At 39.8% G+C, this 114205-nt stretch overlaps 3 protein-coding genes across 6 annotated transcripts in view; 2 read left to right on the forward strand and 1 right to left on the reverse strand.

The window, feature by feature from the left end:
- itgb3b (integrin beta 3b) overlaps positions 1-5181 on the reverse strand; it is a 32636-nt gene extending 27455 nt beyond the window's left edge. The window contains exons 1-4 of the mRNA XM_061709043.1: positions 5029-5181; positions 3324-3409; positions 2280-2469; positions 1944-2196 (exon numbers count right to left, since the gene is read on the reverse strand). Of these exons, the coding sequence (XP_061565027.1) occupies positions 1944-2196; positions 2280-2469; positions 3324-3409; positions 5029-5101 (602 nt within the window). The 5' untranslated portion in view covers positions 5102-5181. The remainder of the gene's footprint in view (positions 1-1943; positions 2197-2279; positions 2470-3323; positions 3410-5028) is intronic.
- A 3183-nt stretch (positions 5182-8364) lies between these two features.
- Positions 8365-32147, forward strand: cpn1 (carboxypeptidase N, polypeptide 1). Its single transcript, XM_061709044.1, has 9 exons — positions 8365-8823; positions 13573-13769; positions 17139-17294; positions 23537-23713; positions 23820-23931; positions 29559-29698; positions 30296-30395; positions 31395-31513; positions 31679-32147. The coding sequence occupies exons 1-9, from the start codon at positions 8589-8591 to the stop codon at positions 31787-31789; spliced, it is 1347 nt and encodes a 448-aa protein (XP_061565028.1). The 5' UTR covers positions 8365-8588; the 3' UTR covers positions 31790-32147.
- Positions 32148-38907: 6760 nt separating this feature from the next.
- dnmbp (dynamin binding protein) lies at positions 38908-104254 on the forward strand. Of its 4 annotated transcripts, XM_061709317.1 has the most exons (17): positions 38908-39217; positions 59166-59320; positions 61700-61822; positions 65639-67900; positions 91796-92010; positions 92144-92243; positions 92509-92656; positions 94383-94400; positions 95581-95780; positions 96389-96519; positions 96633-96737; positions 97234-97362; positions 97449-97781; positions 98868-99056; positions 99660-99858; positions 101048-101694; positions 102795-104254. In XM_061709317.1, the coding sequence occupies exons 2-17, from the start codon at positions 59176-59178 to the stop codon at positions 102978-102980; spliced, it is 5130 nt and encodes a 1709-aa protein (XP_061565301.1). In that variant the 5' UTR covers positions 38908-39217; positions 59166-59175; the 3' UTR covers positions 102981-104254. The 4 variants fall into 4 exon arrangements, with proteins under 4 accessions (XP_061565301.1, XP_061565302.1, XP_061565303.1 ...); XM_061709318.1 differs by lacking the exon at positions 94383-94400; XM_061709319.1 differs by lacking the exons at positions 38908-39217; positions 59166-59320 and adding an exon at positions 61972-62004 and having other exon boundaries at positions 61704-61822; positions 102795-104253.
- The last annotated feature ends 9951 nt before the right edge of the window (positions 104255-114205 follow it).

Raw genomic sequence — 114205 nt, forward strand, 5'->3', positions numbered from 1 at the left:
TGCCTCCACTGTAATCTTTGTTCCCAGTTAAAGCTATTCATCTTTTTTTGCACACCTTAGAAACCCTTTAAAAGTGGTTAATATCAAGAAAAATGGAAAGGAAAGGACATAAAGTCCATACTCATCTTGTGTTACCGTTGTCGAATTTAACAAGAAATTAGGACATTTGGGAGTTCATTTAGTCAAGATTTAATATCATTCACTGGCATTGCCATACAGTATATTGTTAAGACCATCACACTCATACACATAGTACCTTTAACAATGGTCTTCTACACTGTGCAGGGACTGCACTTATGTCTTTATATTGTAAACGACTGAACTGAAATTCATCCTTCTACGCAGGATCTTGTCTGTATAAACAAGAGTGCAAATGTCCTTTTAAATGAGATAGTAAACCAATAAATCAATGTCAGAGGAGCCTTCGGGTGGAGTTAACACCAGCTCTTATTTAGACACTATTACTCTCACCTGCAGCTGACTCAGAGCAGCTGACTGAGCAGTCCTGGCAGCCGCTGCAAGCCTTTAACAAGTGCTGTGATTCTGTCTGCATTATCCCTAAGCAGCGCTACGTCCTCGCAAACATGACATCATCTGTACACTCAAGCTGCTTCCAACAGGCACACTTTAACAACCACTGAAATCAGCACCAGCAGGTTAATATCAGGAATGTACAAAAGTAAACTTTTCATTACAAGCCTGGATTGTTTTTAGATACACATGAAAAGGACAAGAAAACAATGTTTGCAGAATTCAGTTTTAAGAAACTCATTTTGGGATCATGTTTACAAGTTTTTTTGTTTTTTCTCAAAACAAGTGAGGAGATACCTGTTTGTCCTGAAATGTCACGCATCCTTTGGTTTCCATTTGCTTCTGTGCACTCATTTGAGATAAAGTATGTTTTTTAGTCTATTCATTTGTATTGGAAACTCCATAATGCATAGTTTTGAAACTACTCCTTCCAGTGTTTTTTTGAGTAATATTAGTATTATTCAACCATATTTCAGTTGTTTGGCTGTATAACTGTAAACCTGTATAGGCTATGGCAGGGGTCAGCAACCCGCGGCTCCTTAGCGCCGCCCTAGTGGCTCCTGGAGCTTTTTCAAAAATGTTTGACCTCTTTTTTCTTTTTTTTCTTCTTTTTTTCCTTTCCTTTTTTTCTTTCCTTTTTAATCTCGACATTTCGACTTTTTTCTCGAAATTCTGACTTTTGGGTTTTTCCTCGACATTTCAACTTTTTTCTCAACATTTCAACTTTTTTCTCGACATTTCGACTTTTTTCTCAAGATTGTACTTCAACATTAATCTTGACATTTCGACTTTTTTCTCGAAGTGCATAATAAAAAAAAAATCTTCCCCCAGTTATAACTAATATAGAAACATGCAGCATGTGTTGTCTTCATTCTAAGGCTTATAAAATACTTTTCATTTTTTGCGGCTCCAGACATATTTGTTTTTTGTGTTTTTGGTCCAATATGGCTCTTTCAACATTTTGGGTTGCTGACCCCTGGGCTATGGGTTTAGCCTGTAAGTTAGAAACTAGATAATACGTTTTTCTGCCATGACAACAATGGGTTGGTATTAACAAAGTTGGCATTGTCATCGAGCCGGCCCATCTTTGAGGAACCGGACTTCCTAGCCTGAGTACCAGGGGCATGACCCCAATTTCCTTCTGACTGATTGAAGGCAATTGGAAACAGGGCATCAGATTTTTTAGAAATCCATTCTCTCTTGTTTCTCAGTTATATTATATGCTATTATAGTTAAAGCAAACTCATGCAACTACTTACAGCATTGCAAAAACTAAATGTAGTCATAAAACAAGCTCTTTCCCACTACAACTGTCATTTCCACTGGTTTGGTTCAGAAGTGCATAAATAACAGCAGGAAACTGTGAAATGTTTGGACTGTAATGGCTGAGAGCAGCACGTGCGCGGGTGTACCTGTAGCAGGGGTTCCTCACGGCCTCCTCAGGTGAGATGTACATGTAAGGCGAGAGCGGTTTATCCACAAACGCCCCAAAGCCCATGCGCAGGTTGCTGGTGGTGCGGCTCATGGCCTCGGCGAGGCCATTGCCAAGTGTCCTCAGGCGGAAGAGGTCGTCATTCATAGAGTAGGAAAGATCCATGAGGTAGTAGAGATCCACAGGGTAGTCCTCTACCTGACGCACCTTCACCGTGAACTTCATAGCATCATCTGGGAAATGCCAAAAAAATTTCAGACGTCAGTACAGGAGTAAATCTGATGTAAAAGCCTTGATCTTTTGCAAAGGAGTTCACCTGGTCTGAGGGTGATGCGCAAACTCTGGGGCTGTATCTGCGTAGCATCTTGTGTTGAGCCTGCTGCCTTGTTGCTAAGAGGCCGATCCTCAGTCACTACTAGTTTACTGGTTGGAAACTCAACAGCTGATTGACCGCAACCGGCTTTCATCAAGTTTTTCTTCAGATCGCAGCGGGATGAGCCGAAATCCTGACAGAGAAAGGATTTATACAAAAAACAGTTTCAAGTAACAGTCCCGGGTTCAGGTGTACTAATGGAAGGCATACATCTTTCAATTAATGGTTAAGTTGTAAAAGGAAAGTCGGAGTCTAACATTCCTCTAGTATTACGTTTGAGTTAAAGGAGCTTGAGGCTCCTTTTAAGAAATGAGACTCTCTAGCGCCACCCTTCACCACGACGGCCGTCGGGGGTACTGCAGCCAACAGCGAAGCCGGCACGGGAGAACGGGGAGAACGCACATGCAGCGTCATGTGACGTCACATCCGCAGGACAGCGCGGGAAAATCGGGACCGAATTGCAGCACATTTTGCAGCACACAGCCTGTTCAAGGCAACGGAGAGATACACTAGAGGGCTCATTCTTTTGGGTTTGGAACGCTTCATCTGACATTATTACTAGAAAACTTAAAATGTATACGGATTTTTTTCATAAATCCTGCCACAATCCGGCCTCAAGCTCCTTTAAGAGAGGGAAACTGGAGTGAAAACGTCCCCTTTAACTAGTTCAACTAGCGCTTCTGAACAGTAGCAGAGCTCTCAGCTGAGGTCATCGAGTCTGCTGTTTCCCACCCTGAGTTTTACAATATTAAATCATCGCTCTTGTTAATTTGAACCAGAAAAAATGATCACGCCCTTTTAGAAACCCATGATGATGGTCACTTAGTCAGATCCGTTCTTACAGAGCCTTTCCTGTTTCACAAGTCAAAACCCAAACACGATGAGTCGCTGGGTAGGCATAATTTTAAATAACCATAAAGAAATAGCTTCTGCTAACCAGATTATTGCTAGCTGATGAGGATTGGTAATAAAAAAAAAGTGACCCACCTCTTGGAAGCACCATGCACAGCTGGGGTGCACAGCCAGGCACTGCTTGCATGTGCTGGCTCCTCTGGATGTGCACACATTTGAGCCTGGAACCCAGAGGGAAAGAATTGTTTCTGTGAAACTGTAAACATCCTCCGTTTGTTATATTCAGCCTTAATGATGAAAACACAAGGCTTGTGTACTGTAGCTGTGAAATGTTACAAAGTACGCTGTTTAAAGTAAATGAACTTTTTGACAAGGAGTCATATATTTAGTACAGGTTTCTTAAGATATGTGAAGACAGAATAAAATGACTTCACTGGGAAATTTGTGTTTAAAACCTCTAATTCATATTTTACAGAATGAGGCTATTTCAGTTAAAAACAACCCCAATGAAACAAAATATCCAAAGACCTATAAATAAAATGAAAAAATACAATCCATTTGAGCAGCTGGGAGAATTTGTAACCAGCGGGGGAAAAAAGGAAACTTCTCAATGCAAAATTAAGAGAATATATTATCAAGCTTCAACAAGTTTCCATCAAAGTTACTTACAACACAACAATAAAATAAATCTGACATGTGTCTGAACCTTTAAACTATTTTAGTGTCCATGTATCATCTCACAACCCTCATATAGGGACTCTTTAGGGACAATACTGTAATTGTAGGCTAATTAAAGCTCTACACTGATCAGGTAAAGCAGTATGGTATATGCTTTTATCATGAATGCAATCTAAAAATGAAAATTGTAAATTAAATATTCAGACTGGATATTATCTCACATAATGTATGCTTCTAATTACAGTTGATTCATTTGAATGTGGTGGTGTGTTGTCCTTCAATATTTCTTCCAGCACTGGGCATGTACGAGTTTAAATCCTGTTACCTCACTTGCATACCGCGGTTGAATTGGTTTGATATTGGATATTGGATATTCGACATTCAACACCCATAAAACTTGTGATACATACCACTGATTTTGGTCAAACCACTTGTGATGTGTTCATGGTCATCTAGACTATATATCACAAAACAGTAATTATTAGAAAAATCATATAAAAAATCATATATATGGGCTGATTTAAAAATCATATATATGGGTTGATTTAATGTTGTTTAATTAATTCAACACCCATAAAACTTGTGACGCATAACACCGATTGTTTTATGGGTGTTGAATTCATTAAAGCTCATTAAATCAGCCCATAATATGATTTTGTAATAATTTCTCTCTTGTGATATATAGTCTAGATGACCATGAACACATCACAAGCAATATGACCAAAATCAGTGGTATGTATCACAAGTTTTATGGGTGTTGAATTCATTAAACCACATTAAATCAGCCCATATATATGATTTTTAAATCAGCCCATATATATGATTTTTTATATGATTTTTTATTACTGTTTTGTGATCTATAGTCTAGATGACCATGAACACATCACAAGTGGTTTGACCAAAATCAGTGGTATGTATCACAAGTTTTATGGGTGTTGAATGTCGAATATCCAATATCCAATACCAATATCCAATATCAAACCAATTCAACCGCGGTCACTTGCATAACTTTCCTTTATTTCTTCAAAAGACAGAGAGGAACAGCAGTTTCATTAAAGCACCGACACCCAAACGCACAGACACCTTGCTGCCTGTAAAAAACAACCTGAAAACATGCTCCAGATGTCTTCTGCTCAGCCTTGATAAAAGGAAGCGGACTTACCTCTCACTATTGTTATCACTAGGTGGAAGGAGACGTACATCCATAGCAGTGTGTGCGCCGGCAGAGCAGCCATCCTCTCTGGCTCTCTGGGAGGACGCAGCCCGGCAGTGAGCTGTGGTGGGAGCAGAACAAGTGAAAAAACAACAGGAAAAAACTCATCTGTTAAACAAGCATCTCCAAATAGAGCCAAAAGTCTCAAAAGCCGCCCCTCCAATCCGGTGCAGAGCTCACATGTTCATCATTTTAATGGGCTGGGCGGAGGAAGCAGCATTCACAGTTCAGTTTGGTTTGGTTTGTTGAAGAGTAGCAGGTCTAACATCAAACATCAACATTGGTATTATTATTATTATTGAAATTCATGTTTTACTCTGCATAAAAAAAAGATGAAATAATACATTTCCACGGTACAAAATGTATATTTATTGACATATAAAGAACATATTTTGGCGATAAGAGTGTTTTTTAAGACTATACAATATATGATCCGAGCTGAAACTGTAAATTAAGCTTAATTGTGTAATGTAAGTAAGAATTAGTTTAAGCAGAATATTATTCACAAGTTTGTATGGTTTTAATTTGTAACATTACACTGCTCTCCAACGGCCATGGTTTGTAATTACACCGAGAACCACAACGTTGCTTTGGTGATGGACGAAAAGAGCATTTTATTTTATCAGAGCTAAACTGAACCAATGTTGACTTAAACTGAATAAAAAGCTCCCTTGAAAACCAACAAATTGATTGGTTTAATTGTACATGTACATGACATGTGAGGAGATTATGTTGTATTCTTTTTAACAGTCAAGGATCAAGCAGCACAAAACAAAGAAAACATAAGGCTGTTTTCACAGCCTTGTGAAATCATTATGTTAACTGAAAATACACGATTTATGAATGAAAACTTTGCTTTAATGAATGAAAACTTTATTTCGAACATGCTCAAAAAAAATAAAAAAATAAATAAATAAACAAATAAATTACAGTATAATACAAATCATAACAATCATAAACAAAAACATGCCTCACTGGCTTTTTTTTTTTCCTTTTTTTTTAAGTTAGTTGAGGGTTTTTTTTGGAGCTACTAAGTTTGTCATCTTCCTCTCAAGTATTCAAAAAAACAAACAAAAAAAATTTCTCCATAAAAGATGCTGAACTATATGCTTATACAGTATGTTGCAAAAAAGCTATTGTGGACAAGAATATCTCAAAAACTCTACATCCAATGGTTTTTGGGGCGGAGTTCCATCTATTCCCACCAGGAAGATCATTTGAAATAAGGAGCCACTGGAGGCGATGAATGAAGGCTGATTTATGGTTCCGCGTTACACCAACGCAGCGCCTACGGCGTAGGTTACGCGGCGACGCGCACCGTACTGTAGGCTATGTCTACGTCAATTTAACGCAGAACCATAATTCAGGCTTCAGGTCCGTGTCAGATACCTGCTGTGGTCATTGTGTGGTTAGTTTTGTTTATTTACTGTATATGCGCCAGAAAAGCGTTTGTGCTTTGTTGATCTGAATCACTGACACTAGTTGGATATAGCTACTGCAATTAAATACATTAACCTGTTCTTAAAATCGGAATATTTTTGATTATTATTATTATTTTGATTATGAAATTGATTAGCACCTGCATCTCAAACAAAATAGGCCATAGGATTAAAATGTACGCTTAATAGAGTTGCAAATATTAATCATCATTAATTTAAACTGGCTCCTTAAAAATGCACTAAAAAAAATAAACAATCAAGCATTTTGGTATTAAAAAATGCATTAAATGCAGTGTGGAGTTTGATGGTAAATGGTGAAGGAGGTTGATGGTGGAGCTTTGGGATGTGTTGCTGAGTGTATCCCTCAGTGAACATGCTCCAGCTGCCCCAGTTCACCACAGAGAGGAACAGGGTTGCCCATCTCAGCCCCCAGCTTCCTGTCATTCACATCCTCTGCCACCAACTCCAAACCACCAGCTCTCCCTGTTTCCTGAAATTATGATACCACTTCTTCAGCAAACCATGACAAAAAAAGATCACACCGGCCAAGAAACCAGCTTTAACTGCTTATAACGCACTTTGAAAGATCCCATTTGCTCCTAAACAGTACAGTCCTCTAGTTTATCCGTGATGTTTTTGCTTCAAGACTCATGATGAACTTACCATGTGATGATTTTAAGAATTCGAGGCCAGCAACATTACAGATCTTAGACGTAGATCCTAGTATCCAGTGAGCTAAAGTAGTGTTTTTGTTTTTTTAAATTGATTTTTAATGGACAGTTGTGTTTCAGCTGCAACATGTTATGATGATTTCATTCCCCACAAGTGAAAATATCAGCTGAGCATTGATATTGTATTACAGAAGAGGACTTGGGGATGAAACTGAGCTTTGAAACAAGCCACAAACAAGAATGTAACATGTTGCAAAAAGTTGCGTTCCAGCTTTATTATATGAAAGCACTTTTTTTATAAAACGCTCTAAACTTGTGTCCCTTGTTGCCTCCCAATTCCTCATCCCTTTACACCTGGTTTCTCTCCATCCTTGTCCGTTCCTCTTGAGCCTCCTGTTGCTCAATTTTCCCTCTCGGTTGCAGCAAATTTTTCCTTTTACTCTCAGTTTCTTTCTTTCTCCTTGAAACTTCCAAAAAACAGTTTCACAACACTTAGCGAGGCAACAAGCTCCGCCGTTCTCTCGCAGGTTTGAATGACAGCAGCCCCTTGCACACTCTGGAGTAAGAGTGTGTGTGTTTGTTGAGGAGGGGGGTGCAATGCATCTTGGCATCAGCCTGTGTCTTTTACAAGTTTAAATGGCTAGCATTTGCTCTTTCCTCTCAGGGACATATGAGCAAAGTGTGGGCTGTTTCGCTCTTATATGTGTGAGTGCACGTACTTTACAGAAACCCAGCAACAAATCCAGTCCAAAAGTTGCGAAAGAGCTTCTGCATTGATTCATCTGGGGGGAGCACACTCACTCAGGCACACACACACTCAGACACAGGGGTAGTGTGTTGACTTAAGAGTTAATGAATGGATGATTGAGGCCTGCAGGGGTTGGGAAAAAGCAGTGCCGTGGAAACAACCCCTCTTTCCCAGGAAGGGAGCATATAACTTGAGTTTAAAGACAAAGAGAGGGGTAGAAAATGAGCGTCTCAGGGAACAGGATGAAATTCAGATTGTGTGCGCAGGGAGCCCAGAGGGGGCTTCGTGGCTGAACTACTTGAAGCAGAAGCATTTGGAGCTCTAATAAAGCAAATAGCATGTACTTGACAAGGACCCAAAGGGAAAGAGAGAAGGGAGAGGAGCAGCTGTTGGAGGAGGAGAGTGAGACAAAGAAGGAGCAGGGGGCTGTCCTTACTTGCTCTTCACTGTGAGGACTGAACGTGGGAGGAGGCAGAAGGGAGAGCAGGAGCAAGAAGGGGCAACAAGAAAAGGAAAAAGAGGAGTAAGCAGTATGTTAGGCATGTAAAGAGGTTTCAAGAAAAAACATCTCAAACTGTGGTTTGCATAGGTGTTGGGCAGCCTCTTTTTTTTCTAGCCTCTGCTGTGCTGCACAACCTGGACTAAGGGACCATGTGGAGGAGGTGGACTCTTCCCTGCTTCCCAGCTCTGCTGCTGGGGCTGATGGGGCTCCTGGTGTCGGGCGCCGACTTCCAGCATCACAAGTACGAGGACATGGTCCGAGCCCTGTTTGCAGTCCAGAACGAATGCCCGTACATCACTCGCATCTACAGCATCGGGAGAAGCGTGGAGGGGCGCCACCTCTACGTGCTGGAGTTCAGTGATAACCCGGGCATCCACGAAGCATGTGAGTAACACCTGATTCATTGTTTGCCAGTGCCATGTGGATGGGGCTTTTACTCAAAAGGTCATGAATGCATGCCTAGTGGGTTTTGAAAATGTCTTAAAAATGAAAAAAAAAAGGCTTTGAATAACTTTGTATCTCATGGAAATTAGAGATAAAGGGGGTCAAAGAGAGGAGACACAATGTTCTGTAGGAGGCATCAGCTATGGAATTCAAATGCACAAGTCTACTCAGTGGCTGATGAACTCTTTTACTTGTTGCCGTTAGAAGTGAGAGCATAGCTGGCACCAGCTCTACTTTTCTCCCAAAGACATGAAATTCAAGTTTTCTTAAACTTTCTTAAACTTTATGACTCAATGCATGGTTTAGTACTAGAAGAGACAAAAGAGATCCAATTCTAAAGTTGCAGTGTTTGATAAACATTAGTAAGCTTTGGAAAAGGCAAAGTGAGAAAGAAACAGCAAAATGTGAAAGATTCTGCGTCAACATCTGTGTTTCATTTCAATTTATTTTTCTTTTTTGCCCCACAACCACGGACAAAATGTTGGGTGTTATTCAAAGCTGAGAAGAAGGCTTAGAGGTTCACTTTGAGTCAACAAGGTTTTAACCATTAGCCCATTCCTGCAAAACCTGTGCTTGTTTCTCCCCCGACCCCAAACCCCACAATCAGCTCTCTCACTGTTTATTTTCCATATTTGTTGCAAATTGAATTACATGTAATGCTCACGTTGCACAGAAGTCAGAATGTGATCAAATGGACGTGATGTACAGGCTTTTCTCCATTCTTGCAATTCCATTAGCTGCTATTTGGAAAAAAAAAAAAAAAAAAAAAAAAAAGAGCCTATGAGCTGCAAAGAATGCTTATTTGGCTGAGGCTGAGCTAGCATTTTTTTCTGTGTTTCCACACGTACGGGCTTCCTTCAGTAGAATAGAAGGATGTGCGCCCGTTCTGTTGCAAGGTGACCGATGGTGAAAAACAGGAACTGTACACTTCATGGAAGGAGTGACCCGAGGTCTTGTCTAGGTCAGCCCTCCTGCACCCTGAAGGAAGTTCACATGTTTCATACGCTGCTGAATAAGTGTGTGTGTTAAACTACCGTCTAGGGCCAACACTCTTTTCTGAACTCAAAGCCAGTTGGCCCCTTTTTAAAAGAAAAGACTGGACTGCCGGGGCCAAGCTGCCATTTAGGTGCCTGAAGTAATTAGTGAAGGGCGTTGATAAATTTGGAAGTTGCTACTCAACTTCTCCACCTCCCTCACCCCCCACAAAGACAACACTTCCTTCCTCTTTTGAATGCAAGAACAGCTCCAAGATGTAAAGTCATATTTACTTGTAACAAGTCTTCAGCGGTAGCTTTGTCCTCTAAGGCAGTGGTCTCCAACCCCCGGGCCGCGGCCCGGTACCGAAAGAAAAAATAATTTCTGTAGAATCCCTGACTGATGATGGATGACTCTCAAACTGATGCTTCACAATGTTTTTATTCCTTGGATGTACAATAAATACACTGCAAACACACTGTAAGAGCTATAAAGGAGTAAAATAAAATAAAATAGTTAGTCTTTCTACATTCATATAAGTTTAATTTAACTTAAATACAGACCGACACGAGTGTTCGCTCGGTCGGCAATAAAGCTACCGTTAACAGAATACATGAGCGACCAAACTCAAGCTGGACATAAATGCGGCATACAATCTGCACAAATCCTCATCAGCAGGAGCTTTTTGTGTCAGTTAGGAACCACTTTAGCATTCCTGACACTAGTTTAGTCTTTCAGACAAACTTTCTACTGCCGTTAAACTTTTACCGTTAAAGTCCGAAGCGCCGGATGTTTACAAGCTCTCGCCTTCAAAATATCTGTCCTTAATATATAAAAAAATAAAAGCCTGGCTTTAAATAATGTTAATGAGAAAATAAACATAAAAACACATTTATAGAAATACTCATATTAAAGGTAATTTACAATTTCCATTATTTTATTTTATTTTTTCAAAAATGATGTTTTATTATTATTATTATTATTATTATTATTATTATTATTATTATTATTATTATTATTATTATTATTATTATTATTATTATTATTATTATTATTATTATTATTATTATTTATTTATTTATTTTTTAATTATTTTTTTTATTTATTTATTTATTTATTTATTTGCACAATGACAACAGTAAAGTTTTTTTTATCATACAAGGACAAATAATTTGTGCAGGAGAGGAAAAGAAGCCCGAAAGGGCTTATAAAAAATCCTCCCCCTCAATACAAAATCTCCAAAACAAATCAATCAATAGAAAAAGAATAGAAAGGAAAAGAAAAGGTAAATGAAACAAAGAAAAATACAATAAACACCCAAACAAAAATATCTATGAAATGGCAATTTAATTTTAGTACGAATAACCTGTTAATTTTGTCTATATAAAGGATACCCCATTAAGTTGGTCCTAAACATTTTTAAGGATGACACTAACTTAAGAGATCTATCTAAACAGTTCCAGAGTTGAGGGCCATGGAATTTGATAAAGGATTGGTGACTGGAGGTACGACAAAGAGGTAAATGAAAGTTCTTCCCACCTCTAACTGAATAAGAATGAATATCTGATGATAACAGAAAAAAATTATGAAAAGTGTATTATTATTATTATTATTATAGAGAAAATACCACAGTTTTTAATGCCGATCTTGTCATTTTATTTAGTTTTCATCAGCTACACCTTTAGATTGGGCCGTGAAAATATTGTCAGACATTGAACCGGTCCACGGTACAGAAAAGGTTGGGGAACACTGCTCTAAGGGGAGTAACTCAAGTCTCAGGAGTGATTAATGAAGGAAGTCTTGGGAGGAGAGGACTCTATACAGAGGGCAAGGTTGTTTTGATTGGTGACTCACAGACAGCCCACAAGAATTCCAGGTGACCTTATCCACAATAATGCAATCAGTTGTAATCAGACTCTATCAACCCTCAGCTTCTGTTTATCACAACCGCGAAACTGTCCTTATCAAGACGTTTTGTAATAAATCATGGCAGCAATATTAGACATTCTCTTGCACAATTCTCTTTTGTCCTCGGCTGTGCAGCTGCCTTGGGTGTATATGGACAGTACAGATGATTGGGAGGTGCACAAAGTCTAATAAACTGCCCTAAATGGCGCTACACATGTTGTGGTTATAGTGTATAAGAACAAGACAAACCCATGTGGGGTCACTCAGAGAATTCCTGAAGTGCTTTTGAAGCCTTTTTTCCCCCGAACTGTGTTGAATGAACAGCCCCGGGAGGCCGGCTGGAACATGCCCACCTGACGTCAGCCACAGTTTTAGCTCGGCTCACTTAAATCCTTTCCAAACACGGTCAGTGTCACAACTGAAATGACATCTGAAATTGGTGCAGCCAGAAGACCTAGATCTGCGGGCGCTCGGCTGGTTTAGACCCTAAAGGACCCGTATGAGTCCGGTACCAGCTGAAGGATCCTTCAGCCGATCCATCCAGGAGGAACCGGGGAGCTGCTGGTGAAACATTTGCAACAAAACTTCTTATTTCAAACATGGTTTTGATGGTGAAATCAGGAGGTCAATCTGCATCCAGTTACGTGTATCTGTTGGGAAAATTAACAGCAAAAAACCCCAAAAAACTATTTTCTTTACCCCTTCTGAGGAGATGAGGGCCTTCGCTCTGGCTCGGGTCATTTTGACCTGAGCCTTGGCGCTTTGCAAGGGTTAAAATATGAATGACTGCTCTGTTAGTTTCTTTGTTCACAGTCTAAAAGCTACACTCAGAAGTCAATAAGGTATGAAGTGCTAAGTTACGATGGCCGACAAGGGCCAAACACACTGCAACGGCCTAATGCGTCTCAGTTAAGGAAAACGGCTTCAAGTACAGAAACGATTCAAATTCACAAACTCAAAACGAGGTACAAAAAGAGGAACGTGGTGCAAATGAAAAAACGTGCTGCAAAAAACAAAGACAAATGCAGTAAGCATTTTTCTTTTGAAGATGGTTTCTCGTTTTATATCATTTTGTGCTTTGCATCGTTTCTCTATTTGCAGCGTTTGATGTTGCTGCATTTGTCTTTGTTTTTTGCAGCACGTTTTTTCATTTGCACCACGTTCCTCTTTTTGTACCTCGTTTTGAGTTTGTGAATTTGAATCGTTTCTGTACTTGAAGCCGTTTTCCTTAACTGAGACGCATTAGGCCATTGCAGTGCATTTGGCCCTTGTCGGCCACCGTACTACATAGCAAAATTGATAACAACTAGTCACTGGCTGATACATATATTTATATATTCATTTAACTTTACCTGATGTGTTGCAAAAGAGATTGACTCACTTTTGGCTCCATCCTCCAGTGGTCAGTCAGGGAATTGCAATTGCACAAGTTCCCAGAGGAGATGCGTTCACTTCTAGAGTCAACCTCAAAGGATATTTCTGTACTGGTTTTCTTTTCACTCCCAGAAGCAACAGCTTTGCAACCCTCTCTTGCCACTTCTCAAAGCAAAGTTTCATCGAGACTGATATGTCAGTTTGCTTTTTTAGTAGTTTCGCTGCTAAAGTCGTCACTTGGGCTATCATCATTTATTGCTTCCAGACAGCACGCTTTAAAGCAAATTACTCAAGATAGTAACCAGAGGCCCCCTGACCAAATCTAAGCATATGCATGTGCTCCCTCGGGAACTCGTTTTAAATGTCATGCCTGGCAGCTTCATGTGGGTTTTTAACCTCATGTCCCCTCCACCTCTCCACTTCCTCCCCCAGTGGAGCCCGAGTTCAAGTATGTGGGCAACATGCACGGCAACGAGGTGCTCGGCCGCGAGCTCCTCATCAAGTTCTCCCAGTTCATGTGTGAGGAGTACCGGGCCGGAAACCAGAGGATCATGAGGCTGATTCATGACACGCGCATCCACATCCTGCCGTCCATGAACCCTGATGGCTACGAAGTGGCAGCCAGACAGGTAATGTGAGCTCTGACATACATCTCAGCTTTTGGCTGCAAAGTGCCAAAAGAAAACCAGCACAAATGTCCCTCAGGGACACCTTTGGCTGCTTTGGTCAACCGCTACTTGAGTGAAACTTAACACCTGTATCCAGTACTCGAGTTGTAAAAAACAATCAGGGGGGATGGTGGATTTTATCATATGGGGACAGATTATTTGTGCTGATTACAAATAATATACTATATTACAAATAATAGCAGTGACCAAAACACCTGCAGAAATACTGCAGGAATGACATAGCAGCAGTTAAATGCAGCCTTCTGTAAGCTTTAAATATCCACTGGGCTTACATCAAATACATCAAAACACAACAATAAAAAACACTTTTCTGAACTTATCAATATGACTCTGTCCTTCACAGGATAAGTAAAATGGATCACTGCAAAAACTCAAAATCTTAACAAGAATATTTGTCTTATTTCTAGTTAAAATGTCTCATTTTAGTAAAAAAAAATCTCATTACACTTAAAACAAGACTCATCACTGGAAAAAACAACAATTTTCACCTGTTTCAAGTAGATTTTCACTTAAAATAAGTAGAAAAATCTGCCAGTGGAACAAGATTTTTTTTGCTTGTGATAAGAAAATAAATCTTGTCCCACTGGCAGATTTTCCTACTTATTTCAGGTGAAAATTTACTTGAAACAGGTGAAAATTGTCAAATAGGTTATTTTTCTGGTGATGACTCTAAATGTTGAAATAGCAGTAAAACCACATTCATTGATGAAATGACATAAGGGATGGAAAGGGGGGATGGCAGTTTTACAGGGGGGTGATTTTGACCGTTTTTATTTCAGGAGGGATGCCGTCCCCCCTCATCCCCCCTCATCCCCCTCAACTCCAGTACTACCCGTATCTTAATCACAGCACACTGCTCACGCTCAGGGCACAGTTTTGTTTGACTCCCTGTGATGACACTTACGTTAAAGCTTTGATTTTGATTGAATGCATGCTTGAAACACAACAGAGAGCTGCACAATAGCAGGTCATTTCCTTCCACTGTTTACTAATGCCTGTAATAATCCCATCCGGAGAAAGGTACCTTTTAGGGTTAATTAAGGACTGTGGAGAAGCAGATCACATGCAACTTATTCTTACACAAACACGTGTGCGCAGGCCCCTTGAGAATAATTATATGTCCGGAAGTGAGCAGTGTCAGGTGACAGATGACAGTCCTTCTCCTTGCCGCTCAGATCACACATGCACACAGGACTGTGATTTGTTGCTCGACAGATGTTTGAGTGCAGCAGCATCTGGACAACAACGGTGAGGTTGCTTTGTTTTTCAGAATCCTGGTTTGACAAATTGTCTTTTTTATACCAGCGGTGTTATATGATCCTACATGCAGGTCAGTGAATGTCTCTGCTGCGTTACAGCAGATTAGAACATTTAAGATTTAAAGACTGTAAAAATCTAACCAGAGACTCCTTGTTTGGCCACAAATCTTAATTTGGAAGTCGTTATCAAAGAGGAGCATCTTTGCTTCGAAGCTTAAAGTAATAAATACACGAAGAATAAAAATCTTGAGGTTGTTGTCAAACAGAGTGGTTGCTGTAAATCAGTGCTAGAGTCGAGGTCCGACTTTGTCACTTGATTTTAGCAACTTTTCAGTTGCTAAAAAGCACCCATAGGAAGTGAAACGTTTTACACCTGCATCTCCTGAGAAAAAAACCCCCTGCCTCTCGCCTGTAATTAGCTGGGATAGGCTCCAGCAGACCCCCATGACCCTGCAAAGGATAAAACGGGTATAGATAATGGATGGATCTCCTGAGAAAGAAGTGGCAAAGAGCAGCTCAGCGACAGCCCAGCAGCTGCTCTAAACATAAATGAGCTGCCAATCATCTCTGACCGAAAGAGCCACAACCTTCTCATGGTTTGTTAGCCAGATCAAAGCTCTGCACTGTGAGTGTGAAGTCTGAAGTTAGTTACTATAAAAAAAAAAACATTTTTGAGATTAACAGGCAAATATACGGAAGAGTATTAGGGCCAGGCAGGAGAAAAATAAAAATAACATTTTACAGGAGGAAGATTTTTTTTTATAATGCACTTCGAGAAAAAAGTCGAAATGTTGAGAAAAAAGTCAGAATGTTGAGAAAAAAGTCGAAATGTCGAGATTAATGTTGAAGTACAATTTCGAGAAAAAAGTCGAAATATCAAGAAATAAGTCAAAATGTCGAGAAAAAAGTCGAAATGTTGGGAAAAAAGTCAAAATGTCGAGATTAATGTTGAAGTACAATTTCGAGAAAAAAGTTGAAATGTATTTCAACTTTATTCACGAAATTTCGACTTTATTCACGAAATTTCGACTTTTTTCTCGAAATTGTATTTCAACATTAATCTTGACATTTCGACTTTTTTCTCGACACTTCGACTTTTTTCTCGAAGTGCACAATAAAAAAAAATCTTCCCCTTTTTCCTGCATGGCCCTAAAACTCTTCCATACAAATAAAACTAAAACTTTATTTTAAACTCATGTACATGTCAATGCTGCAGCAGCAACTTGGAGGCAGCCGTGTGTAAACATGAAGCCACATATGATAGTTTCCTACTTTATTATGTTTTTATTAATGCAAAATGTCTGTAAAGTTACACTGTCCAACACTCAAACACTACACAGAGAGGTGCTTTACTGCAGGAGCTGAACACACCTTACATGCGTTTCCTCGTGAAGCTATTCTAGATCATTGTGAAACAGGTTTCATGTCAAGGTTTAGAAAATACTGACTAGTAATGCTAAGAATGTGCATCAACAAAGTTTAATTTGCTAACAATCTAAAAAGTTTAAGTTGAGGTTAACGGAAAGGTGGTTGGCCACAAAACCAAAGCACTTAAAGTTTTGTTCATCACGTTGAGTGGTCTGTACACTTAAACTCGCCTTGCCAGTGGTGTTAACTGAAAAACCCTCAGGATAAACAAGATTCATTACATTTTAAGCCTTCAAATTTCATAGAAAATCAAGTAAAATTTCACTCATTGACCTGAAAGGAAATTCAAATTCCAAAAGATTCTTCTGTATTGTATCTGATATGTGGTTTGGATTATGAGTTGAAGTATTTTGATTCTGAACCAAATATTCTACCCCATCAAAAAAGAAAAAAAGAAAGAAAATGAAAGAAAATAAAAATGTTTTACTGCGGACAGATAAAGCTTCTGCAGGTTGCGGGATCATCCAATTGTTTTTCTTGTGCAGCTTCCAAGCAACGGAGCCAGGAAGTACTCCACGTTTTGGTTTAGTGAGGTTACTCCTGTAACACAATCACCCCGGCCTGGTATTGAAAAGACTAAGGTCACCTAATAGCTGTTTTGTTTGCCTGTGTGGGTCAACAGGGTCCAGAGTTCAACGGCTATCTGGTGGGCAGAGGGAACGCCAGGGAAATGGATCTGAACAGGAACTTTCCAGACCTGAATGCTCTCATGTACTACTACGAGAAAACCAACGGACAAAACCACCACCTGCCTCTGCCAGACAACTGGGAGCAGCAGGTCAGTGCTACTGGACACACAAGGAAACACACACACACACACACACATGCACAGGATCCCGTTTATAGCACTGTCTTTAAGGGAAATATGTGCACACATGCCTGCAAATGTGTTTGGATAAAAGCACAGGGAGTGAGGAAGATTGATGGAGATGTTTATTGTAGTTATAAGAGTGCGTGCTGAATAATGAGCCAATGTGACATGGCTCTGTTATCTTGGCCTTAACTGTGTTGGCATAAACAAATTGATGTGATTTACACAAGATCTGATTCCAATGCCAGCTGAGCTTTTGGTGAATAAAAAGAAACAATCCATAAAGCCTTGACAGGCTTTCTGCTTCACGTTGTGAATGTTCATGGTATGCTTTTGTACAGTCTGCCTCCTTTTAGTAGAGGTGTTTGCATAAGCCGAAGCTTTATATAACATAAAAGGGGTTGGAAATGTTCCATCGTGTTTCTACCCAACTCGTAAAACGTGAACAAAAGCATATTTAGAAATATAAGGACGTGATTTTATGCACTGCACCTTTTTTTTGTTTCATTTGGAAATGCAGGAACTCTGAAAAAAAGACTTAGCTTTCCTCATAACTCTGAATAAGACACATGTGGCGTCTATGAGCACATTCAGCTTCAGCTAAACATTTTTGTCTTTTCATCACCACCGTGAGATGTTGAGCTGTCTTGCTCTCTGACGTCAGAACATATGTGTTACCTGCTACCCCTCAGTTACCGGCTCACTCTGCACATAGCTGACAAAGCTGCCATTTCACTTAAAGTCTTCAGATCACCGCCAAGTCTGTATTTCAAAAGCACATGTTTTTATTAAATAACAGATACTTTTACACTTCCACTCTTCCACCGGGACTCACCAACTGCCCAGTCCCTGAATGTGGATGTTTTTCTTGCTGCATGAGGGTCTGAATCGTGGCTTGAATTGAGCACAGATTTGACAGTGAGAGACATATGGTTTTATTCTGGGTGACTGAGCGGCTTCTATAGCTCAACATGTACTTACTTTAGGTCACCAGAGTGTAAAATGAACAGAGGAGGGAAATATTAAAAACTGTGTTATTGCTAACAGCATGCCAAAAAGATCATTTTCAAATATTAAGGTCAGCTCCTTCGGGGGCTTCTGGACTGCTGTCGTCTGATCTTTAACTAACACAGAAACAGCTGCTGTTCATGGGGAACTTATTAAAGTCTTGCTGCTGATTAACCTGAATAGTGTGATGGACGTGCACATTTACAAATTAGCATTCATTCTATGAGGACCTTTTTGTTGTATGTTGGTTTGGAGGGGAGGGGGTATACATACGTGTACATTTCACTTGTAAAACTTAATATATGACATCATATTCTTAATATCCTATTATCTTAAATATTATTTTCATTATTGTTTTATTTATTTTAATCTTTAAACAAAATGCCCTCCATTTTTGAATGATTCTTTGTATTATTTTTATTTTTTATCTTACTTCTTACATGTCAGTTTCTTGACAAGGTTTTAAATTGCATGCAACAATTATTTCCAGAGAAGTTTCAATTATGTGGATGGTGTGAAAGTTTCAGAAATTCATGTATCAAAAATTCATAGTGTCATAAGGTTAAAAGCTTCCTCTGAGTCTATTTACATTGAAATGGCAAAATACAAGTGTGATTTTGTCTGAACCCTTTTCACTTCAGTGTCGATTTAAAAAGAGTGTTATCAGCATGCGCAGAACTACAGCAAACCTGCACAATCTCACAAAATTGTTTGAAACTATTTCCCAAAAGCAATTTATAGAGTTGTTTTCCAGGGAAACAGCTATTTGCATTTATTTCTTTTCATGAAAGAAGACATGTGATTAACTGAAGATATGACTAAAGACAGGGGAAGAAGTGATCGGCTTTAATAGGTTTGATGGTGAAGTTACAGACGTGGCATCACCTAGGAGACCTGACTCCAACTTCTGTCTCATCCACTTTTTGACAGACCATTACGACTTGCCTTTTTATTCCAGCACATTGCTTCTCTTTTTATTTTTTTCTTTAATGGAAAATGAGTTTGAACTGACAGAGGTTCACAAAATCAGGACAGAGTAATAATAGTTTGGAATTTTCTAATAGTTTTTTTTTCATTTTGGGGGTTTTTCAGTTTGTTTGATTATTGCAGATTAGTTTTAATTTGTTTTCCAAGAAAACTGATAGTTTCAGTTTGGAAAAATTGGTTCGTTTTAGTTTATTTTTAGTCTCAGTTTTGGTTCTTTGGGGAATTAACTTAGATAATAGTTATATTATATAATAGTTATATAATAGATAATGACAAACCAATCTACTGTAGGATGAAAGAATCCAATCAACAACGCTAAATGGAGCAAAACTCCTTTCATCTTTACTTTGAGTAAGTTTACTGAATTAATTTAAATTTGACCTGGAATTCTGTTTCGTTGCAGCTAGTTTTACATCGTTAATTTTACTTTTTGTATAGTTTTTGTTCTATAAAAAAACTTTTTAAAATTTCAGTTAATAGGATTATTTTTTCTCTCTTGGTTTCAGTTTCCGTTACTAATAACTGGTTCAGGGAGACACAACTGTGTTACAATGGTTTCATTCAGACTGATCAGTATTACATTCTCACCGACAACATGAACCCACAAGCCCCGCGTCAGCCTGCAGGCCAGTCAAGCTTCATTTATGACTTTAGTGATATTTCAATCAGAGGAATGTGTTCAGTGGGAAAACGTCTTCACCCTTTCCACACAAAGGGACTTTTCTCAACAAAAATAGTTGAAGTAAGAGTTTTTGGGCCAGCATGGTGAATTTTAGTCTATATTTACTGAGATCAGGTAACTATTTGTTTCGGTTTGATTCCCGTATGAAAGAAAACATATTCTTTCTCATTCTGTCTGCCAGGGTAATCATCCCTCTTTAGAAAAAGAGCTTTTGAAAGAATGTCCACTGACTAGTCTGCAGAGGAAATCCCTGATTCAGTATTTCAAACCCTCAGTGAATCACTGAATGATCCACCATGTGTGGATTTGTATGTTTGAGTATTCTCTGTGGTTTTGACGGTGTGTGTCCCTCACATGCAGCCCTACACCACGGTGAATGCTCTTCCTTCAAAGGATGCACCAGTGTAATAACACATTTTGTTTGGGTACAGCTGCTGCGTTCAAGGTCAGTGGGTGTTGAGCAGTAGACTATGTTTATTGCCCTACATACCTCCCTCAAAGAGAGGAAAGATATCGTGTCTTGTCTCCAAACATGACTTAAAGGGGACCTATTATGGCATGTAATATCTATTTTAAACAGGCCTTGAATGTCTTAAAAACAAGCTTTTGATTGTTTTTTCTAAATAAATTAGAAATTCAGCCTCTGAGGAATGTCTTTATCTTCCCATTCTCTAACCTCATTATCTATGCAGGATTCTGAGTGGGCGGGGCTATGATAATGAGGCTCTGTGCTGATTGGCTGCCTGAATGACGCGATACACCGCTATGAAAAAATGGCGGAAGCTCCGGCCGGCGGAGTTAGTTTAGTTTAGTTGAGTTTATTTAAGGATCCCCATTAGAAGCACACAAATGTGCCTCTAGTCTTCCTGGGGTCCTGAACATAAAAATAAAGTACAGTGCAGAGTTATTATCGTTCACGAAAACGAACGAAATAACGAAAACTAAAATTGAAAAAACAATTTCGTTAACTGAACTAAATAAAAACAAAAATTAAAAGACAAAAACGATAACTAACTGAAACTATATTGCGTGTTTAGAAAACTAACTAAAACGAACTGAAATTATAGATATAATTTCCTCCGTTTTCGTCCCTGTCAATATAAGACTCTTGGTATGATCAATTTATTCCGCTCTGGCCGTTTATCTCCAACTGGCAGCTACGGCACTTTAACGCATCACGGTCCGTGACGTCAAAACTAAAAATAAAACTAAAACTAATAAAAACTAAACTAAAACTAAGCATTTTTGAAAATATAAAAACTAATAAAAACTAGCAAACCCACACTAAAAATGAATTAAAACTAACTGAATTGAAGGAGAAAAAGTCAAAACTAAATAAAACTAAACTAAAATGAAAAATTCAAAACTATTATAACCCTGGTACAGTGCAGTCAATCAGACAGGCTGCACAATTGTAACAGTTGTGGGCGTGGTTTCACGCATCGGAGGACATCAGGACAACCTATGTAAATTGCATTTTGGTTACGTAACGAAAGGGAGCAGAATCTTATTGGCTCGTAGATCCACATCACACTGGACGGCTCATCCGGGCGGCTGTACAGACACTGCAGAATTTGGTTGCTTTCCTCTTTCTCTGAGTTGGCAGGCTGAGGGGAGACCACTTTATATATGTTAAAGCAAGAAAAAACCTGTTTTTCATCATAGGTCCCCTTTAAGGCTCGGAGTGTATGAGGATTGTTGGTGCTGACAGAGAAAATAAATAGCTGCCTGGGGTGGAATGTCAAGGTTCAAGGCTCCTGTAGCAATCCACTGGAGATCCCATCTGGCTGGAGCTCCTCCTGTTTGCATAGGACTACATTAATACGTCAATTAAAATACGACATAGTGCCGTAGTCGGGACACCACAGGTATTCTGATGAGAGTTTTTTATTCTGCCAGTTTTCTATGCTGCATTTAAAAAAAAAAATACATGTTTCTATTCGAGTTTATTTGACAGAGAAAGTGTTTTTTCTTTTCTTCTACCACATGTGTAATTCATTTAGAAATATAATCACTAGAAGGAACCACTGGGGTCTAGGCAGATCCACAGCAGCAATATTGATATGTGTGGGTTATAGCTCTTACCTCATATTTTCCAAACGTTGTGATACTCATTACCACATTTTGTTCATTTTTAATAACTACATCAATATACAGGCCAAGGAGTCACATTGGACTGCACACAACTTGGATTTCCATGTAACTTTGGAATAGTTTATCCAATCAAAGCCATCAGACTAGTTTGTATTCCTTTCACTTTCAGGTTTTTAAAGACAGAAATAGCATGAATGGGTGGTATTGAATCGAAACTTTCTGACAAATTAGAGGAAAAACTAAATTTTTACTCTGCCTAACATGCTTCTTTAGATATAATTCAAAACACAATTCTTCCTAATATAGCGCTTCCGTTAGCCGCCTAGTGTCAAATCTGGTACATTTCTTCCAAATGTCACAAAGGATCCTTCAAAGTTTCTTGAACATCTGTTTTATAAGAGGTTTGGCAGATTGAGATAGAAACAGTAGGGGATGAGGCAACAGTGTAATTAAAGGAGAGGCACAATTGAATGGGCCACACTATCAACCTGCAGGCCTTAAAGCAAAAATGAAGCCACAAACAAAGTTAACAGTATGCCTGAACAGAGACGGACGGCCTGCAGGCCAGTCAAGCTTCATTTATGACTTTAGTGATATTTCAATCAGAGGAATGTGTTCAGTGGGAAAACTTCTTCACCCTTTCCACACAAAGGGACTTTTCTCAACAAATATAGTTGTAGTAAGAGTTTTTGGGCCAGCATGGTCAATTTTAGTCTCTATTTACTGAGATCAGGTAACTATTTGTTTCAGTTTGATTCCCGTATAAAAGAAAAAATATTCTTTCTCATTCTGTCTGCCAGGGTAATCATCCCTCTTTAGAAAAAGAGCTTTTGAAAGAATGTCCACTGACTAGTCTGCAGAGGAAATCCCTGATTCAGTATTTCAAACCCTCAGTGAATCACTGAATGATCCACCATGTGTGGATTTGTATGTTTTAATTAAAGGTGAGGCACACTATCAACCTGCAGGCCTTAAAGCGAAAATGAAGCCACAAACAAAGTTTATGCGTATATGCCTGAACAGAGAAATGAGGTTTCAAACATGCAAACTATGTATGCATTTTAAGTACGTTTACATTTCATGATTCTCACGCAACACAAAATCATTAATTAAATGTGTCATTAATTAATTAAATGCTGAAACAATAAATATATATTTTTACTTAAAATGAATTGTATTTTAATTAATTAATGACATATTTCATTCTAATTTTAATTAATTAATGATACATTTAATTAATTAATGACATATTTCATTCCCAATTTAATTAATTAATGATGTATTTATTTATTTATTTATTTAATTTTGGCACAAAAAATCCTCCATAGCAAACATGTTAGGACTTTTTATTTTTTTAATGTTGAAATACTGTAAGAATGCAGCAACAATCACCATGTCTTTGTGTGTGTGTACATCTCTTTCTCACTGAATGTCTCAGGTTGAACCAGAAACCTTGGCCGTCATCAAATGGATGCAAAACTACAATTTTGTCCTGTCAGCTAATCTCCACGGAGGAGCCGTGGTGGCTAACTACCCCTTCGACAAGTCAAGAGACTCCCGCATTCGAGGAAGGACCACATATGCTGCCACTCCAGATGACAAGATCTTCAGGAAGGTGTGCAGCAGATTACACAAATTCATCCCTGATGTTGCACACGTCTGATCTCTTCTGTGTAAACATGTGCATGACTGGATCCATATGTATTTGGATGTGATTGCAGTTGGCGAGGACCTACTCGTACGCTCACAGCTGGATGCACAAAGGCTGGAACTGCGGAGACTTCTTTGATGAGGGAATCACCAACGGAGCCAGCTGGTACTCTCTATCCAAAGGTACACGAAAACCGCTATCAGGCTAATCTTGATACAGCTCGTCTGATCAGCCAGAAATGTGATTCATTTCCTCCCATCTACCCAACAAACTCTTCCCTGTTTACAAGCAAAATGTCCATATGTGCTGGAGGATAGCCATCATCATTCCTGGTTTGAAAAAACACAAGGCCACTTCCTGAAGGATGCAGTGTTGCCAACTTAGCGACTTTGTCGCTAGATTTAGCGACTTTTCAGACCCCTATAGCGACTTTTTTTTCAAAAAAGCGAGTAGGCGACAAATCTAGCGACTTTTCCTGGTGTTATTGGAGACTTATCTGGTGGGCAGAGCAGAGCAGAGAGGAGACCCTCACCACTCCGCCTCCAGACTGCAAATGAAAGGCGCTTGTGCAAAGCCGCCGCTGGCTTGCAGAGCGGGATGTAAATGTAAACGTTTCTTTTTTCTTTTGGGTCACTTTGCCGGTCCCAAGCCCGGATAAAGGAGGAGGGTTGGTTGTAGAGCTAGCAATTTCACCCTACATAACAATCTTTTGATTACATTTGCTGTTATAACATTTAACAATACAGGACAAAACTGATGTGTGTAATGTGGATCTAGACAAAGCATTAAAATCATTAAATGTTGTTAATGTTGAAATTATTTTTGTACATTTGTAGTTCTAAACATATTTAGGGTGTTTTTTACCCACTTTTGTCTCTCCCACGACGTTATTCCTCTCTCCTACAGCGTCCATTACAGTTATATGCAAATTGCCAATTATGCAAATTAGGTGATGACGTCATTTAGCGACTTCTAGCGACTTTTGGGGCAGCCAATAGCTACTTTCCTTACTGAAGAGTTGGCAACACTGGAAGGATGGAGGACACTGCAGCACGAATGAGATGCCTTGAAACCTTCACAAAGGCCACTTTTACACTATTACTGTATATCCAACTCACAGGATCTTTCTCTGTACTTTGCTGTTACCTTTAACTTCTTCACGCCCTGAATGCCCACTGACCCTGATACTTTAACACTTGTAGTTGTTAAAGTATGCAGCCCACTAGATTGACCAAGAAAAGTCTGTTTACCAAAGAAAGGTGGCTAAAACATTCACCGTAGGGAGTTGTCATTGAAATGTTAATGTTGTTGGGGACGTCTCTGTCCTCAAAAGATAAACCGAGCAATACCCTGGACTTTCAAATACTCAAAAAATAATCCGAAACAACAATTCATAATCTAGACAGCTATTCTTGATCAGATTTCAATCAATCACTGAAGATAGTGTAATTTCAACACCCATCCCAGGTGTTTTCACGACTCTTCTTGAAGGAGCGCCATGACATCTGAGGACTAGATTGTCATTGCAAACACTGGGAGCGCGTATCTTGTGGTATTACACTATACTGCCTCCTATGGGCAGACTACCATGTTGCATAGCAACCCCTCTGAGTTTATGTTTTAATGGGTGAATGAGTACGACGGAGTATTAGGGCCAAACTAAGACAAAAAAAAAATTGGAAATTACGAGAATAAAGTCATAATATAATGAGAATAAAGTCGTAAAATTGCGAGAATGAAGTCGTAATAGAATAAAGTCGTAATATAATGAGAATAAAGTCGTAATATAACGAGAATAAAGTCGCAATATTACGAGAATAAAGTCGTAATTTACGAGAATAAAGTCGTCATATTACAAGAATAAAGTCGTAATTTATGAGAATAAAGTCGTAATATTACAAGAATAAAGTCGTAATATTACAAGAATAAAGTGGTAATTTATGAGAATAAAGTCGTAATATTACAAGAATAAAGTGTTCATTTATGAGAACTCTAACAGGAAGAGTGTGTTAAAATGTTGAATATTGAGCATCTAGTGAAGTTATATTTATAAATTTATAATATATTTAATATTACGACTTTATACTCGTAATATTACGACTTTATTCTCAAAATATTACGACTTTATACTCGCTACATTATGCCTTTATTCTCGTAATTTTACGACTTTATTCTCATATTATTATGACTTCATTTTCGTAATTTTCTTTTTTTTTTCTTAGTTTGGCCCTAATACTCCGTCGTAAATGAGAAACAGTATATTGAAAAAGTATTTGTTCCCCTTGCAGATTTCTTCTGTTCTTGCTTTTTATGAATCACTTTTAAATGTTTTAGATCAAACTAATTTTGATATTAGACAAAGGTAATGACAGTAAATACAAAATGCAGTTTTTAATGATGATTTCATTTATTAAGGGAAAGAAGGTATCCAAACCAAGCTGGCCCCGTGTGAAAAGTAATTACCCCCTAAAACTAATCTTCTCTTTCCGAGTTCAGATGTGGTTCTGCCAGTATCTGGTGCAGGTCACAGCTGTTGGGGAGGTTTCCTCCAGGTCCCGGGGGCGGCACTGGGGGGCATCGTAACAGTCCAGTAGGTGGGGCATTGTCTGTACTGCTCCACAACTGCATGTCTTCTGTCTGGTAGCTCCATGCTTTCGTGAGTGCTTTGCACTCCACTCGTAGTCTGGGTCGTCCAGGTCGGCCATGGGAGGTCGTGCCCGCTGGTGAGGCCTTCAGTCGGGGGGATTCCTCTCTCCATCCAGTCATGGGCTCCTGTGTTGAGCTGGTTCCATTCATCTTTCCCTGAGCAATCTGCCTAAACCTAATAACTGGTTGTGACACCTTTTGGAGGCACTAAGTGAAGTCAAGCATTTGTAATAAATGACAATAAGAATTTCACATATGGAGGAATTTTGTCCCACTCTTCCTTACAGAATTGTTTTAAGTCAGCCACATTGGAGGGTTTTGGCACATAAGTTCATGCCTCAATGGCATTTAAAGGAACATGAGGCAGGATTGAGGCAGGATTTATGAAAAGAATTTGTATACGTTTTAAGTTTTCTAGTAATAATGTCAAATGAAGCGTTCCAAACCAAAAAGAATGAGCCCTCTAGTGTATCTCTCCGTTGCCTTGAACAGGCTGTGTGCTGCAAAATGTGCTGCAATTCGGACTCCGAATTTCCCGCGCTGCCCTGCGGATGTGACGTCACATGACGCTGCATGCACGTTCTCCCCGTTCTCCCGTGCCGGCTTCACTGTTGGCTGCAGTACCCCCGACGGCCGTCGTGGTGAAGGGTAGCGCTAGAGAGTCTCATTTCTTAAAAGGAGCCTCAAGCTCCTTTAAGTCTGGATTTGAATACTTGGAGTCATTCAGAGAAGAAGTTGTTGGTGTGCTTTGGATCATTTTCCTGTTGCATAACCCAAGATGAACCCAAGATGAAAAATTGATGGCTGGACATTCTCGTTCAAGATTTTCTGGTACAGAGCAGAATTCATGGTTCCATCAATTACTGCAAGTGGTCCAGGTCCTGATGCAGTAAAGCAGCTCCAGACCAAGAAGTTTTTGCTGCTTCCAGGAATTCTGTGGAGAAAACGTCATTGGGAATATGAATCAAAATATCAAAATCAACCCTTTTTCCTCCCTCGTTTTGCTTTGTATTTTAAGATTCTGATATTTTGATTCATATTCCCGATGACGTTTTCTCCACAGAATTCCTGGAAGCAGCAAACGCTTTTTAAACTGTCTGGGCATATTTTCAGCCCAGTTAATCTGTAGCTGCAACAATAACCAAATCCAGGTCTTTGATGTGTAAATCCTGGTCTGGTCTTGGCTGGTCTAAACTCTTCTTTTGGAAGGTGAACCTGTGGAGTTTTTCACTTGAATCATGCTCACTTCTGAATTCAGTGGAAACAGCCGCAGTTTCGTTTAGTGGAAGCGCGTTATGTTTATTTTACCAAGTTTTTTTGCTCCAAGTGTTGTGTCATGCTCAGAGACGTTACCTTTGATCCTTCCCTCCCACTGCTGGCCTTCGTAAGATGAGAAATGGCACTCTATTGCTAAAATCTGCAAAGCCACTTTAAAGTGGGGCGGATTAATCACTTCAGTTTGAAAGTCCTGATAAATCTCCCTCACCCTCACAGTCTAAAAATATATGCTACTATTGACTTTTAAAAGTAAACTGGGGATATGAAACCTCTTTTAATCAACACATTTAAAGCAGCACTATGTAACTTTTCCACCTTAATATAATATTTCCAGAGTTATTGTGATGGTACATCAACTTCCAACAGGTTTAATGAACCTCTGTCATGGTCTGAGGGGTCTGTATCACCTTCACTGGCACTATGTAACTTTGAGGAGCATGGTAGGAACCCTTCCACACTCTGGGGTCGGCAACCCCGCGGCTCTAGAGCCGCATGCGGCTCTTTAGCGCTGCCCTAGTGGTTCCTGGAGCTTTTTCAAACATGTTTGACCTTTTTTTCTTCTTTTTTCTCTTTTTTTTCTTCTTTTTTTCTTTTTTCTTTTTTTTTCTTTTCTTCTTCTTTTTTTCTTCCTTTTTCCTTTCCTTTTTAATCTCGACATTTCTACTTTTTTCTCGAAATTTTGACTTTTTTCTCGACATTTCGACTTTTTTCTCGAGATTGTACTTCAACATTAATCTTCACATTTCGACTTTTTTCTCCAACTTTTGACTTTTTTCTCGACATTTCACCTTTTTTCTCAACATTTCGTCTTTTTTCACGATATTTTGACTATTTCCTCGACATTTCGACTTTTTTCTCAACATTTCAACATTAATCTTGACATTTCGACTTTTTTCTTGACATTTCGACTTTTTTCTCGAAGTGCATAATGAAAAAAAAATCTCCCCCAGTTATAACTAATATAGAAATATGCAGCATGTGTTGCCTTCATTCTAAGGCTGATACAAGACTTTTCATTTTTTGCGGCTCCAGACATATTTGTTTTTTGTATTTTTGGTCCAATATGGCTCTTTCAACATTTTGGGTTGCCGACCCCTGCTTAAAAACTACAAATCTTTACGGCTTTGACTGCTTTACGGCATACGTCACTTCCCCCTCCTTCCCGATTCGCAGTCGAGACGAAAATGGGCAGGGCGTGGAGCGCAGCTCCACAGAAGCTGGTATCATGGCCCAACAGCGAAAAAACCCAAGAAAATAAAAGTTTTATCGGAGGAGTTTGGGTTTTGGTAATTCTAAAATTACTGACAATATCAACAACAGACACAGAATAATAATAGTGATCATAAAATTGTGCAATTGGCAATGAGGAAGCTTTATAAAATAATAATACAATTGAATAGAATTACAGCACTAGAGGAAAGAATGCAATGCAAAGAAAATGTATAGAACATTTCTACTATTTTTCCTGAGAACTGTATAATTGTGCAGAGCTGATCTGCAAAACATTCAGTTATTCACAGGTTATAAAGTATTTTTTTATTTTGTCAGTAAGTATGTTGGACTACTAATTTATGACGAAGTCCCTCTAAAAAACGTGACAGGAAAAAGGTGCCGTAGAACAAAACCAGAGCGCATTATCAAATGCATGGGGACACGGGGACAGGATCTTTCCGGCAGTACGCGCTGGTGCTCATGGGAAATGTAGTGTTCTTTCTGGTAAAGCACTACCGCTTTTGTCCAAAGGAGCCGCCAAACTCAACAAAAGCCGAAAGTTACATTGTGCTGCTTTAAGGTCTTTTTCTTACTGGAATTACCTTTTAGTGAGGTGAAGTTAAAAGTAAAATGACTTAATTTTGGATCTCAAATATCAATGTGTGTATTTCAGGCATGCAAGACTTCAACTACCTGTACACCAACTGCTTCGAGATCACGCTAGAGCTGAGCTGTGATAAGTTTCCACCAGAATCAGCGCTGCCCAGAGAATGGCTGGGCAACCGAGAAGCACTGGTATCTTACCTGGAAGAGGTCAGAGCACACTGTTAATGTCAATAAAGTGTTTCAAGTTTGCAACATGGTGCAGATACACAGCCACAAAATGTTATAGAGGCGTGCAAAATCCCAACTGACCGGAGTCTGTTATGATATGAGGCTTATAGTTTTGGCTTGCTGATAAATATTGGCAACAAATGAGTTTCGGGGAATTTTGAGTAATCCAAATAAGCTGAAGTTTACACTGCATTAGCCTCGAGGGGACCTTGGTTTGAAGATAAATATGCTTTATCCCACTGACATGAGAAAAAAAAGAAACAGATATTTCTGCGTCCACAAGGGAGTGCTCAGAAATACATACACTTCCCCACAAGCTTGATTAAACAAACCAAACTGGGAAGACTTGCAGTATGTGGAAAATTAGAAAAGTCTAGCGCTTCAGAAAGTTTGTTCTAAATCATAGTTTATCACCTGATTTGACTGGTTTCCACTGCTGCACAGCAATACAAACCAATATAATTACATATTTTGCAATATGTTCAAACTTAGCCACTTTCAAAGACCATAATGACCTCTATAACAAATGACTGTGTAGCAATCAGAATACTTCCAGTAACATGTCTCACTTTTCAGGTGCATCATGGGATAAAAGGCATGGTGTATGATGAAAACAACAACCCTATTGGGAAAGCTGTCATCTCAGTGTCTGGCATAAACCATGACATGACCTGCGGTAAGGCACTCACTTCCTTCTTATACTAATATATAGTAATCTTTGTTATTATCTGGACATGACCAGAAAAACAGAGTCATCCATGTTCTTGACGGCACCAGAGTTCATTATTGTGCTTAAAAACATGAACATGTTCAAAAAGTGAGTATTTGTGATAAAACATCTAACTGTTAGCAATTTTTTTGAAAAGGATACGCCTAAGAAGACTGAAGGAGAAACGCGTTATGTTTTAATATATGTTGAATGAGCAGACAATCTTTCCACTTAAAATGAGCACGGCTCCCCCTGCTGGTAGAAAGATGGACTGCACCCAAGCAAAAAAAAGTTTGACATTTTCAGTAGAGCTTTACAATAGTTGTGTTTTTTTTTCTTCACAAAAATCATCAGTAATTACGACGGAGTATTAGGGCCAAACTAAGACCAAAAACAAAAATGGAAATTACGAAAATAAAGTCATAGAATTACCAGAATAAAGTCATAATGTTGTGAGAATAAAGTCGTAATATTACGAGATTAAAGTCGTAATATATAATATAATATATAAATATAACTTCACAAGATATTCCTCATTTTAACACAGGGAGAAGATGCTCTTCCTGTTAGAGTTCTCATAAATTACCACTTTATTCTCATAAATTACCACTTTATTCTTGTAATATTACGACTTTATTCTCGTAATATTACGACTTTATTCTCGTAATGTTACGACTTTATTCTCGTAATATTACGACTTTATTCTCGTAATGTTACGACTTTATTCACGTAATTTTGCAACTTTATTCTCATTATATTATGACTTTATTCTCGTAATACTCCGTCGTAAGTAATAAACATATACTTGTATATTAAATAAAACGATTTAAGGCATTTTGCGTTTAATATTGTACTTGAATGTTTTCCTCTGAGGGAGTATGTTTAAGGTGCTGCACTACCAGGAATGCACTGAGTAATAAATAAATAATAAATGACTATATCATGTGTTCATGTCCCCTCTTTCAGGGGTGGATGGGGACTATTTCAGGCTCCTGTTACCGGGCACCTACACAGTTACGGCCACTGCACCAGGTTACCTCCCTTCCACGAGCACCGTCACAGTGGGACCAGCAGAAGCCATACAGGTTTGTCTCTTGCTGGCTGAGTTGAGCACATAAGACAATGCAAATAGAAAGCTGACTTGATGATCATTTAGACGGGATGTATAGTGGATCTTTGTGATATTTTATGTTAAATGCGTACGCAACTGAACCGTTCCATATCTTTGTTTTTCCTCTGCTCCCTCACAGCTTCATTTTTACTTGAAAAAAGCTCCAAAACAAAACTTGAAGGGGAAGCACCACAATAACAAGAAGAATCTCTCAGGAAACAAGATCCCATTAAAGCTCGGCCCAAGATGAGACACGGACAATAATTCAAACTGCATACAAACATAAACACACACACACACACACACACACACACACTCATGTACACACACACACACACATAAAACAAACACAAACATACCATTTATGTAAATGATAAACATCCAATATATAACTGCATAGCATTAGTCTAATGTGTGTCAATCCTTTATGTTTATTGTCGAACATTATAAACTGTGTGTCTGTATTAAGGAATTGTTGCAAGCTTGCTGTATTTATGTAGCAGTTTTGTATGAACACAGCTGACCTGTATGTATGAAAAAAAAGTTCTGTTTTGCTTATGATAATTTGATGACAACTGAAAAAATAAAATAAAATGTTTTTACCATTATTCTTTACCACTTCGGTATCTAGTATGTGTTTGATTTTTCTTGCTAGCTTTTCTTTTAGGAACTTTTACACATTCTTTATTTTGAAAGTGTATTTTTATTTGAAGTTAAAGGCAAATAATAACACCAAAGGGACTTTTACTGTGGTCTCAGTTGGATGCCGGGTCACTATGCGTTTCAGTGCCCTTTAGTGTTGATTTTACCGGCCTGTGCATGGATGTAGTGATCTGAGATTACCCCATCAGGAATAAAATATTTCATTCTACTGTAGATATACAGTAAATGATCAATTAGCTCAAGGTTGCAAGGATTTCCTGTGAATCTTGCCTCTACAAGTTTTACCAAACTGTTGGGTAAACATCCTTCCGCAACATAACATCACAGTAAAGTCTTATAAACAGCCCACAGGATAAAAAAGGAAAAAAAATCTTTCAGACCTGGACATGTCAAGCTATGCACAGAGGATATCGCGTGTGTACTTGGATAAATCAGCACATACGAAACCGCTTTGAAAAACACAAAACCATCTTTATTTTGCAGCTGTTAAACAAAAGTTTTCCTCTCTTCATCAAACATACTTTTTAATCAGTTCAAAAACAGACTTATTTTTCTTTTATATACTGGTCTTTGCAGAAGACATGAAATTATTGGTATCAGTACAAAATAACCAGGAAACAAACAAAACAAGTCAATAAATACAGTACCGGTAGTTCTTTATTGTGGAGAATTTTCATTTTATTTTTCCTGTGAGCTGAATAGAAATAAAAAAAGGGTTTGTCCATAACACATTTTGGTCTAAAATTATTTTTAAGATATTTTCTCCTTTTAGAAGGCACAATGACTCAAAGATACAACAATTAATGAAGGAAATCCGAGCAGGAGGGGAAGTTCACATGAGCAGGTCATTAAGGAAATTTGCAAATATGAGCTCACTCCATACATAAAAGAAAAACAACTATTGTGTGCCTGACTGTAGTGCTATTTTCTCTGAGGATGATTCAAAGAAGACAGGCTGAAGTCACTAGACTGAGCATCAGCTTCCTGGAGGTGGCAGCAAAGGATGCTGAACAACAGGATGACATCGCCGACAAAAAATGAAAGAATGAGCTGGTTCATTCAAAAAGTTTCAGCCATATTTATCCAACTCACTATCTGCTCAACTGTTTGCAGTTTAATTTATACATATGTTTCTGCAATAATGGGAAATGCATTAGTCAGCATATAAAGTCCAAAACAGATCCACAGACTTTCCTCATCTTATTATGTGGACTCCTCATCTGCAAGTTCTCTTTCGGTCTTATCGGTCACTGGATATTTCAACCACAGAGCCTTTTTACTGACATGATTTTTCATTAATTTATTTTTTATTAAGTATTGTTTTGTCATGGTATGACTCTTTGACAGGGATTGATTCTCAAATTCAAAGTTCACCAAAAGGATTTCTAATCTTGTGTTCCCTTATTCATTCTCAACCACTACAGGACAACAATGGCCCCTGCTTGACGCACAGGAAAGAGGAAAAGCTCACTTTTCTTGGCACTTTATCAATTTATGACAGTTCCAAAGGGTCAGAGGAGGAGGAGTCAAAGGAGCCGTGCAAAAATAATAAAAAATATGAGGCTTTATTTGCACCAGAAGTGTCAGTAGTACAGCAATCCTGCAGCTTTAGCTTTGAATACAGCGATGAATCTAACCTAACAAGTCATGACATTTACCAACATTCAGTTTGGTAGCCAGATACGAGCAGTCATAGTCTGAGAATGGACATTGTACAAAAAGCAAACAGTGACTCAAAACTTAGCAGCTTGATATTAGTCACATTGAGCATTGATCCCACTTTCATGATAAATCTGAGTTGTGATAATCATTAATTCATTCAGTTACTGACATCAGTGCTCTTTTTCCAGTAACTACAATAACCAGTCACAATCATTTTCACGTTTTTTTTTTTTGCCCACTCAGACATCCTTTGCCACAGTTGATGTTTCTCAGAGAAAACACAATAGCAGGATTGTATGACAGCCGACGTTCTCTGTGCATCAAGAGCAACAGAGCGACGCTCAATTGGCAGAAATATTGAAAGACAACAATAGACCCACATACTGCCCTCTTTTGACAGTGGCCACTGTGAGAGGAAACAAAGCCTGCATTTCACAAAGATCTGGAGCGTTCCCAGCTTTAATGTGTACGGGTTTGTGTGTGTGTGCCTGTGCACGAGAGGCTGCAATTGCATTAATGCACACTTGGCCAAAAGTGGCGTCAATGAAACCCACTGGTGGTCTGACAGCGTGCGGCATCTCCTACCCTTTTCTACCCACACTCATTGACTCAGACGATCTGTGACTCCGCAAGACCCAGGCTGGGTGGAAGTTACAAGATAACTGCGTTTGATTTAAAAAAAAATGTAAAAATCAGATGATGCATGCATTGTTGCGAAGATTAAATCAAGTTTTTCATGAAAATGCAACATGTTAGCACTGACAAAGGTGAGAACAATGCTGTTTTATAAAAAATAAATGCAGTTGGGGTCATGTTTTTGTTTTCAAAGCTCACAAATGTTGATGATGAATGATCAGACACAATATATACATGTTTGCGTACATAGAAACACTCTATGTACAAACAGTTATACACCTTTAATACACACATAAATTCAGAGGTCAAGTAACGAAGTACAAATACTTCGTTACCTTACTTAAGTAGAAATTTTGGTTATCTATACTTCACTGGAGTAATTATTTTTCAGACGACTTTTTACTTTTACTCCTTACATTTTCACGCAATTATCTGTACTTTTTACTCCTTACATTTTAAAAACAGCCTTGTTACTCTATTTCATTTCGGCCTTTTAAAAAAAACTATCCAGTTAAATTGCTCCATCCGGATAGAGTGAATTTGGTTGTGGTTGTTTCAGATGTTCTTGTCCAGTTTTGTTCTTACATCCGTTCCCTCAGATTCCTGCAACTAAACTTGGATGTACATTCCAATAAAGGTTAGGATAAATGATAACATGCCTCTGAAGTTTGACTTTTTGCACCATTACAATACTTATAGGCAACTAGTCATCATATCTGCTGCTCTCTGAAACACATGTTAATGCTCAATAGTACACATATATGCTTCTTTAATATGTTTGCATTATACTAAGATGCATTCATTTTCAATGGCTTTTTTCCCCCTTACATTACTTTTACTTTTATACTTTAAGTAGTTTTGAAACCAGTACTTTTATACTTTTACTTGAGTAAAAAACTTGAGTTGATACTTAAACTTGTACAGGAGTATTTTTAAACTCTAGTGTCTATACTTCTACCCCGTAATGAATGTGAATGCTTTTGACACCTCTGCATAAATTTAGAATCCAGTTCGGTTTTTTTTTTAACCCAAAATATCTTCTGCCAGCATTTGATTGTAACATCCGTGCTCTTTTTCCAGTAACATGACTAAGGAGTATCATTTATTGATGCCAAAGATAGATGATGGACGAGATGACTGCGCACCAACATGTGAATTCCTGTGTCTGACCTCTCTTATATCTTTCCCTTTTCCTTGGCTGCTCTCAAGGGCAAATGCTTCTGGCTGCATTTGTTTCCTGCTATTGTTCTGCACATAAGAGCACATATGAGGAAGCTGTCATTACAGCAGACACAGCAAAAACTGGTCTCAGGGTTTCACACCAACACACACAAAGAAACTGCTCAGAAAGAGGCTGCTAAACATATAATTACATATCCAGCAGCTATGATTTTGTTTGATTTAAAATGGTTTACTTTTCTCAATTATTTTAAATGATAGAGTTTGAGAGGACAGCTATAAACAGAATACAGACAACACACTTTATCTCTCCTGAGTGTCAGGAGCTTTATTGTAAGAGAAAACATGCTTTTATTTTCTTTGTGACATGTCACATATAGGAAAAAGAAATAAGTTCAAATCCATCATAAACAGTTGCTATTTCACCCAAAAAACTACTTTAACAGAGAAGGAAAAAGAAAGTATAAATAATGATGTAGAAATCACAAGATTTGTACATCAGACTTATATGATGTTACTTCCTGAAAATGCAAGATTTTTCGCGCAGGAGGGAAGTGGACAGAACAAAACATGTGCTGACATGCAGAGGAATGAGGTAACGAATGAGGAAATCTTCACGCTGATTTTGGTTGATCGTCCCTCGAAAGTCGTGTTTATTCTGATCTCACTTTGATTCTACGGTCAACAAATTAAATAAATTTTTTTATTGGCTATTTTTAGTAAAAGGAAATAACAATATTCAGTTGTACATGTTTCATGCAAACTCTGACTACATTTGTCACATAAACTCCTCACCCTGAAACTGAGCAATAAATACATATCACTCATTCAAATTATGCAATAAAAGTCAAGGCCATGTTGAATATTGTTATACAAATATGAAGAGATAATGATACTATTTTTTGTTCGAATGTCTTTCTTGTGGACATGCTGACCCAGGATTTTTCTTCAGAACTTTGCAAAAGAAGAACTTTAAGTCTTTTCTTGACCGATCACGGCATACAAAAATGTAGGTGGAGAGAGATAATGAAAGCCCTCAAATGTGTAAAGAGTTTCCATTAGTCCTACTCACACACTGAAAGAGACACAAAACAAACAGCTTCACAAAATGTAGATGAAATGGACAGTTGTTTTTACATCTTCAGCAATGCTTCGAGTAGAGTCGTTTTCTTTTTACATATACTGGGCAGGAAGACCTCACATTTTGGTCTTTTTCTTTTCATTATTGTTCTTTTGCATTTCACTTTGTGTCACATTTCGTTGTGTTATGTAAGTTCGCTGTTGGTTATTTTGCATCTCTATTTTGGCCCATATGGTGAATCTTATCTATTTCCATGTTTGTTTTGTGCCTCTTTATCATCATTTTGCATCTTGTGATGGTAGATTTGTGTTTCACGTACACCGATTTGTATTTCATATTGACTAGTCACAGCCAACATTTGCATGTGAAGGCCAATCTTAGATTTGAATGGGCTGAAAAATGAGGCCCCGTATGGGATTATGTGCTAATTCTATATCAACAGAATGTGAACTGCCCACTTGGGTTTGATTATGCAGTTAAGTCCAGGTGGGACTCAGATAAGATATCCATTTTGAGTCCATATCCATTCATCACACATGTACCTGAGCTTAACCATTGCAAGCAACCCATATGGGGCCACATGGAACCCATGTTTTCAGCTCATAGTTAGTTCAGTCATGCCTCACAACTGACTGATGGTTTTTGCTATAAATCAATGTTTTGCATCTTATTTGGGACTTGACCTATTCTTATTTCCACTGCTGGGCCATGGCCTGTGCAACAATAGCAGTGACTGCTTAAAGAAGACTTCTTTTTTTTTTTTTTTTTTTTTTAAGTGCTTAAATGTTTATATTTGGGTGTCTGGAATTTGCATTGTAGCTTTAAACCTCTGAGAGAGCACAACTTTTGTTACTTTGTTTGAGGCTACCTTACTCTGAAAATATGTCACTTAGTGAGCCATTCAGATTTTCTCTGTACTGTGACATCACAGATCACATTCCTTTTTTTTTGTCTGCATACATATTAATGGTTGATACCAAATTGGTAAAAACCTAAAGCATATATATGCATTTTAATATATAACAATTTAATATATAACATATATCATTTTTTTTTTGTATCATGTTGCAATGAAGCAGGGAAACATCTAAAACCTGTAGGACACCGGCCCTCGAGGACAAGAAGTTGTCTCTAGGATCTTTCCAGAGACGAACATGAACCCCCGAGCAATTATTACATAAACAATGGCAGGTAAAAACTCCCCTAGTGGGAGAAAAACCTTAAGCCAAACAGTGGCAAGAAAAACTCCTTTAGGAGGGAAGAAACCTGGACCAGGACCTGGATCATAAGGGGGTAGAAACCTGGACCAGGACCTGGATCCTAAGGGGGGACCCTCCTGCTGGAGGCCAGACTGGGCAGAGCAAGAAAAGAGAAAACAGACAGAGAGAATGAAGAACAGAGAAAGGAGAGACACAGACATAAAAGAGATTGTTTTGTTTTGTTTAGAGCCTTCTGAAGAAAAAAAAAACCTTTAAAATTTAGAGCCTTCTGACTCACTTTTGGAGCCAGCCCCAGTGGTCAGTTGATGAACTACAACTTTTGCACCTTGTCAAAGTTAAGATTGCTGGCCCTTGCTTGGAGCTCAGCCTTGATGGAAAAGGGTGTTTTTGTACTGCTTCCCAGTGATATAAAATATCACAGACATCTCCATAATACCTATGTAAAAAAATGAAAATAAAAGGTACAACAATATGTCTCGTTTATACATGAAGTTGATTTTATTCTGAAAACTTTAAATAGGCCGTTGAAGAAAATTGGCCTTTGAAGTTGTAAACTTTATCTTTAAATAAAACATTTAAGGAGTCATTTGGTGTTGAATTTGTCTTGCTTTGATATGGCATTAAATGAGGTGAAAATTTTAAGTTTTACTTCAACATAATCAGTTGCACAATTTACCCTCCTCTCCCTTGGCTCAATTTACCCCTCACCGCGGGAAGGTGAGCCAAGAGACCACTTTTTTTTTTTAAAGTCATATTTTGAAAACAGTTAATTTTAGATCAAAAGTGATTATTCACATGGATGCACCACATCCTGAAATACAAATAAAATTGACCAGATGTTGTGCAGGGCTGGCCCCGCGGGGGTGTTTTCCGTCAGGCATGCAGCGGGGCAGCCCTGCCCGTGCCCGGGGAAGTGGGTGGGGATGTTGTGTGTAGTCATGGAGAGACGTGGGGACGGCTCTCCTCGGCTCTGCTGCTGCTGCCGTGTCCTACGTGATGACAGCTGACCAGTCCTGCGGTCCGCCGGGACACCCACGCCGCAGATAAACGCACTTCTTGCGGGAAAAACTCGTGACCCCGCGACACACGCAGTCACACAGGCGTGGGACGTGGAGCTGCTCAAAAAGTTGTGTGTCGGAGACGAAGCTCATCCAGCTCCGACACTCCACACCAGCAGCTGCAGGAGGGGATAGCTGGGACATAACGGACTTACACTTACACTTTCAGCTGCTTATAGGTAAGAAAAACCAAAAACCTGGATTATTTCTGCTGCAGTCGAACCAGAAAACGCCCTTCGCGGGATGAAGGATGTGTGAGTCTGCAATAACACACGAGTGTTGCGTGGTCATGCCTTTGGTTTGGTCGTGTTAATGCTCGACTTTATTCTCCGTTGGACTCGTTTAACAAACACCACGCAGTCTCAGTCTCAGGCGGGCATGGCGGTGGTTTTGGGTGTGTTTTTGGACATGATCCTCGGTGCAAGTACTGGGTTAACTGTGCATGATGGATGGCTGATAGAGGACAGAAGAGCTGCAGACAAAACAATCCCCTGCTGTGTCACCTGCGGTCTGGGCTGCAGCTGTTCCCCAGGGAGACACAGCTGTATTAACCTGTACTAACCTGTACTAACCTGACTCCACTAACCTTAAATATGTTTGCCTGAGCTTGCCTATCTAACCAAGCCCCCACACCCTTTCATTATTGACATAGTGGGGTGTGCCACCAAAAAAACACAGATATTTTTGTTTTAACAGTCGAGTTCAGTGGCAATATGAGGTCAAGTATGGTGCCTGATTATTTATGTTTAATCAAGGTGTTTTCCATTGCTTAGCTATATTCATTGCAGTTGTATATTGGAGCACTGAAAGCAGCAAAATCTATGAAATGGTGACTACTGTTTGGTGAAAGTTGTTAAAAAAAACCAAACCAAACAGTTCTTATTTATCCCTAAAACAAAAAATGTAAACCAGGGCAAGCAAATTTTTGAAATTACTATACAGGACTGTCTCAGAATATCAGAATATTGTGATTTTCTGTAATGCAATTAAAAAAACAAAAATGTCATACATTCTGGATTCAGAAATATTTCCTGTATTTGATCATGTTTATCATTTACAGGACTGTCTCAGAAAATTAGAATATTGTGATAAAGTCCTTTGTTTTCTGTAATGCAAAAATGTCATACTTTCTGGATTCATTACAAATCAACTGAAATATTGCAAGCCTTTTATTATTTTAATATTGCTGATCATGGCTTACAGCTTAAGAAAACTCAAATATCCTATCTCAAAAAATTAGAATATTCTGGGAATCTTAATCTTAAGCTGTAAACCATAATCAGCAATATTAAAATAATAAAAGGCTTGCAATATTTCAGTTGATTTGTAATGAATCCAGAATGTATGACATTTTTGTTTTTTTTAATTGCATTACAGAAAATAAAGAACTTTATCACAATATTCTAATTTTCTGAGACAGTCCTGTATTCATTGCAGTTGTATTAGAGCACTGAAAGCAGCGAAATCTATGAAATGGTGACTACTGTTTGGTGAAAGTTGTTAAAAAAAAAACCCAAACAGTTCTTATTTATCCCTAAAACAAAAAATGTACACCAGTGCAAGTTCAAATATTTTTGAAATGACTATATACCAGAAGATCAGGCTATGTTTTTGGTCAAAATTGTACACAGTGATGCCAAAACTAAACTGATACCAATTTGTTTAGTGGAAATTAGATACAGGTGCTAAAATATAAATCTGCTTTCAAAGGCAAAAAAGGTGGAACACCATTAAAAGCTTGTGTTTATCTAGAATATAGAAAAGTAATATGGTATCATGGTTTCTTGAATAAATAGCAGGTCACATTTTGGCTGTGATCAACTTATCAACCTAAAGAACTTTGCTAAACATCTTATCCCATAATGCAAAATGACTTGCAGAATTGTTAGTTCACAGCTGTGTGTTTGAAATAACTTATTATAAGACTTGTGCGCCTCTAGCTGAGACTAAAGCAGTTGCAAGCTGATTCTGTCAGTTGGTGTGGATGAAGATGCTTCTACCTTCTACCTGTGCAATACTTCTCCTGGACTCTGTGCAATATTCCTACATATGTATATACTGTCATCTGTAAAAAAAAAAAAACGATTCAAATGCACCGTAACCTTTTTTATATTTTTTATATTATTTATATTTTTTATATTTCTTATTGTTTGCACTACTGTTATTTGTCTTGCACTGGAGAGGTGATGCTGCTTCAAATCTCACTGTACCCAGGTACACTGACAATAAAGTATTCTGATTCTGATTCTGATACCAGCTTTAAACGTACAAAGAGAAAGTTAAAGGGGAAAACTGCATCTGAAGACGATTCAGTGTTGTTTGCTTTTGCACATGATCTTATTATTGAGCAGTGAATGTATGCTACTGGTTGTCTCAGGAAAGTGTTACGTCTTACTGTCTGCCAGCCTCCAACAGTGTAGAACAGATCTGATTTGTTGTTAACAAGCAAAGCATTTTTCTTCAACATTAATCTCTAATGCTGTGTGACAGGCCCTAATTTATGTAGTTAGCACAACATAATTGATGCTGCTCTTTCTTATCTGTATTCCCACATAAAAGGGAAAGAGGCACTTTTCATAATTTGAATTTAGGAGAAAATGATCCACAAAAAAAAAAAAAAAACCCAAACCACCGCCAAATGAAAAATGTCATTGAAGAATCATTTTCAAATTTGCTGATCAGATCTGCAGTAAGCACATGTTCAAACCATCCACACTGCAGTCTGCAGGGATTACTCCTACTTTGCTTTTGATCTTCTGCTGCAGTGTAAGTAGTTAACAGCTTTAGCACTGGCAGTTACCTAAAGTGAAGCTATTTTGCGTTTATTGCAGGGAACAAACCAGTAATTTTCACATGAAAATGAAAGGTTTAGTGACTTGTATGACTTTTCTTTTTTTTCTTTTCTTTAAATGAGTCACAAAAGTGCTTCCTTGCTATTGGGACCACTTATCAAGTGTGGCTTTTCTTTCTTTTTTTGTTGCCCTGCTTTTGTGTTTAGTGTCTAATACAGTCAAGATTTTGTATACTTGCAAGTATCCGTCACACTTAATTATTGAACGCTAGTAACAGGTCATATATCAGCACTTGGTGACAAGGAAACACGAGGTGTTGCGTGTCTACATATTGTAGACAGTGTAACTGGCCAAATAACTAAATCCAAAATATGATGTTTTTTTTTAAAAGTAAAGCACAGCATGGTTGATTATCATTGTTTTGTTGTCATCACTAGTCATCATTGTGAAAGGCAGCTGCGGCACAGAATGTCCCGCAGAGCAAAGCTGCATGAGTGACTGAAAGTAATTTGATGTACTACAAGAAATTCCCTTCATCCTGGTAAATAATCTGCCAACACCTCAGATTTTATTTTATGCCTGCTTTGTCAGGCATAAAATAGAATGGCAGCATTCCTTTTATTCTCTCATCACAGCAAGACCTGCTGGAAGTAAGAAAAACACAGGAACAGTAATGTTTCTTTATATTGGTGATGAAATACTTTTGATATGATCAGATACTGCAGATAATGATGTAAAGCATACAAGGATATGTATAGTTTATTTAGATATTATTTAATGGGCACACATTTAGAGCTTTTTAGGACTAAGGATAAAAGCTGAGCTTGAACACATGCTCTAGAAAGCAGAATAGGGGTTACACAAGTTGAAATAGTAAACTGGAGTTTGCAAACAAGACTTGCTGAGTTACTTATTATTCAGGGCTCTTATAGCTCTGGATAGGTGTCAGATAAACTCTGCCTTAATTCAAACCCATCCAAATGCATGTACCTTCAGTAAAAATAATCCACACTGCATCAGAATAGTTTAGATACAACTGTTGGATGTAATCCAAGCTGACAAAATTGACATGTTTCACTAAGTGAATAAATAGGAGTTATTTCGATCCAGCTTTTGGGATTTCATTCTTCCCCGGTGGCTACAGAAAAAGTTTTTTTGTTCAAAGTTTTCCCATGTGCCTCTTATCCGAAGAGTCCAAGGATTTTGTGTTTGGTCTTAAAGTTGTGCAGCTGTTCCTGAATCTGTGGAAGGACTTTTGAATTCAATTCAATTTTATTTGTATAGCGTCTAATACAACAGATGTTGTCTCTAGACGCTTTCCAGAGACCCAGAACATGAACCCCTGGTTTAGTTATTTTGGTGAAAATAACTAAAATATTCATTCTGGTTAGACTCAGAACTTTGCTCTGATCTTAGTGCAAGCCCCATTTAACTTATTTCAGCCTTCCAGCCATATAAGTTTTATTTAATCGGGGGATCATCTCATTTTTTTTTTCTATCATCATTAATTATTAGTATGTAACTTTTGGAAGATTGGCATGCTAAATTCCTATGCAGAATATCCCAAGCCAGGACCAGCAAGCGTTGTACCATGAGATGATTCATAAATGTGTCAGCACTCAGCACACCCAGTAAAGGAAAAACCATGCCCTCAATCCCTGAAAAGGTTTTGAAATTTGTCCTGAGTTGGGCTTCTCCTCAAAGAATGTACGGAGTTCACATTCCATGGAGTGATGATATTTATGCAGTCATGCGAGGGATCTGTTATATAACAGCTCATATGCAAACTATTAGGACTGGGCCGGGTTTTAAGGGTGCGGCATATCCTTGGGCACCTCCGGGGTCCTCTCAGGGACAAGCCTCTTCCATCCAAACAGATCTCTGTATCCGGGACAACACAGCTTCAGCCTTCCAGATCATCCCAGTTGCTCTCCTCACTGTGGAAATGTTTATGAAAAAAAAAAAAGAAAAGCTGTTCCACCCACGTGTATGCACGTGTGTCATATCGTTGTAGTCTTTGATATGTAACGTGCATGCTTGAGCAAGGAAAGGAGAGACAAATATGTGCATAGCTTTAGTTACGGCATGAAACAAGAAGACAGGATGAAAGAGACAGAAAAATGCTGACATTCCCTTGTGGAATGTTTGTGTGTTTTCCAGACAGGAGAGGAGGTAGATTTACAGTCTGTAGATCAATGAATGAGCCAAAAATGGGTGTTTCCAGATGATTACACGGACCCACCCAGGTTTTTCCCTCTGCATTAAGCAACAGTCCTTCTTGTAACTTTCTTTATAGCTCAGCTGTTAAGGACAATGAGATTTTATTGTTCCACACCATGATACATATTTCAACATAAGTCAGTAACCCTTTCCCTTTGTACATTTAGTCAGCGGGCAGAGTTTATTGTATGAAGGATATAAAAACAAGACAAGAGTAACTGTGGAAGTACAACGGTGTGGAAGATGACTGATTTGAAAAGGACGGTGGGCATGTCCTGCCACATTCAGCACATCTGCCAACTTTACTGCATGTACCATCACGCTGATTTGAGTGGATGATGTTAAGCCGAGATAGGCCAGTTTGAGCAACATTTATTTCTTTTTCTTATTTATTTTTCATGTAGTTATTTTGTTTAGTTTTTTTCAAATCTTGCACTATAGTGGTTACTAGGCCTGTGTTGAAAAAAATCAATTTTCCGATTCTAAATCGATTCTCATATTAATTCCTAAAAATCGATTCTTATGTCTAAAGATCGATTTAAAAAATTTTTTTTTTTCATCATTTTCGCCAGGTGAACTTTAATCCCAGTAGTCGGACACACAGTTTGTCATGATACTTCTGAAAAATGCCAGGTGCTTCATGGCAATACTGGTGACAGAATAAATTAGATAAGCTAAAATGATTTGTTTACTGCATGAGCTGTTGCAATTTCTTTCTTTTTTGCACTTTAAATGGATATTGAAAGGCCTGTTTGAGTTATTTATTTCTTAGTTATTTCACAATAATTATTGTGAAATTATTATTTCAATAGTTATTTTACAGTCATATAATTCAGGCAACAGCTCAAAAAACATTTTAAATAACACTAAGCCAAATCAATATCGGATCGAATCGAATCATGATAATCGATTCTGAATATTAAGAATCGGAATCGAATCGATTCTTGACATTTGAATCGATACCCAGCCCTTCTGGTTACATCGTGTTAAAAGGGTAGACAAAATAAGCTTTGGCTTCAGTCTACACCTTTTAGTCCTTGCTTGATATACATGCAAAAAACTTTGTATTGACTACTGACTTCTATAACGTGACCAAATAAACATATCAAATCAAAATATGATTGCCTTTAAACATTGAGGTTCTTTGAGTAAAGCTGTTTTTTTCATGTAGTGCATATGTTAATATGATATGGAATAGTGGTTTAGATCAGCGAAAAATAAGCAATCTTCCTGTTCCTTCATAATTGGACTAATGGGAAATTGTTGACACATAAAATTATTGCACTTTTTTCATAGCTGCTCACCGGAGAGGATTTCACTAATCAGCTGTACCATTAAAACCAGTTGTATAGAAAGCAAAAGTACTGCTTTTTTATGAATCAGGATGAGTCATAGTTTGGTCTGTTAACTTGCAGAACAATATGCTTGTTGTTCAGATCCAAGACCAGCATTAGAAATACCCTTATTTTTTTTAGCAGAATCTGAGTATCAAGATGTGTGAGTATGAGGATATGTGAGTATATATTTATGAGCAGAACCCCAGTTCTTCTTCATTGCATCTTTCATTGCTCTAGAAGTGAGCAAGGTTAGTAATGAATGTAATCCGATATAGTATCTGATAGGTTCTCTGCATCGGCCAGTACTTAAAGCCCAGGTGTCAGAATCAATACCATAAGGGAAAAAAGAATAGTGTCGAAACAGCTCTACTTAAGCATCTATTTTTATGTCCTCATTGTATCGTTCGTTTGTCTAAGTGCGACAGAGTGGCGCCACCAAACATTTCAGCAGTTTGGCATCTTTAGGCTCTCGATTCAACATGCCAGATGTGTTCATTTATCCAGTTGGCCGTAGCCGATCCGCGCTGCCTCATCTGAATGAAATGTGTTGTAAAATGGGCTGTTCTCCTAAGAGTCCTGTCATTATATTGATGTTTAAAGGAAAGACTGATAAATTAGATAGCAAAGCTTCATGTTTCCAAACAGCAATCATTTGGTACTTTTCTGCCTCATGTAATACTGAAATGCTCAAATTTCTTTGAGTGCTGGTTTAACAAAACAAGCAATTCTCAGACATATTTGTCTTTTAAGTTATTAAGAGAGAAATGTTATAAGACCACGCAGATTATTGAACAGGATATGGTTCTGGTCCTGAACTGAATCATTTCTTCAGCATTTGTTTATCGCAGACAGAGGTGTCAAGTAACGAAGTACAAATACTTTGTTACCTTACTTAAGCAGAAATTTTGGTTATCTATACTTCACTGGAGTAATTATTTTTCAAACGACTTTTTACTTTTACTCCTTACATTTTCACACAATTATCTGTACTTTTTACTCCTTACATTTTAAAAACAGCCTCGTTACTCTATTTCATTTCGGCCTTTAAATAAAAACTATCCAGTTAAATTGCTCCATCCGGATAGAGTGAATTTGGTTGTGGTTGTTTCAGATGTTCTTGTCCAGTTTTGTTCTTACATCCGTTCCCTCAGATTCCTGCAACTAAACTTGGATGTACATTCCAATAAAGGTTAGGATAAATGATATCATGCCTCTGCCTCTGGAGTTTGACTTTTTGCACCATTACAATACTTATAGGCAACTAGTCATCATATCTCCTGCTCTCTGAAACACATGTTAATGCTCAATAGTACACATATGCTTCTTTAATATATTTGCATTATACTAAGATACATTCATTTTCAATGGCTTTCGTCCTTAATGGCTTTTCCCCCTTACATTACTTTTACTTTTATACTTTAAGTAGTTTTGAAACCAGTACTTTTATACTTTTACTTGAGTAAAAAACTTGAGTTGATACTTCAACTTCTACAGCAGTATTTTTAAACTCTAGTATCTATACTTCTACCTGAGTAATGAATGTGAATACTGAAGACACCTCTGATCGCAGATTATTTACACACCACAATGTTTATTTGGGATTTACGTGTGAAGAAAAAAAACCCCATCTAATATCAAGACTAGTTATGCCTACCTGCCACAGACAGTTTAACAAACACATGTTCCTAAAACCACATGGTTTGTATTGACAGCCATCGTGTAAACTAAGCTCTCTCCCTCTCCCCCACACCTCCCCTATCACATGTGCTGAAAGACTAGACGCTCAAAGAGTTGCAACAGATGCTCTACAGTTTTGATATCCAGAACTGTCCACTGGCCGCCCACCTGCTTTGGCCGTGTTGTTCTGAGGTGAATAGATTTCAGTGGGCTCAGCATTCTGGGTGGGCGGGTGCTACGCTGCTGCACAACGCCAGGCCCTGGTAAACACACGCTATCAAAAGACATCAGCTGTCATCCAGGCCGCTCCAGAGGATTCGATCAGTGTGTGTCTGTGTGTGTTAATATTCACACACAGCCACGTGCCAGACTGCCTCTTCAGTGCGTGTCTGAATAGGTTGAATGGCCCCGGGGCTGTGTATCAGTGTGAGCGTCGTCCTGGCAGGCAGACAGATAATGAGGCAGCGGCTTTATTGTTGGCATCAGACGGTTCGATAGTAGATACAGCAGGTCAGCAGATACCACTTCCGCCACTCTAAACAAATCAGAAAAAGTTAGAAAGCTAGACTAGAGGATGGACACGAAGAAAACAAATGATTCTTGCATTTAACTAGTGTAACAGATCTTCTCTGGAAGAGTAGCCACTCTGTTCCTAGGATTAAAGACAAAAAGGGACCTGTTATTCGATATCTCTGTTATCAGAAACTAGAGATGTTGTGATACCAATTCTTTTCTTTCCAATTCTGAATCCAATACTCGGGCTGTGTGCATCACCCGACATTGAGTACTGTTGTTGTGTTATTTTTATTTTTTCATCAGATACAATGTATTATATCTGTTAGATATCTATTAAATAAGGAGCAGTGAGAATTGCATTTCCAACCTGAAAAGCTGTACCACTGCTCCAGATATTTACAGGGGCCGGTCATCTAAGACATTAAATTTTACAGTTTTTACCACCATTGTTCTGGTTTCAGTGCAGAAACTGCTGCCTTGTATGAGGAGAATGTTGCAGTTTTCCTGATGGGATTTCCCAGCCTAAAATAAAGCAAAGTGGCATGTTGTGGCCATAATGGTAATGCTAGGTATAGCTAAATCAGTCTAACATCTTATGCGCTTCTGCTTCAGGTGACTCAAACCAGGCACAGAGTAAATTCTTGTTCCGGCTTTTAGAGCAACCAAGAAGATTTGTTGCTCTGTAAAAATTGCATGGTATCGCATCATATGTAGATGTAAAGACTCACAGATTTTTGGCAGTATCTGCAAGTATTTCTGATACTGGTATCAGGAACAACTCTGCCAGAAACGAGTCAAAAACAAGGTATGGTGTTGCATCATTGCTTGTCGTATACTAATGTGTGTGTATGTGTAAATCCTATTTATAGTTGGATATTATCTATTTGCATACCCCCACAACCCTCCATCCATAATGTATACTTGTACATAGAATACCAGCTACCGTTATTATCTATTTTTGCTCACTTTTCTGTTTTTGTACTTGAGCTCCATCCATCCATCCATCCATCCATCCATCCATCCATCCATCCATCCATCCATCCATCCATCCATCCATCCATCCATCCATCCATCCATCCATCCATCCATCCATCCATCCATCCATCCATCCATCCATCCATCCGTTTATTCTCCCAGCGTTTCTTTATTTGGGATTCCAACACAGTTTTCAACATTCACACATGTCTGGGCATGAAATACTTAGAAACCTTGCCATTGTAGCAGCGGTGTGTTAGTTTCCACGGTTTTACAGTTAAATAAAAGTAAAATAACGCCACAATTGTTGTTTGCTGATTGATGTATTGATTAATTACTTGATCAAATTCCAGTTAATCTGTGTAAAACTTTTTGAAGGAATTATAATTAATTTATCCCCCAAGGAGAAATGATGCTGTTGCAGTGTGAATCTCTCAGGAGAAGATAGCAAAGATTAAGATGAATAGTTGGAGAGGGTGAACTTTAGCAGAGAGAGAGGGGTGCGGTTGAAATCTCAAGAGATTATCAACATTTATTGGGTAGATGTGTTTGTTGTCTGGCAACAGCTCTAACAGACATCCTACGCAGGGTCGGGAGGTAACACAGGTGAACTCTCTCAGTAAACAGCATTATTGGAAACTTAACGCCTACAGTTCAACATCTGGAATGCAGAGGTTCCCCTTCACAGCCAGGATTACTCCATCTGTTGTAAACAAGTGCCGCGGCACTCTTGCCCCGCTCCTTCTGGTCTGTTTAAAGTCTGCAGCTACGATTCTGAACATGAAGCTAGGCATTATTAGACATTTGGTTAAAACTAATTGTCTTCTCACTCTTTATTATAGTCTAATTTACCGATATCTTTCTTACTGTAATATAGTCTGGGCCAGTACTTTTCCCACAACATTACATAAAATTTTGGTTTGTCAGAAACGTTTTGTCAGGATAGCAACTTGTTCAGATTCATACAGCCCCTCCACTCCTTTGTTTCAGAAACTTTATATTCTCAACATTTATAACATAAATATTTATCAGACATGTGTTTTTTATTTATTTATTTCGGCCGCATGTCTTGGACACTCGGGTGAAGAGAGGGGCTGAGCTGTCAACTGATCACCACCTGGTGGTGAGTTGGATGCGCTGGCGGAGGAGGAGGTTGGACAGACCGGGCAGACCCAAACGGATTGTGAGGGTCTGTTGGGAACGTCTGGCCGAGCCCTCTGTCAGGGACATCTTCAACTCCCACCTCCGGGAGAGCTTCTCTCAGATCCTGGGGGAGGCGGGGGACATTGAGTCCGAGTGGACCATGTTCTCTGCCTCCATTGTCGACTCGGCGGTTCGAAGTTGTGGACGCAAGGTCTCCGGTGCCTGTCGTGGCGGCAATCCTAGAACCCGGTGGTGGACACCGGAAGTACAGGATGCCGTCAGACTGAAGAAGGAGTCCTACCGGGCTATGTTGGCCGGTGGGACTCCTGACGCAGTAGATAGGTACCGGCAGGCCAAGCGAGCCGCGGCTCGGGCGGTCCTGGAGGCAAAAACTCGGGTCTGGGAGGAGTTCGGGGAGGCCATGGAGGAAGACTTTCGGTCAGCCTCGATGAAATTCTGGAGGACCGTTCGGCGCCTCAGAAGGGGGAAGCAGTACTCTGCCGGCACCGTTTACGGTGTGGGTGGGGAGTTGTTGACCTCGACTGGGGACATTGTCGGACGGTGGAAGGAATACTTCGAGGATCTCCTCAACCCGACTGACATGCCTTCCACTGTGGAAGCAGAGGGTGAGGACTCGGGGATGTGCTCATCCATCACCCAAGCCGAGGTCACTGAGGTGGTTCGTAAACTCCTCAGTGGCAGGGCACCGGGGGTGGATGAGATCCGCCCTGAGTACCTCAAGTCTCTGGATGTCGTAGGGCTGTCTTGGTTGACACGCCTCTGCGACATTGCATGGAGGAAGGGAACAGTACCGCTGGAGTGGCAAACCGGGGTGGTGGTCCCTCTGTTTAAAAAGGGGGACCGGAGAGTGTGTTCCAACTATAGGGGGATCACACTTCTCGGCCTCCCCGGGAAAGTCTACGCCAGGGTACTGGAGAGGAGATTACGGCCGATAGTTGAACCTCGGATTCAGGAGGAACAATGCGGTTTTCGTCCCGGTCGCGGAACACTGGACCAGCTCTATACCCTCCGCAGGGTGCTCGAGGGTTCATGAGAATTTGCCCAACCAGTCTACATGTGTTTTGTGGATCTGGAGAAGGCATTTGACCGTGTCCCTCGTGCCATTCTGTGGGGGGTGCTGAGTGAGTATGGAGTCCGGGGCCCTCTATTAAGGGCTGTCCGGTCTCTGTATGATCGGAGCAGAAGTTTGGTTCGCATTGCCGGCAGTAGATCAGACTTGTTCCCGGTGCATGTTGGACTCCGGCAGGGCTGCCCCTTGTCACCGGTCCTGTTCATAATTTTTATGGACAGGATTTCTAGGCGCAGCCAGGGGCCGGAGGGGATCCGGTTTGGGAACCACAGGATTTCATCTCTGTTTTTCGCGGATGATGTTGTCCTGTTGGCTTCTTCGGACCGGGACCTTCAGCATGTGCTGGGGCGGTTTGAGGCCGAGTGCGACGCGGCAGGGATGAGAATCAGCACCTCCAAAACCGAGGCCATGGTTCTCACTCGGAAAAGGTTGGCATGCCTTCTCCGGGTGGGTGGAGAAGTCCTGCCTCAGGTGGAGGAGTTCAAGTATCTCGGGATCTTGTTCACGAGTAAGGGAACGATCGGTGCAGCGTCCGCAGTTATGCGGTCGATGTACCGGACCGTCGTGGTGAAGAGGGAGCTGAGCCGAAAGGCGAAGCTCTCGATTTACCGGTCAATCTACGCACCTACCCTCACCTATGGTCATGAACTTTGGGTAGTGACCGAAAGGACAAGATCGCGGATACAAGCGGCCGAGATGAGTTTCCTCCGCAGGGCGGCTGGACGCTCCCTTAGAGATGAGTTTCCTCCGCAGGGTGGCTGGACGCTCCCTTAGAGATAGGGTGAGGAGTTCGGCACCTGATAAGCTCTTTGAGTTTTCGCCTCTTCCTGCACTTTAATTTGTAAAGTTGGTACTTTTATTTGTGTAATGTTTAACTGTGCAAATAAATAAATCTAAAATAAATCTAAATCTAGAAGCTCCCGCTGCTTGCCCGTTTCATCCATTTTACTTCCCCGGAATCTCACAATTCTTAGACCATTGGAGGCAAATAAATGGTTAAACCTCAACTTTGTCTTTTCCTCTACACCCTTGACCTCTTCTATTGAAGTTGTTTCCACTTGGGGTTATTCAGGTCATTAGCTGCTTTTTAGACTGTTCAGTCTGTCGCTCCCACATGTAAACAAGTATCCACATTCATGGCAACACATCATCTTTCTTTTTTCCCACCCTCAGATGTCAGTTGTGTCTTTTGAATCTCTTTCTACTTTTATTTGTGCTTCAGATGTCGTACATTCATTCAATGGTTATGTCAGTCCAAAATAGACTGCCAACTCACAATCTATGTCTTGTGTAAATGAGCACATTTACCACTTACAAACACTCATGGGATAGTTTACCAAAGGCAGATGATGTCTCAGGGCCATTTCTTGGGTCGGACAGCTGGTGCTTTGTCCAACTGTCAGCTGTGATGTGCATATACAGTGGATGTGTGTTTGCGTCTGTGGGTGTGTCAGCTGTTGACTTAACTGTCTGTCCTAGTCCTGTTACTTTCTCCAGGATTGTGCCAAGTGGTGCACAATAGTCTCACTCACACCATCTCATTCATTCCCCTTAACTTAAAAACAATCAGTAACCGCTGTTGTAGTGAAGCTTTATTCATGTTTTTAAAATGACAGAGGCCGCTGGCTGCGTATTTTTGTGGTTCGTCCTCTCATTTATTTATTTTTACATACAGTATCTTTAAAAACTTCCATGTGGGAAACGTGGTTCCGGGGCGAATTTCTTGGACAGATTCCTCTATCACCCTGCGCAGTTCCATTTTACTCCCACCTCCAAAAGAGGCCCCGATTGGCCAAAGATCTGCCAATTTCGATCACCAGCTGACTGGTCGGGGAATACCATGGTGCACTGCTTTGCTGGTCTAAATATTCCTCCCATTTTAATCTTTTTTTCCAATCCAAAGGAAAACCCTCATCCTTGCTGTGGTGAGTCAGAATGAATCACTGGCATACTGAAACATGCATGTCATGCCTCTCCGGGGAGTTTGGCAGAAGAAGACTACATTCATTCTCTTTTTTAATCAAAATAGATGTGGAAATTTAAAGTGTGTGTTGCTGTTCATAAGATTAGATCAAGATATGAAAAAAGTAACTTAACAAGAGTGATGTGACATAGTGTAAATGTAATACCATGGAGTTTCAGCTATAAACAAAAATGAAAACATGCTTAACTAAAAACAAAAAAACTACAGTGTCTGCTGTCTAGGGTAAAATCCCCCCTGACAGTGGTCAAGTACGCTGTAATCCCACAGTATCCCTGGAAAATGCCATGACAGAGTTCACCCGATGGCAGCGTGTGTAGTCAGTCACCTCTCAAGAACAGTGTAAAAGTTGGCAAGCAGGGAGTCGGCTGACACACACATGAATCCAGAAATACAGCTAAGGAGCTTGTCTGGCTGGATGCAGATCTGTGGATTAACTGCGTGGAAGCTTCAACTGCCTAGCGACTCTTCGGATGTCCCAGTGCAGAAATCAGGTGGTCGTAAACTCAATCACAGTGGATGAGACACCAAAGACACAGACTCAAATATAAATGCATCTTTTTCTCCACTGCAAGAGCGTAGATGGCATTACCCAACGAAACTTACTATATAAATACTTTGACAATGAGCAAATCTGAAGACTGCTGTCTGACCATTAACCCTTCCAACCCTGACGTGGTGATTTGATTAAGATGTTTTTTTCCACAACTAGAGGAGAGGCACCTCACACAAGTACAGGTATTCCTGTAAAAAAACTGAGGTCTGTTTATAATATGTCATTGTAGCAGGGCTAGTGCTACGGGGGCCGATCGACAGGACAGAGGACACGGGGTTTCAGTGCAGAACTCTTTATTCACCAGTTTCACCAGACACACGTGAACAAGCACCTTCAGCCAGCCGCCCCTTTGCTGCTGTGCAGTCCCTCCTTATCAAAGGAGGCAGGGTGGAGAGGTTGATGGGGCACACCTGTGCCCATCACCTGAGTGGCTGCTCCTCCACCCTGCCAGAGTCATATCCTCTCGGCTACAGAGAGAAATTTAGTTTTCAAAGCTTATTTCAAATCATTCACATGCTCAGTTTTCCTCAAACGTGTAAAAAATCCTCTTCCTGTTGATTTTTGTCTTGGGGAAAGTGATGAGCTGTAAATGTCCCCCCAAACTAATGTATCAATGAACGTCTGTTGAGTCAGGTCACCGACATTCTATAATGTTTTACCCGGAATGACTCAAAATACCCTGAATGCCACTAATGGAGAATTAAATTCAGACTTGAGGTTCCTTGTTCCAGCTGCCAGCGCTACTATTTATGGAAATCGGATGAAATTCTGACAAGTTTAGAAGCGACATGTTTGTTAAGAACATGCCAGGACCATTTTAATTTGTCATTAAAGGTATTGTGACATCATTTTTAACATGCTTTTAACACTATTAAAAGTCTTGGCCAACATCCCTCAAATGTGTCTAAAAGAGTGTAACAAGAAAATATTCACTCTAGTACTCTATTCCTGGCTTTTTATTACAGTGTTTTTTTGCGCCGTGAAAAATGCTTCCTTTTCCCCCTTTGCTGTCAATCATTGCTCCGCTCCTCCTCCAAACCTCCTCCTCCTCCAGCCATACGCTCACAGCGGCGTCGGAGAGAGCCGGGAGAGACAGGCGAAGCATGCACGGAAAAGCAGCACGGCGAACCACAGCAAACAATCATAAAAATAAAGGCATGCAAGCAGCAGTGTCACCTTATCTTAAGTCCAGTCAGTGGCCGCGGGTGTTCTTAGTAGTTTTCCTCCGGTGATTAGAACAAAAGAGGCTCTAATCACTAAACAGCTCCGTGTTAAGCCTGATTTATGGTTCCGCGTTAAATCGACGCAGAGCCCTACGCCGTAGGGTTCAGCGTACAGTGCGCGTCGCCGCGTAACCCTACGCCGTAGGCTCTGCGTCGGTGTAACGCGGAACCATAAATCAGCCTTTATGGTGCGCTGGAGAGGAGAGGAGACAGGGAGCTGGGTGGAGGGGGCGGTGATTTAGCGGATCGTTACGTAACGATCCGCCACCAAACCACATGCGCCGTTTTTGCATAGTTATGCGGAAAATCCCAGAAAGCACACAATACACTGAATGTTAAAAGTTCGTTGTTTTTTGGGTGTAATTGATGTCAAGACACCCAACAAAACACAAAAAATCAAGAAAAATGTGTTTTTCATGTCACAATCCCTTTAAGAAGACAGGGCAAACAAAACGACTACGTTTGCTTCAGGAATGTGAGAGACAGACCTTGAACATTGTCGACTTTTCACTTGTTTTTTTCAAAGCAGCAGACTCTTTTTCCCTCTGCTCTTCTCAGTATCACCGCACAGACAAAATAGATGGGACACTTTTACCTTCCACATCTGCCACAAGCAGCAGCAGCACAACTCAGCACATGTGCTGTGGAAAATCCAGCTGGATTCCCTTTGACACTTTGATAGTGACACGTTTACCTTTTTGCCAGTATTCTTATTTTTTTTTCTTCACCTAGAAACGGTAATTTACTTTAGTTGTCTTCTATAGTCTTTTGGGCCTTTTTGGATTTGGCGTGCTCACCAGTGCTTTCTTTCTTTTTCTCTTATCTTTCTTGTCGGGTGGTGTTGTTTTCTGCCGTAATGATGGCCTTCTGTCCTTGCATTGTCAATCACCTCTGAATCCTATTGCTGCCACATAGCATCTCAATGCTGGAGATCAATTATCCTGAATGAACGAGGGTATGGATCGTCATCTTTAAGCAATGAACTTAGTTTCAGTCAACTGTCCAATTACTTTGGACCCCCTGTAAATGGAGGCACTTGGCTTAAAATGGCTTTAATTTCTAAACGGTACATGCTATATTTCTTAGCAGCCTCTTAACTTAAAGCTGAGAGGAACCATAACTGATTTAATGAGCCATTCGCAGTTTCACTCACTGTACCGGCCGTGTGTACTTAGACTTGCATTGCTTAATCTTTGAGACAAGCATATGCTACTGGCAGGAGATCACATAACATTGATTTTTTTTTTAAGCATTTTGCCCTTAAGCACCATCAGAATGGAAATGAAATGAAACGATTAATGTCCAAATGCTCCTGAACCCAGCTGTGGATACTACTATATTGATGCTTTATGCTTTTAAATTAATAACATTTTCTGGCAATACCTATAGGTTAGATGAGAAGAAACACCCAGATTTGTGTAATTTCTGTATGAGAGTACACATCTTGTATTTGTTTCAACTTACCACTGTGTCATGCACTCACTCACACACACAGACTGAGAAGATCATTATCACTCCTTTCACAAGCTGCAGGTCTGGACTTGTTTGATTCACCGTGGAGTCTGACACGAAGCAACTGGTTCACTGTGTGGATGAGCAGAAGGAGGACGACTACTTTTATACTAATATATAAACCATGGGCATCATGGTGGTATTTTATTGCAAAGTTTGAGAATCTAATTATCCTGTTTATACTCTGCCTGCATCTTGTTACATAGAGGCTAATGCAGGACATAGAAAATACAAGAATGTGGTCTCTTGTCCAGCCTATAATGAACAGACAGAACATTTGAGCCAGTTTTTTCTTTTTTTTTATCCTCTGCTTTCGCGCTGCTGAGCTTGTGTTACTTGCAGCCTCGGTTTAGGTTTCATTGGGGTTTAGAATTCACAACCGGCTGCGCAGGGTGAGCACCCCCTGCCTTTTGTAAAGCAAAACAGCAACCTCCACTGAGTAGTCATCAGCACTTCCCCCACAAATAGTGTGTGCTTTCCTTTTTTCCTGCTGGTCATCTGTCGCTGTGTTCACTTCTAGGTTAACCCAACCTGCTTCATTCTCGCAAGACGGTGACGCTGAACGTATCTAGTCGTGTTCCTCTTCCCTTCGTGGCTTCAGCAGGCCACTTAACAAAAGTCCCATTGAGAGCGACAGACTGCAACTCTGTTCTCTCTTTTTCTCATCTCCTTCGGTGTATCCAATCCAATTTGTGGTTAACCTGGTTCCACGTAATGACACACAGGAGCTGGTAAAATGCTTATTTTATGCATGTGCTCATTTTGCCTACAATCTGAAGAGAAAATACAGGCCTTGTCTCGTACTCGTACTAAAATTCTTTTTTGATTTAAATTTGTGCTTGTTTATTGTTTTTGTACATTATGCTGCATGTCTTCATTCTCTCTGTCTGTTCTCTCGTTTCCTCCCCCCTTATCAGCCAGGTCCTGCTCAAGGTTTCTTCCCTCCTAAAGGGGAGTTTTTTATTTACATTGTTCGGCTAAAGGTATTTCTCCCACAAGGGGAGTTTTTACCTGCCATTGTTTGTGTTTATGTCTATATTTATGTAATAATTGCTTGAGGGTCATGTTCTTGGTCTTGGGAAAGCGCCTAGAGACAACTTCTGTTGTAATAGACGCTATAAATTAGGGGTGGGTTAAAAATATCGATATCGATATTTTATCGATATAGTAGGAACGATTATCCAAGTAAATCGATACTTTTTTCCCCATTTTATCACCCAGTGCTCCTACCTAACAGTCCTGGGCATTGCTCCCTCTACAGGGAGTTCCTGCACTGAGCTCAGGTCTCCTCCTTAACCTGAGGAGTGAGCAGGCCGCTTCTTTTCACCAGACAGGGTGGGGTTTCTCTGGCCAGACGTAGCGCGTGGAAGGATCACGTTATTCCGGCCGGATCCTCCCACCCCCATGTGGCGCCCCGGTTGGCCAGAGGGGGCAGTATAGCCCAGGACTGTGTGCATGTTTTTGTGAGGGTAGCTCACATTAGATACCCAAGGGAACACGGGGAGAACATACAAACTCCACACAGAAAGGCCCATTCACCAACCCCACCCAGGGTGTGGGTGCTGAAGTCATGGGGGAACTAACACGCACTTCAGCGCCCACAGCGTCCCCGGCGGGAATCGAACCCAGGACCTTCTTGCTGTGAGACTGCTGCACTACCAGCTGCACCACGGTGCTATTTATTTCTTTTTTGAGAAATCATTCCATTGCCAAATCAAAATTGGTATTGTAACTAGAATATCGATATTAGGGCTGCAGCTAGCGAATATTTTAGTAATCGAGTATTCTACTGAAAATTCAATCGATTAATCGAGTAATCGGATAAAACATATTTTTGTTTAGTTAAAGAGCAATTATAAATACCGTATACATAATATGTTAGATGTTAATTGACATCACTAAGACTAAATTATATAATACAGTACGTTCATGGCTGTGCATTTAAAAACCCTGAACGAGTCGACCAAATTCATCGCCTTCACTCAAAAAACTAAGGATCTTACCAAGAAATGTTCTTATTTCTAACCTAAAAATGCCATTACACCTGATAACACACAGCACTTAAAAGGTTAGGTGTTTTTCCCACGCGTTTCAATTGAACTTTCATTTGTGTCAAGCAAATCTATGGAGATGCTGCAGCGTTGAGGACGTACTGTTGTGGTGGTATCAGCTCTGTCTTACAGTGAAACATGCAACAGTGTTGCCTTGGCGTCCAGCTGGAAATGACCCACACTTTTGACATTTTCTGCCTTTTCTTTTAGTTAAAAACAAACATATCCGCCGCCGCTTTCTTCTACCTTTACGTGCGTGGCGTCAGAGCGTTGTGCTGCATTAAACGTAGTCCGGGCGAAATACCCTGCTTTGAGCTGGCAAAATTAAACGATTCCTCCATCATTTTTTGTAATCGAATTATTCGAGGAATCGTTTCAGCCCTAATCGATATCGAATCGTATCGGAAATCGTATCGACTTGGGACCTAGTGTATCGGAATCGTATCGGGAGGTCAGTGATGATACCCATCTCTAATATAAATAAAATAAAATTGAATAGATATTCTGAAACTGTGCATGGGTTTGCAAGCACATACATTGCAACTACACAAGTATATAAGTGATTTTATAACACTTTCCAACACTCAACAATGCATCAGAAGCTTTAAGATGAGATAAGAAGTAGCATGACTAAAAAGTCAACTTGACTTTGACATGAGAGTGAAGATTAAAGGAAGCTTTAGATATATCTTAACTCAAGCTGGACAGTTTTAATCGAAGTTATTTCCTTCATTAATACTGTTTTCTCATGATTGAGGAGTTCAGAGGAATGTACTTTACCCTTCTTAAGCCAAGCTCTTTCTTTTTTCCCTTTTCTGTCTCCTCCCTGTCCCAGCTTTCTCACGCTCTTGTCCCCCCACCGTTCAGCTGGTCCCCCCCCATTGAGGCTTACTCTTGCTGGGAAAGCACTTTCTCAGCAAAGTACAGAGTGTGCATTCTTGCTCAGAAAACGGAGAACTACTTTTTCATAAATTCTTTTTGCCATGTGAATTTTGTCGTGCAGTTTGATATGAAACTCTTTGACTATCATGTCCCTCTCCGTCCACCTCTGCAGGTTATGAGTCATGGAAGCGGGCTCAGTGGTTCGCGCTGTGTTCGAGTTTCTCCCCAGCGTCCCGGAGGAGCTCCCGCTCTTCACTGGGGATGTCATCGAAGTGCTCAGCGTCGTGGACGAGTTCTGGCTGCTCGGTAACAAAGATGGCGTCACAGGTATGTTTCAGGTGGTCATTATGGGTCTAAATGAACCTGCTGCTGTGGAATATTTGATAGCAGATATTTTGAGCAAGGCCCAAACTTTAAAAAAAAACCCCAACAACACAGTAACTTTACAAAGGACATCAAAATTCCTTATAGCGTATTGATTATCAAAAGCCTGTTGGGAAACTGTGGATAATTTACTCTTTTTTGGAATTTTAGTGTTGACACATCCACGTATAAAGGATTAAGAAATGTTGTGCCTATAATTTAAAAAAAAAAAAAAAAAAAAAAGACAATGCTTTCTAATAACTTTTTCGCAATTCTTGGAAGATTTTGTTACACAATACTTTATGACTGGCTGTTTAACCAAGGAAGCATGGTTTCAGAGATGCAGAGCCTATACCTTTTGTAAGAATCAATAATAAAAATAAACAAAACTTTTGGGTTGCAGAGGGGGGACAGTTGGTTGATAAATGAAATAGTTATCCTTTAAAGGAGCATGAGGCAGGATTTATGAAAAAAATTCGTATACGTATAAGTTTTCTAGTAATTATGTCAGATGAAGCGTTCCAAACCCAAAGGAATGAGCCCTCTAGTGTATCTCTCCGTTGCCTTGAACAGGCTGTGTGCTGCAAAATGTGCTGCAATTCCGGGCCCAAATTTCCCGCGCTGTCCTGCGGATGTGACGTCACATGACGCTGCATGCGCGTTCTCCCCGTTCTCCCGTGCCGGCTTCGCTGTTGGCTGCAGTACCCCCGACGGCCGTCGTGGCCAAGGGTGGCGCTAGAGAGTCTGATTTCTTAAAAGGAGCCTCATGCTCCTTTAATTGGAGAATCGGTGTTCACTCCACAGATCCTCCGTGTGTTGCAGTGTTGGACACTGCACCCCTACGTTGACCTGAGTATGCTCTTTGTTATGTGGAAATGCTCACACACCAATAGTAATGCGAAACAGTAAAGCCATATGCAGGAGCAAGACAAGATTAAAAAGGAATTCACCTTTAGGATAACAAGATCAGACATCAGAGAAAATTATACCGCGCTTGGTATTCAGTAATCTCTAATTCATTCCCACTGATGTAGGTAATGTTGTTTGCTTATTTATTTTTAAACCTTTGAGATGCTAAGCTCAAAGAAATCCACTAAAGCATAACTGAGTCAGTCTGGTTTTATGTATGTATTTAATTTGATCACCACGGACTATGAAATGTACTCCCTGGAAAGAAGAAACCGTTTTTGTAACAACTCAGGGAAGACCTGGGAATTGACTCAAGAAGAGTTCAGAGACAGATGCATTTAATCATAAGATCCCCTTTTCATTAAAAATGAAAAAACAAACTACGTAGCCTAACTTGATGTTGTTCCATTTAGTAAGTCCAAATAACAGAACATGATGACCTCAGTGAGACCCTTTCCACTACCAACAGAAAAATAACTATGTGTTACTGAGAATACTAATCTGAGATGAAGATGGTAGACTTTGGAAGAACCGCGCCTGCATTGGTCATAATATTGTTACTGGTACATTAAAACACAAGCTGTTAATTACCACTGCTAGCCTTAAAAACAACACAAGTTACTTTATTTATATGCTATAATATCATCTTGAATTGCAAACTGATTTCAAAGCACTGAGCTAAAAGTTGCAAAAGTTCATTTGAGCTGCTTTAAAACAATGGTTTTTTTTCCCCAATTTGCACGCTTAGAGGTTCAAGTGCCAACTTCCCTTTTATTCCCCTCCTCAAAAAGTTTAATGATTCAAGTACAGCCATTATTATAAAGGATGTTATCGATTTAAGAAAAAGGATGCTCTATTTGGATAACAAGGACAATTTGATGGTTGGATTGCTTCAGAAATTCAGGGATTTCCTTTGTGCTTATCCTATAAGCTCTAACCTGTTAAGAAAAGTAGCACAAATGTCTGACATGATATGATATACAGGACTGTCTCAGAAAATTAGAATATTGTGATAAAGTTCTTTATTTTCTGTAATGCAATTAAAAAAAACAAAAATGTCATACATTCTGGATTCATTACAAATGAACTGAAATATTGCAAGCCTTTTATTATTTTAATACTGCTGATTATGGCTTACAGTTTAAGATTAAGATTCACAGAATATTCAAATTGTTTTAGATAGGATATTTGAGTTTTCTTAAGCTGTAAGCCATGATCAGCAATATTAAAATAATAAAATATTTCAGTTGATTTGTAATGAATCCAGAATGTATGACATTTTTGCATTACAGAAAATAAAGGACTTTATCACAATATTCTAATTTTCTGAGACAGTCCTGTAAATGATAAATATGATCAAATACAGGAAATATTTCGTTATGAAAGAGTAGAGTTCGTTTTTCATTCACTTGCTTTTTTCCCCCTGGATTTCAGGTCAGTTCCCCACCACCTTCGTGGAGGAAGTTACCATTCCCAGCACCAAGCCCGGAGACCGACTCTACGTGTGCATCAATGATTTCAGCTCAGCAGAGCCAGGCAACCTGTCTCTGAAGAGAGGTACAGTCACACTGCTGCCACTCATTAATCTACATCACCATGACTTTTAGAATAACAGCTGACGTGTGAATCATTGTTTTTTTGTAACCACACGATTTGTTCCCAGCTGTGCCAACCTTAACGCTAACAGCTCATGTTCTTCCACTCAGCTTAACGCTGCTTGTTGATGTCACAGTTCTCAGGTAATATAGTCGTTTTAGTGTTTCTTTGTGTTGTGTTGGACATCGTGCAGGCAGTCAGATCTGACTGGTGCCTTATCTCCACACTGCCACTATGTTGACTCATGGCAGAAATTAAAATGACAAAATTGGGCCCCATTCAAGAAATGTGAGCAGAGTGAATATGTGCAGGTTTTTAGTTGATTAACATGCAAATCTGCTCAGGTTTATGAGGATTTCTTGAAAGAGGCCCAGTGTCTTCTGCTAATATGTAGTAGCACTCTGTGCTGCATGAAATGAAAGGTTGAGAAAAGAAACAACCATTTTCAATAGAAATCAGTCCTAAAAACAACCATTTAACTGTGATGAATGGAGATAAGGCGTTCTTTTCCTTTATGTCATCTTCATACAAGAAACTAGCAATTTAGATGAATTTTGTATTTGTTAAACAAAGGAAACAACTGACCTAAACAGAAGGAAGAAATAGAGAAATCCCAAAGTCAAACCTCCAGCATCCCAGCTGGTGGAACTTCTCTGAAAACTGATCAGGAAAGAAGTTAAAGGTCTCTTTGTGAAGTAAAAAAAGTATTTATATAAACGAGTACGGAAGGAAGCAGTGACGCAAAAGCAGAGTTCAAAGAAACCCTTCTCATTGTAGTTTAACAAGGATTTCACATTTAGTCAGTTTGTATATAAACTTTTCCATCTGCTGTCTTCTTTTATTTGAGTAAATCTAGTAAATTGATCTTTTTTGGTCCACATTCTGTGATAGAGCTCTACCTTTCAGTCTAAACACATCTCAGGCTAACATTGTAGTAATCTGTTACTATTTAGGTAAAGAAGTCAAATGCATTTTTGAGTTTTCTGTTCATTTTTTTTACCTTGATTCTCAAATATTTATTATTTTCTTCAGCTATTGTAGTCTGAGGTTTTTTATCATGATTTTTTATGTATCATTGTTAATCAAAATGTTTTTTTTTGTTACATCAGGACACTAAACTCAGAGGCAATTTTTAAAACCGCCCACTAGATGTCCTCAGACGCCAGACTTAAACCTGTGGTCTATAACAGATTGTTTCCTTTTCATGTTTTTTATCTCTCATATTTAAAAAAACAACATATATATTACACTGAAATAGTCCTTTAAATATTTAAAACATCTCAACAACAGCTTGTAATATTAGTATAACATTAGCAGAGGTGTCAAAAGTATTCACAATCATTACTCAGGTAGAAGTATAGATACTAGAGTTTAAAAATACTCCTGTAGTTTTTTACTCAAGTAAAAGTATAAAAGTACTGGTTTCAAAACTATTTAAAGTATAAAAGGTAAAAGTAATGTAAGGGGGAAAAAAGCCATTAAGGACAAAAGCCATTGAAAATGAATGCATCTTAGTATAATGCAAATATATTAAAGAAGCATATATGTGTAGTATTGAGCATTAACATGTGTTTCAGAGAGCAGCAGATATGATGACTAGTTGCCTATAAGTATTGTAATGGTGCAAAAAGTCAAACTTCAGAGGCATGTTATCATTTATCCTAACCTTTATTGGAATGTACATCCAAGTTTAGTTGCAGGAATCTGAGGGAACGGATGTAAGAACAAAACTGGACAAGAACATCTGAGCCACAACCACAACCAAATCCACTCTATCCGGATGGAGCAATTTAACTGGATAGTTTTTATTAAAGGCCGAAATGAAATAGAGTAACGAGGCTGTTTTTAAAATGTAAGGAGTAAAAAGTACAGATAATTGCGTGAAAATGTAAGGAATAAAAGTAAAAAGTCGCCTGAAAAATAATTAGTCCAGTGAAGTATAGATAACCAAAATTTCTACTTAAGTAAGGTAACAAAGTATTTGTACTTCGTTACTTGACACCTCTGAACATTAGTAACTGTCACTGTGACTCCGTCATGGTCTAGTGAAGTGTCAGGTTCATGTTTGGTGAGGTTCCCCCCAACAGGATGAAGCAGGTACAGAACATGAATAATCTGACTGGACACTGCTGGCTATGGTCAAGGATGACGCTTCAGTTGTCCTTGAATATAGCTTCAAACGTGTGACAAGAAGTTGTCACATATTTAACCTTTTAAGTTAAAGTGAACACATGGAAACATCTATTAAATAACAGTTAATCCAGTATTGTGTGTGGAGGATACATAGAAAACAGTAGTCATCGGGCATCCACTGTTATTTCCCAAAGTTGTATTGGCCTTTTTCCAGTTTTGGTCCCAGACACAATGGGAGGTGGAGCTGCAGGTCTCTGGAATGTGACCCCCGTGACTTCTGGTTGGCCACACAAAATCCCTGTAAGCCCTTACTCTCCAGTTATAGTTGGAGCCATGTACAATTATTAAAAGTGCAACAATAAAGCAGCAAGTTTGGTTTGAGTATTTATCCCCGGAAGTGAACAGGATTAGTTAAAAGTGAAAGCAGTCAAAGCAAAAGTTAAAGCTTTCTACCATGCAAAACTATTACAAGTGGGCCAAGACTATGATATATATAGGGCTGGGGATCGATTCAAATATCAAGAATCGATTCGATTCCGATTCTTAAGATTCAGAATCGATTATCACGCTTTGATTCCATCCGATTCGATCCGATATTGATTTGGGTTAGTGTTATTAAAACTGTTTTTTCAGCTGTTGCATGAATTATGTGTAACATATTAAATCTAGTATTATATTGAGATTCAACAGCAAGTATTGGCAGCTAATGATGCTGTAAGGACCAATCAGCTCCCAGAATGCTGATAGAACTGATTTCAGAAACATCATGTGGGTCAGAATTACCAAACAGATCCAGGGAGGAAACAGAGACGGATGAAATCACTTTTATTTTTTCCCCATTTATGAGAATTTGGTTTTTAACATTTATGCAAATGTAACCCCAAGACAGTATATAAAGCAAATAAATATAGACAATATATGCAATTATAACTGAAAACTTTTCATACCTTTAAACATATTTAAAGGCAAAAACATGGCACCAGTTATTCTCGTGTCCAACAAAATATTCATTTTTTGGGCATAAACAAAAAAATAACCAAAAGTCTTAATGATGGAAAAAAAAAAAACTTTTTTTTTTTTTTTTTTTTAAATCGATCTTTAGACATATGAATCGATTTTTAGGAATTAATATGATAATCGATTTAAAATCGGAGAATCAATCTTTTCAACACAGGCCTAATGATATATATATTTATATATATTCTTTGCTACCAGGTCCTTCTTCAACACATCTTTAATAATAACGACAGAGAACTTGATTCTTGTTTCCTACAGTAATATTATCAGTAGGGATGGGTGCTATGGACTAAAAAATGTATCACGATAATTTCTGGCATTTATCCCGATAACGCTAAAAATGACGATAAAAAAAATACCAATTCAACTCCACCTTTTTAACTATAAATCTATCACCACATTCAGTCTTTGGAGCCCCCAAATCACTGCTCTAAAAGAATACTGAATACTACTAAACTACACCAATTAAATTGAATTAATAAAAACCAATTTTTACCGCGAGATGACAAATTCTTACCTTGGGGAATTTTTTTGGCGGTACATCGTGAACGGTGAAATGTGGCCCATTCCTAATTATCAGACATATGAAATGTTACATGAGGTTTAATCTTCCCTCTGCCTCTTCAGGTGATGTGGTGTTAGGAGAGGCAGGAGGCTCCCTGGACCCCGGGGAGACCTGGCAACGTGGCTGTAACGCCTGGGGTGTCCGTGGACTCTTCCCTGCATCATGTGTGAAGGAGCTGAACCTGTCGTACCGCTCCAGGCAGCTTTCCGAACGCTCGGCTCAGGCCCAGGCTTCGGAGCTCCCGCATTACGCCCTCGGTCAAGCCCGGGCGCTCATGAACCTTCACGCCCAGCTCAGCGAAGAGCTGGACTTCCGCGAGGGGGACCTGATCATGATCACGGGACTGCCCGAGCCAGGCTGGTTCCAGGGCGAGCTGGAGGGCCGGAGGGGGGTGTTCCCGGAGGGATTCGTGGAGCTCCTGGCTCCTCTCCGATCCCCTCAAGAGCCACCCGACTGCCAGTATTTAAATGAGGAGAATCAACAATTTACCTACGAGGACAGTTATGACGCAGAAGAAGTTACGGAGGAGGAGGAGGTTATGGAAGAGGGGGACGTTTTTCTGACGGAAGAAGAAGAAAAAGAAAAGGAATCTTTCTTAGAGGAAGAGGATGAGGAGGAAGGCGGTGTCTACGGAGTGGCACTTTATGAGTTTCGGGCCATGGAGCCGGGCGAGCTGGACTTCGATGTGGGCGATCGCATTCGCGTTGTAAATACTTTAGAAGACGGTTGGCTGGAGGGAGAACTGCGGGGGCTGCGGGGAATCTTTCCTCATCGTTTCATCAAACTAGAAGACGAGGGGCAGAAAGCTGCAGAGGGAATAAATGTTGCCGAAGCAGAAGAAGAAGAAGGGCAGAGCAGTTGCAGCGATCTCAGCTCCGGTCGTTTACATCCTGACGTTTCGGAGAATGATCCTGAATGGAGCACGTATGAAGATCACACCGTGTGGGACTTGGACTACTTTGAGACGACTGAAGAGCACAGGTGGCAGTGCCAGAATACAAGCGGGGGTCAGAATAATAACAGAGGGCAAAGAGAGCGAGGTAACAGGCCCGACACTCAGCCGCGTAGACCTATCCCACCATTTCAGAGAGCGCCTCAAAGACCCAGATCCATTCCTCCACCGAGGCCGAGACTCCCACCTCGGCCCAGTCTACCTGCACATCACGGCAGGCAACACGTCAGCCCAACATCCAGTAGAAATAAGTTTAACTTTACTAACGGTAACAGTAGACCGTCACAGCCCAAACTAAGTCACAGCCAAACACTCCCGAGCACTCATTCAGGTTGGTCTCAGGAGGACAAATATCACCAGTGGCCGTCGACGGACACTTCCTCCACCAATAAAAGGTGTGCCAGTATTGGCCAGGCGTTAATGAACATTGTCGAAGGGCAGAAACAGCGGAGAATGAGTCGCCATGCCAGTGTGAGCGACGCCGACATGATGCAGAGTGCCGACGCATATACGCGTTCGCAGCAGAGGAAACGAGGCACCAACGGGATTCTTCCGTCATCCATCACCTTACAGGCGCTGGCAACGTCGGCCGGTGAGCTGGAGGCCAAACTGTCCCAGCAGCTTTTTGAATTCGAGAAAAGTTTGACTAGTTTTTGCGGCGACGCCGGCGTGAACTCCGGTGCTTCCAGCGACGCCTCGTCTGCAGCCGAGCTGAACCAACAGTCCTCTATCTCGCGTCACTATTCCATTCTTGACTACAGGGATGAAAATGATATTATCCGCGGCTCCTTGCGTTCTCCTGGATCCAACATCTTGCAGTCTAAGTCTTTGTCTTTGGGGAGACACAGAACCCTTCGCCCTCCTCCTCCTCGTCCTCGGGTCTTGCGTCCCCCACCCCCGGCTGCGTGCAGACCTGCCCGTCCCGCTCCGCGCCCACCTCCACGCTGCCCGAGACAAAATGCCCCCTGTCCCCCCGATAACTCCCTCACTAACGCCCCGATGTTCTACGCTCCCGACGACCCCGTTACGACGTGTCTGACAGAAGATCAGGACGATCCTGGTGACCTGGCTTCAGCTCAGGAGCAAGAAATCCAGTGCCAGCAAGACGCAGAGGAGGAGTACAACAGGGAAATGGAGTTGGAGAGCGAGAGGCAAAGAGTGGAGGAAGAGGAAGATGAGGAGAGGTACCAGCTGCTGTTACGGCTACAGGAAGTGGAGCACGACATGGAGGAATATGCTCGCACGGCAGAGGAACTCAGGGCAATGTTGGAGGAGGAGGAAGAAGAAGCGGCCCGCATGCAAGCCCTGGAGAATCTGGAGTTCTGCAACTACACACTGGAGACGCTGACGCTGGAGCATCAGCAGCTGCAAGGTAAGACCCCGAGCTGGAAATAGTAGTCACAGACATTTTAGGGTGCCTGAGTTTTTTTAATTTCTGTATTTATTTATTTATACATGTATGCATGTAACTGCTGATCCTTGACATATTAACAATCTAAAACAAGCGAAAAACGAAGATGTCACACCTTCTCATTGCACATGCATGTCAATTTTTTCACATGCAATTTTTTTCTTGATTGTTTTTTTTTTGGTTTGCAGTCGGTTTCCTTTGGTCCAATTTTACAAGACAGACTGCACACAGCTATAAAAGATGGAAAGGGAAAAAACAAGTTAATTTGCTCAGGTTAATACCGTTGTTGATTTCTGCTGCCTGCAGGTAACTTAGTTCAAAATAAACATTCACTAAGAAAATGTAATATACAAGGAATTTAAAACTGGTACTGAGCCAGATTTCCTCTGTGTAGTTCTTCAAATCTCTCTAAGATGTGCATGTCCACGCACTACTTATTTCAACCAGTGAGTGCAAGTGAGTGCACATTAAAACAATTTCTAGAAAAAAAAATCTTATCATTATGAATATATTTGGTAAATGTACGCATTTTCTGATTGTGTTTTATTTTTTATAATTTTTTTGGTTTGTATGAAACTTTTTTTTTCTTTTTCTTTTTTATTAAAGGGGACCTTCAAAGGTCTTAGAAATGCATGTGTCAAATATGATACAGCTAGCATTATAGGGTTAATGTACTTCAAATATCCAATTCAAATATGCCCAATGTTCAGGAAATATTTGTTTTAGCATAAATAATCTTCTGTTTAATCGCTTCTAATAAATATGGTTTTCATAAATTTAGTTTTTGCATTTTTGCAGTTAGGTTTTTATTAATGTTAACTTAATTCTTTTATTGGCAATGGGAAAATAATTGCCAGACTTTCAGAACAGTTGCAGGTCTTTTGACATTGACATTTATGTCATTAGAAGTGTGAGTCGCTAATACGGCATTAAAAAAAACAAACAAATTATGTAATTTTTCTGCCTGTGCTGTATTCAGTTGACTTATTTTTTTAGTATTGGGCAGGGCTTTAATACGAACCTGAGACCCAACAACTGTATGTGCATAAACATTGACACGGTCTTGTTGCTTTTTTCAGTGGTGAACTTTCATATATAAATCAGTTCTTACTGATCACACAAGTATAAGGAGGACTTTGGGAAATCTAAGGTTCAACCTGTCCTTTTGGTTCAATGACAGCCTGTACTACATATAACTCTTTAAAGTAGTCTGCCACTGCCAAGAGCATTATTGTTTATTACATTGAAGTGGGAGGTCTTTTGTAACAAGAAACTTAGCTTTCCTGAAGAAATGTAACACAAAAAAGAAAAAATGTAACATAAATATAGATAAATAAAAATTGTGAATTTTCTTGCGGTTCACCAAAATGTAATCCTCATAAAAATGTCAGTTATCCAAACGAACCACTTCTTTCTGATCAGTTATGTCACAATTTGACTAAAAAGCAACACTCAATGATTTAAAATTGGACATAAGTTTGGTTACAAGTTGTTTGTGTTTCAGTCCGCCATGACCTTGAAAAGAATGAAGATGCATGATGCTTGGGATTGATGGACGTCTCTTTAAGTGTAGATATCTTCAATTATCAATTAATCAATCAATTATGAAAGGTGATGTTTGGCACCGGAAAAAACAAAACAAATGGCCGACATTCCAGCAGTGCTACACCTATGGCCTATGACTACTCAGATCTTTATATGCCCAAAGGCATGAACAGGTCCGATTGGCTGCAAATGCCTTCAAGGATTGCGCATCTACATAAATTCCTATCACCTGTCACACTACAAGTATGTCCTCACCATCTTTTCACTGTAATTAAGCAGATATTCAGTCTCTTCTGTCCTTGGATATTTTTTATGCTGTTAGAAGTGTAAATGGCCAAAGATAGTGTCAAGATTTCCGAGTGGCAGAATGTTTGATATGGTAATTGTTAACATATTAGTCTGATACTAAAGCTTTTTTACTTGTCGGATATCATATTTCCCTTTTGTTGTTCTTATCTTAAAGTGAGGTGTGTACATATCAGCTATTGTCACAGGATCTTTGTTGGATAAACTTGTTTGACAGCCTCCTGCTGTGTGCACACGCACTTGTGAGTGTTTTTCCATGCTTTTACAGGGTGTGTTTCTCCTATGTGTAAAACTTGAGGGACAATGGATGCTTATTGTTACAAAACAGCGAAAAGGTTCAACACTGGGTCCTGCCAGCACTTTTATCTGAAGTCCATCGTAATGGCTACAACATGTGTAGTCAAGATCACAACATGAATGATCATTTAATCCAGTTTTGGATTAAAGTGGCAGAAAACAGTATTCTAATCTTAATGGATTTAAATCCTCTGCTTTACTTACATTACAGTTGACATAAGATTCATAATTTGAAAACATTTTCTCACTCAGGTTTTTCTATCTACCCTGTATTTTGTTTTTTCCTTCCTTGTTTAAGCTCTTTGACCTTCAGTCTCCATTAATTCTACTCAACCCACTATTAAAACGCCTCCTTCAGCCTCTGTAGCAGCACAACTGGATTTGTTTACACTGCTTTTAAGATATGATTCGGTCTCAAGTTTCCCACATTCAGCCGAAAAAAACAAAGAAAAAAACGTTTGCAAGATTTCTTGCTTTTGTTGTGTGACCTGAGCCCTGGAAATCACGCCACCTTTTTTTATCTTGCGTGTGAACCTGGACCTAGAAAGCTTCATGTAAATAAGCAAGCACAGCCACAGAGAGGAATGTTGAATTTGACATTTCTACAGCTGAAACACAGAGTTTCTGTGTTGTTCTGGCTGTTGAAAGCAGAATTGTTACCCACTACTACTACTACTACTACTGTCATTTAGCAGACGCTTTTATCCAAAGCGACTTAGATCTGAGAGAACAAACACACAATTTCGCCTGGGGAGCTATTAGGGTTAAAGGCCTTGCTCAAGGGCAGAGGTGGTTCAGCTTGGTTGCCGTTCCGGGGCTTGAACTCGGGTCCCCCACCCACTGATAATCAGACACTGATAATCAAGAATAGAACTGGACTTCCTCTTGGAAATATAAACACATAAATGCATTTTATACACTTTTATTTACATAAGCAGTTTGGAATTTTGAAAGTTACACCGTTTTATTGTGTGAACAGAATCCATAGTCTAATTCCTATATGCATCTTTTCTTTTTTCAAATTTTGTAGATAGCAGCCAGACGTATCTTAAATAATAAAACTTGTATTTATCAGGGACAAAGAACGAACTAGTTGTCATGTGTGATTACTTTGTGGATTGCCTGATTTGATGGGGAGCTGTCAGACTGTGTGTCTTGTGTGTGTTTAGCTGCGTGGACGTCCTTTAAACTTGTCAATTTGGTCCCTGTCTCTTTCGTTCATAGTCAAAGGCAGCAGACTTTATTATACTTTATGAATAGGCTTTAGTTTTTTTCTCACACTGAAAGATTGTGTGTCTTCTGAAAGTGAGGACAGTCTCCAACAATGGCTCATTGTATAAACCAGCAGCTACTTTTTCAGAGGCTCCTCTGTTCCAATCAGGTTACGTGCTCTCAGTAATCTGTCCCTCTCCTCACTAATTAACTCGCTCTAAATATCCAAATATAATATACACACTTAAATAACATCTTGCATTTGTTCTTTTATTACTTTTACAAAATGCTTGTTGAATCAGTGAACAGTTTAAAATGAGAGGGGGAAAAAGTGTATGGACATCTTTGTCTGTAAACATTACTCCACTCCTACATGTAGGGCAAAGTCAAATTCCTTTGCTCATGTCAGAAACAGCTATTTGAAAGACCTGTTTGTGTGCAATGACAGAGATTTGCTTCATTAATGACCTGCAAAACATAAATTAAGACACAAAGAAGATGGAACAGAAAAAGACGTGTGGTGTTCATTTGTGGTATTTGATGTTTATCAAAGGCATACTGTGATGTTTGTCTCCATCTTCCTTCAAAGAAACTCCAGACAGACTTTTTTTTTTTGTCTGGAAGCAAAAGTATTAGCCACTTGCAACAGAGGGTGGGGCTGCTTGGTTAATCCTGCACCCATGTGACTCCCCTGGATCATTAACCCAAGAAGGCCACTCCTCCAGAAACCCTTGACACTCCCTCTCCTTCTATGATTCGCTGAGACGGCTGAAGGGGGTGTATGTTCAGTAGCACTGAACCCTGGGAGGCGCTTCGGTCAGGCAGTCCTGCAGAGACGAGTGAAGAGGAGACGAGAAAAACAAGTGAGAGAGCTACTGAGACAAAATGCCTGGCAGGTGGAACCTCCCGCAGCGCCTTGTTATGGAATGCAGGACTTTGGGAAGGGGGACTGAGCCCTGTTGAAGAGGAAACCGTCAGCTCTGGATATGCTGATCTAAGCAATAAGAGTAATGAAGAGCCCAGTATTATATGGCAACCCAGTTGTGTTGGGTCCAATGGAGTGGAACTATGCAGGTGGTGCTCCACTTCGGAGAGGGAAGAGCGTGGACGAGCTTGGGGATGCAGGATGGGCTAAAGAAAGGGAAAGGATGGCCCATCTGCAACAAATGCAACACCTACATCAACTGCAAATCCAGCAGCAACAGGTTGGATTTCCTGGATATGGATTAGTTCCTCCTGGCCCGCCACAGAATCCAGTCTTAGTACCAGGTCCATCTCCAATGTGCCCAGTGCCAATACACAATGGCATGATAGTGCCTGTAAGTGGTCCCGTGCCGCCCCCGGCACATGTGGCGGCTCCATGGCCGGTACAGCTGGAACACCAAGCCCAAGTTGGACATGCCCATGTGAGTCAACAGCCCAGCTGGGAGTATGCTGATCAACACAGGGCAGCGTTTGGAGACGGGAGGCCTCAAGGCCAGGATGTTTACTTTCACCCTCGGTCTGAAGATGGTCATCTGGACTTGAGGATATCTGAATGGAAGGGTAAACATTGTTTTTATCAAGGCCCTGGGGATTACAGTCATCCCGAGTACAACAGAATGGCCCAAGGAAGAGACGATAATGACTTCAGAACTCAAGAAGGTAAACTGAATGAGGATAGAAGAGGAAGGGATGGTTGGGATTCAGAAAATGAACATCATCCTAAACGTTACAACCATGGTAGTTACAGAGATGTGGAGGAATGTGATTACAGTGACAAATATAGACACAGGGACCATTATGACAGGAAATACAATGAACAGTATGATGACAGGGATAAGAAGCATTATGACAGCAGAAAACATCCAAAACATGATCTCAGAGAACATGATAGGTACCGTAGTGAATATGAGCACTATTATGATCATAAAGACAACTACAATCGTGACTGGGACCGTGATCATTTTGATCGAGATTACAAGGACTCTAGAGACGGTCATTGCTCCAGAGAGAAAGACTACCACAGGCGAACAGAGGACAGAACAGAGGAGGACCGCTACTATGATGAGCGAAAACACAAGGACCATTACTATGACCGTCATGCAGAGGACAGGTATGACCACAGGGATGATAACTACAAACAGCGGGATAAGCCTTACCGAGGGGGTGAGGACACAAACATGCGTAAAGGAAGGACCCAATATGACTCTGAAGTTGAGGAGCGCTGGGAGTACCGGGAAAGGGACCGCAGTCGCAGATACAACGATTCAGGAGGAGAAAGAAGAGATGAACATTGCAACACCAAAAGGAGGGACCATAAAGCAAGACAGCAGTATGAGCGGGTAGAGGATGACTATGACTCTAAATATGAAGACCGCTACGGGTCCAGAAAGGGGGAACATTCCCACCGCAGACCTGAGGAAAGATACAGAGATTTGGACTCAGTGGCTATGGATTCACAATATGAGGAATATCCTAAAAAAGATCGCATGGCACACTGTGAAGAATGGGTCGAGCAACAAAACCAGAAGTTGGCACTTAGGGAAAGGCACTCTTTTGAGGATCCTGGGGTCTACCGGCGCAGTGATGAGCAGGAAAAAGGATATGAATCAAGTGCTGGTAGCGTCGGCTCAAAGAAGGGTCGCAAGCCTGTGTATGTGGGCTCCCTAGACAGAAACAGCTACTACAGGAAGACGGCTCCAAGCTCCCTGCGACAGTCACAGTTTGCCACTACCAGGAAACAAAAGAAAGGTAAACACAAGGATATTGTCATGTGTCATGAGGCACTCAACATCCTGAATTTACACAGCATGTTTTGAACTTATTTAAGGCCATTTGTACCTTATTCATTTTTATACTTCATCGAGTAAATCACACATTTGCTAAAATCTTTAATATCAAGAGGTTTGAAAGAGTCCATATCATTTTCCAATCCTGGTTGATAAAACAAAGCGTGAAAGGGTGACTGTCCTTGCAGTCTAACTGTCGTCATTGGTGACCTCCAGAGATGCTTTTCAAATCAATGCTGTGGGCTTCAGAGTGCTGACTGGCCACACTCGTCTTCTACCCTCTTAGCAATTGAGTGGACGTGCATGCATGTCTTTGTGTGCGAGTGAGTGAGTATCACCTATCTCACAAGAAAGTGAGCCACCAGGTATTTGTAGGTGTAAGCACCTGCAGAACAGGTTTTGTGTGTTCTTGGGTTTCTCTGTTCTCTTCTTCTCCTAGCTTCCTGTTTGCTGCCATACTCTGAATCACTGATGCTATGTGCGCATATAACTCGTCTGTATGGTTCCTGCATGACTGAGAAGTCAGTCTTTTATTACGTTTCTTCAGACCAGGGTACACGTAAGTCATTCCTTAACTCGTGGAATGTGCTTGAGGTGACTCACTAGGAGGAAGTTTTGGTTTACTTCTTCTATGCAAACCATGTATTCATTTACTAAACATGTTTGAGATAAAATCTTGCAATGACCATCAAGTTAATATCTTCAGTTTCTCACGTGGTCAGTTACCTGAGACCGAAAAGCAAGTTTGAGCCCATATTGCCCCAATGCCCAAGTTCACAGCAGAATTTACACCATTTATATGACTTTGTCTTTTACAAAAGTAAAGTTTAGTCTCTTTAACTTATTGTACACATTATGGGTACTCACATCTATCACATAAAACCACTTCTGGGTACAAAGAACCTTGTGTTGGTTGTTGTTTAATAACAAACCAAATTCTTTAAAGATATTGGAAGTATATTGGACGATACACATGAAATGAGCAATATGTAGAATTTAAAAATATGTGACTGGCCTTTTTTTACCACTAGTGTTTTGTGTTGTCCATTCTCAGCTATTGAAGGCACCTGTTGGTGCAGCATAGTATAATAAACAGTTTAAGCCAGAGGGTGAAATAGCACTATTTACATATCTTATATGTAATCTATGGCTGCGAGTAGGGGTGTAACGATACACTAATCTCACGATACGGTACGATACACGATATTGAGGTCACGATAACGATACGATACGATATTATAGCAGTATTTTTTTAACAACCTTGATACAGGAATATATGACTGGAAAAAATTGTCTTTTATTTGAAAGACACATAATACAAAACAATGCTGTGCGTTTGCCCTATTGTTTCAGTTTGTAATGCTTTATAACTGTTTAAGTTTTAAAGAGAAAGCCAGGCCAACCATTTTCCACAAACTGAACTAAAAGTAAATGTCAGGTTTGCATTATGCATCTTCAGTTTCATACAAGTACAAATATTTAGCCACAAACTGAATAGTTTCTCTCATGTATGATTTTACTTTTTTCTTTTCCAGAAATTTAACAACTAAGATTGAATAAATAAATACAAGTAAATAAATACATACAATTTTACATCATAAAAAAGATTGATTCATGCACACCTTATAAGTGTAAGAAGAGATTTATTTTTGTTAAGAAGGTTATTTTGGTAATTCAGGGTTCATTATTTTATAGGGGTGTAACAATATATCGTGCCACGAAATTTCGCGATACAAAAACGTCACGATAAGTGTCGTGGAGGTGGCAAACTGTATCGCGATATTGGGTTATTAATTAATCTATTGTGTTGACTAGAAACGCGCATCCCACCGCGGCCGCAGCCGCGACCGCGCGGACCAAAATCTTACTCCGCTCAGAAGAAAGTAGTCCCGTTTTGCGGTCCTGTTTTGAGCTCTGAACCTTTACTTATTTAAGTCTGGTGTAGAGTTAAGCCTTACCTTATTAAATTAAACCTTTTTGGGGTCGTGAGTAGGATAAACACGGGACAACTTCTGCGGGAGTTTGCGTGTACTTCAATGTCCGCTCAACAGCGTAGGATTTCAGAACATCAACACAACACCTAGTGCTGTATCACTCCGCCCAATCTAAAACATATTAACAACTACAGATAAACTGACTAGTGTCATTATAGTCCCTGATTTACAGAATATAAAGAATATATTTATAAATAGCCTGCGAGTCTAAAAACAAGATTAAAGAGAGGCAACACTTTTCCAAAACCATAAATTACTACAAAGTTTCGGTGTGAAAGATCTTTCAGTTTGGGGTCTTAATAATATTTTAGTCTCATAATTGTCATCCTCTCAAAATAATGACCTTAGTCATATCTTTCTCAAGGTTTTCAAAAGGTAAAAACAACCGAACCAGATTTGGTTGAATTTTTTATTTTTCCTATAAACTTGAGTAAATATTTACTTTATTTTAAGCAGCTGACGTAAGCAGAAGATGCAATAATATGGCCAAGCTGAACAATATACAAAAGAAAGTCAAACTGAAGTCGATTCTGATTGGTTTTTTTTCATTTTCTTTTCTTTTTTATCATGTCTCAGGCATATTCTATACCTGTAGCTTCAGGTTATAACTGGAGTAGTAAAATGGGTCTAAAATGTCCTCAAAACGTGTCCAAAGGGTAGTTAAATAAACATGTGATTTAAGGCTGATGGACAGTTAGTCTGCCGTTATTAAAAGTAAAGTAAAGTGTGTGTGGGTGTGTGTGTTGGTGGGTGTGTGGTTTCATGAGGAGTTGTATAGAGCACTCTCCTGGATCAATTATTGTGTCTAAGATGAAGCAGGTGGCACCCCCCCCCCCACATCCCCTCCCCCAGTTACCTAGAAACACACTCGCAAGTCCAAGCGCCCACAGTCCACATCAGCCCCCACCACATCCCTTCCAGGAGTCTGAGTATTAATCCCTAGCGTCAGCATGGTGAGTGGATGGTGGGGGTCTGTCTGGTGCCAGGCGGTGGCCAGCACTGACCTGACTCCTTTGCAGCACAACACTGATTCTGTGCGTGTGTGTGTGTGTGTGCGTGCAGGAGATAGACCCTTGGAGACTTAATTGCAAACTGACGGCATCTTTCAAACGCACACTCACTCAGGCACGCATGCCTGGCTGTTCAGTGTCTTGTCATCTGTTAATCCTGTTAAACTGTTTCAGCTCGGTCAGGGGTTTGCCCTCAATGAAGCATTAGACTGCAGGGCTAAAAACATTAGACCATCTTGTTGTTACTTACCGGGCTTATACTGTAATTCGGTGACATTGAGGTGATGGTTCAGGCTTTTTGAGACAGACCGTAAACATGCGTTAGGGCCTTTCCCCCCCCTCTGTAAACCACTGTTGAACTTTATATTAAACTGCTCTCTGGTCATGAAAAATAGAGATTTTTTCTTTAAAGATTAGATATCACATTGCTTACAAATATCCTCTGTTGCATGAGCATCGTTTCAGCACCTGTCTATGAGTAATGTGTCGTCACCCATCTATGATCTGGCACCGTATGCTGTGTTGGCCACGTTAATCCCTGAGGGCGCGTTGCTATTGGTGGGCAGCAGGACGGAGGTGGAGTGGGGGAGTTGGGGGCTAAGACGGCAAATCTTTGGACACAATCTCGTATCGTCTGACAGTGTTGCTCTTAAGGCGTATTATCTTACTGCTTGCAAGCAAAAAAGTCAGTGGAGAGAAAATAATTCTTCATGAGTCACAGATTATAACGGTTTCCTGGCTTATTCTCAGTCCTTTTTATCATCGGTTATTTTATTTATTGTCTTTTAAACCATAAATTGTAATGAATGCATTCATCTCAGTTTAAAATGAGTTTAGATGTTCCATCTCCAGTGAAGCTTCTTTTTATTCTCACAGCCATTGTTGAATTTCATGACAAATTCTCATAAACTTAGAGGTGCATCATTAAAATCTAGTTATATTCCCCATGTTTACTTTCAGAGTCTGGCATCCAGAACAGGAACATTAGAGTTACATAGAGTACGTACAGAGATTACATCTTTGCATGATTTCTTGGTTAGATGATACCACCTGCAGTATTATACAACCCGCAACCCTGACGTTATCTGTGGACTTTCAGGCAGAACTGTGGGAACACAGTCAGCACACCGATCTTTCGCTTTCAGGACTCCTGTTGAGGCCAAGTTCATAGTCACTTTCTAGAGTTGTGTCACTTTAACACAAACAGACATGTTCTGATCTGAATAATAATAGTAAGCTTTATCAGATATGTCAGTGTTTATTGAGAAACACTTACCTTATGTACCTTCCATACATTACTAGATTGTTGTATTAACTCATTAAGACCTCAAAAATACTTCCCTCTATGCTGAAATATTTTCAAGTTTTGTCAGTAAATGGTGCGTCTTATCAGTGTGTCAACATTTGATAAGCAAACAAGCAAATACTTTTGTTAAATTGTGATAACTGCTGGTACAGTTGATATTTGATGTGCACAAACTCATTTATGGCCTTCATAAAGCTGTGGCAAATGTTGATATTGACTACGGTGACGTGCACAGAACCTGATATGATGTTTTTGCCTCAAATACCCATACAAAGCAGATTATGTTCATTGTGGAATCCACTTCATTTGATTGAATATAGTTTTTTTCATATAATCATATCCCAATTCAATTCAGGATAATATACATTATAAAACGCCTATTCAGGAAAATGTTGTTTTGTTGAGGAAACTAGTGCCTCTCATCAAATCATCACTTTCCACACACAGTTCAGCTCAGTTCAGCCAGCAACAGTAGAGAGGACTGATTTAAGAGAAGGAGTGGTCTGGCTGGACCAGACTCAGAGAGCTGCGTCTGCCTCGCTGGCTGTTGTGAGAGGACAAGACACAGACAAGGATGAGACAGAGAGGCTACAAACAAAGAAGCACCAGAGCAGGGATATCTGCCAACAGGAAAAGGACAAAGCTAAACACGGCAGTGATGACTTGTATACAAATGTGTGTTGGAAGTAAAGAGAGCGGAGTGAGGCGGCGTTCTCAAGACATCATGTGAGGTCCTCCCACGTCGCTACAGCACCATAGCCCTAGCCATCCCTGACTAACTTTGTGAAACGGGAACATTTTATTTCCTCTGTGAGACAGGACAGACTGATAACTGAAGGCTCTGCCTCTGATTTTATTTTAGGAAACTCTGTAGAAACCACACGTACTGTAAGCCTGCAGTCTGAGAATGAAGACCACTGTTTGATCTTTTTTTTCTGCCTATGACAAAAGCAAAAGGCAACAGCAAAGTGTTTCCAGGAGGTAGAGTGAACATAGATTTATTCAAAGTAGACGTTGGGTGGTACGACGGAGTATTAGGGCCAAACTAAGACAAAAAAAAATGGAAATTACGAAAATAAAGTCGTAGAATTACCAGAATAAAGTCATAATGTTGTGAGAATAAAGTCGTAATATTACGAGAATAAAGTCTTAATATATAATATAATATATAAATATAACTTCACAAGATATTCCTCATTTTAACACAGGGAGAAGATGCTCTTCCTGTTAGAGTTCTCATAAATTACCACTTTATTCTTGTAATATTACGACTTTATTCTCGTAATGTTACGACTTTATTCTCGTAATGTTACGACTTTGTCGTAATGTTACGACTTTATTCTCGTAATGTTACGACTTTATTCTATTACGACTTTATTCTCGTAATGTTACGACTTTATTCTCGTAATGTTACGACTTTATTCTCGTAATGTTACGACTTTATTCTCGTAATGTTACGACTTTATTCTCGTAATGTTACGACTTTATTCTCGTAATGTTACGACTTTATTCTCGTAATGTTACGACTTTATTCTCGTAATGTTACGACTTTATTCTCGTAATGTTACGACTTTATACTCGTAATGTTACGACTTTATTCTCGTAATGTTACGACTTTATTCTCGTAATGTTACGACTTTATTCTCGTAATTTCAATTTTTTTTTTTTTTTTTTTGTCTTTTGACTCCGTCGTAGGGTGGAGATAAAGAAGGACATGCTGGATAATTTTACTTTTGAAATGGATTTCTGTATCAACAGAAAACTGCGACTTTAAAGTTGTAAAAACCCCTAAACACTTACTCAAACATAGAAACTTTATTGGCTTTTTCTCAATCATAATTTCACCCCTTTAAGACAGAAAACTACTGTTTCACAGAGAACATAAACTGAAGGTTTTGTGTAGACAGCATTGCTTATGTTTTTATTTTATGGCATTCAAATTAAGGAGTTTGTTGTAGGGAGCTTGTTTTAAAATGCTCTTGATGAGTAAAACAAAATAAAGAAATAACTTTGTCTCCTAGTAACTGCAGACCGTTTTTTAAGTTGTGGGAAAAGAAGCTCCAAGCGATATCTGTCTTTACTTGCCCAACATTTGGCAACAAATATAATCCTGCAGGTTCACTCATCTCCCACAGCTCTCAAACAAGTTGTGCTACAACTGTTTTCCCACATGGAAGATGTTAAGGAAATGATAAATACGGTTTCAGCGTGTTGTTGCACAACCGCACCGTGCTGAAGCATTGGTGAGGCCTCCGACTCTCATTGTCCGTCTCCTCCTTATGGGTCTAAAGATGTAAAAGCTTTGCTTGAATAGGCTTACGTTTTCCTCCTTAAGCTCACTGTGAACATATGCAAAACTGATGGTCTCTTGAAGTAATGGCACTTTGTTTGGCACCACAGTTATTTAACCCTCCGGGACACCTAGGCGCATTTTACGCGCTTTTCACTTTTCATTTTTGGATAATTTTGGCTGAGTTCATCCAAATGGCATGAATTTTGGTGAGATTGTGTATTTTTATATGATCTTTATATTTCCAGCTCAGCTCCTACAGTAAGTCTAAAATACACTCTGTAAAATACAATTGTTACACTCTGACCCCTTAGCGCAAAAAACGCGCCATTGAAACCCATTCAAACTTCAATTTTTGATCTCGCTTCCATTAAAGCATAATAAATGCATTTTATTATATTTAGGTGTCAATCTGGTCTTTTGCCTTGGAATTGATCATATTTACTACTCTGAACCAGATTACCTCATTTTTACCATATTTGGCATATGGAGAAAAAACATGCTATTTCCACTGGATGGCACCGTCACAATTCACCCCTCCCCCTCCCTTCATGTGTGTGTGTGTGTGTGTATGTGTGCATGTACAGTTAGTATATGTGTGTGTGTGTATGTGTATGTGTTTGTGTGTGTGTGTGTGTGTTTGTGTGTGTGTGGTGTGTGTGTGTGTGTGTGACCTTATGACATTATGAGCAAAGGCTTTCAAGTGCCACTGTTTTCATTCATTCACATGGTTTTTGTGCAGAAGTTTAAAGCCCCTCTAAGATTATTTTGTATAAATGCACACCACACACACTTACACAAGAGGTCCATAAACACAAATAAATCCAAACATGGGGCATTTTGAATCACATGAAAGGTGCAGCCATAGACAAACTCCTGCTTTTTGTTGAGTCGTTTACACAGCTGCGACTGCAGCCAAAGTTTATAAAAATGCAACCTGTGGAACTAGTAATTTCTTATTTGGCAAGATGGAGAGAGCCTATTGAGTGCACAAAGCTTTGGACATAGTGATGGAGTCTGATTCTGATCGCGGGCAAGAGGAATCTGACACAGAGAACACAGATACTACAGACGAGGAACCGGTGTCTGAATCGTCTTCTGAGAGCTTGGATGTGTCCTCTGACAGTGAGGAAGATGAGACTTCCAGAAGTGGGGAAATTCAGTAGCAGTGAAATTTGCTTTCATCCTTTGGACCACCGTGGATCCCTCATGGCAACGGGGAAAAGGTTAGCAGAGGAGGCTGTTCATTGAGGAGCTGGGGAAGACTCTTGTGGCTCCACAAATGGCAAGGAGACGCCACCTCCCCGCACACCAGCTGCTGCGGCCTTGGTGTTGGTGCTGAACTCAAAGGAGACCCAGGTCTAAGCTCAAGTGCAAGCCCATCCCCACACACCACCCAGAGGAGGAGGCAGTGTGTTTTGAGCACCAGCAACAAACAAGTCTGCTCCACCTGCAGAAAGTGTGACAGTCCCATCTGCATGGAGCACTACCAAATTGTTTGCAGCTCCTGCCTCACCTAAACTGACTCACACACACGCACACACACACACACACACACACACACATACACACACCGACGCACATACACAGACGCACACACACACACACGCACACACATACACACACACGCGCGCACACACACACACGCACACACACACACACGCACACACATACACACAGAGTCTCTTTCTTTCTCTCTGACACAATTTTGTTGCTGTTATTGAATGTTATTGAATGTTATTTAGTCAGTTTTGATGTTCCTGGCTCACTGTTCCTGGTTCATTGTTCATTGTTTCACTTCTGGGTAAAAAAGTATGTGTTATAGCTACCTTTTGAAATGCATGAAAAATAATAGTGCATGAAGATCAATGTTGCTGCTCTGTGTTTCCTGTGTTGTTCATCTAAAAACATGGCATCATGGCAAAAACCTGGCATTTAAAGGGTTAAATCTTTAAAAAATCATGAATATTTGATATCAATTATTAGGTCAGATGTAGGTGAAAGAAATTAGCTCAATTAAAATAGAATATAATATAAATGTATAATATGTTTTATAGCTACCTTATGAAAAGCGCGGTTTTTGCGCGAAGGGGTCTAAGTGTGAGTATTTGACACTGCACAAAAAATAATAATGCATGAAAATCAATGTTGCTACTCATCATTGACATATCCCAGGCTGTAATAACCCAAAACAAAAAAATCTACTTTGCATGTAGTATATTGAAAATAATTCAATTTTTCAGTTTTTTTCATCTAAAAACATGGTGGCATCGTGACAAAAACCTGGCATTTAAAGGGTTAAATCTTTAAAAAATCATGAATATTTGATATCAATACTTAGGTCAGATATTGGTGAAAAAAATTAGCTCAATTAAAGTAGAATATAATATTAATGTATAATATGTTTTATAGCTACCTTATGAAAAGCGCGTTTTTTGCGCAAAGGGGTCTAAGTGTAACTATTTGACACTGCACAAAAAATAATAATGCATGAAAATCAATGTTGCTACTCATCATTGACATATCCCAGGCTGTAATAACCCAAAACAAAAAAATCTACTTTGCATGTAGTATATTGAAAATAATTCAATTTTTCAGTTTTTTTCATCTAAAAACATGGTGGCATCGTGACAAAAACCTGGCATTTAAAGGGTTAAATCTTTAAAAAATCATGAATATTTGATATCAATACTTAGGTCAGATATTGGTGAAAGAAATTAGCTCAATTAAAGTAGAATATAATATTAATGTATAATATGTTTTATAGCTACCTTATGAAAAGCGCGTTTTTTGCGCGAAGGGGTCTAAGTGTAACTATTTGACACTGCACAAAAAATAATAATGCATGAAAATCAATGTTGCTACTCATCATTGACATATCCCAGGCTGTAATAACCCAAAACAAAAAAATCTACTTTGCATGTAGTATATTGAAAATAATTCAATTTTTCAGTTTTTTTCATCTAAAAACATGGTGGCATCGTGACAAAAACCTGGCATTTAAAGGGTTAAATCTTTAAAAAATCATGAATATTTGATATCAATACTTAGGTCAGATATTGGTGAAAGAAATTAGCTCAATTAAAGTAGAATATAATATTAATGTATAATATGTTTTATAGCTACCTTATGAAAAGCGCGTTTTCTGCGCGAAGGGGTCAAAGTGTAACTATTTGACACTGCACAAAAAATAATAATGCATGAAAATCAATGTTGCTACTCATCATTGACATATCCCAGGCTGTAATAACCCAAAACAAAAAAATCTACTTTGCATGTAGTATATTGAAAATAATTCAATTTTTCAGTTTTTTTCATCTAAAAACATGGTGGCATCGTGACAAAAACCTGGCATTTAAAGGGTTAAATCTTTAAAATATCATTAATATTTGATATCAACACTTAGGTCAGATATTGGTGAAAGAAATTAGCTCAATTAAAGTAGAATATAATATTAATGTATAATATGTTTTATAGCTACCTTATGAAAAGCGCGTTTTTTGCGCGAAGGGGTCTAAGTGTAACTATTTGACACTGCACAAAAAATAATAATGCATGAAAATCAATGTTGCTACTCATCATTGACATATCCCAGGCTGTAATAACCCAAAACAAAAAAATCTACTTTGCATGTAGTATATTGAAAATAATTCAATTTTTCAGTTTTTTTCATCTAAAAACATGGTGGCATCGTGACAAAAACCTGGCATTTAAAGGGTTAAATCTTTAAAAAATCATGAATATTTGATATCAATACTTAGGTCAGATATTGGTGAAAGAAATTAGCTCAATTAAAGTAGAATATAATATTAATGTATAATATGTTTTATAGCTACCTTATGAAAAGCGCGTTTTCTGCGCGAAGGGGTCAGAGTGTAACAATTATTAAAGGTGTCCCGGAGGGTTAAATTAAGAAATTCTACACAAGCCTAGTCTCGGTTCAGTTAAGTGGCTGATTTACATGCAGCATGTTAATTGAAGTTTAGGCTCAAGGCTGGATGTACAGGACTGTCTCAGAAAATTAGAATATTGTGTTCTTTATTTTCTGTAATGCAATTAAAAAAACAAAAATGTCATACATTCTGGATTCATTACAAATCAACTGAAATATTGCAAGCCTTTTATTATTTTAATATTGCTGATTATGGCTTACAGTTTAAGATTAAGATTCCCAGAATATTTAAATTTTTTTAGATAGGATATTTGAGTTTTCTTAAGCTGTAAACCATGGTCAACAATATTAAAATAATAAAAGGCTTGCAATATTTCAGTTGATTTGTAATGAATCCAGAATGTATGACATTTTTGTTTTTTTAATTGCATTACAGAAAATCACAATATTCAAATTTTCTGAGACAGTCCTGTATGCTCTGTTTTTATAAGAAAATGAAACGTTTAGCTCGAGAGGATGGCTGGTATGTATCATGAATACTTAGTAGCTGGAGAGATATGTCGCTGTGAGATTCTGCCAGGAGCAGGAATGTGACCTTTTGGCATTTGACCCTACGGAAGATAAACAGGATGGTATGTCACAAAAAAAAAAAAAAAAAAAAGTTTTGCTTTTCTTTTCAGTTATACGTGACCTCTCAGCTGTAACAGTCGTTGTAGTTATATCTGGACAAAAGGCTGAGGATGTAGTCCCAGAAAAGCATTTGATTAATTAAGAAATCATCTTAAAAGTAAATGTTCACATAAACACCTTCAGAAGACAGTTAGTGTGAAATGACCACAGTTAGAAGCATGGTGGGAGTCTTGGTAATGTTTACACCGTGTCAGCTGTTTAACTATTTAACAAAAAATCTTTTTATTACACAAGTATCTTTCTTTTTTTCTTTCTCTTTTTCCAGTCCGTTCAGCTCTGATTGCATGTAGCGACAGGTGCCTGTTTTGTTTGTGGTGTTGGCAGTTTTTCTGAATCTGGCAGCACGTATGAACTTATTCTCAAGTAGCTTCATGTCCCAGCTGAGTTGCTTGTGTGAACATTTTCCAAAGCCACTCCCAGCTTTCCAAAGCTTGATATGAAGAGCCCCCCACTACTCCCGTTGCCATGGCAACTGTGCACTGCACAGTGGACTTTGGAGCAGAACACACAGCACTGATTGTGCCTGACCTTAGCGTGTTGTGTGTAGGGCAAACGTTTGACTTTTACACCGCTGTTAGCGTAACGAGCTTAACCGTGGCCCATGAATTCCGACAAAGGAAAGTCCAATGAGTTTTATCACTGGTTTTGTGACACTTATGAAAGAAAGGAACATTTGGAAAGTTGTTTATGGAGAACAACAAAAAGATTTTCTTCAGTGTAGTTTGTTTTAAATGTTCAAACAAAAGAAAAAGTAACTTTAAAAAAAAGTAAGTTAACCAAGAGAACTGAAGTGGAGATGTTCAAACTCATCATCGTCATTTTGATAGAGTTCAGGCTGTCAGAGGAGGAGCCCAATCAGGTGTCAGCTGGTTGTGAAACATGAAGCAGATTCATCCCAGATCTGGACTTCACTTCCCCGGACTCCACCCGTCTTACTCAATGGAAATTCCAGCAAATACAACTACAGCTGCATGCAGTGTTGCAGCTCAGACATGATTATCAATGTAAGCCAGTGTTTCCCAACCCTGGTCCTCAAGATCTACTGTCCTGCATGTTTTAGAGGTTTCCCTTCATCATCACACCTGATTCTAATGAATGCTCCTAATTAGCCTGTCATCAAGGTCTGCACAACTATGTTGATGACACAGGTACTTGTATCACGGTGTGCTGAAGCAGGGAAACATCTAAAACATGCAGGACAGTGTTTCCTCGAGGACCAGGGTTGGGAAACACTGATATACAGGACTGTCTCAGAAAATTAGAATATTGTGATAAAGTTCTTTATTTTCTGTAATGCAATTAAAAAAAAAAACAAAAATGTCATACATTCTGGATTCATTACAAATCAACTGAAATATTGCAAGCCTTTTATTATTTTAATATTGCTGATTATGGCTTACAGTTTAAGATTAAGATTCCCAGAAAATTCAAATTTGAGTTTTCTTAAGCTGTAAGCCATGATCAGCAATATTAAAATAATAAAAGGCTTGCAATATTTCAGTTGATTTGTAATGAATCCAGAATGTATGACATTTTTGTTTTTGTAATTGCATTACAGAAAATCACAATATTCTAATTTTCTCAGACAGTCCTGTAAGCCTGCATGGCCAGATGGCTTTTGCCATCTGCATTGTCGAATGTGCGTATTTGTATTACAGAAGTTCAACTAAACATCCTGTGGGAAGAAAGTACATAAACAATTGAGCACTTTGGGTCCAGTGTTGGCCCATGTGACTTTAGCGTCAACTTAGGAGAAATTATGCAGTGAGAATATGGACTATAATCAGCTAAACGGTCCCAATTCTAGATTATGTGCCACTTTTACTATATTGAGTATTCATTGTGTGTTGTTGACACTGGGATGCACATTTCTAGTTAGCAGGATTTATTTATTTCTACATTTCTTATTGGATGGGACATGTAGAAACACCAGTTCCATGTCCACAGCAACCAGCGTGAGTCCAGCTCCAGGTTTTAATGTGTTCCAGAGCGATGGTCCTGGTGTGTACATGTGTGTGGGGATGGTGGGTTCCCATCCATTCTCATGGTAATTGGAGCTGTGGAATGGAGACTTTGCTGCAGGACGCTCGCTCTTCCACGGGCCGCTAGAGTTGGACTTCACACTGACAATGGACTTTCCAAGAATGGGTTACATTGTACAGATCTATAATAGTGGATGGGTGGATGCTTTCTTTTTGTTCCTGAGGTGGTTTGAAGAAAGTTGCAAGCAGCAGGTGGGTGAAGCCTCACCATCTCCTCTTTTCTTCTCCTTTGCTACTTGCTGGCTGGATTTGCAGCAGTGAAAGCACATTGCCTTGTACAGAATGTAGGAATTTTAAGAGTTAATAGTAAAAATGTTTGTTTTTACAGCAGAAATTTTCATGATATTTATTTGAAAAGCACTGACAAGCTTCAGCTACTAATTGCAACACCCTGAACTTGATTAAATCAAGAGCATAGACAATGCAGTGACGAGCTCAGCCTTATCTGGGGTTTTGATTCAGGTGTGTCCCTAGGACTTGTGCAAATGTATCAGATGTGAGTTATTAGTCATCCCTGCTGGAGGAGTATAATGTTGTGAAACCAGAGCCTGTTTTCTGTCTTACACCACTTCACAGTGTGATTAAGTACTCTTAAGGAATATATTTAATTAAAGATGAGCTTTGAATCTTAATAGTTACAGGCTGAGCTGTTTGAAATTCTGTAAGACACTGGATGACTGAGTTTACCTGCATGCTTTGCTGAGCAAATCCCAGAACCTTGCAGACATCTACCTGATATAAATCTAGAACAAAGCCATTCCAGATTTTACTCTTTAAAGATGTGTAGATGAAGCTGCTGTCAGCCACATGCTCCACTTCTGTCCACGCGATTGATTCCACCTGTAAGACTATAAACACTTCATTCAAATGCGAGATCACTCACTTTTTATTACATTTTATCAGAAATGCCATGCCTTGCCAATATGACCCAGTCAGTTTTTTTTTTATTTTTTATTTTTTTATTTTTTTAAATTATTATTAAATCATTTTTACTTGTGGCACTAAGTAGGCAGTTTGAATATAACATATTTTCAAAACACACACCGCCTGCAGAGTGGGCCACAGTTAGGATTGTGTTGTTTTTAGTGTGGAAGAGAAGTTTTTCAACAGGATTATATAAAAAAAAATGAAGTATATAATTGACAGCTTAATATAACTGCAACATTCATGTCCACTGTGCGTCTGATGTAAATGAGGCTGCATTGTCTGCGTCCTCTTTATGATACTTCACAGGCAATGAAAAGGTGGAATTCATAGAAGTGGGTCAAACTCATGTCATGTGGCCTCGCAGGTCGGCTCAGATGGAAATGGTTGCATTTTCAACCTTGTGAAGTGGAGCGCGTGATCTGGTTTTGTTTGTGTGGTAGATCAAACGTGGGAATGAACCAATTGATTCCAATTAAATCCCCCGTCCTTTTGTTTTTGCTCTCTGTATTGTGTCGCCGTGTGACTTCTGAAAAACCCATTAGCGAGCTACTTTCTCAAGAGCAGGGAAATGCGCCGAGCGTTAGCAGTTGGCAGTGCCGGGTGCTGCCGTCAGATCTGGTTCAAGCGATGAGAAAAGCTCATTTGAGTTGAGCTTCAGCCAAGTCATGTGAAGAGGGAGGAGGAAGAGGTCGGGGTGGGAGGAAAACCAAAGGCAGGTCACCTGTGGATCAACGCATTTCTGTTTGCAGCTTAAAATGTTACAAGTCGTTCAAAGCTGTGTTTTACTTTGCACAAATACATTTGCAATCACAAAAGTTTTTTTTTTTATTAAAAAAAAAAGTTCATTTTTTATTTTTTATTTTAAGGGATTGCGTCAACTTTCTTCTGATTTTCACAAATACGCAAGACTGCATATCTGTTCATATGTGTGTGCTCTGCACATTCCTACATGGGGTTAAAACCTTGTAAGCAGCGTTAACTTTGTTAGCCTCTGATAGCATCTGTTCAAGGATGAAGGCTGACGTCACCCTCAACCATCAGCACAAACGCTCAATCTCCTGCTAAGATGTGCCTTTTCAAAATGCCTTTTGTGTATTAGCCATATAGTTTTTAAATAGTAGTATAGTTTTTTATACTTACAGGACTGTCTCTGAAAATTAGAATATTGTGATTTTCTGTAATGCCATTACAAAAACTAAAATGTCATACATTCTGGATTCATTACAAATCAACTGAAATATTGCAAGCCTTTTATTATTTTAATATTGCTGATCATGGCTTACAGCTTAAGAAAACTCAAATATCCTATCTCAAAATATTTGAATATTCTGGGAATCTTAAACTGTAAGCCATAATCAGCAATATTAAAATAATAAAAGACATATTAGTTTTTTTAATTGCATTACAGAAAATAAAGAACTTTATCACAATATTCTAATTTTCTGAGACAGTCCTGTAAAGAAGTATTTATCTCAGCCTTTTCTTGTTGGTTCTTCTGCACAAGATTTACCTTCAGTGAAAACTGACAGACGTGTGGATAAATGGCTCAAGGCTGAACTTGGCATCAAAAGGCCTGTAGTGTAATTTATCACTCTAAATTGCCTGATAAAAGTTAATGTGAAAATAATGGTAATTCAGAACAGAGCAGTTGATGGACAAAAGAAGCATGGTCACATAACTCTATAATATTAAGAGGTTATTTTCAAATGCTGGTACTATTTTCTGATGTCTTGATTAAACATCAGTGCCATGGTTTGGACAAAATACCACAGATAAAGCATAGAAAGACAGTTCAGGGTCGTGTAACTCACACCAGAGTATACAGGACTGTCTCAGAAAATTAGAATATTGTGATAAAGTTCTTTATTTTCTGTAATGCAATTAAAAAAAACAACAAAAATGTCATACATTCTGGATTCATTACAAATCAACTGAAATATTGCAAGCCTTTTATTATTTTAATATTGTTGATTATGGCTTACAGTTTAAGATTAAGATTCCCAGAATATTCTAATTTTTTGAGATAGGATATTTGAGTTTTCTTAAGCTGTAAGCCATGATCAGCAATATTAAAATAATAAAAGGCTTGCAATATTTCAGTTGATTTGTAATGAATCCAGAATGTATGACATTTCTGTTTTTGTAATTGCATTACAGAAAATCACAATATTCTAATTTTCTGAGACAGTCCTGTATATACTTGGATTGTGGTTGAAGGATTCAAGTCCAACCCTCCACCACTGACGTGAGGTTTATAGACTTTCACACAGCAACCAGAGCTGCAGTGGTCACTCCCAACATCTACATGTGCGACATGCATGAGGATGCCCAGACGGTTGGGTTCTCATCGCTGCCCAGTCCTGTTATCTCTGTCCCCCAATGCCTTCTCTGCCTCTCCTTCAAAACCCAGCTCGGTCCCTCAGAGCCCATATGTCTGGAGTTGCTGTCACAAGCCATTGTGCCACACACAAAGAGCCTGAGTCCACTCCAGTTTTGTGTTCATTCACAAAAAGCAGTGATGCATGCACCAGGCTTCCCCCCTCAGCCCCGGGTTTCCCCAGAGATCAGCCCTCTGAGAGTGATAGCAGGAGCGTTGACCAACAGCTAGCCAGACAAGATGAAAGGTGTAGTGAAGGGTGGACTGGCTGGGTGGGCCTGAGTGTGCTTGGCTGCCGGTGAATGGAGACATGGCACGGTGAATTTATTCTCTAGACTCTTCCCATTTTCATCCTCACAATAACCCTTGTTGCCTTAGCCAACAAACGTGTCTTTTTGCGGGTTTTATAGCAGTTAAAGAGCAATAAACTGATGAATGTGAGCAATGTATCAATAATATTGAATCATAGTACATTGTAGTGCTGGGCGATATATCGAGATTTTAATATATATCGATATATTTTCAAACGCGATATGGTACGAGACGATATCGTTTATATCGAGGAAAAAAACCAAAAAAAAACCTTTTTTTTAAATGATTTTGAGCTTATTTTGTGACAAATTGACTTGAATGTTTTATTTGAGATTTGCACAAATGTTTTGTTATTTGCACAACTGTCAACCTCAGTGGAAAAGTCTGCCTGTTACTGTCTACATTGTATTAATTGCACAGTGTATTTTATAATTTAATTGTTATGCAGGAAAGGGATATTTGTTTTATTTTATTCAAGAAGCATTTTTATTCTGTATATGCAGGCAGTTTATTTTTATTTCATTTGTTTTATACATTTTGATATTGTGCAGACCTCTGTTAATAAAGGAACCTGTGTGACATTTGGCACGAGGCTTTGTATTAAAACTGACTGTTTTTTTTAAGGGTTTGCCTCAGAAAAAATGAAGCTAACAGAGATGCTATGCTCTAATGCTTTGGGGGAAACCCCAATTATGGCACAGAAAAAATATCGATATATATCGAGTATCGCCATTCAGCTAGAAAATATCGAGATATGACTTTTGGTCCATATCGCCCAGCCCTAATACATTGCATATACCGTATTTAGAAAAATCTGCATTGACGTTGCTGAAACAGGTGCAGTATGAGTAAAGTTAAATCTCCCCCTGTTTTTGTCTTTTACAGAGATGACACTTTTGTCATCGCAACCCAAGCCCGTGGACTCCAACCCCATTTCAGATTCGGCCCCCTCCCCGTGCACGGGCTCTGAGGATCCGGAGCTGAGGATGCTGGAAAAGAGGGCGAAAGTCATCGAGGAGCTTCTCAAGACTGAGAGGGACTACATTAAAGACCTGCAGATGTGCGTCGAGGAGATCATTGAGCCCATGCAGGAGAAGCAGGTAATCAGAAGTAGAGAGTAATATTTGAACATGTGAGGGAGGTTGGTGGTCCGTAGTTTGAGGGTTTGAGCTTATATTAATTATCGGCACAAAGGAAACATCGTCAATGTTAACACCTTCTGTTTTCTCAAAGGGGAAGAATGTGGACTTCAGTGGACTCTTCGGTAACATCACGTCTGTGATTGATTTGTCCCAACGGCTGTTTGATGCACTGCAGGAGACGGACTTTATTGGTAAAGGCTCATTTTTAAAAAATGCACGTCTGTTCAGGAACCTTCTTTCCTTTTAGATGTTGAACTTTCGTACTTTGCTCAGGCTATAACCATAAACAGTCCTGTGACATTTATTGGGTCAATATGACGGTAAATACACCTGGGCATGAGTCAGACTCCTAAGAAATAAAAATAAATGTGACTATGTAAGTTTTATTCATTTATTTTATTCATTCTTTTGTGTATCGTTTTAATTAAAGACATTCTCTGTGTCCTGTCCTCTCAGGAAAGGTATTTCTGGACTACAAAGCTGAGCTAGAGGACGTTTACAAGCTCTACTGCCAAAACCACGATGATGCCATTTCTCTGCTGGAGATCTACGAGAAAGACGAAAACATTCAGTGTCATGTGCTGGAGTGTCTGGAGAGGTTGAGGTGAGTCCCAGAGAGGACAGAAAATGTCAAAAAATGTTAGGTTATTAGTTTTAGGGTGCTTTCACACCTGTCCCGTTTGGAGCAGTTGTTCCGGAACAGGAAACGTTTCCCCCTAAAGATCGGAACGTTTGGTGTATGTGAACACAGCAATCGCGCTCTGAAACGGTACAAAACAAGCGAGCCGAGATCACCTAGGGGAGGTGGTCTCGGCCTGATACCATTAGAGACCTGAAACGGTTCATTTGTTTTATTTGTAGTGAGAACATAATCCACACAGCAACCGATACAACTCCATTCATTGTGTATGTGCGACCGCGGTTCAAGGAAAGGAGTCGGCGCAGCCTCCACCACCTTCTCTCCTATTGGACGTGCCGAGATGTCGTCCCAGCGCGGCACGGTGAAATTAAAAAATGTTCAATTCGGCAGGGTTTGTGCAGCGCAAACGCCGCGGCAGGCGGCCTCTCGTCCGCCGCTGAGCTCCGCTCTGCGCCGGTAGCACATAAATGAATGGGTAAAGCCTGATTTATAGTTCCGCGTTAAATCGACGTAAAACGAGTACCCTACGCCCTAGGCTCTGTGTTGGTGTAACGCGGAACCATAAATCATCCTAAAGCCAACGGCTGCGGTCTGCGCTGAAAGGGGCGTGTCGTTTTTCCCGGGGTGCGGAAGAGGAAACTCCTCCCGCGTTCATTTGACCAATCAGAGAGCAGCTGGTTCGCGCATGGCATTTGTTAACAGCTTTGAACCGCTACAGACGGTTGCCTTGTGAACACAAACCCCACAAACGAGAAACGAAACAACTGTATCCATTTAGCCCCTGAATCGGAACAAAACAAACGGGCCACAGGTCTGAAAGCACCCTTAGATTTCAGTTTTTGTTTAACTTTTGCATGTGAGAAGCCAAAAATGCACATGGAGGTGTGTGATGACATGAACAGCCAATACCAGTGCGAAGTCGAACCATTTATTCAAACAATCTGCTAATTGTTCTGTGGATGTTTAAGAAGTCCAGGTTCCTCAACGTTACGTCAGGGCTGTTGTGAACGTGTGTTGGTTTTTCTATAGAGCCCAGTGATGTGGAGCAGTTCAGGAATGCGCCCTACCTAGTTTCTCCTGTCCGGTTTCACCATCTGTGACTCAGAGACTTGTGTTGACACTGCTGTATTTCAGTAAAATGTGCTCCCTGTTTGAAAATAAGCACAGCGTGTGCTGTGGAGGTGGGACGCCGTAGAGGAAAGTGAGGCTGTTGCTACAAAAACAAAAAGAACAGAACAATGAAAAGCTCAAACTGCACTCAAATCTCTTGGTGATGAGATGTTTTCGTTTCCTGTTTTCCATTCATTTATCATCATTTTGTAAGTGTTTAACTTCACAGCCTTATCAGGGTGACAAATCTCTTCCTTTATGTGTATCGCAGCATGCTGAGCTATTGAAAAGGGTTGTGTAAGATTCCACTCCCCAGAAATGGTGCAAGTTTTACTGCCATGTTGACTTCTTGTGAGAGTTTAAGAAGAGAATTTATCAAACAAAATCGTAACATCTGCCATTTTTTTAACTTTCCGAGCAGTCTGTATCTGATCTACACGTGAACAAACTCAGTGTCTCTAAGTTTAGCCGAATTTAAGATTTCTTTTGGTAAAAGTCATGACAGTTTAAGTACAGAGCTTACAGTATAAACCCTGTTTTTTGTTATCTTTCTATCTCTTTCCATCCTTCCCCTCAACAGAGCCATATATCGTGACTGGTAAGTCTCAATATTGAGTATCGGCATGATTTCCAGCATGAGAATCATCCTGACTGCATGCCAGATTCTCACTAACGCTTGATAATGGACTTGTGTGGGTGTTTACTTGTGATAGCGGAAATGAACATGTGCTCTGTGTGTGGTGGACTTTGCAAATATCTGTGCTGAACTGAGACGGCCTCATTAATATTCTGACTTGTGCTTGTACATGTGTATTGTTTGCTACTGTTTTGCACAAATATACTCAAGTTGATGTTCAAGACAGCAGTTACTCTCCACCTGTTGCGATGAGCAAAGAGATGTTTGATTCTGGGAGACAATGCCATCTACTGGACAAAATAGTAACAACATTTTGCATTAAAAATAGTCACATCCCTAACTATAATGGATATACAGGACTGTCTCAGAAAATTATAATATTGTGATTTTCTGTAATGCAATTACAAAAACAAAAATGTCATACATTCTGGATTTATTACAAATCAACTGAAATATTGCAAGCCTTTTATTATTTTAATATTGCTGATCATGGTTTACAGCTTAAGAAAACTCAAATATCCTTATCTCAAAAAATTTGAATATTCTTGGAATCTTAAACTGTAAGCCATAATCAGCAATATTAAAATGATAAAAGGCTTGCAATATTTCAGTTGATTTGTAATGAATCCAGAATGTATGACATGTTTTGTTTTTTTAATTGCATTACAGAAAATAAAGAACTTTATCACAATATTCTAATTTTCTGAGACAGTCCTGTAATGTTATGATTTGTCATATTTATATGTAGTAACAATACGTTTTAAGTGTATTCACATTTTTTAATTAAAGTTTTACCAAGATAAAGACAACTGTCTGAAAACAACCAAGTTAACCAGTGTCCTGCTGGGAAAACGGTCCTGTAGATCGCATTGCAACTTAGCAAATCAATTTTTTGTGCTTCCCCTACTGTTTCAGATTTCCCCAATACTGCAGTGGTATATAATCATCATTATAATATTTGAATATGTGATGATGTTTATACTTATGGCTCCTATGATCCATATGATAAATGTGGGATACGTCTCCTTTTTAGATGAGACATTTCTGGTGAACAGCAGTCATTAGCAGTGACTTCTTGTGAAAGTCCTTTACACACTGTACATCGTCATTGACAACCATGCTGTCTCTGCCTCCTTTTCAGGGGTAAAACAAACTACATCAACCTTGGCTCCTTCTTGATTAAGCCAGTGCAGCGAGTTATGCGTTATCCGCTGCTGCTGTCGGAGCTGCTGGGGGCCACGCCAGAGAGCCACCACGACTGGCCCCTGCTCTCTGAGGCCGTGCAGGCCGTCAAGGAGATCAACGTGAACATCAATGAATACAAGCGCAGGAAGGACCTCGGTAAATACTTCTATGTATTAGCTGTGGCTACTAATTAAAGCAGTGGTTTTCAAATGGGGGTACGCGTACCCCTGGGGGTACGTGAAGGCACTCCAGGGGGTACGTGAGATTTTAAAATATACATTTAAAAAGTAGCATCCATGCAAAAATCCTTTAAAAATAAATATTTCATAAATAATTGAGGAAAATATAAGTCTAAATTCATAAAATGAATTTTATCTTCAGGAGTAGGCTATTCAGCTATCCTAAAACCCCAGAGTATCCCCCACACCAGGATGGTTCCACCTAACCTGTCAATCCCCTGGCTTCACCTGTCAATCACTTGGACCAACGATGGAGTCGTGGTTGAAGCATAGCAGCAATATTTTTATGGCTGATAAATCAGTTACTGATGGCACAGTGCTCTGTTTTAGGTCTTTTTTTTACAACCAAAAGTGCTTTGCGCTGGTTAGGGGGTACTTGGCTGAAAAAATATTTCACAGGGGGTACATCACTGAAAAAAGGTTGAGGACCACTGAATTAAAGCATCCCATCAGAGCTGGAATTTGTTTTGTTTTGTACATCTGGCCTGGATCTACTTTCTCAAATTCCGCCTCTGCTGTCCACAGTGATGAAATACAGGAAAGGAGATGAAGACACGTTCATAGACAAGATCTCCAAGCTGAGCATGCACTCCATCATCAAAAAGTCTAACCGTGTCAGCAGCCACCTCAAGCATCTCACTGGGATCTCGCCTCAGGTTTGTTTCTGTTCTGACAAGGCTTTTAATCTAAGTTTCTGTGCACACAGTTCATCGGATGTAATGAATATTTAACCTGAATAGGAAAATAAAATATTACAATTATTTTACAGATTAAGGATGAAGACTTTGATGAAGCTGAAAAGAAGTTCAGGCTTCAGGAGAGACTCATCAAGTCTTTTATCAGGGACATTTCCTTATATTTGCAACATATCAGGGTAAGTTTTTATTGTTTTAAACAAAATCCCAACAATTTTTACATTTATATATTTTTTTTCTTTCAAAGGACACACAGGACTGTCTCAGAAAATTAGAATATTGTGATTTTCTGTAATGCAATTTAAAAAAACAAAAAACAAAAATGTCATACATTCTGGATTCATTACAAATCAACTGAAATATTGCAAGGCTTTTATTATTTTAATATTGCTGATCATGGCTTACAATTTAAGAAAACTCAAATATCCTATCTCAAAAAATTTGAATATTCTGGGAATCTTAATCTTAAACTGTAAGCCATAATCAGCAATATTAAAATAATAAAAGGCTTGCAATATTTCAGTTCATTTGTAATGAATCCAGAATGTATCCTGAATGTTTAATTGCATTACAGAAAATAAAGAACTTTATCACAATATTCTAATTTTCAGTCCTGTATATGTTTATGGGAACACATGTGGCCCAGATTTCAGATTAAAATGCCATTGTTTTCAGGAATCGGCATCGGTGAAGGTCTTGGCTGCCATCAGTTTCAGTGACATCTACACAGAGCGCAGCGTGCTGGATCCTGAACGCTTCCAGAAAGCTCACCGCTGCATCAGCGACAAACAGTTCACACAGTTTGTAAGTGCACGTTTTTCTTCTTTGCCAAAAACTGGTGACATCACTCCATCTTTTGCAAACCCTAACTCTGCTCTTCACCTGAGCAGAAGAACCGTACGGAGGCCCTGGTCATCAACCCGCTCACCCAGCTCCTCCTCATGTTTGCTGGTCCGCACAAACTGGTCCAGAAGCGCTTCGACAAGCTGCTGGACTACGACAACTGCAAGGAGCGTGCTGATCGTCTGAAGGACCGCCGCATCCAGGACGAGCTGCAGGTGGCACGCAATAACTACGAGGCGCTTAACGCTCAACTTCTGGACGAGCTGCCCAAGTTCCACAGGGCGGCGGAGGAGCTGTTCACAGGCTGCGTGAGGGCCTTCGCTCAGTCGCAGAAGGACTTCATGAAGACGACACTGGAAGAGCTGCGGCCCTTGCTGCAGGTTTGTGTTCCCCCTCATCCGATAAATGTGAAACATAATTATAGAACTAGACAGGCCTCAGCAAACAACTTCACCTTGCCTTTACCGAGAACCAACGCACTCAAAAGGTCTGTTATGTACAGGGCTGTAGCAACCACAGGAATGGCTAGTTTCAAAATTAAACTGAGAGAAGCTGTGTTTCGACATGATATTATGTTACAATAGTCTACTACAAAACTACGTTAAGGGAATCCATTCATGTTAAAGGAGCTTGAGGCAGGATTGAGGCAGGATTTATGAAAAAAATCCGTATACATTTTAAGTTTTCTAGTAATAATGTCAGATGAAGCGTTCCAAACCCAAAAGAATGAGCCCTCTAGTGTATCTCTCCGTTGCCTTGAACAGGCTGTGTGCTGAAAAATGTGCTGCAATTCAGGCCCAAATTTCCCGCGCTGTCCTGCAGATGTGACGTCACATGACGCTGCATGCACGTTCTCCCCGTTCTCCCGTGCCGGCTTCACTGTTGGCTGCAGTACCCCCAACGGCCATCGTGGTGAAGGGTGGTGCTAGAGAGTCTCATTTCTTAAAAGGAGCCTCATGCTCCTTTTAATATTTCTATCAATCAGGTTACTTATTAATTTACATTGTACTCGGTACATTACATTCTACTCTGTAATTTACATTAATTTGCATTGTATTATCCAATGTTCTTATTATTATTATTATTATTATTATTAGTAGTATTATTTAATGTTCATATGCACTGAGAAATTCATGTTAATATTTTTATGTTAATTGATCCATGTAATTCTTTGTATAAATGCTGTATTGTTGATTCATTGTTTGATTTAATGTGGACCCCAGGAAGAATAGTCTTCATATTTATGAGGACTAATGGGGATCCAATAAATAATAAACAATAATAACGTGGCTGAAAACTCAGACCAGAATTTAAAAGAATAAACAAAATATTCCACAAACTTTTTTTTTTTTTTTTTTTTTTTTTTTTTTATAAATATTGTGCTTTCTGGTTGTTTTGCTTCATGTTGCTTTTGTGTTTTCCACACACCGTTGGTGACTATGTCCTTCTTTCTTCTTTATCTGCAGTTTTCTAACAAATTTGAAACGGAGGGAAACCTGATTGCACAATTTCAAGAAGGGTACAACCACGTCCTCCAACTCCTTCAGAGCTTCAGCTTCTGCCCAGAGAACCTCCCCCCGGCCACGGCCACCAAGAAACAGCCGGAGAAGAAAACGGTGGAGAAACAAACGTCTAAGAAGCAGCCGCAGGGACCTGTGAGTTGAACTCCTATATAGGGATGGGAATCGAGAACCGGTTCTTGTTGAGAACCGGTTCCCAGTGTTTCCTTGGAATCGTTTGCCTTCTTTGCAAATGATTCCCTTATCAATTCCAGTGGGCGTAAATGACGTCATCACGCACGCTGCGTAGTTCATTTCAACAAAGGGAGGAAACTGTTAGGATGTCACCGAGCAGTGACTAATTTTGTGGTGTTGAATTGCCACAGAATAATTTGTTGTATTTAGTTAATTTCTACAGAAGAATATTTATTTTATTATTATTATTTTATATTAAATACATATTTTATATTACAAATAATTTTGAGGGGACCCCCTGGCACCATGGAGGAGCCCAAGGCTGGGGGCGTCTTAAGATTTCACTTGTATCTTTTTGTTCAAAGATATAAAACAAAGTTGATGCTAATTGACCTGTTTGTTCTCCTTTTTTCATAATGGGAATCGATAAGAGAATCGATAAAGAATCAATAATGCCGGCACTTTTTTTTTTTTTTTTTTTTTTTTTTTTTTATATTCTGAAGGGAAAAAAAAACAACAGTTTTTCTTTTGATTTCTTTTAACTAATTCCTCCACCCTTTTCAGCCCGACTGCATGATGCAGACAGATGAGCACCGCGCAGCACTTCTGGTGCGGTACGGCCCCGAGAAGCTGTTCCAGGCTGAGAGGAACTTTAACGCCGCTCAGGATCTGGACATCTCGATACAAGAGGGCGACCTCGTGGGTGTAATCAAGCAGCAGGACCCCATGGGTAGCCACAACCGCTGGCTCATTGATAATGGAGGTAATTTATTTTTCTCCTCGTAGGGTTTCAAGTTGGAGACTTTCTATGAAGACTTGCATTTATATTTGAAAATTAATTAATCAATCAATCTTTATTTGTATAGCACTTTTAAAACAACCAGTGTCAACCAAACTATTACTATAACAATTATACTATATATTATAGGTTAGTTTATAACAGAGACGTTAAAAGTAGTTGGAAACATATTTTTCAGCTCATCAGTTAAATCAGACTTGTATCATTTGAGTTTCCAGCGTGCACTCAGTTACATCCACTGGTAATTTCTGCAGTCCTGCACAATACCTCGGTTCTGTTAAAGACGTACTCCCTCAGCCCAATCCTACATCTATCAGTTACATTTTATTATATTAATAGGGCAAACATGTTTGATCTGTTGTATTAAAATTTAAAAAAACAAATGCAAAATATGTAAGTAAACTAAATAAACCCCATCTGAATGTAGGTCATAGTTTGGTTTAAAGTGCCGGTTGTCATCTGTTCATCTACCATGTTCCTAGATATTTCCCCAGTTCCAGCCGTCTATTTATTAAAACCATTTTGGAAAACCTTCATTGTTTAGTTAGTTACAGGACTGTCTCAGAAAACTAGAATATTGTGATAAAGTTCTTTATTTTCTGTAATGCAATTTAAAAAAAAAAAAAAAAAAAAAAAAAAAAAAAAAAAAAGTCATACATTCTTGATTCATTACAAATCAACTGAAATATTGCAAGCCTTTTATTATTTTAATATTGCTGATTATGGCTTACAGTTTAAGATTAAGATTCCCAGAATATTCAATTTTTTTGAGATAGGATATTTGAGTTTTCTTAAGCTGTAAACCAGGATCAGCAATATTAAAATAATAAAAGGCTTGCAATATTTCAGTTGATTTGTAATGAATCCAGAATGTATGACATTTTTGTTTTTGTAATTGCATTATAGAAAATCACAATATTCTAATTTTCTGAGACAATCCTGTATACCTCCATAACATTTGACTAATCTTATTCTGCAGAACAATGGGGTAATGGTTTATTCAAAATTAGGATATCCAGTATTTATCAGCTTAACTTTCCATGGAATGTTGCCAGAGATTTACTGAAAATTTTCTGGGTTTTTGCAGCTCTAACTACACCTCACCTCCTTGATTTCTGTTTGTTAATTCTCCATCTTCTCTCTTGTTTTTCAGTCACCAAGGGTTTCATGTACAGCTCCTTCCTCAAAGCCTACAACCCCCGCAGGAGCCAGTCGGACCTGTCCATTGAGAGCCAGTCGTCCAATGAGTCGGGTTACGGCGGGTCCTCGCCTGTTTTCTCCCGCCAGAACAGCAACAGCACGCTGACCTTTAACCAGGAAACGGCCACGGTCAGCTTTTCCACGTCGCAGCCCCAAAGCCACCCGTCGCCACACCCGTCTTTAGACTCGGGCTCGTCTCGTAGGAGCCACCACCACCACCACCCTGACCCCGTCAGTCAGAACAACTCTGTGAACTCCTCCCCTCTAAATCCCTCAAACCGCAGAGACTTTTCCGAACAATCGCACCGAAACCCCCCCGGGCACAGAGACCCGGAGCACTCCTACCGGCACTCGGCCGCTCACAGAGACTCGTACGACGCCAGTTACAGAAGCGGCTACAAGGACACGTCAGACTTCTCCGAGACGGACTCTTGTTCTTCTCAGAGAAACAGCCGCTCGCAGCGGTACGACAAAAGCTACGGATCGCATCAGTGGAGGAACGGAGACGGTACCGGCCAGAGAAAGTCGACGCACATCCGGGAGGAGTACACTGAGCCCAAACCAGAACCAGAACAGGACGGGGAGCTGGACGGCCATCAGGTAAGTCTTTGAACACCACTATGTTACGGTGGCCGAGACCCGCCATTGCTGAAAATAAAAGTAAGGCTGCAAACAGAAATAAACGCCGCTGCAAATAAAAGAAACGCTGCAAATATAAAGGAACCCCGCTGCAAATAAAATAATCCCCGCTGAAAATAAAATAAAAAAAAACACGCAAATAAAAAAGCCACAACGGAAGTAAATTACTGTACTATTTTTGCCGATGCACCGGTGTTGCACATTAAAAATGACACGTAGCGACGTTGAACACTAACCTTTTCACTTATTTTCTCGTTTGTTGTTCTTCATACTCCTCGCTCTTCTTATTTCTTCCTTTTCACTTACATCCTCTTCGTCTTCTTCTTCACCTCTCGCATAAAAACACCGGTGCATCAACAAAAACAGCCCCCGGTAATGTTTTTTTTAATTTTTTTTATTTGCAGCGGCGTTTGTTTTTATTTGCAGCGTTTATTTTATTTGCAGCGGCGTTTCTTTATATTTGCAGCGTTTTTTTTATTTGCAGCGTTTATTTTATTTGCAGCAGCGTTTCTTTATATTTGCAGCGTTTTTTTGATTTGCAGCAGCGTTTGTTTTTATTTGCAGCGTTTATTTTATTTGCAGCGGCGTTTCTTTATATTTGCAGCAGCGTTTGTTTTTATTTGCAGTGTTTATTTTATTTGCAGCGGCGTTTCTTTATATTTGCAGCGTTTTTTTGATTTGCAGCGGCGTTTGTTTTTATTTGCAGCGTTTATTTTATTTGCAGCGGCGTTTCTTTATATTTGCAGCGTTTTTTTTATTTGCAGCGGCGTTTGTTTTTATTTGCAGCGTTTATTTTATTTGCAGCTGCGTTTGTTTTTATTTGCAGCGGCGTTTCTTTATATTTGCAGCGTTTTTTTTTATTTGCAGCGTTTATTTTATTTGCAGCGGCGTTTCTTTATATTTGCAGCGTTTTTTTTATTTGCAGCGGCGTTTCTTTTTATTTGCAGCCTTTCTTTAATTTTCAGCAATGGCGGTTCTCGGCCACCGTACTATGTGCTTTTGAAACAAAAATACAAACGACTGATAACGTGGTTTTGGTCTCATTGCTTTTATTCTTCTAGATCTATTATGCTCTGTACTCCTTCAATGCCCGCTGCGCCAACGAACTGAGCATCTCAGCCAATCAGCGGCTGCGGATCCTGGAGTTCAAGGACATGAACGGCAACAACGAATGGTGGCTGGGGGAGGCCGAAGGGCGACAAGGATACGTGCCTTCCAACTACATCCGCAAATCGGAGTACACATGAAGAAGCCTTATCTGGAGGATAACGCGCACATCCTGAGAAGTCTGCGAGCACGGACAGAACAAAGGAAAAACAAGCATCTTGACACGCTGTGACTTATTTTGGGACTGTTCTCCTGGAGTTTGATAGTGAGAGAGACTGACTTTTGCTGCATATGCTGCTCCTGAGAGAATTATATGCCTATATTTATATGCTTTTTTTTTTTTAAGATGTTTTTTTTTACTTTGAGGAAGCTACATTCTGGCCCCTTTTTCTATTGTAAAACCTGATAATCGCCATATTCTGAGACTGAGGAAGGTTAATTGCATGTTGAAGCAAAAAGTCTTAAAGTTTGGCACACTGGGAGATTGCAATGGAAATGTGAATGTTTGAGACCGGCTCATAAACAGGAGCACCAGACTGACCTTAACAGTGCATGCATTTTTTTTTTTTTGTTTTTTGTTTTTGTTTTTACACAATTTTTATGATGCATGAATATGAGAATATAAGTTACGTCGTGCTGTTCAACAATCAAGGCACTTACTGGATGCCGGTGACAGGTTTGACGTGTCTGCAGGGCCATCAACAGTAGTTTGGAGTTTTGCATTAAATGAGTGGTCGTCCGGCTTCCAACATATGGTTTACAAGCACTCCTTTAAACCTCGGCAGCAGCCTGACAACTTTGTTCTTTTTTTTTTTTTTTTTCTTTTAAAAGTTGTGCTGACTCAGTAAGAAGTGACTAATGAATTGTGGGAGAAAGTTTCTGATTTAACTTTTCTCAACATACTTTCACACGGACATTAAGGGCTATGTAATGCTGTATACTGAGAATATTATGTTGGCCCTCTGTAAAGTCATCGCTGTTTGAATTAAAAAAAAAAACAGTTTGACTGAAGAAATGAGTGAATTTTTTTTTCGTTTTCACTGATGTTTCATCTTAGCTTATTAAGTGCTGATGACACCAGTTTTGCAACATGTAGGAGCATATTGAGACACGGCGAAGTACATACATTTTCAGGTGGGTCAGCTGAAAACTTAATGTTCCAGGTGTGCTCCATTCCTTTACCTTAACCTCCTGAGACCCGAACAAAATTGAGCAATGCATTTTTGAGTCCTTCTAGTTATTCTGGATTATTAGAACCTAAGAAGTGTAAAAAATAAGTATTATCAATATACCTGTTGTAGTTTTCCTAAAAAGTGATGTCCTCATATGAGGACGTTAGGAATTCATTTTACGAAAGTGGACAAAATATACACAATGACAAAACCACGGTGTGGCAAACAAAGAATACTCTATTTATCAAAATAACTGAACATATGAGAAAAAAGTGCAATCAAAAAAAGTGCAAATAAACATTTGTTGTTCAGAAGGAATCACACATTGTTTCCAGTGTGAGTTACTCTCCTAAAAAAAACCAAGGAAAAAACATTTCACATGCTCAGATCTTTCAATGCATAATTTGACAAAGCTGGTATCAATTTTGAACAGATTTTCTTCTCTGACTTATTTTGACCATTTTAATTTTTTGAACCCTACAAAAAAAAGGTTTTGGTTTTTGGTTTGCATTTACTCTATGCAAACTTCAGTTACTCTATGAGAACGTCATTTACTCTATGCAAACGTCATTTACTCTATGCAAACGTCATTTACTCTATGCAAACTTCATTTACTCTATGTAAACGTCAGTTACTCTATGCAAACGTCATTTACTCTATGTAAACGTCATATACTCTATGCAAACGTCAGTTACTCTATGCAAACGTCATTTACTCTATGTAAACGTCATATACTCTATGCAAACGTCAGTTACTCTATGTAAACGTCATTTACTCTGTAAATTTCAGTTACTCTATGCAAACGTCATTTACTCTATGTAAACTTCAGTTACTCTATGCAAACGTCATTTACTCTATGCAAACGTCAGTTACTCTATGTAAACATCATTTACTCTATGCAAACGTCATTTACTCTATGCAAACGTCATTTACTCTATGTAAACTTCAGTTACTCTATGCAAACGACATTTACTCTATGTAAACTTCAGTTACTCTATGTAAACGTCATTTACTCTGTAAATTTCAGTTACTCTATGCAAACGTCATTTACTCTATGTAAACTTCAGTTACTCTATGCAAACGACATTTACTCTATGTAAACTTCAGTTACTCTATGCAAACGTCATTTACTCTATGCAAACGTCATTTACTCTATGCAAACGTCATTTACTCTATGCAAACGTCATTTACTCTATGCAAACGTCATTTACTCTATGCAAACGTCATTTACTCTATGCAAACGTCATTTACTCTATGCAAACGTAATTTACTCCATGCAAACGTCATTTACTCTATGCAAACGTCATTTACTCTATGCAAACGTCATTTACTCTATGTAAACGTCATTTACTCTATGCAAACGTCATTTACTCTATGTAAACGTCAGTTACTCTATGTAAATTTCAGTTACTCTATGTAAACTTCAGTTACTCTATGTAGACGTCAGTTACTCTATGCAAACTTCAGTTACTCTATGCAAACGTCAGTTACTCTATGTAAACGTCAGTTACTCTATGTAAATTTCAGTTATTCTATGTAAACTTCAGTTACTCTATGTAAATTTCAGTTACTCTATGTAGACGTCAGTTACTCTATGCAAACTTCAGTTACTCTATGTAAACGTCATTTACTCTATGCAAACTTCAGTTACTCTATGCAAACGTCAGTTACTCTATGTAAACGTCAGTTACTCTATGTAAATTTCAGTTACTCTATGTAAACTTCAGTTACTCTATGTAAATTTCAGTTACTCTATGTAGACGTCAGTTACTCTATGCAAACTTCAGTTACTCTATGTAAACGTCAGTTAAGGCTGAATTATGGTTCTGCGTCAAAACGACGCCGTGCCTACGGCGTGTGGTTTTTGTACACGCAGAGGACACGCCGTCACATGCGCCGTCACTGACGTGCACCTCCCGAAAATTGTAACTACGCGTCGAGGAGACGCCGACCACACGCCGACCACACGCAGACCGAGAGGGCTGTGATTGGTTCGTTTGAAAGCGAAGCATTTCCGGTTTCCGGTTTGAATCAGTAGTGAACTTCCAGGGCTTTTTTCTTCGTTTATATGTGATTTTTTTTGTTTTTGTTTTTTGCACAATAGTTGTCCTTATTTCTTTGATTTACTGTGACCGGAAAAAGTCGGATAAACCATTCAGAAAAAGATCTTTAACTAGTGGCCGCGGGGGGTACTGCACCGCGACCAAATGGAGAGACGGAGAACTCTGAACGATTCGTGACGGCGTCACGGGTGCGCCGTGTGCTCTGCGTGTGTGTGACGCAGAACCATACCCGCACCTTTACTCTATGCAAACGTCATTTACTCTATGAGAACGTCATTTACTCTATGCAAATGTCGGTTACGTCTATGCTCATCATCAGGGGAAGTGTTGAGATTTTTGCCAGTTCTTTTTAGGTACTCAGCATTTGATTTGTCAGCCAAGACTTTGATCAACTCTGTATCAATGTATTGCTCCATATAGTTCAGTGGTTGCCACTCTTCTCGCTCCTCTTGCCTATTACCATCATCATTATCATCTTGAGCTGCAAACTGGACTAAGTTGGGAGTAAATTCCGCATTCGTCCAAACATCTTGACGTCCAGGGCTGCTGGGTGGTGGATTGTGGCTCACTTTCAGCAGACTCCATCTCATCATCTTCTGGTGTCCCAGATGGAACATAATCGTCATAACTTTCAGTTTCTCCATCATCTCTTTGTTCCAGACCTGGCTGAGTGTCACCATTGCTTGGTCCTGGCCCATCCTCATCACTTTCACACTGAAGTTTCCGTCCACGTCCACGTCCACGTCCACTTGTTCCTGGCTTATCAGCAACTTCTTGATCCTTCCTCTGTCCTCTTCCACGTGCTCTGGCTACCACACTCTGGCCATGCTAGTCTACGCCCACATCTTTTGGATTCACTGCCTTTTGGTCCCCGTCTTCTGGACATAGATCTCGAGTTAGGCTCATAGTCGTCATCATTGCTCTCCTGTACTGAACCACTACTTTCACAGTCAGAAGAATCACTGTCTCTGCTCTGCTGACCAGCATCTTCGTTCTCCAAATCCTCACACTCTGGTGGGACAGGATTTCCAGTATTTTGAGAATCCTCAAAATCAAATAAGTCCTCCAGATCAGAGTTGCTGTCAGCAATAGCATGGAGCAATCTCTCACGTTTTGAGAACCCTGAAACTTAATCAGGTGAGAATAAAATAGGCTAATTATAGACATCTACTGCTTGTAATTTGATCATTCTAATATGTTCCTTCACTTTTACATAGCTTTTTTTTGCAGGAATTAAGTCTCCCAGTCCTCATGCAAGTACTTCCTGTTTAGCATTGTCGTAGCTAACAATACAAGCTAACTACAAGTTGAGACCTCGCGTCCTCAAACAAGTACCGCAAGTTTACAAACGTCTCAGCTTTTACCTATTGCAAATATTTCTCAAAACATGGTTTCATTTTGAATGTTAGATGCTTTCAAACATAAATAAACAGGTTTCAACCATCAAATTCTATAGCAGTACCTTGGTGACGTTTAGTAAGGGAGCTTCCATAGAAACGTTTGGTTGATATCTCTGCCATTTTGTGAGTGCAGCATGAGTAGTTTGGGTTGAATATTCACCACTAGATGGATGCACCAGTCCTCCCCTGAGGACTGGAGGTCTTGGAGTAGAGCTAAATTACTTTCTTTGGTTTAGGGAAGCCAAAGTATGTCCCCATATGTGACCCCAGGTTCCCAGGAGGTTAAGACAAATGACACATATGGTAATTTAACATGCAAAATGTCATCAACTAAGTATTTTCACGCTATTTTTTTTAAAGAAAAGTAATAACATGAACCTGGAGAGTTAAGTGAGGTGTGGAAGAGCCTTAATTCTATTATTAACTTTGCGAGTACAGACTTCCAAAGACAGGACTCATAAAAGCAAATCACACATGCACTGATTAAACAACAATATAGAGATTGATCACATCGTCCTTGTGCTCCATAAGAGCTCTGACCCGTCAGAGTTCTGGACAAATACCATCTGAGGGAAACTGCCATATAAATATAACTACCGGTATATAAACAGGGCTGCACATAAGTGGGCCGCCAGAGCGCATGCGCCGTCAAAATCCACAGTGCGCTGTCAATCTTGTGCTGCGAAGCGCTTTTGCGTACCAACAGCTGGGGCTCATATTATTGGTTGTGGCCAGACCAGAATACTAATATTAAAAAATCTATTGCGAGAGCTTTTCCCCAGAACTGCCACTCAAAGTTGGTACTGGCCAATCACAGCGCGTCCTTACTCCCCCTCCATACTCGTTGCGGCGGTGGATGGGGAGGAAGAGAGGTAAGGATCAGCTTTACTGAACAAACCCCGACACGTCTCGTCAAAATGTCCAAGAAGCAAGCGCCATTAAGTAATTATTTTGGCGTTCCACCACCACCAACTACAAAGAGACGCCAAACTGAACCACTACCCGAATCGAACAGAAAACGTGTGTTCGCCGAGAAGTGGCTGCATGATGTTACGCGGCGACGCGCACCGCGTATGCTACCCCGTAAGCTCTGCGTTGGTGCAACGCGGAACCATAAATCAGCCAGTGTCCGTCACTGCGTGCAGCAGCAGCGTGCCTGCACCAGCAAGACGCTGCTCTCTGATTATGGCTCACAGTTTATGAAAACCCCAAATAAAAAATAAATTAGAGAATATTATTATTTGAATATTGTCTCGGTGTGTAACTACGCCAAGACCATGTCGGACTCTGTAGGTTTTTCTGGCCCCCTCCCCAATCTGACCAGCGATGACATGTTTAGTCGCATGCTCTCGCTCCGCCGCTGGTTGTCTCAGTGGTGTTCAGAAAACGACGTGGACTTTATTGACAACTGGGAGACATTCTGGGGAAAGCCCGGTCTGATTAGAAGGGACGGCATTCATCCCACCCGGGATGGTGCAGCTCTTATGTCTAGAAATCTGGCCAATGTTATTAGACACTCCCCCTGACAATGCAGGGTCCAGGCCAGGATGCAGAGCTGTAGTTTAACAGGGCTGGAGGCGAGGCTTAGTCAGTTAGAGGTCCGGTTTGGCCAACTAGACCATAGTCCGATAGAATCCTCTGCGGACCGGCCCGTAGCAGCTGAGCGTAACCGCTCCCCTGCAGCTCCCCGGCAGCCGGCCAGGCAGGGCAGCAGGGTGACGGTTCGGAGGAAGGGTAGTCTTAAAGGGCTCACAGAACACCACCACCCGCTTCATGTGTCTAACCGTTTTTCCCCACTCAGCGACACATCTGTTGCTTCTCAAGGACCAACGCCTGCCAACAAAACTGTAGGATTGCATTATGTAATTAGCGACTCTAAAACTGTAGGATTACATGATATTGGCGACTCTAGCCAGGTGCCTAGCAAAATAGAAGTGGTTGCAGTTCCCCGCCCTCCAAAAGTTCACCAGGTGCAGCGTTATAGAGGCGTTAACCAAGATAACCTTGTAAAAATTAAAACCAATGCACATTTGGTACCAATTACAGACCGAAAAATTAGATGCGGACTAGTAAATATACGATCATTAAGCTCTAAGTCTCTGTTAGTAAATGATATAATTACAGAGAGCAGGAGTGATATTTTCTGCTTAACAGAAACATGGTTACAGGAGGAAGAGTATGTTAGTTTGAATGAATCAACTCCGGCCGGCTACTTTAATCATCACATTCCTAGAAGCACGGGCCGAGGCGGAGGAGTCGCAGCAATTTATAACTCCGGTCTCCAAACAAAAATTGAACCTAAGTGCAACTATAATACATTTGAAAGCCTCATGCTTGGTCTGAAATTTCCGAGCCGGAAATCAGAGAAGCCAGTTGTGTTAGTGGTAGTGTACCGGCCCCCTGCTGGTGCGTATCTGGAGTTTTTGTCTGAATTTTCAGATTTCCTTTCTGGATTATTGATCAGCACAGATAAATTCATCATAGTGGGTGATTTTAACATTCATATGGATGTTGAAAGCGATAATCTTAAATTAGCCTTCGATTCTCTTCTAGAATCAATGGGTATCTCACAAAAAGTGGATAAACCGACGCACTGTTTTAATCATACTCTCGATCTCGTTCTCACCTACGGTGTTGAAACTGATGGTCTGTTGGTGTCACCTGTAAACTCCCTTTTATCCGACCATTACTTAATAACGTTTGAATTTAATTTTGTTGATGTTGAAGTGCAAAATAGGAGGTATTATTTTAGCAGATGTTTGTCTGATGAAGTTATTGTTAAATTTAGGGAGGCCATTGCTTATCTTACGACAGTGCGAAATAGTGATGTAGTCGAGGCCAGTGACCTGGGTTCTACCTCTGCAGATGTTGATTTCCTTGCTAGTAACACTGCTGATTTGTTGCATTCAGCTTTAGATGAAGTTGCTCCTTTGAAAAGGAGGGTTTCTAGCCACAGGAGCTTAACTCCCTGGTATAATTCAGATATCCGCATGTTGAAACAAAACGTGCGTAAAATGGAAAGGAAGTGGTACTCTTGTAGGTCTGTAGACTCTCATCGTGAATGGAAAGATATTCTAATAGTATATAAAAAAGCCATTCGCAAAGCCAGAACAGCTTATTATTCAACGTTGATAGAGGATAACAAAAGTAACCCACGTTTTCTGTTCAGCACTGTAGCCAGGCTGACAAAGAGTCACAACTCTGTTGAGCCGTGCATTCCTGCAGGTCTCAGTAGTGAGGACTTTATGGGCTTCTTCAACAGTAAAATCGCGAGAATTAGAGAAGAAATCAACCAGCCGGTTGTAGGTGTTTCTTCAGCTTTAGCGACTTCCCTAGGCTCTGACTTGTCTCTAGACTGTTTTGATCCTATAGACCTCCCTGAGCTGACTTCACTCGTTAATAGAGCTAAGTCAACCACATGTATGTTAGACCCCATCCCGACTCGTCTATTCAAACATATTTTTTCTCTTATTGGTACGACAATACTGGACCAAATTAACTTATCCCTAAGTTTAGGATATGTACCACAGGTTTTCAAAGTCGCAGTAATTAAACCTTTACTTAAAAAACCTTCTCTTGACCCAGACACCTTAGCTAATTATAGACCAATTTCCAACCTTCCATTTGTGTCTAAAATTCTGGAAAAGGCAGTTTCAAGCCAGTTATGTGACTATTTGTATAGAAATGATCTGTTTGAAGTCTTTCAGTCAGGGTTCAGAATGCATCATAGCACAGAGACAGCACTTGTTCGAGTCACGAATGACCTCCTTATGGCCTCAGATAAGGGATTAGTGTCCATACTGGTTCTACTGGACCTCAGTGCTGCTTTTGACACTATAGATCATGGCATTTTACTGCACAGGTTAGAGCATGTTGTTGGGATTAAAGGGACAGCTCTATGTTGGTTTAAATCATACCTATCTGACAGGTTCCAGTTTGTTCATGTACATGAGGTTTCTTCAGAACAGTCAAGGGTCTGTTATGGTGTTCCGCAGGGTTCAGTGCTAGGGCCAATCTTGTTCAGTTGATACATGCAGCCGCTGGGAAGTATAATCCAGAATCACGGCATACACTTTCATTGTTATGCTGATGATACGCAGCTCTATTTGTCTATGAAGCCGGATGAAACAGAACCGTTAGTTAAACTTCAGGCATGTCTTAGGGACATCAAGGACTGGATGTCCAGAAATTTCCTGCTTCTAAATTCAGATAAAACAGAGGTTATCATTCTTGGTCCAGAGCATCTTAGGAAGGGATTAGATGGTGTTGCGATGGCTTCCAGTGCAACTGTGAGAAATCTTGGTGTTATTTTCGATCAGGATTTGTCGTTTAAACCATATGTCAATCAGGTTTGTAAGATAGCCTTTTTCCATCTCCGTAATATTGCAAAGATTAGGAAAATCCTCTCACAGAGTGATGCAGAAAAACTAGTTCATGCGTTTGTATCTTCTAGACTAGATTACTGTAATGTGTTGTTAGCAGGATGTCCAAGTAATTTGCTGAATAGGCTCCAGCTGATCCAAAATGCAGCAGCACGAGTACTGACAGGAATTAGCAGGAGAGACCACGTCTCTCCAGTGTTAGCGTCGCTCCATTGGTTACCCGTAAAATTCAGAATCCAATTTAAAATTGTATTACTTGCGTATAAAGCCCAAAACGGCTTAGCTCCGCATTATTTGCAAGACCTGATAGTGCCTTATGTTCCTGTCAGAGCTCTCCGTTCTCAGAGTGCAGGTTTACTTGTAGTTCCTAGAGTATCTAAATGTAGATTTGGAGGGCGGGCGTTCTGCTATCAGGCGCCACTACTATGGAACCAACTTCCAATCTGGGTTAAGGGGGCTGACACCATCTCCACCTTTAAAACTAAACTTAAAACATTTCTGTTTAGTAAAGCCTATAGTTAGTGTTTAGTAAACCTCTAGCTGGTGTTGGTAAATCTCTAGGTAGTGTAAACTTTAGTGTGTCAGAGTCGCTCCTGTGGTTTCTTGTGCTGGCCCCCCCCTTCTCCTCCCTTTTCTCTCTTTTGTCCATGTTGCAGCATCCTTTGCCGGACACCGGAACCTGCAGGTGGTCGTGGGTGGCTTGTAGCTTGCATTACGGAGCACAAGTCTTTCCCCGACCCTGCACCCCAACCTGGGACTTGCTGATTGGGCCGGAGCTTCGGGAGCTGCGTGCTGGCCTGCGGTCCCCACCCCTGGTCATCCCGTTGCTGCCCCCCCCTTCTCCTCCCTTTTCTCTCTTTTGTCCTGCAGGTGGCCGTGGGTGGCTTGTAGCTTGCATTACGGAGCACAAGTCTTTTCCTGACCCTGCACCCCAACCTGGGACTTGCTGATTGGGCCGGAGCTTCGGGAGCTGTGTGCTGGCCTGCGGTCCCCACCCCCGGTCATCCCGTTGCTGCTTCCACCTGCCTGCTGTGCTGTTGCCGTCCCTGACCCACCAGTCTGGCCCTCGGCAAGAGGGTCCCCCCTGATGAGCCTGGTCCTGCTCAAGGTTTCTTCCCTCCTAAAGGGGAGTTTTTCCTTGCCACTGTTTGGCTTAAGGTTTTTCTCCCACTAGGGGAGTTTTTACCTGCCATTGTTTATGTAATAACTGCTCGGGGGTCATGTTCTGGGTATGGGTCTCTGTAAAGCGTCTAGAGACAACTCTGTTGTATTAGACGCTATATAAATAAAATTGAATTGAATTGAATTGAATATTTTATGAAATCAATAAACAATTCTATCTATTCTAAAATTATAACAAATAAAGGTTCAAAACATCTTGCTTTGCATGTAATGTACAGTCATGCAAGTTCAATGCTATTAAAGAACACGTTTTTTCATATAAAATAAACACATTTTTATGCAGTTTAGAAGTTTTGGGGCTTTTTTTTGGCTCCTGCGCTGCTGAAATCGGGGCGTCCTTTATTTCTATTTCTGAAAGTTGGCAACCCTAGGTGCAAAATATGCCGTGAGCATCCCAATCTGGCCGATAAAAACGGTAACTTTTATACTGACTCTACAGACTAATGTGGTAAGACGCACTGAATAAGTGCTTATTTGTGAGTGAGAAGCCTCATTTGGTCCCGCTGCCGTTCTTGTCAACCTGAAGTTACCAAGCAGTGTCCTGGTTGGACTGACGCTGTCGCCCGTGTGAAGATTCTGCAAGACCACCAAGCATCAAAGCATTTTTATACTAAGTTTTAGCAATTGTGCGCGTGTGAGAGAGAGTGTGCGTGCGAGTGAGTGGTTGTGAGACTAGTTAGTGTGTGTGTCTGGAGTGTGGTGTGGGGATGCTCCTTTTGGGGTAACTTGGGTTTTGTCGCCCTTGTTACCTTGTGTAACTGATATTGTGCGTGGTCAGCAACCACAGTGGTCAATCTTTGGTTTTGTCCCCTCCCATTACTTTTGAGCTGTTTATATTGGTTTCATATGTTTGTGTACTTATTTTGTTTTCCTCCTTAAACCCTTTTTTTTTTGTTTCTTTGCTTTTCAGGTGCTGAGCGTTTCACGGCAGGGTGGCAGCCAACCCTTTCGGTGGTGGTGTCCTACTTCTGTGTGTGTGCATTCCACGTATGCTCAGTTTTTGGTTTATTTAATTTACTTCTTTGGTTTGCAGTGAGTGTGACACGTGTGTTCGCATGCTATTGTTCGGACTCTGGCTTCATCCCTTGGTGGCTTGCCCCCCCCTGCTGGTGGGCCTCAGCCCTGTCAAGCGCGAAAATCCCTTCATCCCTGCCCCAAAAATATTG

Source organism: Cololabis saira, chromosome 19, assembly GCF_033807715.1.
Source record: "Cololabis saira isolate AMF1-May2022 chromosome 19, fColSai1.1, whole genome shotgun sequence".
NCBI lineage: Eukaryota > Metazoa > Chordata > Actinopteri > Beloniformes > Belonidae > Cololabis > Cololabis saira.

What these genes read in the sequence shown, in the direction of transcription:
- cpn1 (XM_061709044.1), top strand. Translation starts at nt 8,589, where the DNA reads ATGTGGAGGAGGTGGACTCTTCCCTGCTTCCCAGCTCTGCTGCTGGGG. An exon ending in ACGAAGTGGCAGCCAGACAG is followed by an intron (nt 13,770 to 17,138) that starts GTAATGTGAGCT and finishes GTGGGTCAACAG; the next exon opens with GGTCCAGAGTTCAACGGCTA. An exon ending in AAACCATGACATGACCTGCG is followed by an intron (nt 30,396 to 31,394) that starts GTAAGGCACTCA and finishes CCCCTCTTTCAG; the next exon opens with GGGTGGATGGGGACTATTTC.
- dnmbp (XM_061709317.1), top strand. Translation starts at nt 59,176, where the DNA reads ATGGAAGCGGGCTCAGTGGTTCGCGCTGTGTTCGAGTTTCTCCCCAGC. An exon ending in TCACTGGGATCTCGCCTCAG is followed by an intron (nt 96,520 to 96,632) that starts GTTTGTTTCTGT and finishes ATTATTTTACAG; the next exon opens with ATTAAGGATGAAGACTTTGA. An exon ending in AGCTGCGGCCCTTGCTGCAG is followed by an intron (nt 97,782 to 98,867) that starts GTTTGTGTTCCC and finishes CTTTATCTGCAG; the next exon opens with TTTTCTAACAAATTTGAAAC.